Source organism: Cydia amplana, chromosome 1 (assembly GCF_948474715.1).
Source record: "Cydia amplana chromosome 1, ilCydAmpl1.1, whole genome shotgun sequence".
NCBI lineage: Eukaryota > Metazoa > Arthropoda > Insecta > Lepidoptera > Tortricidae > Cydia > Cydia amplana.
The window spans coordinates 23,215,468-23,345,833 of NC_086069.1; the positions used below are offsets into that span (position 1 = coordinate 23,215,468).

At 39.6% G+C, this 130,366-nt stretch overlaps 11 protein-coding genes across 12 annotated transcripts; 7 read left to right on the top strand and 4 right to left on the bottom strand.

Annotated features, from left to right (window-relative positions):
• Positions 1–9,977: 9,977 nt before the first annotated feature.
• LOC134654011 (histidine-rich glycoprotein-like) lies at positions 9,978–10,975 on the top strand. Its single transcript, XM_063509389.1, has one exon. It carries the CDS (start codon positions 10,139–10,141, stop codon positions 10,853–10,855), a length of 717 nt encoding a protein of 238 aa, XP_063365459.1. The 5' UTR covers positions 9,978–10,138; the 3' UTR covers positions 10,856–10,975.
• A 3,740-nt stretch (positions 10,976–14,715) lies between these two features.
• Positions 14,716–15,542, bottom strand: LOC134654017 (histidine-rich glycoprotein-like). The gene has a single exon (XM_063509403.1). It carries the CDS (start codon positions 15,483–15,485, stop codon positions 14,766–14,768), a length of 720 nt encoding a protein of 239 aa, XP_063365473.1. The 5' UTR covers positions 15,486–15,542; the 3' UTR covers positions 14,716–14,765.
• Positions 15,543–23,113: 7,571 nt separating this feature from the next.
• LOC134654024 (histidine-rich glycoprotein-like) lies at positions 23,114–24,169 on the top strand. The gene has a single exon (XM_063509415.1). The coding sequence runs from the start codon at positions 23,342–23,344 to the stop codon at positions 24,083–24,085; it is 744 nt and encodes a 247-aa protein (XP_063365485.1). The 5' UTR covers positions 23,114–23,341; the 3' UTR covers positions 24,086–24,169.
• Positions 24,170–24,984: 815 nt separating this feature from the next.
• Positions 24,985–26,300, top strand: LOC134654034 (histidine-rich glycoprotein-like). The gene is made up of 2 exons (XM_063509428.1): positions 24,985–25,280; positions 25,375–26,300. The coding sequence occupies exon 2, from the start codon at positions 25,378–25,380 to the stop codon at positions 26,200–26,202; it is 825 nt and encodes a 274-aa protein (XP_063365498.1). The 5' UTR covers positions 24,985–25,280; positions 25,375–25,377; the 3' UTR covers positions 26,203–26,300.
• A 485-nt stretch (positions 26,301–26,785) lies between these two features.
• LOC134651756 (eukaryotic translation initiation factor 3 subunit K) lies at positions 26,786–28,545 on the bottom strand. The gene is made up of 4 exons (XM_063506862.1): positions 28,389–28,545; positions 28,097–28,316; positions 27,516–27,735; positions 26,786–26,983 (listed from the first exon to the last, which is right to left on the bottom strand). The coding sequence occupies exons 1-4, from the start codon at positions 28,439–28,441 to the stop codon at positions 26,832–26,834; spliced, it is 645 nt and encodes a 214-aa protein (XP_063362932.1). The 5' UTR covers positions 28,442–28,545; the 3' UTR covers positions 26,786–26,831.
• A 750-nt stretch (positions 28,546–29,295) lies between these two features.
• LOC134650625 (TATA-box-binding protein) lies at positions 29,296–34,808 on the top strand. Its single transcript, XM_063505565.1, has 4 exons — positions 29,296–29,762; positions 33,536–33,666; positions 33,897–34,140; positions 34,508–34,808. The coding sequence occupies exons 1-4, from the start codon at positions 29,490–29,492 to the stop codon at positions 34,781–34,783; spliced, it is 924 nt and encodes a 307-aa protein (XP_063361635.1). The 5' UTR covers positions 29,296–29,489; the 3' UTR covers positions 34,784–34,808.
• Positions 34,809–35,967: 1,159 nt separating this feature from the next.
• On the top strand, positions 35,968–40,081 carry LOC134650637 (WASH complex subunit 4). The gene is made up of 5 exons (XM_063505573.1): positions 35,968–36,323; positions 36,429–36,595; positions 36,894–37,381; positions 37,644–39,779; positions 39,866–40,081. Exons 1-5 carry the CDS (start codon positions 36,046–36,048, stop codon positions 40,070–40,072), a joined length of 3,276 nt encoding a protein of 1,091 aa, XP_063361643.1. The 5' UTR covers positions 35,968–36,045; the 3' UTR covers positions 40,073–40,081.
• A 3,817-nt stretch (positions 40,082–43,898) lies between these two features.
• On the bottom strand, positions 43,899–67,666 carry LOC134650647 (pre-mRNA-processing factor 40 homolog B). The gene is made up of 18 exons (XM_063505583.1): positions 67,532–67,666; positions 67,223–67,447; positions 66,660–66,815; positions 66,170–66,318; positions 65,480–65,637; positions 65,039–65,163; positions 64,535–64,683; positions 64,346–64,457; positions 64,122–64,247; positions 62,930–63,059; positions 61,838–61,944; positions 61,249–61,354; positions 60,229–60,458; positions 56,857–57,054; positions 55,347–55,451; positions 52,240–52,389; positions 44,810–44,976; positions 43,899–44,042 (listed from the first exon to the last, which is right to left on the bottom strand). Exons 1-18 carry the CDS (start codon positions 67,532–67,534, stop codon positions 43,946–43,948), a joined length of 2,493 nt encoding a protein of 830 aa, XP_063361653.1. The 5' UTR covers positions 67,535–67,666; the 3' UTR covers positions 43,899–43,945.
• A 546-nt stretch (positions 67,667–68,212) lies between these two features.
• LOC134654041 (barrier-to-autointegration factor) lies at positions 68,213–68,842 on the top strand. 2 transcript variants are annotated; one of them, XM_063509440.1, is made up of 2 exons: positions 68,213–68,399; positions 68,570–68,842. In XM_063509440.1, exons 1-2 carry the CDS (start codon positions 68,268–68,270, stop codon positions 68,714–68,716), a joined length of 279 nt encoding a protein of 92 aa, XP_063365510.1. In that variant the 5' UTR covers positions 68,213–68,267; the 3' UTR covers positions 68,717–68,842. The 2 variants fall into 2 exon arrangements, with proteins under 2 accessions (XP_063365510.1, XP_063365517.1); XM_063509447.1 differs by having other exon boundaries at positions 68,213–68,393.
• Positions 68,843–69,860: 1,018 nt separating this feature from the next.
• Positions 69,861–71,332, bottom strand: LOC134650659 (syntaxin-5). Its single transcript, XM_063505593.1, has 3 exons — positions 70,778–71,332; positions 70,428–70,636; positions 69,861–70,337 (listed from the first exon to the last, which is right to left on the bottom strand). The coding sequence occupies exons 1-3, from the start codon at positions 71,202–71,204 to the stop codon at positions 69,870–69,872; spliced, it is 1,104 nt and encodes a 367-aa protein (XP_063361663.1). The 5' UTR covers positions 71,205–71,332; the 3' UTR covers positions 69,861–69,869.
• A 497-nt stretch (positions 71,333–71,829) lies between these two features.
• On the top strand, positions 71,830–82,970 carry LOC134650667 (beta-1-syntrophin). The gene is made up of 7 exons (XM_063505604.1): positions 71,830–72,561; positions 74,769–74,963; positions 75,173–75,390; positions 76,210–76,295; positions 76,689–76,942; positions 79,057–79,247; positions 82,787–82,970. The coding sequence occupies exons 1-7, from the start codon at positions 72,066–72,068 to the stop codon at positions 82,889–82,891; spliced, it is 1,545 nt and encodes a 514-aa protein (XP_063361674.1). The 5' UTR covers positions 71,830–72,065; the 3' UTR covers positions 82,892–82,970.
• Positions 82,971–130,366: the final 47,396 nt, after the last annotated feature.

Genomic DNA, 130,366 nt, shown 5'->3' on the forward strand with positions numbered 1-130,366 from the left:
CCGATATTACACTGATACCTACATGGTAAATCGCAGAATTGACGTTGTTTCCGCCCCTATCTACCTGAAGGCACCTATGTAGCTCCCGACTCAAAGCCTACATCTTAAATACGAGATACATAATGCGTTGTAAGATGACGTCTTTTCGTAGACGCCAGAGGGATTAGAAGGCCGTTGCTAACAGCGATCAAATTGGAACTGTAAGCTGCGCCCGCGGCCGCGGCTTGCGACGCGACGGCCTTTTGCAGCTTACAGCTCCCAACAATACTTAAGCCCGCGTAGTTACGCGCGAACACAGAGAAATAAAAGACGGATCGGTGACAAAAAACAGATCTTTTTGTGGGTTTTTCATTAGATTGTGAAGATATGTCGGATTTAAGAGTTGTTTTGTATGTGTTTATTTATGTTACAATGAAACACCGTTTGTACTTATCCGAAATCCGAATACCTATAATACCTACATACATCGTATATACTCGGCCCCTTAAATGACTCACGCTAGACCAGGCCGAGGCCGGGCGGCGGGTCAGAGCTTCGTTTTCTATGGAAAGGACCGCGTGACCACCGATCAGCCGTCATAGAAAATGACATGTCGGACGCCTCGGCCCGGTCTAGCGTGAGACATCCTTTATTGCTTTTGGCAACGTATAACCAAAAAAGAAATATTAAAACTTTATTATATCTTAATTTATTTTAACTATGTAAAAAATAAAGATCAAAAAGTTAGAGAGGACCTTCATGAACCAATTAATCATTTACCTACGTTAATTTTACTTTGAAAAAGTTATAAACTTAAGTTATGTACCTAATAGACGGGTCGCGAAAATCGGGGAGGAGTTCGCCGGTATGGGCATCTGCCACCAAGAAGGCGTCAACGGCGTTACAGACTTTCAATGCCTGAATGTGATGCGGTATTAGTGAGCTCTCTCGTTGTGTATTTGTAACAGAAATCGAGATCAGGTTATTCTGGACAAATGGTCGAGCTTACATTTGATATCAAAAATTTGAAATTAGGTTAGATAGTCGATTGTCCGCGCGTCCGCAACTCGCTGGGCAAAGAGCTGCTATTCCCATAACATAGGTACCTACAGAGCTAACGCTGTAGGAGATACAATATAAATAAGACCTCGCAATCTGTAACAACTATGTTTCATGGAGATCAGTGTAACAGTGGTTCGCCTACAGCGAACGTTCCGAACAAACGAAATTCAGAACAACTCGCCGGGGCGGCGCAACTCTGCAAATATTGACAAAGGTGGGAGCCCCAAACCCAAGCGCAGCTCTGTTTGCCAGTAATTGATGTAATTAGTCGTGTCGGCCAGCTGCGATGCAATGTTTGGACAGTTAATATGATACTTTAGAGCACCGGAAACATCTCCACGGTGTCGCGTTCCGGCAAATATTGGCCGCACTCGACGATGCGTGACACTAGGCCAGATTACTCGGTACAACCACGACATTTAATAATGCCATTGTCCTGCCTATCTACCTGTTGTACCAACTTTTTACACTATAACGGTCCGTGGTGTCGGAGAAAATAAAGGTCAAACCTAAATCTCGAGGCCGAAATCCTGTCCAGAACCTAGCTGTTAGTGCATCGGTGATAAGATCGGAGGTACTACACACCATGTTGTGCATGTTACAAGTGGTATAAACTCAATACCTATAGCCCAAACTACGAGTATATTGCAGGTACTACAATGAGGTGGGTGAGCTGTGGACCTATGTATTTAAGGTGTAAAGGCGGGGTGACGGTGGTAGAACCTAGAACACCAAAACTTTTTAACGAGACAAATATTAAACAAAATAACCCACAGCAACTTCAAGTATTAATAAATTAAAATTAACATGATTATTCAAGATTTTCAGGATCTACATTCTACATCTTAATTACCAGATACCTACTAGAAAAGTTATAGGTTCCATGCTTTTGCAAACCCATTTTGTTTAAATCAAGCACGACACGAATATAATTATGGTAGTAAGATATTTATCTTCTTCTTCTTCCTTCTCGCGTTTTCCCGTTATAGGGGGTCGGCTTTCCTTATTTTGATTCTCCAGGCAGTTCTATTCTGAGCGTCTTCCTTACGCAAATTAAGGCTTTCCATATCCTTCTCAATAGTTTTCGTCCATGAGGTACGTGGTCTTCCTCGTCCTCTTTTTATAGTATTCATGGATAGGCATTTTCGGACGCCTTCGCATCATATGACCATACCAGTAATATATATAATTTAATAATATTCTCTTTTTTAAGTAGGTATATATATATATTACGCTGGCACATAATTCTCTAATCCTACGTTAAATATGTAAATTGCATAGGTAGGTACCGGCTGATGTTTTAGGGTAGGAACCACATTGTTAGATTTGGCAAATGTCGTCAGCAGGCTGTGTCCCGCAACGTCATATGTATGCACGACTGAAAGCGGACTTACGTCGTTGTCCGCGATCGCGACAATATGTGGATATGTTATGTGCAGGGGACGCGGTGGGCATATTGTTGGTTAGCCCGGATAATCCCGACCATTGTTAGCTATTTTAATGCTTATGCCCTTTGTGCGACCGTCCTGTATTAAGTCATACGCGGATAATCGCCGTATTATACGGAGTTAATTTTCCATTAGTTGTACGTACCAATAAAAGGGACTAAGAGATTGGCAGCTGCTTATCGTGACGAGACAAATCTGCGAATGTTTTTCCGATTGTATGTCGACTCTGTGTGTCAACAATGGATTCGAAACGAGTTGCGTTTTAATTGAAATTTTGAACATCTAAATGTAAGATGGATGGTGGTTGCGATTTATTTTAATACTAGCGACCCGTCTTAGATTCGCACGGGGAACACAAAACCTTAACAAATTATACTTACATCATAGTGGTTTATTTAGTTTAGGTATCATAGTGGTTTTCCGGGTCAAGGTCCGGGTCTGTGTCCGAGTCCGGGTCCGAGTCCGGGTCTAGTCCAGGTCCGAGTCCGAATTCGAGTACAGGTCCGGGTCCGGGTCCGAACCGGATCCGGGTACGAGTCCGGATCTGGATCCGAGTCCGGGTCCCAGTCCAAGTCAAAGTCGAAATTCAAAATCACCAAACATGTACTATGCGTCGTTGAAGAGTTCTGTTCTGATCATCATCAGCAGTTCCAGTTCATCAAATGCGACAGTTTTTAATGTTAATGCTTTATTTTATGATGAAAATACAGAAAATTCTATACGTGTGCCTTTAAGATTTGAGGAGTTCCCTCGATTTCTCATGGATCCCATGTTCAGAACTTGAGCTTGACATAAATATGGCTTAAAAACCTAACTTGCTTAACAAACATAACGAAAAGAAAAAATCGCCAAACGCGAGCTATGCGTCGTTAAAGAGTTTCGTTCTGGTCATCATCAGCAGTTACACTTCCTCAAATGTTACTTTTTAAATGTATATGCTTGATTTGTTGATTAAAACACAACAATCATTATATGTATGCCTTTAAGATTTGAAGAGTTCCCTCGATTCCTTATGGATCTCATCATCAGAACTCGAGCTTGGCAGAAATGTGCCTTAACAACTAAACTTGCTTAACAAACATAACGAAGAGGACAAATCGCCAAACGTGAACTATGGGTCGTTGAAGAGTTCTGTTCTGATATCATCAGCAGTTCCACTTAATCAAATGCGACAGTTTTTAATAAAAATACTTGATTTTCTGATGAAAATACAAAAATCTCTATACGCACACCTTTAAGATTTGAGGAGTTCCCTCGATTCCTCATGGATCCCATCATCAGAACTCGAGCTTGACAAAAATGTGGCTTAAAAACTTAACTTGCTTAACAAACATAACGAAGAGGACAAATCGCCAAACGTGAACTATGCGTCGTTGAAGAGTTCTGTTCTGATCATCATCAGCAGTTCCACTTCATCAAATGTCACGTTTCTGAATGTATATGCTTGATTTGTTGATAAAAACACAAAAATCACTATATGTATGCCTTTAAGATTTGAGGAGTTCCCTCGATTCCTCATGGATCCCATCATCAGAACTGGGTTTTGACAAAAACGGGACCAATCTGTATGCATATACATACAATCAAAAAAAGAATTTTCAAAATCGGTCCAGTAATGACGGAGATATGGAGTAACAAACATAAAAAAAAAATAAAAATAAAAAAAAAAAACATACAACCGAATTGATAACCTCCTCCTTTTAGATTTGGAAGTCGGTTAAAAAAGTATTTAAATACAAAATACAAATACTTCCTTGATATACTATTTCAAATACAAAATACAAAATAGTTTTTGAATTTGTATTTAAAATACAAAATACGAAATAGGTATTTTCAAAATACTTTTTAAAAATACAAATACTTTGCGATAAAAGGTACTCTGAATAGTGAATACCTAGTCTGAATTAAAAAGTATTATTACTCAGAATATCCGAATTGAAAATACTCTCTTTGTTCTTTGAAAACAGTGTGTCAATCAGTCCTCTATCTAAAGTGCAAATTTCTAGTTGTTTGCTCATATTAACCGGAAGGATGGATGGATGATGGTTTATAACGGACAATTTTTAAAAGCATTAATTTAGATTTGTAATGTTTTACAGCTGGTATAATGCCTCTCGTTAGTGTGATAAAAACGTCTCGTTTGTGTTTCATCAGGGCAGAAAAGTTTGTTCTCCTCTCGTACCTTGAAACCCTCGTAACACTCAAGATTCCACTTTTTTAACCACTCGCTACGCTTGTGATCATGTGCGACGTTACTAAACAGATTCAACAGTTTCGTGTTAAAAGAATGAGAGAGTTGCCAGGATTGTAAGATCAGAAGAGATTGTAACATACATTACCTACTATAAAGTATTTTGTATTTTGAAAATAGGTCCCAAAAACTATTTCAAATAAAATACAAAATAGTTTTCTTCAAAAGGTATTTAAATACAAAATACAAAATAGGTATTTTGCATTTTGTATTTGCATTTTAAATACAAGTATTTCAAATAAGTCACATCTCTGTATATAAATACACTAATCTTTGATTTATGAAGTAAGTAAATCTTCAATTAGATGTTAGTAGGTACCTACCTAGTACCTACAGTACCTACTGACATTTATATAAAATATTTTTTGTTTAATATCTTTTAATTGAATGGGCACATTAAGCACAACACAACGCATTAAATGAACAGCTCAAATTATAGGAATTCATTAAACATTTAAGACGATTTAGCATAAATCAAACCTATGGTAATATAATATAGTAACATGATACCTCCGCGCATCAGTTGTAAATGTTGTAATAGGAGTCATCGCTGACTAATAGTATTAGGTAAGCCGTAATGCCGACTAACAAGATTGTACGAAGATTCACCCTTTCTGGTCTCATCATTCTCATCGCTCAGCAATCGCTCGCTCGCTAACCAGAATAAGCGTGGGCTTCATTGACATATGTTGTTACGTATCTGGATATCAGACGAATGCTGGTTAGGTTGAACCTAATGTAAGTGTTTTGACTTTGGAATTCCTCTGTTGTGCGCCGCCTAGCGCCTTAGCGCGTACCTAAGTCGCGTAAGAGTGTCGCCGTGCAAGCCTTAAGCGCATTAGTCTGTGCGGTTTGTGTAACACTGGAACTGGGACAGGATATTAATAATTTATTACACCGAGGTACGAATTTTCATAAAATGAACGCACTCTGAAAACTATAGCCAACATGATCGATAAAGCCATTTTTGAATTATCGCAAAGTCTTTCCTTCTTTCTTAGTAAAAAACATAAAGTTACATAAAAAGCCCCCGTTCAAGGCAGGCTGTTGTAACGGACGGGTACGACGTACTCTGAGCATGGCCCGACATGCTCTTGGCCGATTTTTACTTTACGGTTGTTTAACATAGGTATTTACCAGCTTACTTAAATACCAATTTTTCGACAATATTTTCGACCAATAAATTCATTACGGAATTTACCTTACATGATAAACACATAGAGATGGGTAGCGAGTAAATACTCACGGGTAAATACCGAGTAAATACTCAGTATTTACTCAATATACCCGTATTTACTCGTTTGTATCCAAATTGGTGGGTATAAACTATTTAGAGTGCTGAAAGGGGCATATAAATTTGAAATATAGGTGTATTTTGTAAGCCGCTACTGGATTATGTACTCAAAATTGTAAGAAATGTATTTTTAAGAGGGGCACTCCATACATGTAACTAATCGTCACAAAAAAAATTCAGAAACCACCAACGTGTTGCACATCATTAAACAGGTCTTTAAAAATAACTGGAATAAGTATTTCTAAGAACTTTTTTGGATAAATTGAATATTTATGGAAAAAAACCGTTTCGAAAGGCCAAAATAATGTTTATCTCTCTATAACTTTTGAACTAAAGTTCAGAAAAAATATAAAAACATATCAGGAGATTAGCCGTATAATAGAGTACAAAAAATTATATTTTGAACATCATCGGTTGAGCCATTTTTGAGTTTTCTTTAAAAAACACTTAATAAAGGTCGTAAGTGCCGCGTAAACATGCACTTTTGCGCGACATGCAGTTAGATATCTAGATTATCTAGAACATCGATAGAATTTATGTATACCATATTTTTAAAGTAAAAAAAAAGAAGCGCTGGTGGCCTAGCGGAAGCGCTGGTGGCCTAGCGGTAAGAGCGTGCGACTTGCAATCCGGAGGTCGCGGGTTCGAACCCCAGCTCGTACCAATGAGTTTTTCGGAACTTATGTACGAAATATCATTTGATATTTACCAGTCGCTTTTCGGTGAAGGAAACCGGACTAATCCCAATACGGGCCTAGTTTACCCTCTGGGTTGGAAGGTCAGATGGCAGTCGCTTTCGTAAAAACTAGTGCCCACGCCAATTACTGGGATTAGTTGCCAAGCGGACCCCAGGCTCCCATGAGCCGTGGCAAAATGCCGGGAGAACGCGAGGAAGAAGAAGAAGATTTTTAAAGTAAATATATTCCTATTTAAAACAAAATTGTTAACTATGCATTATCACAATTTGCCTCTCACTGATAAATACCTTTTTTCCAAAATTAAGCTTCCTATATGATTTTTATTTTATAGATATTGTTAACACACGTTAGCATTCTTCAATAAAAGACAATTTTGTTTTTAAATCTCACTTTTTGAATATTTTATAAGCAATCGTTTTTACCCACCTAAATGAGTCATCATCTTCCTCGCGTTGTCCCGGCATTTTGCCACGGCTCATGGGAGCCTGGGGTCCGCTTGGCAACTAATCCCAGTAATTGGCGTGGGCACTAGTTTTACGAAAGCGACTGCCATCTGACCTTCCAACCCAGAGGGTAAACTAGGCCCGTATTGGGATTAGTCCGGTTTCCTCACGATGTTTTCCTTCACCGAAAAGCGACTGGTAAATATCAAATGATATTTCGTACATAAGTTCCGAAAAACTCATTGGTACGAGCCGGGGTTCGAACCCGCGACCTCCGGATTGCAAGTCGCACGCTCTTACCGCTAGGCCACCAGCGCTTCTGCCCACCTAAATGAGTAAATACGGGTATTTATCGGGTGCTTTGAGTAAATATCGAGTAAATACTCAGTATTTACTCACCCCTACCCATCTCTAAACACATAGTTAAACGTAGATTTTAACTTAATTTGAAGTTAAATCTATGTTTAGCTAAGCAAACCCATTCACATGTCTTTTTTTACCCAGTATGAGACACACAGAGTACATAACATTAGTCACTCCAGTCTAGTCTAGTGTAATCACGTGACTTTTTGTAGCATCTCTGTCATCCCGATACATTTTTACTTTTAGTTTTGCGTTTGTCGATGTACGATGTCATCTTGGCTAGTCCCCCTGGAGCCCTACTGCGAAAAACTAAAATCTAAATTTCTCGCACGAGCGATAGAGAGGCAGATAACGAAATTTCAATTTTCGTTTTCGCGGTAAGCCCTCAGGCCAGTCAGGCCTATTTACCTACTTACCCGAGTTCAATCAAACATGCAAACAAATAATGGTTTAGGGTCTGTTCGGAAAGAGAAGAGTCGTGGAATGTATTGAGCCCCATACATTCCACAACTCTTCTCTTTCCGCACAGACTCTAGATGGAATTTAATTACTTATCAATGAATACTGCGATTCTTCCTGTTTTCCCCCCTCCCCATTAGAATCGTCTGTGGCGACAGGTGTTTTAATTATTAGTATTTTTATAAATAATATTAAGATACTTAATATTCAAATGCCGTTGCGTTAATGCTTACGCGCCGACTCGCTTGCTTTATATTCGGTTTGCGTGCGCGCCGAATACGCTTATAGTTTTTGCCTTTTTATGTAAACTTTCTTTATGTGCTTTTCCTATCTTCTGTGCTTACTCTGACTATCTCTTCAACTATACTGTGCTGTGCTTTGTACTCTTACTTCTTTCCTTTGTGCTTGTGACTCTTGTGTGCCGTTATTTGACAATATATAATTAATGTGGAACTAGCTTGTTTCTCTTATCTCGTTAGGCTAGTTCACCACACGTCCATAATAACACTGCTGGGCCTACCTAACATGATTAAAGGAGCCTGAGGCAACACTTAACCCTCGTAAATAGTTATGAACGCGTATGTAGGTGCTCTATTAACCGCAAATACGGGTTGCGCAAACGAAAGCACTTTATAAGGTCAGTGCGGCCTTGAAAATGAGTTCGATTGAAAGTGCACCTTTAGAAAAGAGTGCGACAGAGCGTGTCGGTCGTGAACTTATTGTGGCCGGCTGCGCGGCGGTGATGAGTTTGATGCGTTTCTATTGACGACGGCGATGGGTTTCCTATAAACACGACTAGTTACATAATTAATATTTCTGTTCAAATGAATGTCCCTGCCTGACACACTTATCCCACGTACGCAACGTAGGTATGCAATGCATTATGACATTCGAACCCTGAAATTTGTATGCTCAGAAACATACTTGTCATGCGTTGCGTTATTTTAAATATAAATTATCATCGTGTAACATTATATCAATCATATGATTGTCCCAAAATTAATCCATAAAAATGTTATGCATAAAATTCTCATATGATTCAAAAAAATTACAGGCTATTATTATGTATTAGGTAGGCTATAAGTGAATTATTCAGGCAACGGTATATCTTTACTGAGATATCTGTATTTTGATAGCCGTTTCTGTCGTGTGTAGAATATTTTTTGTGTGTCAACTCTGCAACGAATTCTACCACTTCTGCCACCGTAGTACCTACCTAATTCAACGTATGTATCCTTCCTATTAAGTCCTAGGCTAGTCGTATGTAGTAGCTGACGCCGCCACACACGAAGTACAATCGAAAATATATAAGTGTTTTGAACATCTAAGCTAAGCATGTATACTACATTTCAAATAACCTTGTAAAAAACCACATAACATCTCAATACAACGAGAAACCTAATTTCAATGAATAGGTAGGTACTCATAGGTAGTACCTATATTGAATCAAAACACCTCAATGGTTAGGTAGGCGTACATTCAGCTGTTTACAAAGACCACGATGAACTCATAAGCGTGCATAATCAAGCTGAATGCCCAAACAGAAAATACATTACACTGAAAAGATCCCGGACAAGCCAACAAGGGTGAGGATTACGCGAGTAGTCACTCGGAAGAATTGTTTAGCGCTATCCAAATAGCGGTGTTCCGAACGAGAAAGGATCCACTAAGCAGATAATTTCGATCGATGCGAGCTCATAAGCTGTCAATCAAGTGTGTAAATTAAATGCGATGTCGGGTGCAGTTCGAGCGAACTGGAGTGAACACAATACACCGCCGAGAGCTGTGAATGCATACGAGTACCTATGTGCTACATGCACCTACGCGGAAATCGATGCTTAGGTACCTATACATATTATTGCGTTCAAGTTTGCAGAGATGGGGTAAGTAAATTCTGACTAGCACGGAGTTGATCGATGAACGATTTACATGCATTTGATGACTGAACGTGCAGTTTTTGCATTGTCCTTGAACTAGTGCGGCGGAAGGCTTGCGGAACAATTTCTCCATCTTTTTGTTCGCTGCGCTACGATTTGCAATTTATATAAATAGCCAATCAATGATTCGGAGGTCAGTTACCGGTAGACTTCCTCTCCTTAACCACCTATCAAAACAAACACCGACACGGGATACCAGCAAACATGAGGGCGCTGTTGGTGTTTGGAGTGCTGTGCCTGGCGGCCGCCTGCATGGCGGACTTCTCGCAGGACATGGCAGTGGCCGAGAGCAAGGGCCACCACCACGAGCACGGCGGCGGCCACGAGCACCACGGCCACCACCACCACCACCACGGCGGGCATGGACACAAGGGCCACAAGGGCCATCACCACCACCACAAGGGCCACGAAGGCCACCACGGCAAGCACCACCATGAGGATCACCACCACGAGCACGGCGGCGGCCACAAGAAGCACTGGGACGAGCACGACCACCACGGTGAGCACCACGAGCACGGCCACCACCACAAGGGCGGCAAACACGGCCACCACGAGCACCACGACAAGGGAGAGCACGTCGACGGGTACCACAAGAAACACCACAAGGATCACTTCCACAAGGACCACCACTTCCACGATGGGCACCACAAGGAGGGCAAGCACCACAAGCACCACCACCACCACGGCCACCACGATACCCACGGGGGACACCACAAGAAGGGCGGTCACCATCACTCCGGCCACCACGAGGGCCACCACGGCAAGCACGGCCACCATGACAAGCACCACTACGACGAGGACCACCACGGCCACAAGGGCCACCACGGCCACGATGAGCACCATCACCACCACCACGACCACGGCAAGAAGGGCGGCCACGAGGACCACAAGCACTGGGGCCACCATCACGGCAAGCATTGATTATAGCAGTGCTACTGTTACAGCGGCGTTCGAAGAAACGCACACACCAAAAATTAATTTGTTATTGTTGATGTTTTTTTATTTTTATACGAACAAAATAAATGAAATAATTATCTGATATTAAAATATGATTAATTCTACCATACATTAGCGGTTAAAACCACATAACCCTGAAGGCTCAACTCCACTCGTTAAGATATTTGAATTTGCTTAGTTATTTGAAAGTTATTTTATTTTCATCACACTTGCTCGAAAAAGATCTTATTTCATGCAGATGTACTGAAGGACAAAGGCCTATATTGATCCCGCAGGGTTTTATGGATTCTGAAAAAAAAGCTATAACTCCCTAGGGAGTTATAGCTTTCTTTTTTTTAATTATGTCACTAATTCATACGAACCAAGTAGGTTATAAGTAAAATACTTTGTTTAAAGTCAAGGTATAAGGGAGTTTTACATTTAGAATACTTCGATTCTATTCTATTTTAAAATTTTTGTTTATGTTTAAAAATATTTAATTTGATTAATTTAATAGCCGTTTGCATGCAAAATTTCACTTACCCCCCACGTTGCACAATGTACTATTATGTTATGTCTTAAGAAGGATTTAAATGTAGTTAAATACTTTTGAAATCTTCCACCTTTTTCTTCGGTTAAGTGCCAACAGCGAGAACTTGGTAGCCGAGCAATAAGACGAAGGATTTAAATCGGAGGTCATGGGATCGAATTCATATGCTCTGGCAATAATACCTATTCGTACTCTATAATACCAATTAGTTTCTCGCAAGTAACACTGTTTAGCAGTTGCTCTTTGGTAAAGCAAAAATCGTAAGAAATCCTGAAATACAATTCGAAACACAACCCCGATGCAACAGGGACTAGAGTAATGTGCTCCTAAATGTTTTTTTACTGCGTAACACCCCGGATTCGCCGGAAGCACAACATTCCAAAAGCCTACTAGGTATTATAGAGACTTGCGAATTTTTGGAAGTATATTTAGGTATCTACACATTATTAGGTACGTAGTCAACTGGAACTTAGTTTCTCCGTCCGCCGCTTTGCTCCATGCATGATCATTAGTGCTAGAAAGCTGGAATTTGGCACAAATATACAAATCAGAAGGCCTACCGCGAACCACGTTCGACGTGTTGCCTCCCTGTCACACTTACGTACGAAATTACAAGTGCGACAGAGATGCAACACGTAGTACGTGGTTCGCGATAGCCCCTCTGTTATGTCCACTAAGTTGTAAAATAAAAACTAGAAAAAGGGTTTTTTTAGGGTGGCTCCTACACGAATGAATATTGGTGATAATTTTTTTTCACTTCAACCCTATAGTGTGGACGGTGTCGTTGTATTAGGTCTTTCAAAACGAATATGGGTCTAACTTCAAGAACCATTTTTTTTTAATAATATTTTAGTAAATAATCGCTATGAAAGAAAAAAATGCCCCATGTGCTTCCCTGACTGTTTTTGACTAGCCCTCTAACATTTGAACCAAGGCCCAAAATTTATGGAAAAAAAAAATCTTGAAAGTGAAGCTTATTAAAACTACTATCGGTTCAGCCGTTTTTGCAAAAAGTATATTGACGTACGGGTAACTACGGAACCCTTCCTACACTGAGCATGGCCCGACATACTCTTGGCCAGATTTTAGTATGTTTTTAGTTTTTCGTACAAAACTTTGTTCACGGAGCACTTATCACTTATCACGGGATCACTTCGGTTTTTCTTAAAGGCCAATTAGATCCACACCTCCCAACTAGGGATTGCAGAACCGGTACTGTTTAAAAGAACCGGGATTTTCGGTACCGGGCAAAAAAGGAACCGGGATTTCCCGGTATTTTCGGTACTTTCGGGACTGTCTTCAAAAATCAGTTTTCACATCAATTTTCAGTAAAAAAAGCGTGAAACGACCACGAATCTTTCTTAAAACAATAAAAAAGTAGCACAGTGAAGGTACACACTTCTTTTGTACCATAATGTGTCTTTAAGTCACACAATCATTAATATAAGTAATTTGTTTTTTTTTCCTAAACTACATGATATTTTTACTATCTTTGTTGATTGGCAAAAACTGAATTGTGGCTCAGTAATATCATCATGTTTTTTTTAAATATGTAAGACGTTTTGTGAAAAAGGATAAAAAAATTGATAATTTTCGCATGCGTTCAAAATGGGCTGTGGACCTTCGAACATATAATAACAGAACTATCAATACGACAAATCAAGAAATTATTCAGCCAGAATTATTAATTCATTTATTAATATTTTATTAATTACAAAATTGTCTCTATTTTTGCTTCTATTAGTATACAAATATGAAATAACTAATTGTTCGTATAAAATTATTTATCGTACAAACATTTATGCCCTTAAAGCCTTAAAGTATCAAATTACGCAATTTTATATTGTCGGCATTGCCAAACCCATTACTTTTTTTTTAATTTATTTTAACCCGGGAGTACCGGGATTTTAATTTTGAAATCCCGGTTCTTTGCTTGGCTCTAAATCCCGGGAATTCCCGGTACTTTCGGTACCGGTATTTCCCGGGAGTAAACCCTACTCCCAACGGGCCCGATAGAGTCGTTTTCCGGTTCACCAAATATCAGCACATCGTTAGCAATATTTGAAATGGTGTAAACAGGATTTGTACATGTACTGAAATGTCGTAAACAGGATTTGTACATGTACCTAAGTCATTAAGTAATTTTGTTATTAGACCATAGAAAGCTCTGTAATGTCATCATAAAATCACGGTCAGTATCTGGTTAGGCAAATTAATGAACGTAGATCATTTATATAGGTACTTATATATATCGTTACAAATAAATACCTGATACGTTCTCGCGAATAAATTGCAATTTAAACTGATTTTCCAATGTCACGGTTAAGGCGCCCACTGATTACCAGTCCGCCGGACGATATCGGCCTGTCAGTTGTTCGGAGCTGTCAACTTTTTGTTCTAACTGACAGGCCGATATCGTCCGACGGACTGTTAATCAGTGGGCCCCTTTACGGTTACTATGCCTGTTATGAGTGGTTGTTGTAGGTTGAATTAATAACTATGAAAAGTATTATGCTGAGTCCATCGTATAAAATAGTAGTTTATGCAACAGTGATATAATAAGGATTTTAAGAACCAATTATGAGCTGTTGCATACATTACTTTTTCTATGGCAGCTGCAGCAAAAAAAAAAAAAAAAAAAAAAAAAAAAAAAAAAAAAAAAAAAAAAAAAAAAAAAAAAAGATTATTAAAAAAAAAGAGTTATTATTTTAAAAAAAGAGTTATTATTTAAAAAAAATTGAGTTATTATTTAAAAAAAAAAAAGAGTTATTATTTAAAAAAAAAAGAGTTATTATTGTAAATGAAAACATACCTCTTTCAATCAAGATGATCGGAACTTGTATCTTTAAAAAAAATAAAGCAGTTGTATTATACTCATAAGATGACTGCTAGCAGTCATCTTATGAGCCTATAGACAAAGCATTCAAATGACATTGCTTTAGATATCACTGTCAGTCATTTAATTGACACATTTAAGTGCTGGAGTAGAAAAAAAATATTTGTAGGTAAGTAGGTATATAACATTAAAAAAAAATAACTATACCAAATTAGTTTAAAAAAATACGAAATTACGAGTAGATATGTTATTTCGACGTTTTAAGCGTTTGCCAACGACAAAGTGACATTAAATTTCTACTCGTAAGTGTGGATGAAACTTTCCACTTATTAATTAATTTAGAGATATTTTAGTATAACTTTGTAAATTATAACATGCAAACAATGTACAAAATTAATAGACAACTATTTATTTAGGTAGTTTTTATAACAATAAAAATAAACAATAACAAACTAATTTTTGGTGTGTGCGTTTCTTCGAACGTCGACATAACAGTAGCACTGCTATAATCAATGCTTGCCGTGATGGTGGCCCCAGTGCTTGTGGTCCTCGTGGCCGCCCTTCTTGCCGTGGTCGTGGTGGTGATGGTGGTGCTCATCGTGGCCGTGGTGGCCCTTGTGGCCGTGGTGGTCCTCGTCGTAGTGGTGCTTGTCGTGGTGGCCGTGCTTGCCGTGGTGGCCCTCGTGGTGGCCGGAGTGATGGTGACCGCCCTTCTTGTGGTGTCCGCCGTGGGTATCGTGGTGGCCGTGGTGGTGGTGGTGCTTGTGGTGCTTGCCCTCCTTGTGGTGCCCATCGTGGAAGTGGTGGTCCTTGTGGAAGTGATCCTTGTGGTGTTTCTTGTGGTACCCGTCGACGTGCTCTCCCTTGTCGTGGTGCTCGTGGTGGCCGTGTTTGCCGCCCTTGTGGTGGTGGCCGTGCTCGTGGTGCTCACCGTGGTGGTCGTGCTCGTCCCAGTGCTTTTTGTGGCCGCCGCCGTGCTCGTGGTGGTGATCCTCATGGTGGTGCTTGCCGTGGTGGCCTTTGTCGCCCTTGTGGTGGTGGTGATGGCCCTTGTGTCCCTTGTGTCCATGTCCGCCGTGCTCGTGGTGGTGGTGGCCGTGGTGCTCGTGGCCGCCGCCGTGCTCGTGGTGGTGACCCTTGCTCTCGGCCACGGCCATGTCCTGCGAGTAGTCCGCCATGCAGGCGGCGGCCGCGAGGCACAGCACTCCAAACACCAACAGCGCCCTCATGTTAACCGATATCCCGTGTCGGTGCTTGTGCCGATAGGTTGCTATGGAACGGAAGTTTGTCGGTAACTGACCTCCGAATCGTTGATTGGCTTTTTATATCAATTGTAACTAGTAGCGTACGGATACCGAAAAATTTAACAATATAGACTAGTACCTAGTACTTTGCTTTAAATAAATATAATCTGGGCGCATCGCCAGTAGGAAATCTCAGATGGTTAAATTATTCTCATTTACATAGGTACCTATAGTAAAATATCAATGTCGCCTCTTCATCCGTATTATAATTAAAAATAAACGCTGAATAGAGCGAATTAGTGGGTAATTGTAATTCTTCATTAAATATACAATAAAATATTAAGTATTATATTAGACGAGGAAATAGTCGAGAAAGGAACTTTGAAAGCAAATGTTTGCGTGGTCGGAACGCCCGATTAAATTTCTCTTAACCATCACAAGGCTAAATTGATTTAAGTAAGTATTTATTTAAGTAAGAATTGGTTTGTATTGTGCAGAAGTTTTAATTTGTTTCCTTGTTAGATAGTTAGTTGCATTTTTTATGGTTCGTACATTATAAATATGTATTTACATTGGATTCCAATACCTATTGCAACTTAAAACTGAGCTTCTTTGCACTTCCGGGTGTCTGATTTAAGTAGTTAAAATTTAGTGTAGGTACTTCTGTAATTCCGATGGCAATACAATATCATCATCATTGGCCTTAAAGTCTATTACAGACTATTGAAACAGTGTCAGGTAGGGCGACAACGTTTTTCGTGGCTATGTAAGCCAATACAATAGGTAGGTATACCTAGGCTAAAATCTAGAGCGCATCTGATAATAATAAAATTAATAAACATTGAGTTTAGGCTCATTAGAAAGGTCTCGAGAAGTATAATACTTATAGTCAGCAAAATAAAACTGTAGGTACCTTATAATAGTGTGTGCGGAAAGAGAAGAGTGATGAAATGTATGGGATTCAATACATTCTACGACTCTTCTCTTTCCGCACAGACTACCTACCTATCAAAAAATATTTTTGACAGTGACTTGTATCTAAATCTACGGTGTTCCATTGATCCCCATACTGTCCCTATACATGTATAGTGTGCGTCGTAGATGGCGTACCTAAAGACAATATAACCACTGCGTTTGGCGTACCTAAGTAGATACGAGCTATCGACAAGTAATGACAACGCGCGGCGTGGTGAAAATCAAAAAGTAATATAATGTGAAAATTGTTCGTAGGCCAGGCCAATTGTTCATAGATACTGTGTTTGACACATGTCAATTCTCTAAAAAACTTATGAGTCCTAAAACCGCCAAAGCGGCTCCGAAGTGATGATAGAATAACAGCCGACCTTGAACTACAGCCCTTTTGTTACGCACGTACACACACCTTACGTAACAACACCTAACCTAACCTAACGACGATAAAACAAAATGGAACATGATTCGATTGATTCGAGACAGACCAAGTGTTATCATATTAATAACACTTCTGGGCTAGGTGCTATCAAATTCGCTGTAAAGTTAGATTGGTCTGACTCTAACGTCTCGAAAAATAGAAACGGGACGATGAGAGTACCTAATACCATTTATTAAATCGTGTTGAAAGGTGTTATTACTTTTATTTAATTAGGTATTTAATATGCTGTAAATATATTAAGCCTGAATCGCTTAGAGAAAAGGATGGTACGGCCGTGCGCCTCTTTGTTTTACTCGAATTGGCGGGGGCATTGCCGTGCCCCCAGATTATTAAATTGAACTCTGATTAGATAGTGTTAACAAAAAAAAAATATATATATACCTAAATATTTGAAGTACCTATAGTGTTATTCTTATTAAAGTTAAATAAAATTATACACGGGTAAATAAAACGAAATTGCTAATTGCTTCGCTCACCAGAAGAAACCCTACGCACGGTGTGTGAGTAAGACACTCTCTACACATTTAATACATCAATCGACGATCGTTTTAATTTATAAATCTTTTACGGATTCTTTCAATTCTAGCTGAGCGATGAGAAGATCAATTTAATTATTTATCTTGGTTACAAAATCGCATTTACAACGTGTACTTATTTGACTATTGAAACTGTTTAGGTGTGCAGAATAATAAGAAAACTTAGTCATACCTGACATAAAATGTTTAAATGTTATATAGGTGATGCGTAAAGGATGACTCACGCTAGACCGAGCCGGGGCCGGGCCGGAGCTTCCGACGCTTCGTTTTCTATGGAAAGCTCCACGTGATCATCGATCAGCCGTCATAGAAAATGACATATCGGACGCCTCGGCCCGGGCGCGGCCCGGTCTACTGTGAGTCATCCTTAATGCTAAATGGACTAAGATACGCTATAAGAAATAATACCCTCATCTGTTATATATTTGTGATAAGAGAAATAAATGATAGATAATATTCACATTGACACATTGCAAATACGTTGCCTCGTTAAAAAGCGTATGCGGTCAGTATTATTTTTTTATTATTTATTTGGTAATTAATCGTATATTACGAGGGGCGTTCAAAATATTCTCGGTATTGATATCTTACGACCTCTTCTAAAATTTCTTTCGTTACTGGCCGCTAAGGTTTATTCATTGACATTAAAAAAAAGTATAATTCGAACCGAGATAGTCTTTTGTTTTTCTGCAATTGCTGAACAAACATGAACATCATGTGCGAATTGACAATGTTAACTAAATTAGAACATCGATGCGTGATAAAATTCTTGACAAAACAGGGTAAAAATCAAAAAACCATAAAAGAGGAAATGGATTGTGTTTACCGTGAGTCTGCTCCTTCTTTATCTACCATTCAAAAGTGGTCAAGCGAGTTTAAACGCGGAAGGGAGAGTATTGAAGATGACCCTAGACCTGGCCGGCCTGTAGTAGCTACTTCACAAGAAAATATTGATAAAGTGGAAAAACTTATATTGGAAGATGGTCGAGTGAAGGTAAAATCTATAGCACAAGTAACCAATCTCTCTATTGGTACCGTACATGATATTATACATGACCATCTTAATATGTCAAAAGTAAGTGCAAGATGGGTTCCGCGAATGCTGACTCGGCTTCAAAAAGACATGCGTGTAGCTTGTTGTTCCGATTTTATTGACCTGTGCGGTGAAAATCCTGATGAGGTGCTGCAAAGAATAGTTACTGGAGATGAAACCTGGGTTCATCATTATGACCCAGAGAGTAAACAAGAGTCCATGCAGTGGCACATTAAGGGTTCAGCTCATCCCAAGAAGTTCAAGGTCATCCCTTCAGCTGGCAAGGTCATGGCCACGATATTTTGGGATTGTGAAGGAGTATTACTAATCGATTATAAAGAAAAAGGTGTAAATATCACAGGACAGTACTACGCTAACATTCTACGTCAATTAAAGGATGTAATTAAAGAAAAGAGGCGAGGAAAGTTAACCAAAGGTATTCTGCTTCTGCATGACAACGCCCCCGTCCATACTGCTCATATTGCCAAGGCAGCTATTGTTGAATGTGGGTTTAAAACTGTTACTCACCCACCGTATAGTCCGGACTTAGCCCTCAGCGACTTCTTTTTGCTCCCCAATCTTAAAAAGGATCTGCGTGGAAATAAATTTTCTGACGATGAAGCATTGAAGGCGGCAGTGGAGGAGCATTTTTACACGAAAGATAAAAAATATTTTTACGAGGGATTAAAAAAAATAATTGATCGATCTTTTAAGTGTATGAACATAGGGGGGGAGTATATTGAAAAATAAAAATATCAAACTTTTCGTACTTGTTTGTTTTCATTCTCATACCGAGAATATTTTGAATACCCCTCGTATATCAAATGAAAGCTTAGTTTATGTTTAATCTAACTGTAATAGGTTGCCGTATTAAAAAGTTGGTCCAGTCAAGCCAACCGTTTAGGTAATATATTAGGTAACTATGTACATATTACTGGACAACTTCGCCACACTACGCCTAAACCGTCTGTTTACTATATTTGTTTCTTCATTCATCTGTTGATCTCCTTAGACAGAGACAATTAGCTTAGAAAGAGGCCCTGTGCATTTTAAAATAAATTTCCTCTTTCCATCGAGCACTTGTGACTTGATCGAGATCATAATACACTTTTTACCCCAGTCTTTAAATCTATCCATGTAATAAATTCGCCTACTTCTTGGCTCATTGTTAATTAGAAGAGTCCGCTGCAAATGCTTCAATCGGTGTTCAAAGTGCACAATACAGTTACTTTTTGAATAAAAAATCGCACTCATATATCTAGGTACCTACCTATTTACTTAGATTGATCTAAAACACATTCGTCAGATTCCGTTTTCGTCAGGATAATTAGCCTGTTTTTTTCAGACGAAAACGAAATTCCTCTTTGGACAGAAAAAACTTAACTTTGGTGTGGAAGATTTGGAGTATTAAAAAGCTACCTATACCCTATCCCTAGCCACTAGTCGTTCGGTACCTACTTTAACCCATTGACCGCCACAGTGGGCTGTGGCCGTCATCGAAAAGTCTTGCCACGGAAGCCAACGACGGCTACAGCCGACAACTTCGCCAATGTAATAGGGATCTTTGGTTAGAAAAAACTTAACTTTGGTGTGGAAGATTTGGAGTATTAAAAAGCTACCTACCCTATCCCTAGCCACTAGTCGTTCGGTACCTACTTTAACCCATTGACCGCCACAGTCGGCTGTGGCCGTCATCGAAAAGTCTTGCCACGGAAGCCAACGACGGCTACAGCCGACAACTTCGCCAATGTAATAGGGATTTACGCGGGACTCCGTAAAGTTCAATTTCGCTTAAATAATTGCGATCGCCTGGCGTCGGAAGCACGGCATAGTACCTACTTCGCCGTCTGGCGGTTAAAAGGTTAACCAATTTGTTCAGAATATCAGAGATTTGGGTAATTCTAAATCATTTAAATAAATACGATTCCCACCGAACGGGCTGAGTCGGAGCGCATTTTAGATTTCTACGGCGACTCCTCGTGGACGCGGACGGCTCCGGAAGGACTCCATCGCTTTCGCCATACCTACATAATGTAGGTGGTACCGGCACATTGAATATCCCAACAAAAACACAAATGAGAACCAAGTTCAATATGTATTCAATAGGTATGAAAATATTAAGTTGCAGTTGAAGGTCAAGACGTCGTCTAATGAATATTGAATGGCTGGCAATTGCAAAAGCCCTCTCTTACATTGAATCGTTCCATACTGGTAGCTTTGTGGTGTTTACAGACTCAGGAAGCGGTTTACAATACTTGGCTCGATGCACCTCGAACTATCGAGGCGCACCGATAGCCTATTAAAGCATATTAAGGTAAATTCGTAACTTGCACGCAAATCAGATTGCCATAGTTTTGCAATGGCCACTATCACAATTGAGATACCGGGTAATGAGGAGGCAGACCGACTCGCTAAAGAGGCGGTAACGGACGGACTTGTTACTATGGTTGCCTATGGCATAGTGATTTTTTGTATGGATTGAAACAGAGATGCTTTGATATGTGGAAATATTATTTTAATGAAAGATCACTGAGCAAAGGTATCTTGTATCGGGCTATACCCCAACTGCTACGTATTTCCTGGTTTGTGAGGTTTTTTATTTAAAATTGTAAAACATTATATTCGTAAAAATGGGAGAACCTACGAAAATGCTCGCATAAAGGTGACAGTCCATTTCTAACCGCAGCTGCACTACTGTTCATTTTACTATGGAAATTGACAGTAACAGCGACGCGTTCAGTACCAGTAGTGCAGCTGCGGTCAGAAATGGAATGTTACCCTTATGACCGAAAAAACAAAGAAAAGTAAACCGGACCTACTGGTAAACGTGCTGTAGGTAGGGTACCTATTGCTTGAACTGACCTTTGGCCTATATTATTATTTCTCTTATTACTGAATATTAACTTGCAATATTTGTTAGTTTGTCACACTTGCAAGCAAGATGTTTGGTCCAAAGGTTCCTTGGATAGTTTGACTTGATAATGTTTGGCACACATAGGTACCTACGTAGGTAACTCCGGTGACAATACAATGTTTGTGTAGCATCCAATTGGTATGTTGATAGACACGGAAAATAGAATCTATGCGCAAAAAGAAGAGTCGTAAAATGTATGGGCTCCCGTACATTCCACGACTCTTCTCTTTCCGCACAGACTCTACCTACGATAGGAAATTCGAGCATCCTGGGCTCGTTCGAATCGTCTCTACAAATAATTACTGACTGCTCAAAGAAAGGTGCAGTAAATACAACTTTGTTAGAAACTTATACAGTATGGCTAAAATAATGGGCCCTGGAGGGAAAGTACCTTAAAACCTTAAGTTAGATTATTTTACTCAGAGGAAACATTCTTTTATTTTTTTAAAGAAACTAAACGGTATTCAAAGATTTGTTTTAATTCCCATGTCTCGCCCGGGAATAGAACCGACTAGAAATAAAATAAAAACACTCGCTTTTCTATTCCATGAGCTAACTTAAGGTTTTAAACACTTTGCCTCCGGGGCCAATAATTTTTTTCCACCCTGTATATGTAGACATAGACGCAATGCTATCGACGAAGTTTTTTTTATCCCACGACGCAAAAAGAGGGGTGCTTGTTGTAACTTTGACCGCTAGGTATGTATGCGTCTGTTTATGGCACCGTAACTCTTTTAAGAGTGAACTGATTTGGATGCGGTTTATTTTATTTAAAAGATTTTTTTGTAGCGAAGGTTCTCAGACATATTTCATCAAAATCGGTTCATTTGTTTCATTGCGTTGGTCTAGTAGGTACAAATTAAGAACAGTATTTACCTATCTATTTACTACCAATATATCCTGCTGGTTTAGGTACCTATTAAGTACCTACTTCATCTCGATTTTTAGAGTAGGTATATGACAATATGTTCTAATTAGGCACATACAGACTTGACAAACAAAAGTGGTATGTACCTAAAGCCTGACCAGGAATATAATTAATTATGATCACGCGCCATGTTGCGGAATTTTGACTTGTCACTAGAACTTTTTTTCATACTATACAGAGTGCTTCCTGTAACAGGAGCAATAAATTAAACTGTAGGCTGTACTCCTCAAACTGACCAACATTTGTTCAGCAACTTTCGAAAATAACTCAGGTTTTGATTTTTATTACACTTTAAAGTTTATTCTAAGACGCAATGTACTGCAAATTTTGTTATGTTTAAAGCGTGACAAGCAACGTCAAACACACTGATGTCAGCGTACATTGAAGGCAATATTTATTTTGTATGAAAAAGAGGAAGTCTAAAGGATTCATAATTTTTAAAAGTCGCTGAACAAATGTTGGTCAGTTTGAGGAGTACAGCCTACAGTTTAATTTATTGCTCCTGTTACAGGAAGCACCCTGTATACTGAACTGTCACCCTATGATTTCATACTATACTGAACTGTCACATGAGAATAACAGCGCCCTCTTGACAATAATCATATATTCCTGGTCAGGCTTTACTTACTAACCAAGTACACAAGAATGATGGTCAAGGCTTAGCGGAATGAATTAGCGAACTAGGCTACAAATATACCTAGCTAATTAATTGAGTAGGGATCACGAAGTTGCTTTATCTTGAATAGTAGTAGGCGAAGCCGCTATATCCATGACCCACGTGTCGCCGGCGTTTTTGCCCCGTCCCGACGACAAAACACTTTTAGGCCCATGTCGCAACCGCAATCAACAGAAACCGTAATTAGGCGTAGCGCGTGCGGCGCGGCCGCGACGTCCTTGCCGGTGGTTTCACCGTGCAACCCGCGAAAAAATCTCATGATATAAATGCCTCTCGGACACTCGGACAATCAGTACACACCCAGGTTTCAATCATTCAACAAGAGTTCCTCGAAACGACCAAAATGAGGACGCTCGTCGCCCTAGCCGCCCTGGGGTGCGTGATGGTCGTTTGTTCGGGCCGCGAGCTCGGCCAGAAGGAAACCGACCTGGTCGCGGCCGCGAGCCACCACAAGGGCCACCACCACCACCACGAGGAGGGTGGCGGCAAGGAGCACCACGAGCACCACCACCACGAGCACGGCGAGAAGGGCCACAAGGGACACAAGGGCCACCACCACCACCACAAGGGCGAGCACGAACATCACGGCAAGCACCACCACGAGGGCCACCACCATGAGCATGGCGGCGGCCACAAGAAGCACTGGGACGAGCACGAACACCATGGCAAACACCACGAGCACGGCCACCACCACAAGGGCGGCAAGCACGGCCACAAGAAACACCACGACAAGGGCGAGGAGACCGAGGGCTACCACAAGAAGTACCATAAGGACGAGTACCACAAGGACCACCACTTCTACGACGACCACCACAAGGAGGGCAAACACCACAAGCACGGCCACCACCACGGACACCACGAGAAGAAGGGCGGCGGCCACAAGAAGGGCGGCCACCACCACTCCGGCCACCACGAGCACCACCACGGCAAGAAGGGCCACCACGACAAACATCACTACGACGAGGACCACAAGGGCCACAAGGGCCACCACGGCCACGAGGAGCACCACCACCACCACCACGATCACGGCAAGAAGGGCGGCCACGAGGACCACAAGCACTGGGGCCACCATCACGGCAAACACTGAGACTGTTAAAATATTTATTGTTTTTATTGTTATTTTTTACAATACCTCAATGTAAATAAATGTAAAATAAAGTTGAATTTATAAATAAGATATTAGTTTTAATTATGAAATAAGATACCGACTGATATTAAAATAATTTACGTTAACAATATTTACATCCCAGCATACTTGGACAAGGTATTGAAGGTATAAATTTAAATCAGTTTTATGTTCTTAAGGCCCATTTAGACGGTTAACTTGCATCCAATACCCGATACATGAGTATAAGCACTTACAATGAATTCAGTCGATCGACCAAATACCGCAATGTAACGAAAATTGCATATGAAATTCACAAATTCCAAAACACGAAATCCGACCGACCCAGGTTTATTTTACCTGTAGGTACCTAAAATCTGTCCAATAGCTACTTTTTAATAATTGTATAATAATAATATAAATATAAAAAACCGGCCAAGTGCGAGTCGGACTCGCGCACGGAGGGTTCCGCACCATCAACAAAAAATAGAGCAAAACAAGCAAAAAAACGGTCACCCATCCAAGTACTGACCCCGCCCGACGTTGCTTAACTTCGGTCAAATATCACGTTTGTTGTATGGGAGCCCCACTTAAATCTTTATTTTATTCTGTTTTTAGTATTTGTTATTATAGCCGCAACAGAAATACATCATCTGTGAAAATTTCAACTGTCTAGCTATCACGGTTCGTGAGATACAGCCTGGTGACAGACGGACGGACGGACGGACGGACGGACGGACAGCGGAGTCTTAGTAATAGGGTCCCGTTTTTACCCTTTGGGTACGGAACCCTAATTATTACCTTAACTACCACTATCTACTGTTAAATGAGCAATCGTGACCAAAAAAAACATAGGTATCGTACGGAACTCTATTTATATTTATCGTCAATGTTTTACTCCAGCTGAACCCTAAATTAAAATAAGAGTAGTTAGTGAATCATAGTGTGGCCCGGTATATTTCTGTAACAGCGAAACCAATTCAGTCCGCGCGGAGCCCGAGCGATGTCGTCACCGCGCGGAGTCACTCGTCCAGAAACCAAAAGCAATATGATTGCTAAAGATCAACCTGTAATCGACAACAGATGAAAGTGCTCTTATCTATAAATTCAAAGTACGGAAACTTTTGTGACACTCTGCCTCAGTAGTTGTACTCCTAAACACCCACGTGCAACGCCGGTAAGAAAACAATTTATTTTTAAATACTTAATCCGTATTATTACATCATTGCTATGTTAACGACGCACTACTCTACCATTTCGTTTCCTTACAGAGGATGAAAGTCACAGTAATAGCAGGGCTATTAGCCTTGGCCATCGTTTCATCCCGGGCGAGGAACGTAAGCGATTTGAAAGGCGACCAAAATGTGAGCGCAGAGGTGGGTGCCGTACTGGGAGACGATTTAGCGGGCGCCGGGACCGAAGCGCGCGACCAGACGGTCGCGGGCACCGAGCACAAACATAAGCCCAAGGACAGCCACCACGAGGCGGGCGGCGGCCACGAACACAAAGAGCATCACCACAAGGAGGACGGGGAGAAGGGCGACAAGGGATACAAATCCCACCACCATCACGACAAGGCCGAGCACGGACACCACGATAAGCATCACCACGAGGGCCACCACGGCGAGCACGGCGGACACAAGAAGAAGCACCACGACGAGCACGACCACCACGGCGAGCACCACGAGGCGGCGCACGGGCACAAGGGCGGCAAGTTCGGGCACAAGAAGGGCCACAAGAAGGGCTCCAAGACCACCGGCTTCCACCACAAGTCCCACAAGGACGAATACCACAAGGAGCACAAGTTCTACGACGACTTCCACAAGGGCGGCCACCACCACAAGCACGGAGACTTCCACGGCCACCACGACAAGAAGGGGGGCCACCACAAGAAGGGCGGCCACCACGAGAAGGGCCACCACGAGAAGCACCACGGCAAGAAGGGCCACCACGACAAGGGCCACTACGACGAGGACCACAAGGGCCACAAGGGCCACCACGGCCACGAGGAGCACCACGCGCACCACCACGACCACGGCAAGAAGGGCGGCCACGCCGGCGGCAAGGAACATGGATACAGCCACCACAAAAAGGGCTAATTACCAAATGTACTTACACATTTTTTTTATTTGTTTTGAAGTCATTTTGCATAATACTAAGTCAGTAAATATGTAATGTAGATTTAACGGTTAGACTTAGATCCAAAAATAATTTATGTACCCATTCGAAAATGCTAATCATAGACTTAATAAATTATAATTCATTAACAACAATTTGTCTGTAGACCTTAGAAGAGTAATGTGATGATTAGCTCTGTTGATATACTGATTGTGATCAGTTTAATATGTTTAGCTTTACAACAGTTTAACGGGTTTAACAGTAAGGCTATTATTATTAAATGTTGTGTTTTGCATAATTATAAATCTTTATTTTGGGTATCTTTACTAGTTAAATGTATATATTACTCAATAAAATCTACTAGGAAAATATTTAGGCATCATCCTACAACAAAGGTGAAATAGCAAATCTCTCTCTCTTTAGCCCTTTTCTACCCTTCGGGTGTAGGCCTCCTTCATTTTACGCAATTTGTCACGGTTCTGTGCAACCTGGATGTCATTGTCCCAATGCATATTGGGTATACTTTGAGGACGTTCTTAAATAGCAAATACACAAACATAATACTCAACCTGTAAGCATGTTTATTTTATTTTTATGAAATATTTCATCATTACAAAAGGGCCATGAGCGGAGCAAGGTGGTCAAACTCAATTTTTTCAGTGATATTCTTTGTCTTGATGTTTTCATCTTGATTGGCAATGAAAATTAGGTTGCCATCATCCCGCCATCCATATTTCTTAACCCAGTGTTTTAGAGTAACATCTGAAATAGGAGAAAAGACATAATTTGTTTAACTAAGTAGTAAATAACTGAGTTTTAAGTAATTGACATATGCTAACTAAATAAATAAAGGTAGTTATGTTTAAATAAATCTATATGCATATAGTACACTCTTACGAAACAACTTGTGAAACTAAATCTTTTATTCTCACATAACTTGGGTTATATCACTGCAAAGATTATATTAGCTTTTGTGACAATGAATACCAAAAGAGACACTCAACTTAAAGGTGCCCCACCATATTTAATTTTTGTGCAACAGTAAATAACTAGGTAGATTACTTAATGTTACTGTGTTACAGTGTTGTGTCACATAAGTTAACTGTGGTGTGGATGCATTTTAAGGTTGTTTAACCCTTGAAGTGGTGAAACCGGCTCCCGGACAATTTACATCATTTAAATTTGAAAAATGATTAATTAAAATAAAATCTAAATTCGAACAATTACAAAAATTATGTATGCCACTTGAAAGGTTAATGTAGTTTAAATAGAAACATAGTTTACAAATCCTCACCATCAATGCCACCGAGCAAATTGGCCAAGTTGTTCTTCTCAATAGTCTGGAAGGTGATGCCCACAACATGGCAGACAAACTTGCGGATGGAATCGTGGAAGCCGCTGATGCGGTTGCACAGCTCTGGCATCTGGTGCACACGGTTCCAGAATTGGGCAAAGTCACACTGCTCCAGGATGTCGGCTAAATACTTGATTTGTGATATTGTCTCATTTTCGGGCTAGAAACATTAAGAAAAACTGGTTAATGTTAGTGTGCTAAGCTATGATATTTAAGGTTTGAATGATGTACAGTATGCCCGTAGGTATCATTCTAACCACAATTGTTAGAAACTAGGATCATATCCTTACATAAAAAACTCTTTTATGTGGTATTAATGATGCTCTTAATTGTCACAGCCAATTGTACTAGTAATTTAGAATAAAAAATGACAAGAATAATTCCAAAAAGTAATCCTGGTTTGATTGTCAGAGAATTCAAGCTTAAATTGTTAAATAGCAATGATGACCTATTATGTACTATAATAATTTGTACATATATTTATATATTAGGCGCTAAACTATAATAAATGTATAACTTACCACTGATTCAATAAGTAGACACTTGCATAAAGTAAAATCAGTATGCGGAAAGTTCGTCAACGCCTTCAAAAGAATCTGGCAGGTTATATCGGCATTTAATTTCTCCGGGTTGAACTGGTACAACTTCAGCACCGCCAGGTTCGCTTCCAAGTCGTACGTGTTTTCCCGAGACTGCATATCAACATAGCGTTCCAGGGTCTGCAGATTCGCAGGGTTATATCTAAAAATTACAAATTAGTTAAGACTCTGTTCAAGGTACTGTAAGATGACATTGGCAAAACAGTGTTCTTACCGTTCTATACTTTTCAGTATACCGGCGACAGTTTGTTTCATTGTTTCTGCCATTTTAGAAGCTCTATAGGCTTCAGCTATTTAAAAAGCTTGTAAAATAGTAGGGTTACGCGTGGCTTCGCCTTGCATTTATATCAAAGAAACGTCAGCTGTCAAATATGACATACGTGACACATATACAGACAATAAATACCATAAACAATCCAACGCGGCATCAGCCAAGTACCACCTGCCAAGTTTTGATATTGTATGCCAAGTAAAGGCATCTTAGAGTCTGTGCGGAAAGAGAAGAGTCGTGAAATGATGGGCTCCCTTACATTCCACGACTCTTCTCTTTCCGTACCCTAGCACGTAAATATAGAGCAGAAAGAGATGTTAGAGGGCCTGCCACGAAAATCGATATTTCGTTTACATTCGCGGCTCGTGGCTCGGCTCGCGGCGCGTCTCGTGGCTCGCCTCGACACACTCGCGTTCGGCTTGTTAATCGGTTATAAACCTTATTCCGTGCCTTTAGTATTTAAATTATATTAGCTCGACGAGCTTACGAGCCACGAGCCCACCGCTTACACTCGCGTCTCGTGGCTTGGCTCACAGCTCGGCTCGTGGCTCGCACGGGAATGTAAACGGCTATGAGCGATAGAGAGGCAGATAACGAAATTTCATGATTCGCAGTAGGCTCTGTTCGATCGTGTGTAAGGTGATCCGCAGGACGTCTATTAAGGACGCACCTATGCGTGAGAGCGAGAAAGAGATAATTTGACCGGACCAAGATCACAGTCCTGTACGCCCATTTATTACGACTTTATATGGTACCAAAATGGTTTCCAAATTCTGAAATTCTGAATGCATCCATAATTAACAACGACAGTTGCTGTCAACCTGTCAACTGTGTCAAGCTCAAAGTGTCATCCGTATTTTCGTTTAGCTGAGCGTGTGCCAGATTTCGTTGAAGTTGTTTTCTCAGTTTATTTTATCTAATACGAAATAATAATATTTACTATTTAAATAAATTGGAAAAAACTATCGTGCTGATTTTTTGTGAAGCAAGTCTCTAGATATTTATCTTTCACTCTGTAGATAGGAGGCGTCAAAAGGCATCACAATGGATCAGATGCTATCAAGTCCTTATAACATACCGGGGATTGGTACCCCTTTACACCAACCCGAGGAGGACCAGCAGATTCTGCCGAACGCGCTGCAGCAGCAGCAACAACAGCAGCAGCAGCCGCAGCCGCAGATGCAGTCACTTGCGACGATGAGCTCTCCTCTCGTGGGCTTCGGGGGCCTTATTGGCACCCCACAGCGCTCTATGCACACATACGCTCCCACCGCCAGCTATGCCACTCCACAGCAGATGATGCAACCACAGACCCCGGTAAAATTTAAAAACAATCTGTTGACTTGTATTGTTATATTCAAGGACAAAAATTATAATGATTACCTTGTTCAATATCCATCAGAGGCTGTTTTATATGAAGGATAGCTTCAATAATGTAATTCCTTGATGCATAAATACCTAAAGATCTAGAGAAATACAACTCTTTTTGGCACTCAAAGAAGATAAAAATGAAGCAATCATTTAGGTTTACTAATTATCGAGCTGTTGAGAGTGCCTGATGGAGTTCAATCCGCCATTGATTACCTATCCTTTTGAGATGCTCAATAAAACAAGAAAGAAGAACTAAGCTGACATTAAGCAAGCACTATGGAGGCATTAAGTCCATTTGTTTTTATTTTTTTGTGCAATAAAGTTTAACATAAGAACTAAATAAAATCTCTTAAGGTAGCTTACCTGCAGGCATATGATAAGTTACTTCATCCATGTGAATAAGTAGTCATGCTTGTTATGAAAAAATAAACTGCACTTTTGGAGGAAAGCAAGCCGCTTTGCACAATGATAGTGGAGGCCCATTAAAACATTTTTTTTCGAAGAACCCGTAATTTCATCGCTTAGGGGCCGAGATAAAGCGAGGTCTGTTTAAAAACAGAAAAAAAATCCTACAAGTTTTACGGATCATCCAATTTCGTTAAATTTGGTGTCAATTGAAAGAAAATTAAATTTTTAATTATAAAAAAAATAAAAACAAAATATTTTTAAAGAAAAATAGTGTGAAAAGATTGAAAACCTATTTTTTTCTTTTACGGTTTATTTGTGCAAATAGTGTCTTCCACATTGAATAATGTTTAGAAAAAAGTACTGTACCATAAAACTAAACACATTTTTCATCATATACTGAAAACCGCATCAAAATCGGTTAAGCAGTTTATGAGATCCATGTTTCAGAAGTTGGCTTAGTTTTATTTATTTATTTTATAGACCAAGAAGCATGTAAATCATAGTAAATTTTAAGTATGTTGTGGGTATTTACTTTATCTATTTTAAAAATATGTGTGTATATTCCCAAAAAACTGGACAAGTGCGAGTCGGACTCGCGCACGAAAGGTTCCGTACCATTACGCAAAAAACGGCAAAAAATGTACGTTTGTTGTATGGGAGCCCCACATAAATATTAATTTTATTCTATTTTTAGTATTTGTTGTTATAGCGGCAACAGAAATACATCATCTGTGAAAATTTCAACTGCCTAGCTATCACGGTTCATGAGATACAGTCTGATGTTTACCAGTTCTGTTCCGTTTGGACAGACGGACGGACAGACGGACAGCGGAGTCTTAGTAATAGGGTCCCGTTTTTACCCTTTGGGTATGGAACCCTGAAAAGGTCTATTCGCCTTCATTCGTACTTGGCTCACATGTACGCTGCATGCAACGTATGTTTGTGAAGTGCAGCTTGAGTTGAGAGAGGGAAGGTTAGTTACAAGTTTATTCTTTACTGTAAAAAACCGTCCTGTGCTCTGCATGTGCATCATACAATTTAATAAGATGGTTTATAGGGAACCAAATAAGCTAATAAAGGCAGGAGGTACTTCAGGATGCCATTGGACGCTGGACGTGTTGGAGTCTCGGGGCCTAAATAGGGCTGACGGAAAAAGGCCAGATGGTTTGACACTGCTGAAAACGCAGCCCCATTTGGGATGCGACGTGTGCCCCTTCACACCTCAGCCACAGGGCGCGTCGGAGCAGCCGCCGAAAATGCAGTAAAACATAAACGAGCGAAATATTCCAATTTGGAGCCTGCCTACGAATTTGTACATAGGTACCAGTAGCCGTAGAGACAAGCGGCTCTTAGAGTGCTGAGGCAAACAAAAAAAACTATCAATAAGTTAGGACAATGACGCCTACGTGAAAAAAGGGGCCACCCCAGGTCCGGCGCATATTTAGTGCAAGACACGTCGTTAGCCACACAGCGAAGCAATGCGAGCAGCGTTATAGGCACAAGCTCATCGGAACCATCTACCGCAAAAGTACTGCAAGTTCCCGGCCCTAATTCTGCATCCAAAAAGGAGTCAAACAGGATGATCGACCCACTATCTCCAAACCAACGCTGTTTACCTCTTACCTACAGGAAATTGTCCAGAAGCTGGTGGCTAAATGGGAAACAATGGACATTGACGTTGGCGAAATAAGGTTGAAAAACCTGCGTTTTTCCGACGACATAGTCTTGTTTTCCCACACTGCACCTCATTTAGAGAAAATGTTAGACCTTACACCAGCAAGTCTTGAAGTCGGATTCGAAATGAACAGGACAAAAACCCAGTTAATGTTCAATGGCGTGAAACGTAGGGTCACGGTAGATGGGCAGGATATACAATTTCGTTGACGAATATACCTGCATGGGCCAGATAGAATCCTTCGATAATATGCAGTCCAAGGAAATCGATCGACGCATCGAAAACGCCTGGAAGAGCTTCTGGTCCACGAAGGGCCATCGTCCACTGGCATCAAAACAACAAACACTTCAACATGTATATCCTTGCTTATCCTAACTACCTACAGCGCATAAACTTGGTCATTAACAGAAGCCCAAATAAAGAAGATAAATCCCGACTCAAGAATATGACAGTACTAAAAATCGCCATGTAAATAAAACTTACTTAGCCAAATTCGAAAACTTGAATCTCATAAACAGCTTAACCGATTTTGATGCGGTTTTCAATATACGATAAGAAATATGTTTGGTTTTATCATTTAGTGCTTTTTGTAGACTTTTTTTTATATGCAACACACTATTTGCAAAAATAAAGTGTAAAAGGAAAAAATAGGTTTAAATTTTTTTTTACATTATTTTTGTATTTTATATTTTGTTTTAAATTTTTTTACGATAAAGAAAGTAATTTTCTTACAATTGACACCAAATTTAACGAAATCGGAGGATCCGTAAAATTTGTAGATTTTTTTTTCTGTTTATAACAGACCTCGCTTCACCTCGGCTCCTAAGGAACGAAATTACCGGTTCTTCGAAAAATATCGTTTTATTGAGTCTCCACTATCATCGTGCAAAGCGGCTTGCTTTCCTCTCAAAATGCAGCTTTCGGGCAAAAAAGCTTCATAACCAGTAAGACTAAAGGTGACTATAGATGTTATCTATTATGTATCTAAGTATGTATTTATCCGCATAAGTATATCATCGCCTAGTACCCTACCCATAGTACAAGCTTTGCTTAGTTTGGGGCTAGATCAAATCTGTATAAGATTGTCCCCAAAATATTTGTTATAAATTTTTAACACTGCACAATTGAAAGTGATGGACACTATTTATCTTATCATGCTGTCACATAAACACCAACAACCATCATATCTGTTCTGGTTCAACAGTTGATTTTATATAATTACACAGCTACTTAACATTTTTAATGTACATTAATTATTATGTAAATAAATAGTACTTAAGAACAAATTTTACTTGCTCACTGGAGTCACTGGTATTTATTTATGAACTCAGAATGCAAATGCTTACTAGGTTTACTGAAATCACTTTGGTATGCGGATGTGGTGTTGTTGGATCTCGGATGTGACACCCACCAGTTATAGATAATCGAAATACCTAAACAATAATAATATATTACTAGTTATCATTCCTAGGAAATTGCTGTTTGATTGCCACTTTACTAAAATAAAATTGCCTACTTAGTGTATTGTATCCTCTGACTCCTCTACCTTACCTTTTTTATTGTTTACATAAGGAGTTTCATTTACATAAGGAATATGAACATGTAAGTTGAGGAACTTTATATTAATTTTGTGCAGCAAAACATGATGTCACCGTTGATCACAAGCGGGAACCTAGCCAGTCAACAGATGATGTCACAAGCCAGCCCTGCCCCAATGACTCCGATGACACCACACTCGGCCGACCCCGGGATTCTGCCACAACTGCAGTGAGTTACAAAATCATAATTGAAGGAACTCTAGCCGAAATTAAATAAACTACATTCTGGAGTTGTTCCATCAGAACTGAAAATTGGTAAAGTATTTTTGGTCTGAAACCTTGTTTTTTTAAATTATCCTGACCTCAGACTGGGGTGTTCTTCATTCTTTTCAATTTGAAATACAAAAGAAGAAACGATTTTTATCTTTGTGTCAAACTAGTGTTGTTTGATCATTCCAGGAACATAGTATCAACGGTCAATCTGAACTGCAAGTTAGACTTAAAAAAGATCGCGCTTCATGCCCGCAACGCGGAGTACAACCCGAAGCGGTTCGCGGCCGTGATCATGCGTATCCGTGAGCCCCGGACCACGGCGCTCATCTTCTCCTCCGGGAAGATGGTCTGCACGGGCGCCAAGAGTGAGGAGGACTCCCGACTGGCGGCCCGGAAATATGCTCGGATTATACAGAAGCTTGGGTTTACTGTAAGTTGAAACACATATTGAGGATTATGCCCATCTCCACAAGTCCACACCTGTCCCGTACAAACGCATGTTTTATTGCCTATTAGCATTCTTTCTTATACTTAAACCAAAGCATGTTTTTGACATATAAATTATTTGTCATAGAAAATAGACTCCTACAAGGTAATCTGATGGATCAAGGTAATGATAGCCAATCAGAAGTTAAAAAATAGGCGAATCCAGAGGGGTTTCATAGGGGACAGGATCCCTCCTGACCCTTGGCTGTGTCTGCAATAAATTTGTTTCCAAGCTATATTTGCGAATAAATAACTAGAATCTGACAACTCCCCCTGACCAACAAGTACATCATACATTTTATTTATTCCAGGCAAAGTTTCTTGACTTCAAAATACAGAACATGGTGGGAAGCTGCGACGTCAAGTTCCCCATTCGCCTTGAAGGCCTAGTGCTCACTCACGGCCAGTTCAGCTCCTACGAGCCTGAACTTTTCCCCGGACTGATCTACCGCATGGTGAAACCTAGAATAGTTTTATTAATATTTGTGTCTGGCAAAGTAGTATTAACAGGTGCCAAAGTACGACAAGAGATTTATGAAGCTTTTGATAATATTTATCCAATTTTGAAAAGTTTCAAAAAACAGTAGTTATCTTAAGTTATTTTATAATTTGTTGGTAAGTTATATTCTGTTGAGTTGTGAAAAAAGTTTGAAAAGTTTTTTTTTTACTAAGACTCAGTCTAGCATTAATTTCTATAATTAAGGTCTTGATTAAGAATTGTAGATAAATAAATAAACAGATGATTTTTGTTGTGTTCCTTTTACATATTACTTAAATTCCTACAGATTAATTTAAAGGTCAAATGGCAGTGAGCTGGGCATTGCGCGTATAAAATAGCCTATTATACGAGCAATAATTTATATCGGAACAAAGAGAATTAAATCGGAGTCTGATAACTGAGGTCTACCGCGAACATCGATATTTTCGTAATCAAAGGGCCTACCGCGAACCACGTTCGACGTGTTGCCTCTCTGTTGCACTTGTAAATTCGTACGTAAGTGTGACAGGGAGGCAACACGTCGAACGTGGTTCGCGGTAGACCCTCTGCCTCTATCACTCTTTCGATTCAAGTGATAGAGAGGCAAATCGACGAACAACCGAACGAAGTAGCCGTTTAAAAAGTGTAAAACTCTTACGGTAGATGTCGCTAGGCGCCTCCCTAAAGACCCCAGTACACAATGGGCCATCACCGGCCACTCCAAGGGACGCAGCCTTGCGGCAGAATGAGATAGCAATATCACTTGCTCCCTCTAACGCATAAATGCGTCCCTTGGAGTGGCCGGTGATGGCCCATTGTGTACTGGGGCCTTTAGGGAGGCGCCTAGCGAGGCCTTAATGCGCATATCTAGTAAATTAGTGATCCAGAAAGTCGCCAGTTTGAGCCTCATCCGAGGCAGAGAAGTTTTCCCCTTTTAATTTATTTCCAAGAGTTGTTATCATGGAAGACCTAAATTTGTTGGAGCCCGTGCACAAGCCGTGCACGAATTGTAAATGCGCCATGTGCAATACCATTTATGGCAAATCGCAACACTATGGTAAATGTCAGATGTCACTGTCAATTAGATTCCTTAGAAAGATTTGGATTTCATCCACATTATCCACAAGTTTAAAAGTTCATAATTTCTATTAATGAGAAATTTCACCTAATTTAACGCTAATTAGTGGTTTTATTAATTGACATGGTTGATTGAAATGCACCAAATTTAGAGTGAGATTCAATATAAGTTCGGTTATCGCCTACGGATTTATTGAGCTGTGGGCGGATTGTTTTCTCCGGCGTCAACAGTTTAACAAAAAAATGCTATAATATTTGATAATTAAAAGGGAAAATATATTTTCCATTATAACAATGCGTACCGACGTCGAGAAAGAAGCAGGCTCGACGCTCCTGAAAAAATATGGCCAGTTCTTCAAGCAGCAATATCAAGATTGTATATCAATGTCTAACAATGAATACTGGGAAGAAAATAAAACATTTTTACCCGTGCAAGTGGTTATGGAGTCGTGTGAACTCGTTCCTATTACAGAATTGGTTTCATCAGATAACACTTTAATGACAAAAGTGCTCAGTGTCCTTTCTTCACTTTGTATTGAAGTGATGACCTTAAAACGGGAGGCATATGAAAGGTTAGTATCCTTAAAACTCTTAAATATTTATGCCTTATAAATATTAAATGTATTTGCAAATAAGTGTTTTAAAGTTTGAAATTATAATATCTAAAAAACTTACAGGCATTTTATATTCCTGGCTGCTTATGATGAATACAGCAAAAGTGACATCAGTTCACAAATGGAAGCAATATGCCAGCTAAGTGCCTTCACAAGCCGCTGTGAAGACACATTGAAGAACCTCTGCACACAGGCCTTTGCTTTATTTACTGAGAACATAATCAACCTATGTAAGTAATACAAATTTTGAAGTAACCTGTTGTGAAGATGATCACTTCTTTAATATAACTATTTTCTTCCTTAAGACAACTGTTTTAAACTGATTATGAAGCCCCGTCTCCATATCGCGCGGCAAGCTATGCAATGGATACCGGGCTGGCTCGCGAGCCAACTCGCTGGCTCGCGCGATGATTTGCGCGCGATATGGAGACGGGCCTTGTAGCTTGAAATATTTTTTTTTTTTTATAATGTCTATGTCTGGAGTTGCTACTTAAGATATTTTCTTATATAAGTACCAATTGATTTCAGCAAAGATCCAGCTCCACTACATAATCAATCACATAGGAGAGGTGTTCACTACTGTTGTTCTTTTGGAGATCTTGATCTCCAGTTCATCTTTGACCAGGAATTGGCACAACTATTGCAAACGGCTAAAATGCTTGAAGCAGAGCGCAGAAACTGTGGACTTGGCTGATGACAAGTTTATTGCAGTATTGGGAGCTATTGATAACATAACGGCTAAAGTTATGAGTGATGATATTGTGCAGAACTCCCTAAACAGCCTGCTTGGTCTAAGAAAGACCTTGATAGACAGGAATTGCTCAATGATTGCTGACCAATTCAGTCATTATCTGAGACATGCCATAGCCAGCCTTGACAAGCTAGTGCAGGACAAGCCCAATGTCAGCAGTATGAACAAGTGTATTAAAATTAATGCACTTTTTGTATTGAATTCACACTTGTTTGGAAATAATGACAAGAAGAATTTCAAGGCTCTCATGGAACTCAACACTAAGGTAGATATCCAAAGATAATTTGCGTCATAATTTCTGGCCAACCACAACACGAAAATTAGATTTTTGCTCAAAATTATTATTTGATGTGTGCACTTTGGTACTGCTATACTAAATATTATTTGTGAGTGCCGAATGGTGCAGTGATTCTGATTCTGGGTTTACAGCAAATTTGTACAAAAATTTAAATTTACTTTAGTGTGCTTTAAGTATCATTGATATGAATTTATATGTACATAATTAAATGTATTTTGTTTTCTTACAGGCACATAGCATACCTATTGTTGGAACTACAGTTTGGTTCCCAGAACAATTTCTCCAAAGATATTTATCATCACTTTGTGCAAGCCATGGAAAGTTGTCCCAGACAATGCTTAAAGCCCGGCAAGCATATATGAGTAGCAAAAAGTCCTCCCTCGCTCGAGATGTTACTACTCTACAGGCAGTGTGCACGCAGTGGGTACTCAACATGGAGGATATCTATTCGTCTAGTCATCGAGAGTTAGGAGCGGCAGAAATGAATGTACACTCCAAGACCCTTTTAGATGGACTTGATTTGGCTTCAAATATAAACTATTCAATCTTAACATTAATCAATCTACACCTATGTTTAGGAGTACCTCTATCAAAAAGCGTACTGAAGTCATTGTTTGAGGTAACAGAGGTACTCAAGAGTATAAAAAACGCAGTCAGCCGAAATCACGATCAGATATTGAACTCTGTAAACATGGTTATCCAACACCTGACATTTCAAGCGACATGTTCCGTTCTAGAAGTGAAAAAGACATTGATGGGTGACAAGAACTATGCAAATAAGAGACTAGATGACTTGACATGCATTGTTATTGCAGAAAGAGCCCTCAAGGGGACAGTCACGTTGGAACGTAACATTGCTGCCAACATAGCTCTAAGTTTTATCCCAGAAAGCATTTATCTCGACGATAGCTACGAAAAACTTGGGTTACTACTTGAAAAAATACAATCACTGGCAAACTTTATGAAGGTAATGGAAGACTTATGTAATTGCTCGTGGGTAGTTTGGCACCAAAATGTCATACCTATTTATTTTGAACAGAATTTCACCATCCAATTGAATGTCTTGAAATTGAAATACTTTTTAATGGTATTGGAGGACTGTGTGGTGTTTTTACATAAAATTGATAAACAGTTTAGAGAAGACAAAGCCAATGAGTTGCTTGACAATGTCAAAGTTCTAATAACAGAAAATGTTCTGAGGACTACAAATCAAAACATAGAAACTAACTTACGACTACACATTCACTCCCACTTGCAACTTGATGTCATCAATCCGTTTACAACAGATATGACAAAAAAGTTGCTGCTAGTTATTGATAGATTTAGAGTCCAGTGCGTCTACATGGCAGTCATACCATCGCTAGAACATTACTTGTCCACAATGTATTACAATTTAACTACTGTTGTTTTATCAGACTGGAAAACCTATGGGGAAATGAGACAAATGGCTAAATTCAAATTTAACCTAACTACAGTTCAAGACAACCTGCCCACGCAGACGCTAGAACAAGGTTTAGATGTTCTAGAAATCATGCGCAACATACACATATTTGTGTCCAAATACCTGTACAATCTCAACAACCAGATATTTATAGAAAAGAGCAGTAATAACAAACATTTGAATTCAATAAATATCAAACACATAGCCAACTCTATAAGGACCCATGGCACCGGTATAATGAACACCACAGTCAATTTTACATACCAATTTTTAAAAAAGAAATTCTTCACCTTTTCCCAATTTATGTACGACGAGCACATAAAATCGCGACTCATCAAGGACTTGAGAAACTTTAAGGAAATTGCAGATACCAACGGAAACATGTATCCATACAAGAGTGCAGAAAAGTTTAACAAGGGTATAAAAGTGTTGGGACTCGCAGAAAACGGCGAGAGTTACTTGGACCTGTTCAGAGACCTGATCAGTCAGATAGGCAATGCTATGGGTTACGTTCGAATGATTCGATCTGGTGGAAGACACTGTTGTGCAGATGCCACTGCGTTCTTACCTTCCCTAGAGCCTACAAAGTCATTTAAAGAATTAGCAGAAGAAAGTGGTGTAGATGCTAAAGTTATTCAGGCATCTCAAGTGTTGGAGAGCAATATCAATTGCTTAATAAGCAATTTCATTCAAGGAACCGAATACTTTAAATTGCTTCTGGATGTATTTGCGCCAGTTTTCAGAAACCCCAAAAATGTTCATCTAAAGAATTTCTACATCATTGTGCCCCCACTGACTCTGAATTTTGTAGAACACATGATTTTGTCAAAGGACAAGATTTCAAAGAGGAATAAGGTCGGAGCTGCATTTACAGATGACGGATTTGCTATGGGTATAGCATACATACTCAAATTACTTGATCAGGTATTCTGTTATTTTTTAGTCCAAAAATATTTAAAGTTATAACTATAAAATTATTTATGACTACCTATAAAATTAATACTTTTCAGGACCAAAGTTTTGAGGCGCTTCATTGGTTTGATTCTGTATGGAAACACATAAAAGACGAAAGGAAAGTCCTGGAGGATCAAAAGGCTAAGGGATCAGTACAACTACAGCAGGCACTGGCACTCACTGAGAAAAAGATCAAGACTTTGGAAGAAGAATATAAACTTCTCTATTATAGCCTAACAAGTGCTAGAATATTTTTCAGGTAGGTGGGTGTTATGTAGGTGCTACCTAGTGCTTTTTAATTTCAAGACTTTCTGGTCGAAATGATATTAAGTATCTTTAATTTTGTATTGTACTGTGAAACTGTTGTTAATCGTATTTCTAATTACATAAACAAGGGAACAAAAGTATAAAATATTATAGTGATATTAAATGTTATAAATTATAAGCCATATAATATGTATAAGTATAGTATAGTTTGCTTTTTTAACTCACGCAATATATTTTCTCTCTCTGCACCAATTGAAGATAAGTAAGCATCTCTGTTTGGCCCTATGGTTGACTGGTAGAGAATGCCATTTGGCATTAAGTCCGCCATTTGTACATTGTTGTATATATTTTGTACAATAAAGTTTAAATAAAGAATTGTAATATAAATTGTCAACTGTCGTTTTATTTCGTAAACGAACCCCTTGGCCGTCAGTAAATAATCTGCCTCTGAAGGCCTACCGAGGAAAACGTAAATATCAAAATTTCGTTCTTTGCCTCTATCGCTCTTGCATATTGGATGTGATGCAGAGGAAGATTTGCACCAATGTTTGGTAGACAGGTCAGACTATAGTTATTTCATAGTAATTTGCTTTGATTTCAGAAATCAAATCACTCAAATCACCATTGCCTATGACCATGGAAATCGTATAATATGAGAAATCTTTCAAAATTGATCTAATTTTAACGTTATTTATGCTTACATAATAATTGCCCTGTAAATGGGTCACGTTGTGCCGAGACTAAGGTTATTGTGAAACCTTGGCACAGCCCAGGCGCCCGTCTGGTGGGCGCTCGGCGTACAATATACTATGTTGATCGTTATGTGGCATCAGAAACCCACCTAGCGGGCGCCTATTGACATTGCATAGTTTTTGGAGTACTGTTAATGTTCTTGTATGTGTTAGGCGCTGTGATGTAGCAAAGAATTAGTACCCTGAGATCCACAAAGTGAATAAATCACTCAATTTTTAATTATTTCAGTAATGTTTATTTACTTACCATTAAAAGACTAACTTAATATCTAAGAATGTAAATACAACACAATGAAATTACTTATGCAAAATAAATGTTTTCTTGGACTCTATAGATTCACAATAGAATGATGTTTATAAACATCACCCATATTATAATTAAAATTGTTTTCTATCTATTGAATAAAATAGACTTCACACCTATTCGAATTCTGAAATGTTCTAAAAATAATTAAATCTGAAACTAAAACATGTCTCTTAACAGGCATCTATGAACGTTCAGCACATGAATTACGCAGGGCACGGGATAAAGAATCTATTAACCCTTCGGAATCCATCGATATCGATTGACGTCGGGTGTTGAAATGCATTGGAACCCACCGACATCATCACATCACATTGGCAGGCAAATAGGTTAAAACATAAATAGCCTTACTACAAAAAAAAAATTGGTTGAATTATTTCTTGTTGGTTGAATATTCGTGTGTCTGTACCGCCGTCATTATTCTTAACAACTTACACGACAGAATTTTAGAAATAAGGATGAATTTGTACTTTGTTGCTTTTATACTTTACTGTGGACATTCGCGACATCGACACGTCTTATCGTCACGATAAAGCATCTCTAAATAAATGAGCTACCCCTTTGCCTATGTATTGTGATTGTTATAATAAATGCTTGTATCACGATAAAGCATCTCTTCATCATCTATAATTATAGATTGTATGCAAACGCTTATAAATTGTATTACCGTCGACGTCCACGATATGTCATTGCCGCACAATTGAAAGCGACTGCATACTCGCACAATCTCATTCATTTCGGTCCCCTTTTATCGTGACAGTAAAATATAATGTACCGTTGCTGTGGACGTCAACAATAAAGTATAAAAACCAGATTACTCGCTTATACTACATTAGTAATCAGTTAGTGTGTGTAAGGCCTAAGTGGACGCTCGAAGCGGAGCGTTCGGCGGGGCGTGCAGCGTGGCGTCGGGCTCACAAGTGATTTGAGCAGCGTGCACTAAAGCCGCTCCTATACGCTTGCATTTGTTTAACATGCACGCCGCACGCCCCGCCCCGCTGTACGCCCAACTCGAGCGTCCACTAAGCCCTTACACTCAGTTTTAGCGTATGTCATCCCTCATTTCAAAATCCTATTTCTGCTGTGTAATTCTGACCATCGATATCATATTGACTTCCCCCATTATCTTTCCTTCATTATAATATTCTTAGGGCCACTTGCACCATCCCACTAACCCGAGGTTAAGCGATTAAACCGTTAACCAAGTGTCAAATTGTACTGGTAACCACAGTAACTCCAGGTTTAACCGGTTAACCCCGGGTTAGTGAAAAGGTGCAAGTGGCCCTTAATAGTCGACAAGATTAAAGAGAGCAGCAAGATAATGACGACGGGCCAAACCGCCGAATATAATCCAGGGGTTCTCAAAATGTTAGTGTTTTGTTTATTCTTCATCCGTGGAAGAGTGTTGTTGGGGCCAGTGCTTGGGCTCGTGCTGGTCCGGCGGCGGCGGCTGCGGCAGGGGGGTGTCACTCCGCAGTTTAGGTACATTTGGCCGGCGCGCCCATCGGACAGGCGTATGGCAGTGGGCTGCCGCTCGGCTCGCACGATAGTCATGTCACGTGGCGCTCGCGCAAAATTGAAAATACACAATGGCTTCGAAACTTACTTCCGTGAGAATCAGACATACTATGTATCTCCGGATAAAAAAATGTATGTTTACATAATCAACGTTTGTAATTCCTACATATTTATCTTAAAAATAATAAATCAGTGGGTATAAAGTCTATTTTTTTATTCGGTAGATTAAAATGACATTTCATAGTATGAAATGAGCCAGGCATCGGAGTTTTTGTCGCATGGTAAGACTAATAGCAAGCTATGGAGTCGACATTTGCCATAAATGTAAACTCTTATTCATACTCATACTCATTTATTTAATTTATCTTAAAATGCCTTTAGAGCGGTCGGTCGGTCGTGTACGTGTATCTTAGTCGAATTATATAAAAAAATATTTTTCTATTACATTATGAATTCATAACTTCACCTATTTTAACATACAAATATACAAACTACATCGCTGCGAAAGACCTAATGTCATGTAGGTACTGACCGCTGATAAAATTGATTAGTATTTGTCATGTGTCAATCACTGGTGATTGCAAACGTAGTAGTTATTTATATCTGTAAGTGGTAAATACGTTGTGAAATATTCCATAATTAATTATTATGCCTAACCCAGAAATAGCTGCAATTTTGGCATGGATAGAGTCATACAACGATTTACAATATGACTATGAAAGATCTGCTATAGTGTGCTTGAGTTGTGAAGTACAACTCGCCCAATTGAAACATACATTTATTGCAACAAATGAGGTTTAATAAATTAAAATAAATTAAACTTATATACGTAGTAACTATTTAGTAATCTGATCTCATATTAAATAAAATTAATCATGAGTATGAGTATGAATAAGAGTTTACATTTATGGCAAATGTCGACTCCATAGCTTGCTATTAGTCTTACCATGCGACAAAAACTCCGATGCCTAGAAATGACACATGATGTTCATACTATGAAATGTAATTTTAGTCTACCAAATAAAAAAATAGACTTTAGGTATAAAAACTTGTCAAGTGATAACCCCGTGCCGACACTCACAGCTCGGTCATAAAACTGCGGCGCGCAAAGGAGATTCACGGTTCGTGCGCGGTTATAAGTTTCAATTTTGCTTGCAGGCGGCGATATAGGTGTAATTTTATACCTAAATCTGACTTTTGTGAAGGAGTGAATTTTCTGTACGGTAGTACTATTAGTTATTCTGTGGCTGCGGGCGCGGGTAGGCGTTGTAGATGCGCACGTGCGTGACGCTGCGTCAGTCCGCCTCGTGCTCGTGCAGCTGCGCCAGCAGCGCCGCGCGCCGCGACTCCAGGTCCGCGTCGCTCCACGCCGGCGCCGACGCCGACGCCGCTCTGCACCCACACACGATACCAATATCAGGCCTGCGGCTCGTCGAACGTTCAGCAAAAGGTACCGATTTCGGTAAATCTTATGTGTTAGAAAAAGAGTCCTGCGGCTCGAGATTGCAATCTAATACAAACAGGAAGGACGTCGAGCGTGGGCGGAACTATTCGTTCGTTTTTTTAGCATTAATAATAAGGTAAACAATCTTGATGTGTCTTTTAATTGAAAAACACATTTTAAAAATAAGTTACGGTAAATATGTAACATTTATGAATCTAATACGATCGTTTATAGTCTTCTGCTTTCATAAGTAATAGTTATTGATTTTTAAAAAGTGTTTTTCAATTAAAAGACATGTCAAAATCGCTTACCTTCTTTCAAGTTCTTTCTAATGCTAAAAAAACTATAGTAAGGTTACTAAAATTTACTAGCTTGCTATTATCTACCACTACAAGTGCTACTCTCTGCCCAGATTACCGATTAGTCGCAAGGAACGAAAAAAAATCTAACAAGTTCAACCACTGGCCGTAACTTGCTGAGTTAATTATTCAAAATATGTATCTCCATAATGGGTTTGACAACTGTTAAAGGTTGGCATAGAGGGCGCCATCATAGCTTGCCCCATTTTCTATGAAATTTGGCTTAAAAACAAAAAAATTAGACACAATTCTAGGGATTGACAGAGCAAGCTATGATGGCACCATCTGCTAAATACTTCGACCCCATTATGCAAACCTACGATTATCTTACAACGGTATTGGGTGAGCGGGTATACCTGTCCTTGTCCTTCTTGTCGCGTTTCTCTTTCTTCTTCTTGGGCTTGTAGGCGTGGTCGGAGTCGGCGGCGGGGGAGGCGGGCGCGCTGCGTTTGCTCTTTTTCTTCTTTTGCGGCGGCGGCGGCGAAGAGTCCGAAATACCGCCTTCCTCTGGTGACGCTGAACGCTACAACCATAATATACTGTTAATTTCCATATTCTTAAGGATTGGGACCAGATATCGTACAAAACTGTTTGCAAGAGTCCAAAGGTTACGGTAACCGCTTACTATCAGGGGTTTGTTTGCCGCTCACGTGATATTAACATTTTCGACGCCGTGTCAAACACAAAGGCTGTCACGCTGACGCCACGTCACCGAAGTGTCAGAACTGAAATTGAACTTTATGCATATGCACATAGGTCTATGTTGCTCTGTGGTTTGTGACCGATTAATCGGTCTTTGGCGTTGAACCTACGGTGCGGATATATCGGTCATTGGCGTCCAAAAGGTTAACCAATGTAGTGAGGTGGGTACCAGGGATGTTGCGAATATCCGTGTTGACTGTATGGGGTTCGTATGAAGGAAAGGCCGAGGTTCTAACACGAAGATGTATTTCGAAAAACACAATTACAAAAAAATGTCGCGAGAGCGTATGTGCGTAGGCTCGCGGCCAGCAGCGGACTGCCCCGCGGTGCATAGTAACAAGTTGCATTAGATATGCTACAAACAAATATAAACCTTAATACTAAGGAGTTAAAAGCTAATTTAACATGACTATGATTTTTCATAAGTAAAACATAACTAGGTACAGATATAACGAGCGCATCGCCAACACTCCCCACCCCAGTGCTGTCTCAGCACTAATTAACTAAAGAGATAGGTGCGATGCGTGCCGTAGACCGACGCCAAGTCCCAGTCTTGGTCTTCACCTCCACCAACCTTATGCGCCCGTCCTTACCGGCGAACACCTGAGTGACCAAACCTCTTGGCCACATGTTGCGAGGAGAGTTCGGGTCCACAACAAGAACCAGGTCGCCCACCTGCAGCGGCTTACTTTCCTCGTGCCATTTCCTTCTTGGTGTGAGGTCGGGAAGGATCTCCTTCATCCACCTCTGCCAGAACATATCGGTTAGCCGCTGAGCTGTACGCCAATGTTTCCGCAGGTACAGGTCAGAGCCGTCAAAAGAACCGATAGTGGGCAGATTTGACGACGTGCCAAGAAGGAAATGGTTCGGTGTGAGTGATTCCACACCTCCATTTTCCACAGAGACGTGCATCAAGGGACGACTGTTCACTATATTCTCTACTTCCGCCATAAGCGTGCTTAGAACTTCGTCCCGTGGTGCACGCTCATTTAAAACTACTTTTAGAGACGTTTTAACGCTACGAATTAGCCTCTCCCACGCCCCACCCCAATGGGGGCTAGCGGGAGGGATAAAAGTCCACTCCATACCTTTGTTGGCACCGTAGCTTTTCAGCTCTTCGGCGTTCAGTTCCTGCATCGATCGCTGCAGCTCAGTGCAGGCACCACGCAGGTTTGTCCCATTATCGGAGAACAGGTGTGATGGCCAGCCACGCCTGGCCGCCATCCGACGCAGCGACATTATCAGCGAGTCCGAAGTCAGAGAGGAGACTAGCTCAATGTGGATCGCGCGCACCGTCAGGCAAGTATACAAAACTCCATACCTTTTCTCGCGTCGTCGTCCCACGACGACCTCCATCGGTCCGAACAGGTCTAAACCGCAGTATGAGAATGCGCGCTGATGGTGCGCCATTCGTGCCCTCGGTAAGTTCCCCATTCGCGGAATACGCGGTTGACACTTACGAATTCTGCACAGCATACAGGATGATGCTACGAACTTCACGGTTGGTCTTAGACGTAAGATCCAGAACCGTTGTTTTACCTCATTAACTATGGTTTCTTGGTTCCCGTGCGCCAGCCTCACGTGATAATCTCGGACGATCAACTTACTCACCTGATGCCGACCATCGAGTATCACTGGCCTCTTAACATCAATAGGTACGTCTGTTACAGCATCAATGCGGCCGCTCGCTCGCAGCAGACCATATTCGTCCAACACCGGTGACAGAGAGAGCAATCTACTAGAGCGGTGCAATGGCTTACCATTTTTAATAGTGGCGATATCTTCGCCGAAGGACTCCGCCTGTGCGTGCTTTATAAGCAATCTTTCAGCTCGTTCCATAGTACCGCAGTCGACTTGACTCTGAGTACCTTTGCATCTGTTGATAAACGCTAGTACCGTAGCTGTGGCCCGCTTCAAGCGCAACCAAGAAGAAAACCGCAATGGGTCCGGTACAGCCAGTCCAATTGAACCGTCGTGTACGACAGCAACACATTCAGGCGACGCGGCGTCTGACTGTGACAAAATCACATCTTTTGGCCATAAGGATATGTCTTCATATAAAAAATTCGGACCCGCGAACCATTCATCTAGTTGAGCGTGATCGAAAGTCTCCCGCGTAGCTAAATCCGCTACATTTAGCTTTGTAGGTATATAATTCCACTCGTCTACGCGGGATAACTCATCAATCTCGCCCAACCGGTTCGCTTCGAACGTTTTATATGAGCGCGTATTGTTACGCACCCAGTGCAACACAGTTGAACTGTCGCACCAGAAGTAACGCCGCTCGGGAACTATCTTGTGCTCCTTACCTATTGTATTAGCCAGCCTTGCGGCTAATAGTGCAGCTTGTAACTCGGCCTTAGGTACTGTCAATGGTTTCACAGGCATAACTTTACATTTACTGGCAATAAAGGCAACTTTAATGCAACCATTTATCTCCCAACGCCAATAAGCAACAGTACACATAGCCCGAGTACTACTATCACAAAACACATGCAATTGTAAGTTATTATAACCTACCTTTGCCGTACGCGTAGCGCTTGTAGCTTCTGCTACGGATTCGTAGACCTTCGTAGCGCATGACGTAGGCGCACCGTTGCCAGGCGCGATCGTCGATAGCGGCAACGTCGCGCTCGGGGTACCAGCAGATGCTCCGCTCGGGTGATCTGCCGTCTCGCTTACTCGCACAGATGGAGACTCGACATCTCCGTGGTTGTGATTGCGAATAGCTGACTGATAGCACCTTGGTATACGTATGTCGCTAATTACCTTAAGTAGGTCAATCCATTTTCGCCACTTGTTGTAAATAGCATCCGGAATGTAATCATTCCATTCTACATTTAATCGCCAGGTATCCTGCAGCATAATACGTCCCTGAATGGTGAAAGGAGATAAGAATCCTAAGATATCGAAAATCGACATTATTACCCTAAGCATAAGACGCTTTGTAGGACGCTCATCACCGTTGACAATACTTTCGGGAATCCGTTTTAATGATAAGTCGAAAGTTAACTTATCATCGACTGGATACCATATTAGCCCGAGAGTACGCTCACCTTGTTGCTGCTGATCGACTTTAAACCTTACGGCCGCTGTACCTAAGGTTTGATTTGGCAGACTATTTAAAACTGAGACACTGTTGCTAGTCCAGTTTCTCATCTCGAAACCGCCGGCACTGTGAATTGAATTTATATTTCTTACCATTTGGATGGCCGAGGCTTCGTCTGCAAAACTGTCTATGTAGTCATCTACGTAATGCGAATTACATATCGCATCGACAGCTTCCGGCATAGTTGACTCGAACCGTCGCGCGTTCAAGTTTTTGATAAACTGACTAACAAACGGACTGCAATTAGCCCCAAACGGCAGTGATGTCATTACATACGTTTTTAGTTGGTCAGTAGGCTTGTCCCTCCATAGGAACCTTAAAGCGTGTTGATCTTCGGCTCGAATCTTGATCCTTAAAAACATATCTTTGATGTCACCGGTTACTCCAATCTTGTTTTCCCTAAAGCGTAACATAATACCAAATAGTGATGACAGCAAATCGGGACCTGTTAATAAGAAATCGTTTAAACATAAGCCGTTTACCTTATTTGCCGAGTCGAAGACCAAACGCAGACGTTTTTTGTTGACGTTATCTACTCCAAAATGAGCGAGATACCATGTTTTGGGCCTCACCTGAGTATCCGACAGCTCAGATGCGTAATCATTTTGAAGTAAATGAGTCACGCGCTCCCGATACCTATCAGCAAAACCAGAGTCCTTGATCATTTTATTTTCGATACCTTTCATCCTTTTAAGAGCGCTAGGATACGAGTCAGGCATGGATGGGTGGTCCTCCTTCCACGGCAGGCCGACGTGCCAGCGGCCGGCGCGCAGCTCCGCGGACTGCTGCAGCTGCGCCACCGCGCGCGCGTCCTGCGCGTTCTGCCGCGGCGCGCACGTCACGCCCATCGTGTCCACCTTGAATGACAGCCGGACCTCCTCGTGGATCTGCCTTAACAGATCGATACCCTCTGAGGTATCCGTCGTGTGCTCCGACTCTGAAATAAAAAGGTTAGACTCGACCTGCGTGGGCGGGCGGACGCCCTGCGGCACGCACACCTTCCCATGAGCGCACCAACCCAAGGGAGTGAGGCTAGCATAACCCTCGTTATTTTTACCTTCTCTAATTTGTAAAGGCATCATTAAATGATAGTTGTCTTGACCTATTAAAATCTCAGGTTTTGAATCGGAAGTACATAATTTACCTTTAATATCTTTTAAGTGAGCAAAGTTAGCACATTTTAAAAGTGATAGACTTTGTAACGGTACACTCAAATCGTCTACACTACGCGCCCTTACATTATGCACCTTATTGTCTATACCCGTAATGTTCACATTCACAATGGTAGATTCGCGTACTAATTCGCTGCCGACAAACGCACCTTGTGTGCAAAACGTGCTAGTACGTCCAGTTAATCCCGCGCGCCGCGCTAATTTCGAACTTATTAAACTAACCGAAGAACCACCGTCCAATAAAGCCGTAGTCGAAAATACACCGTTAGGTCCATTAACGCTGATACGTACTACTTTCAGCAACACCCTTTTATCACTTGCGTTAATATGCGTCAAAGTCTCAGGAACCGATTTGGATTCGAGGTCTTGCTGCGCTGACGCACTCGTAGTAGGACATGTTGTAGAACTCGAAGGGCCCGATGATGATGATGACGCAAGCGGTGCCTCGATCTTGTTTACCGTGTAGTGCAGAAGTCGATGATGTGCTTCGCCACAATCGTCCTTATCGCAAGCAGGCGCAAGGCACGATTCTCGTTCGTGTTTAGATAATAGGCATTTATAACATAGCCCGTTTTTTCTAACGAATTGCCACCTTACTTTGCGCAGCGCTCGTTTGAATTGTTTACAATCAGTTATCTTGTGAACAGATGTTCGGCAAAAAAGGCATTTCTTATCACTTCCTTCGCCGTGCACTAATATTGTGTGGTTACGTGTGTTGTTACTGTCTTGAGTTTTATGTTTGTAACTCTCACTTTTTGTGGCAATATAGGTACTTGCAGTGGTTGAAATCTTGACTGCCTCGTCGTTAAGAAAGTCAGACATGATGACCAATCTAGGTTTTTTACCATCTTTGATTAAATTAAAGCTGTAATCTGACCACTTCGATATTAGTACTGTCGGCAGCTTAGATAAAATAATGGAAACTATGTTTACCCTCTGTAGGTGCTCCTCTTGACCGACTGCTCGTACTGCTTCCACGTAGTTTTGAACTTTTAACGCGAACGTAATAATGTCTTTGTGGTAATCTTGGTGTAATGGTTGAAGCTTTTTAATGTCGTACAATATGCGGGAAATGATGCACTCGGAGTTACCATATCGTAGTTCCAACGCCGAGATGACTTTCTCAGGTGACGTGGCACTTATAAACAAAGCGTTGACTGCATCCTTAGCGGCTCCGCGCAAACATTTTCTAAGCCTCCAAAGGTTCTCCTTATCGGTGAATTTACATAGCTCAGTGGACTCGTAATATGCTTGTTTAAACTGCAACCATTCTAAATAATCGCCAGAGAACTCGGGGAGATCTTTTGGCGTGCTGAGTCGACTGAGTAAGCTGGTATTCGGTGCACTGGCAGTGGAGATGTTCTTCACAGCATCGGCCATAACTTGTATCGCATTGTTGAGTGCCATGACGGTGCCGTCGGGCGGCGGCAGCGGAGCGGGCGGCACGGGCGCCGGGGCAGGCGCGGGCGTGGCGGCGCGTGGCGCTGGGCCGGGTACGGGCAGCATATGTGGCATTTGCTGATGCAACTCACCCATGTTAATAATTCCATTATCGGGGGCTGGCTGCAGATCGTCTTGCGGTTCCAAGTTGCTCTGATTATCCACCCAATTTGCGACGTGACTTCGAGAATAGCTCCTTCGACTTACTTGTGAACCGTACTCTTGTTCCTCGTCGTCCAGCTCTGCTAATTGAGCATCCAGAGTCTTATCGATGATCTCCATCTGTATGGCAGCTTTTTGTTTTGCGGCTTCTAATAAAAGTTGCTTCTTCTTTGCTGTTCTAGAAGCCGATGAAGTTCTTGAGCCCTTGCTGCTAGAAGCTTTGCTGGCATACGAAGCAGAAGTATGAAGCATTTTCTTGCGCAATTCTGCCGCGGTTGGTTCAGACTTCACGCTACCCTCCGTTGTTTTTATGATAACTAAATCTTTCGGAACACTTGAAGCTGGCTTAATATCTTCCAACCTGGCTGTAGAACTATGACCATAAGGTGCTTCACTCGGCTGGCCCGTTTGAGACATCCTTTGTTCTTCTTCTAGAAGCCTCCTTAATTGTTCTGCACGGCGCGCTTTCGACCTACGCGTTTCGATCGTGGTCGGAGTGCGGTGCATGGATCCGGTTTGAAGACCACTTTGTTGACTGTATGGGGTTCGTATGAAGGAAAGGCCGAGGTTCTAACACGAAGATGTATTTCGAAAAACACAATTACAAAAAAATGTCGCGAGAGCGTATGTGCGTAGGCTCGCGGCCAGCAGCGGACTGCCCCGCGGTGCATAGTAACAAGTTGCATTAGATATGCTACAAACAAATATAAACCTTAATACTAAGGAGTTAAAAGCTAATTTAACATGACTATGATTTTTCATAAGTAAAACATAACTAGGTACAGATATAACGAGCGCATCGCCAACAATCCGCATCCGCATCCGCAACCGCGGAACTTCCGCATTATTTTCAACATCCGCATCCGCATCTGCATAAAATCGATGCGGATACAGGTCGGTACAGGAACGTCTTAGCATCGGCGTAAATGCTAGATTGCTAGGTAATTTAGTCATTAACCAAAAAAACCTATTAGAAATGAGCAGTCAAGCGTGAGTGGGACTTAAAGTACGGAACCCTTGGAACGCGAGTCCGACTCGCACTTGGCCGGTTTTTTGAAAAAAAAAATATTACTAAAATGTAATATTTGACGTTTTTTATGGTACTATCTTGACATCCGCATCCGCGGATGTGAGCCTTTAAAAATCCGCATCCGCGGATGTCAAAAAATCGGCATCCGCAACATCCCTGGTGGGTACTCACGGGCGCGGGCTCGTCGCGCGGTTTCTTGTGCTTCTTCTTGGACTTCTTGTGTTTGCGCTCCTCCGAGGTCCAGGAGGCGGCGCTCGCGGCGCCCGGGGACGCCGAGCGCGGCGCCGGCGCCGGCGTGCCCGACCGCGACCTGGACGGCGACTGCAACACGGCATATAGTTTGTAGCATGGTCTAATAAAACATGGTCTTCTCTTCCCAGAGTGTCACTTGCCTACGTCACAATAACATTGCCACTTTATTTCAACATAACATGTTACATGGGTACATTATATCTATGGTTAATAAGTTAAAATATTTCTTTTAAATTTTATAATTTTCATTTATATGTATTTTATCTTAAATTTTACAATAACACGTCATTTTTAATTATTCGTTAGCAATATCTTCCGATTCACGAAAGAAATTTCAGACGTTCGGGTAATTCTGTTTACACTACTGGCAACACAGGATAGCGCTGTCACATTTGACAATCCGCCATTTTGTCCCTGACCGTCATCCTTGTCGAACGCGTGTTAATTGTTATTTCCTTCTCGCTCAGTGTCAGCAGTCGCAGTGTTTTCCAAACTTTTCACGTCGTAAGCTTGGTAATTAATGTTTTGTTACGAAAATGGTTGGCTGCTCTATTCGGAACTGTAAGAGTAGGAGTGAAAAGTGCTGTATAGATTTGTTTTATTTTACTATGTTTCTTCATGAATAACTTAAAATTAATGCCGTTAAAATAATTTTCACCGTTGGTTAAAATTCTCCCACATTTTAAAGTTTGAGAACCTGTAAACAGCATGATGACGTAGGCAAGTGACAGTTAGGTCATTCGCGAATCTCGGAAGAGAGTACCAGGCGGAGTATATTATTATACCATGGTTTGTAGCTTTCTAATAGACCCCGAAGGCTAATCCTATTGTCTATTGTTCAGTAAAACCGCACGTGCTACTTACCTGCAAAAAAGGGTCCTAGTTATTCTATTTGGCACACGCAACGCAACGCTCAAAAAACCAGTGTAGGTGCGCTCTCCGATAACGCGCCTTTGTTACGCATCTCGATGACACATTTTAGACTGGTTCTGTAGCGTTCGACTCGCCGGCACTCAGTAACCGAAGTACCGATTTTTTATGCAGGTGGTTGTGGCACGTGGCACGAGCGGTTTTTCTTAACAATAGACAATAGAATTAGCCTTCGGGGTCTATTAGAAAGCTACAAACTATACGAAACGTGCACGAGGGACGCTGACGCCAGTCACCATATGTTGCGTAAAACAAATGTTTGGCGGTATCGAGCGTGCGTTCCGTGGCCGTCTGGTAATATTTGTAGATACCGGCACCAGAGTTGAGGTCGCGCACACACCAACAAGTAGGTAAGTAATGTAATAACAGAGAGGATTTCAAATTAGTATTTTTTTCAGATGATTGTAGGTTTGATAGGTCTTCCACCTACAGCTACATCTACGAGGGGCGTTCAATATATAATGAGAATGAGATGCAAACTCTTTAAATATTAGGAAAGTAAATACTGGCCGGTAAAGCTAATCTACCTAGCTGATTGCCCTGAAAAAAAAAGTAACTGTTTTTTGTTTAAAAAAAAAAATACGGCGATTTCTTTGCGATGCTATTGAGTACGTTAGCGAAAATGGAGAAAATTGAACTGCGCGCCGTTATCAAATACTGCCGTTTGAAAAATTTTTCTACGGCCCAAGTCAATTTAGATTTACGGGACACTTTAAGGTCTAATGCTCCTCCGTATTCGACAGTCGCACGTTGGTGCGCCGAATTTAGACGTGGAAGAACATCGACCATGGATGACCCCCGCTCCGGACGCCCTACTACAGCAGTAACTGAAGAAATTGTGAAAAAAGTCGAAAACTTAGTTTTGGCGGATCGTCGTGTCACGGTTCGTTTTATTGCTGAAAATGTAAAGATTTCAACGGGGAGCGTGCATAATATTTTACATGAACGCTTGGGTATGAAAAAGGTATCAGCGCGTTGGGTACCCAGAATGCTTACTGACACACAAAAACAAACTAGAGTCGAGATTTGTCAAGAAGCTTTGGACCTGATACAGCAAGACCGGGAACTTTTTTTGGCGCGATTTATAACAATGGACGAAACATGGCTCCATCATTACGACCCTGAAACGAAACTGCAGTCTATGACATGGAAAAGGCCATCATCTCCAACTCCGAAGAAATTCAAGGTGGGCCCATCTGCCGGTAAGGTCATGGGCTCTGTTTTTTGGGATGGTAAAGGGGTCGTAATGATTGAGTATCTCGAGCATGGAGCCACTATTACGGGCTCTTTATATGCCAAACAAATAGCAACATTGCGCAATGAGATCCGTGAAAAACGGCGAGGTAAACTGTCGAAAATTGTGTTGTTCCATCAGGACAATGCACCGGCACACAAGTCCGCCGTTGCAATGGCTGCAATACGTGATGCTGGGTTCGATATCCTTAAGCATCCTCTGTATTCACCAGACCTCGCCCCTAGTGATTTCTACCTATTTCCGAGATTGAAGGAATGCCTAAGAGGCAAAAAATTTGAAGACGACGACGCGGTAGTCGCTGCAGTACAAGATTTTTTAAGTACTCAAGATGAAACCATTTTTAGAAATGGAATTTTAAGTTTAGAAAAAAGATATACTAAGCGTATTATGCTAAAAGGTGACTATGTCGAAAAATAAAATTACATTTAATAAAAGTTGTATATAACATACTCATTCTCACTTTTTATTGAACGCCCCTCGTATGTTTGAGAAACAAATGCACAAAATAAATCAATTTTGAATGAGTAGATAATTGTCTTCTTGCACATATCACATAACATTTTACATAAAATGTTTAAAAACTGTGCCTATTTGAATCTCAAAAATAAAAAAGAACACGCAGCCCATTTGGAGGCACGCTGCGCACTTATTTTTTCATTACGCGTGCTGAAAACTATTCCTTTGTGTGCCTATACAATCAATTTAGAGAAGCGTCTTCTGAGCATATAGCATTGTAAATATATACTGAATTACATATATACGACAATCTTAAACAGAGATGTCAGAGACATGGGCACCCAGGCGGGGCGGCGCGAGTCTCACTGTAAAAAGAGAAACTTACCAGAGATTGTGAGTGTGAACGCTTCTTTTTCTTGGAGCGCTTGGCCTTCCGCGGCTTTGGGTGGTGATAGTGCATGCAGCTCTCCTCCTGCTCGTGTTGGAAGTCCTGCAACAACAAAAAAATATTTAATAATAACTTTTAGTTCTCCAGGTGGGTACATATTGCCGGGAGCGCCTCTTAAAGAGCCCGTACCATGAGTCACTGACAGTGTCAAAACTGACATATCGTCGCTATACTTACTCAACCTCATATCTGCAACAATAATTTGATGGAAACGTCGCTTTTCTTTAATTCGGAATACGGGTGTTTTTGTCATCAAATGAGTGTTGCAGATACGAGGTTGAGTAAGTATAGCGGCGATATGCGCTATCGACGCTGCGCTACGTAATTTATTTTCTATACATCTCGCTCGCACTAATATGCCAGTACGAGCGGGTTGCATTGAAAGTAACGTTCTCGATGGCGTTTGTCAGTGCCAAACTGGTGGTAGCCATACAGGTGTAATGTCACATATAAAATGTAGAATGAAATGATTGAAAGACTGTGTAGCCACTGAGGAGCACCCTGTATGTAACTTTGTGGGTTATAATAATCAGTCTAATACAAATATATTGGTGTAATAGCTATTCTGTAAACAGAATCAAGATTGGTAAGTCTGACTGACTTACCAACTTATGCTAACATTAGCATGGATTTCCAAATTGTTTAGTAGACAATTTTTTTAATTACCCAAAATAATTAAAAGTCAACAGTGCAGACTTAGATGGACCACTTTCGTTGTACGACATCATCATCTCCTAGCCGTTTTCGGCCACAGCGACTGCTATCTACCGCTGAGAGCGTCGCTGGTGCGCTCTCAGGTGACTGACATAGCCAATCTTTGCAGCAAACGTACGGCCACACTCGCTGCAGGTCAGCACCCCTCCGACGTAATTATATATGATGGCCACAGGTGGTCTGGCCTTTAGCTCGTCACGCTTAGTCACAGAATAACTAATAGTACTACCATACAGAAAATTCACTCCTTCACAAGTCAGATTTAGGTATAAAATTACACCTATATCGCCGCCTGCAAGCAAAATTGAAACTTACAACCGCGCACGAACCGTGAATCTCCTTTGCGCGCCGCAGTTTTATGACCGAGCTGTGAGTGTCGGCACGGGGTTATCACTTGACAAGTTTTTATACCTATACCCACTGATTTATTATTTTTAAGATAAATATGTAGGAATTACAAACGTTGATTATGTAAACATACATTTTTTATCCGGAGATAGTATGTCTGATTCTCACGGAAGTAAGTTTCGAAGCCGCTGTGTATTTTCAATTTTGCGCGAGCGCCACGTGACATGACTATCGTGCACGCCGAGCGGCAGCCCACTGCCATACGCCTGTCCGATGGGCGCGCCGGCCAAATGTACCTAAACTGCGGAGTGACACCCCCCTGGCTTAGTGTCGAGCTCTGAGCGTGGTCTGAGCGTTCTGACATAAAGTGCGAAGGTTTTGTTACCTTGTATATCCTAAGGCGGTCCTCTTCACAAGGCACGGCGGCGAACTCCGGCGCCTCCAGGTCCAGTTTCTCCTGGACCTCGCTCCACGGCAGCTGGTGGTCCACGTTGGCTTCGCTCAGTGCCCATTTGAACGCGCTGTCTAGCTTCTTTTGAGCCTTGGATTCTTCTTTCATCTTCTCTTTGTTTCTTGCTTCGGCCTGTTGTAAATTTTTTATGTATAAGCATAGAGAAAAAAATACATAGTGCTCACTCCATACATCAGTTTTAGTACCAGAAAGACTATTAGCATCTAGCATCGAGTAGCGGAACTATCAGTACTGCTACATCTATTGTTAAGTAGTAGTACTGATAGTTCCGCTACTCGATGCTAGATGTAGACACTGAAATTAATAGTCTGAACTGATGTATGGAGTGAGCACTCTTGTCTTACTTATTTCTCTATGGTATAAGTAGTGGTATTAATGGTAGATAAGGCTAATTATAATGAAATAAGAACAGTAGTTTCTACTTCTACATTTCGAACATGTTTCGAACGACATACATAGTTGCATACATATATGACTAGATTGATTTGAGCTGCTGCTATGAATGAATTTCCAGTGATGCTTGCGTAAAAGTTACTCGCATGTGCTATAATCACATGTGGGCTATTTGCTAAGTACGTGTTTATTGGCTATAGGTAGTTTAGCAGATCGCGCATGGTGCGCAAGTAGATGGTGCTAGTTGAAGGTCGAGTCGCTCGACTCATATACCACTCTATATCGACGTAGTTAATAACTTAAAATATAAGTAATCCCTCACTGTACTTATATTCATGGGCAAATTTAGAGGAACGCAAAAAAAGGTTTGATTACTGGATAATTAGTAGGTAATGAAACTTTTTTTTGCGTTCCTCTAAGTTTGTCCACGAGTGTATAAACTGCGCAAGGGCATTAAGTAACTTGCACATCAATTTGAATTTTAACTCTGAGGGGAATTTAAACCCACGCGCAATGAACTTCCGTGCGAGAACTCGCATGCGAGTTTCATTACATTGCGTTATTTCATCGTTCGGATGAATTGTTGTAACCGCAATGGTCCGCAATGTCACATACGAGTTCGCGCGCTGTGTAAATCAGCCCTAATTATGCAGGTGTGTCATACAAACCTTCTCGAGCAACGAGTTGTAGGTGAGCTTGACATTGCCGGCGTCCAAGGCGGCAAAATTGCTGTCCTCGCACACCACGGTGGCGAACTCCTCGAAGCTGGTGTCCGGCTTCACTTCAACTATGTGGGAGTGACCTCACCTTCTCTAGCAACGAGTTGTACGTGAGCTTGACATTGCCGGCGTCCAAGGCGGCCGACTTGCTGTCCTCGCTCACCACGGTGGCGAACTCCTCGAAGCTGGTGTCCGGCTTCACTTCAACTATGTGGGAGTGACCTCACCTTCTCTAGCAACGAGTTGTAGGTGAGCTTGACATTGCCGGCGTCCAAGGCGGCCGACTTGCTGTCCTCGCACACCACGGTGGCGAACTCCTCGAAGCTGGTGTCCGGCTTCACTTCAACTATGTGGGAGTGACCTCACCTTCTCTAGCAACGAGTTGTAGGTGAGCTTGACATTGCCGGCGTCCAAGGCGGCAGACTTGCTGTCCTCGCACACCACGGTGGCGAACTCCTCGAAGCTGGTGTCCGGCTTCACTTCAACTATGTGGGAGTGACCTCACCTTCTCTAGCAACGAGTTGTAGGTGAGCTTGACATTGCCGGCGTCCAAGGCGGCAGACTTGCTGTCCTCGCACACCACGGTGGCGAACTCCTCGAAGCTGGTGTCCGGCTTCACTTCAACTATGTGGGAGTGACCTCACCTTCTCTAGCAACGAGTTGTAGGTGAGCTTGACATTGCCGGCGTCCAAGGCGGCCGACTTGCTGTCCTCGCACACCACGGTGGCGAACTCCTCGAAGCTGGTGTCCGGCTTCACTTCAACTATGTGGGAGTGACCTCACCTTCTCTAGCAACGAGTTGTATGTGAGCTTGACATTGCCGGCGTCCAAGGCGGCAGACTTGCTGTCCTCGCATACCACGGTGGCGAACTCCTCGAAGCTGGTGTCCGGCTTCACTTCAACTATGTGGGAGTGACCTCACCTTCTCTAGCAACGAGTTGTAGGTGAGCTTGACATTGCCGGCGTCCAAGGCGGCAGACTTGCTGTCCTCGCTCACCACGGTGGCGAACTCCTCGAAGCTGGTGTCCGGCTTCACTTCAACTATGTGGGAGTGACCTCACCTTCTCTAGCAACGAGTTGTAGGTGAGCTTGACATTGCCGGCGTCCAAGGCGGCAGACTTGCTGTCCTCGCACACCACGGTGGCGAACTCCTCGAAGCTGGTGTCCGGCTTCACTTCAACTATGTGGGAGTGACCTCACCTTCTCTAGCAACGAGTTGTAGGTGAGCTTGACATTGCCGGCGTCCAAGGCGGCAGACTTGCTGTCCTCGCTCACCACGGTGGCGAACTCCTCGAAGCTGGTGTCCGGCTTCACTTCAACTATGTGGGAGTGACCTCACCTTCTCTAGCAACGAGTTGTAGGTGAGCTTGACATTGCCGGCGTCCAAGGCGGCAGACTTGCTGTCCTCGCTCACCACGGTGGCGAACTCCTCGAAGCTGGTGTCCGGCTTCACTTCAACTATGTGGGAGTGACCTCACCTTCTCTAGCAACGAGTTGTAGGTGAGCTTGACATTGCCGGCGTCCAAGGCGGCAGACTTGCTGTCCTCGCACACCACGGTGGCGAACTCCTCGAAGCTGGTGTCCGGCTTCACTTCAACTATGTGGGAGTGACCTCACCTTCTCTAGCAACGAGTTGTATGTGAGCTTGACATTGCCGGCGTCCAAGGCGGCAGACTTGCTGTCCTCGCACACCACGGTGGCGAACTCCTCGAAGCTGGTGTCCGGCTTCACTTCAACTATGTGGGAGTGACCTCACCTTCTCTAGCAACGAGTTGTAGGTGAGCTTGACATTGCCTGCGTCCAAGGCGGCAGACTTGCTGTCCTCGCACACCACGGTGGCGAACTCCTCGAAGCTGGTGTCCGGCTTCACTTCAACTATGTGGGAGTGACCTCACCTTCTCTAGCAACGAGTTGTAGGTGAGCTTGACATTGCCGGCGTCCAAGGCGGCAGACTTGCTGTCCTCGCACACCACGGTGGCGAACTCCTCGAAGCTGGTGTCCGGCTTCACTTCAACTATGTGGGAGTGACCTCACCTTCTCTAGCAACGAGTTGTAGGTGAGCTTGACATTGCCTGCGTCCAAGGCGGCAGACTTGCTGTCCTCGCACACCACGGTGGCGAACTCCTCGAAGCTGGTGTCCGGCTTCACTTCAACTATGTGGGAGTGACCTCACCTTCTCTAGCAACGAGTTGTAGGTGAGCTTGACATTGCCGGCGTCCAAGGCGGCAGACTTGCTGTCCTCGCACACCACGGTGGCGAACTCCTCGAAGCTGGTGTCCGGCTTCACTTCGAACTGCTTCTCCTTGAGGATTTCCTTGATGACCTTCTTCTCGTCGTGGAAGCGCGCCTTTAGGTTCTCCACGTAGAACTTGAATAGGTCTAGTGGGGTTGAGCCTGTTTGACCTGGAATTAAAGTTGTTTGTAGGTACATAATACATACTAGAAGTTCATAATTTTACATAATACGTATCTTTTATACGCCGAGATCTTCTTGTTAGTTGAATAAGGTTTATATTTAAAAGTACATATCTCCTCTTCTTCCTCGCGTTTGTCCCGACATTTCTTGCCACGGCTCATGAGAGCCTGGGGTCCGCTTGGCAACTAATCCCAGGAATTGGCGTAGGCACTAGTCTTTACGAAAGCGACTGCCATCTGACCTTCCAACCCAGAGGGTAAACTAGGCCTTATTGGGATTAGTCCGGTTTCCTCACGATGTTTTCCTTCACCGAAAAGCGACTGGTAAATATGAAATGATATATAAAAGTACATATATATTATGAAAATTCAATAATGTATATTGCAAGAATAAAATTAGAACATGTCTCTCTCTCTCTCTCTCGATTTTTGGATGTGCTATTTTATGATGCCGTTTTATAATTTTTATTTCAACTTGTGGCTCTGTGAGCTGTAGACCTCGCGAACCATTTTGAAAAAGATCTAATAAATCATCAAAAAAATCCATATCGTTATTGATGCCATGCGGACATACAAAAGCATTTTTGCCCAAACTGAAAAGGAGACGCTTCGCGCGCGTTCGGTCAATAAATGATGAAAATGAAAAATGAAAATATTTATTTACATTAATAAATGTTACATAGCAAGGTAACAGGTTGGGACTCCCTATTAAGTATATTATACCTGTATCAGGAATGATGTGCCGGCAAAGGTGGATTATTACAATTATTATTCGTACCTAGCATGGCAGAGAAGCGCATGTCAGCCGATATGACGGGGTACAGCTCCACCCACAGCGACATGGACGTCAGCTTGCCCTCTTCGTGTAAACCGTCCAGCAAGGCCTGTTGGTCCAAACCATTAACACATTCATTGCCACTCAGTCAAACAAGACATCCGCGCCAAGCCACAAAAATTTCGTCATATAAAGCTGTAGTAGCACGATTCCGACTATCGGGTCGTCCAGCCTGGGAACGAAATCATAAAATACCCGATAGTCGGGTTTTCGGCACTGAATGTGTTAAATCACACCCATTGCGCTACTTTGATGAATCGAATTTTTTGGCTAAACTTTTTGTTGTGATAATTACCCTGTGTTTGATGGCTTATATAAAATATTGTACTTCTGTGGTATCCACATGTTATTAATATTAATGTTAATATAGAAATTCTACTTGAAAAGAAGTTGGTTGTAATGGCCAACTTTTCTAAGCATGTGTTTAAGAATATTTTATTTCTTGCATCATAACATAAGTCAGGTGCTAAGATTGTGTTTCTTAAAATATTTAACTTCTCAAACATTCAACTGACACTAAAAAATATCATACCAAAAAGTTATCCCTGTTTTTCCTCTGCTGCCGTTTGTTTCTCTTTTTGAGCTGTTCTTTTTCTTGCAAATATTCGGCTTCCATGTTCTTTATGTGCTGTTCAAAAACTGTAAGATTTTAATAAAAATATGTTAGTCATATGTATAGGTATATGTGTATGTGTAAAGTGTCATTTAATAGAACTTGCTAACTATGTAAACAAAAGTTACTAGTAATTTGACATTCAGTGTCAATTTTAGTATGGCGTGGCGGTTTGTTTACATAGTTAGCAAGTTCTATTGAATGACACTTTAGTCATATGTACATGTGTATGTAGGGCTAGCAAAAGTTGATATGGTAGAGATATGATTATAAGAGACACTTTGGATATGCAAAATCAATAACAAATTATCAGGCGACAATGGCAACGTGTATTAGGGTCAGTCGAACATAAGATATTTTTTTATTTCACACATTCAATATGGAATATTACGCCAAACTCTGCGTAGGTGGCGCTCTTCCCATAATAAGTCACAATCTAAGGGTCTACCGTAAACGAGAGAGTCGAAATTTTATTATCTAACCTCTATCACTCTTGCATATTCGAGCGATAAAGAGGCAGATAGCTGAGTTTCGATTTCGCGTTTCCCGGTAGACCCTTTGTAAACAAACCGCCTTAAAGTATCAATGTCATATTTGATTGTCTGTGAAAACTTGTCAAAAACAGTTTAAGGTACAGTATGTATAAGTTACTCTATGGTATACTTACGTCGCTAATACTGCACTCTGGCGGCAAAACATTGCAGTAATACTCCCTATTGATTATATTATTTTTTCTTTCGCAGTAAAGTATACCTAAGTTGTAGTTAGTTAATATAACTTGGTGTTGTTATGAGATGCCGAGCGAAAGACTCGTCATGCGTGACACTATCATGTAATATGTGTCGGTGTAACCGCCATTTTGTAACGGCGTTATTCATAAACGTCTGCTAAGTTAATCAGCTGACGATCAATCGTTTGATCCTCTCTAAGGCATAACGACAGATAGGGACAAACGACGATCATCAACTGATTAAGTTAGCAGCCGTTTAGCCGAATAACGCCACTTGTCACCTATGAGCGCGTCCTCCTTGTCCATGCCGAGCAGACTGACATCGTTCTTGAAGGCGGAGTTCTCTAGCAGAAGCACCTGCGCCTCGCTCCACGTGCTGCTGTATGTGATCTCGTTCATGTTCTCCAAAACCTGCAATTACATGTAGGGCCACCGGTTAAACCTGGAGTTACCATGGTTACCAGTACAATTTGACACTGGGTTAACGGTTTAATCCAGTGGTTCCTAACCTTTTCAGTCCGGTTACCCCTATGACTAACTAGGGAACCTGATTTTACCCCTCCTCCCAATGGTAATAAAAAATAAAACGTGTACGTTTGTTGTGTTGTATTGTTATATTAGGTTAGCTTATTACCCCCGTAAAATACCAGTTTTACCCCCACGGGGGTAATTACCCCCAGGTTAGAAACCACTGGTTTAATCGCTTATCCCCGGGTTAGTGGGATGGTGCAAGTGGGCCTTAGGGATAAACCCTTTCAACGCCATGCCACGCCTATATCGTGTGCGGCGCGTCATCGTGAACCTTGTCGGAATGCACGAAGTTTGATAATAAGCCAGCGCGCGTCAGTTGACGTCTTTGGCGTTCAAAGGGGTTAATACTAATATCGCTCGCAGTTAATACATAATTGTCTATTACATACATACATAATAATAATACATTTTCCATCGTATTTTCACGGAAATGTACGAACGCGTCTTGCTATTTCAGTCAGTCTCGGTACAAAAAGTACTGAGGTTAGTGAGGTTGACAGAAGTAGCATGACAAATACTAACGTTTCCGAGAAAATACGATGGAAAATAATTATGCACTATATCTGTACGACGTATTGTCATAGGACGGACACGCCACAGTACGGAAATAGTTTAACCCCCATTTTCATAACACTATAGAAGCCTCAATTACTTAATTTATGTTTTATCCCTTTCTTACAAATACATAAGTTTTAATTACAGAATAACATACGATTTAGCTAAATTCAGTCTTGCAGCGCATTTATAAATAAGGCCATTAGTGTCTATGTGCGCCGGAGCCGCGTGACATAGGTACCTGACATAGCAAGGGCCAAGCCAGCAAATTTTCCACTTCCTATTTCACTCCCTTAGGAATGTATTTCTGAGTTAAAAATGTCCTATGTGCAAGCTCTACTAGTATGCTATGATGTTATGAAGGTATGAACTATGTGTTAATTTTACCTGTGCCAACATTTTCATGTTTCGTTTCTTCAATGCCTTAGCTTCCTCTTTCTCGCGTTTTGCTATCGTAAATATGCAGTCTTCAAAAATATCTCTACGATCTGACTCTGGTACACATCGCCATATCTGTGAACATATATATTGTCACACTTAATTACAAAATTAAACTTCTGAAAATATTTCAATGTAGAACTTAGTATGTTCGTATTTCATTGGAAACATACCTCTAGGTTGCTAAACATGTCATCGCATTTGTAATACTTTGTCATGGACGTCACACGGTCACAAGTCAGCAAGAATTCTTCAAGATTTTCGCGATTTTTCTTTGTTTTTAACCTGGAATAAATCAATAAATAAGTAACTTAATTTTCTGGCATAAAGTAGTAAATAATCAATTAAAATATGGTATATACCTTAATTCTTCCCTCTCGTCTTTGATCTTCTGTGTTTTGTATGCATTAAAAGCTTGTTTTTTCTCATTGAGTTTTTTAAATATTGCATACCGCGGGTCTTTTGATATAATTTTCACGCATTGTTCCCATGTAGCGTTTGATGAAATATTCTGAAAAATGTCGTAAATTACTATTAATATATATTAACCTCTCTCTTCCCACCATAGTGATCTTCAGCAAAGAGAATCAAAGTTAAATTCTAAATTGAAAATTTCTTCATAGCATTGGCATTGGTCATTTTCTGCATGGCATTTTTATACTAAGCTAAAAGCAATATTTGCATTTGGAGTAAAACTTGTTAATCCTTTATAAGACATAAGTCAGAAATTATGCAAAATTGAACCCTATCACTTTGAACCATCATGTTCAAAATCAATGTGGGAAATATATTCCCTCTACCTACCTCTAGCTCTATAAAGGCTTAAATATAATGCCGTAAAGTTGTAGAAATGTATCTTTACTTACTTTATCTTTGAGCAGTTCTTTGAAAGCCTCAATAGCTTCTTTTTTATCCTTGTACTGCGGTTCAGCCACGGCGTCGGCTGCTTCCCCAGGGGCCTGAGCTGGTGACGCTACATCTTCTGGCTCAACTAAAAATAAACACATGTGTTTCTTAACCTTCCAGTTATAAGAGACTTAAAAAAAAGTCTCACTTTGTGTGGTAAGGTACAGCAAATGTCATTTCAGATCTAGAGAGCAGAGCCCAACTAGGAAAGTAAATCCACTTTATAAATCATTTAAATCATAAATCATTTATTTTTCGTGATAAACTAGTTAAACATACAAAAGTAACATGATAAAGGTTAGAAATTCATAATACAGAATACCGCAGCCAAATAACACTAGACCCTACTCATAGACTCCTAGTGTTGTGTTCTTACACAGACAGGATATGGTAAAACTCACTGTCATCTGGTATAGGTATAGAGCCAACAATAGAGGGGTCTATAGCCGCTAGGGTCTTGGCCATGGCTTCATCAAGGGCCGAGCTGCCAGTGCTGGGCACCGCTGGAGACCCTGGCAGGGGAACCTCTCCAGGAGGCAGGTCTCCATTCAAAGCTGCTCTGTAATGACATTGAGTAATGTAACAAATATAAATTGCTTGTTTTTGAAGAACTAGTACCTGATAAAACACCTGCCTCTCTATAAAAAATTATAAAGACTCATTTGTAGCTTTCCATCAGAGAAGGGTCCCTATATTCATGTGCTTTTTATCGGAATTTCAGATGGAAAGGACCTTGGCAGCGTCCTACATTTCAGCTACCAGCAAACAGGCCACGTCGAGACACTAGGCTCGTAGGGTAGGGGGCGCAGGGGCTCCACCAGGCGCTCAGCAAACGCCTATGGGAGGCCACACGTGACCCTCGCGCGCAAAGATTGGCCATAGCAATCCAGCGCGGGAATGATACCTGCATGATGGGCACCCCTACCATGGCACAAAATTTTGATAGGTATTTTTAGTATTTCAGTTATTTTAATTGTAGCTAGTTTTAGTTATACATGTATATTTGCCATCAAAGTCATAGAAAACAATTTTCGGAAAATTTTAATGTAATCACAGGTGAAAAAAAAACATTAAATACTTTTAAAACTTACTGAGCAGCTTCCTCTGCAGCAATCTTATCTTTAATCTCCTGCAGCTCGGCAGGCACCACCCAACTAGATTCTTTGGTCTCAATGTTGTGGTAGTACAGCCGACCAGCATCTGTTGTATACTCTTTCCACACACAGGCGGAAAGCAGTTTCTAAAAATAATTTGTAAATTTTTTGTCATAAAATTTGTTTTGTTATTAAAATATTCCATAGGTCAGGCCAATTAGAATGTATGAGAAGGGAGTATTTGGGTTATTGAATAACACTTTGAAATGTTGTCTTTGAATAATTACGGAAATAAATGGGTGATTTTCGAATTATCCATTATTCTGAATTTCCCACATTTGGAACTGACCCAGAACTACCCAAATACATTTTAAAGATTTTTCTTCTCTCCTCCACTCTTAATGTATTTGAAACATAATAACATGTTTACACAATAATTTCTTTATTGCAAATAAAAATGTCAAAATCTTGAGTCATGGTTAAATACCTCAGCAGGAGTTTTGAGATCATCCGGCTTTTCCCAGAGACTCTGCTTAGACACAGAATTGTAGTAATATGTTCTGCCATCAGGAGCCTTGTGCTCTGACCAGGGACTGGTGTGGTTTGAGATCGGAGCAATTTCTGGTGCTGGAGCAGTTAGATCCTGAAATTTAGCAAAAATTTACAGTAACTAAATGTCAATCCTAACAAAAAAAATTGCTAGAAAATTTATTTATCTGATTGATGTGAATTTATATAGCCAATTCACTGTTACAGGTTCCATAGTAATAAAAAAAAAATCTGTATGACTTTCACATTAAACATGCAAAGAATAGCTGTGTTGTTCTAGTTCATGAGACTCTATTTTGGGAAATGTTTACTATAAACTATTACAATCTGCAAATAGTCCACCCCTTTGTGAACCAAAGTGTTGCACATTGAAGGGATCTTAAAATTTCTGTGAGCGTTGCAGACCACTAGGACTACATACTTACAGCTCCAGCAATCAATTGAAATGTTTGAAAATTGTAACCTCAAAATTAATAATGCTGTAAAATATTGTGGCCTTACGGGTTTAAATGGTGGAAACCCCGGTGGAGGCATCGAGAACGGAGGTATCATAGGTGGAAAACCCATAGGTGGAGGCATCGCAGCCATCGTTGGAGTTATCCCCGGCACCGGTGGCATCGCCACTTGCGGCGGCATCGGGGGCGCTAGCCCGCCTAACATCGGCGGCGGCAAGAGCGGCGGCGCTGCCATCAAACCTGGCGAGCTAGTGCCAGTGCTTGACGCGTCCTTTAAATAAAAAGTTATACAAAACGGCATAAGAAACATAGACAACCATAGAAACACACGACTCTAAAGCATGAAATAACTTACCATTTTAGTAAAACGAACTATAACACTTGAGCTTTCTTAGCATGTGATCTCAAAATAGTGAACTGTGTAGGAAAATAATGAATTTAATTCGGTTTCTATAAGATTGCTTTATTGTGGGATCGAAACGTCAAGCTGTAATTTGACGTTGACGATTCGCACCACAGATATAATAATAAGAATACAAAACAGATAATAAATACAGACATCATTCACTTGACATTATGGCTTTATATCGTTTTAAAGCACCTTTACTTGCATACAATTTTAAAACTTGGTATGGATCGTATAGTCAATAAGGTCCCTTTAAGCCATAACAGACTACCGCACGGTCGGTAGTCTGTTATGGCTTTTATAGGCGGATCTAGAGTTAGGCTGTCTATGGTTAAACCGGACGCTTTCAATTTGACAGGTGGTGTAACGTACCGTGCAGTGCTACATGAGTGCTACAGTAAATATTCCGATAAAATAGGCGCCACTGTCTTCGTGCAGGTCAGAAAAATATACGATACGATTTTAGTTCTGCGATTTCACACTGGCATTTGAATATTACAGAACAACCTTGACTATTGATTTGATTGGTCGAGTGTTGACTAGTGATGCAAATTTAGCGCGCCGTGCTTTGCTATCCGCTATCCACAACTGTGGTGTGGTGTCCACAAGTGCTTGCTAAAACTGTGTTCGAATTACTGGTTAGAGCCGGAGTTTTTTAACTAACCGCCACCACTCAACAAGTACAATGTCTAGTACATCACAAAAGCATCGAAACTTCGTGGCTGAGCCCATGGGGGAGAAACCAGTTACAGATCTAGCCGGCGTGGGGGAAGTCTTAGGGCGGAGGCTTGAAACAGCAGGATTTGACAAGGTAAAGGTAAAAAAAGAATCATAAATACATGTCACCACATTGTGTAATTAAAATGATCTTACTGTAATTGTTTATTTTTTATTCAAATAAACACAAGTATACGTTTACAACTACCTATGCCGAGACACATACTGTTAGTATCATATAGTAATGTAATCATATTGTTTACATTTCAGGCCTCTGTTGTACTCGGCCAGTTTTTGGTTCTGAAGAAAGATAAAGAGCTGTTTCAAGAGTGGATGAAAGAGACCTGCAGCGCTAACTCAAAGCAATCCGCAGATTGTTACCAGTGCTTACAAGAGTGGTGTGATGAATTTTTGTAAATTGACCTTGACTTGGGATGTCGGACTAATATTTTCTTACCTGTAAATAATTGGAAAGTAAGCAGTTATGACTAATATATGCATTATTGCATGTGTTTGTTAATATATAGTTTTTTAATGGAAGTGGAACAAATTATAACCAGATAAGAACCAATCTTAATTAATTAGTTGCACATGTTCATTATGATTTGTTCACCAGAACATGAAAAATAATATTTTTTTATATCCATTTAACAATAATTATATTAATATTGATAACATTCAACGATTTCATAAATATTGACATCTCGTTTAAGAATACATGTACTATTAGTATTTTTTTATTAAAATAAAAACATGTTTGAATTTTGACTTTTTTTGTGATGACATAATTAAATAAAATTGTAATAATCCAGCATTTTGCTGATCTAGTACACCCAGTAATGCGGCAGTATAATAGGGGTGCACTTTTATTTTTTGGGCTTAGGTAATAGTCATGGTGAAGTTATCATTTTACAAGAATTTGAAGACCATCTAATTTCAATGACTCACTAAACATATTTTAAGATGGAAACTGATCTTCTCATCAAAGGGCTCTCTAGCTGTCTAAAATTGGCCATCACAATTACCATAAATAAATACATTGATTTCATAAGATAAGATCTGTAAATATGTAGTTTGACAGCTGAAGTTGCCGACTCAATATTTTGTAGTAACTGAATGACTACAATTTTAATATAATAATAATATTCTTAGTAGCCTCACAATGATAATATATTATGACCATACCTAATATCCCACTAGAAGAATGTAGAGGAATAAAAATGCCTGTTTACTTTTCACTTGTATTTACATAATTTCATGATTATAATAGGAAATAAAATATTGATTTAGATAATGATGTAGTTTACATTTTGCTTTTACCTAACCAAAAATAGTAACTATAATACATACAGTATTGCCCATACATGCTCTAGGAGTGTTGATATTGTAACAGTCACATCAAAAATGAAGTGCCACTTTAAATAAAATTGGTAGTCGACTTGGCAGAGAAATGACCTAATCTATTTATGACATCACATTAGTCACAAAGAAAATTGTTACAAAAATGGAAAAATAGGGTTACTGCTGCCAGCACATTGGTATTGATGTTGACATCATAAGATGACAAAATTTAAGCCATAACAACAACAAAGAAAATAAAGAAAAATATGAGAACTCCAAATATTTTAAACATTAATGCTCTGTTGCCAGTAATATTTTGGAAATATTTCATTATTTCTCTGTGACCTGCTTCTACATTCATCTCAGCTTCTTGTATGTTGGCATCAATTCTCCCAATGGCCTCATCTTGCTCCTTTACCATGTGAGCTAGTTGTTGGAATATGCCCCCCAGTTCCACTATTGTACTTTCAATGTTATGCATAGTCTCTGCTCTTTGCTGCACATAGGTATCAGTGTCATCCCTTATTGCTAACTGCTGGGTCTGCATTTGGAGACCTGAGGTTTCTCCCAGGTCTATGCTGACCTCGTCCTGTTGCTGTAGAAAAGATGGGACTTCTTTGACAACAGGGCCCACCCTTGAGAACTGTTCTCTTCTATTGTTTTGGTGTTTTAAATTTTCTGACCTCACTTCAAGAACCTGAAATGTAATTTTCAAAATAACATTAAGAAGTTGTAATGGCTACAAGAATTCTATGTTCAAATTGTAGTCTTGAAAATGAGATGTTACCTGCTTAAATTGGTTGCTCATGGAAGCTAGTCGTGATTGCAGAGCTAGTACCACACTGGAGGAATGGTTGTGCATACTGCGGCGGCCACGGGGCATTTCACCAAGCCGGGCTATCTGCTGATTAAGTGCACTCAAGTCTCCCTTGATCATATATGTCAACTCCTGAATTTCTGTAGCACGATCATCAAACAAGGACTTCTTCTTGGCCACTGGAAATAGTGTTCACAATCAATTTACACAATTATAAAATTAATTTAAAATAATTGGTATTCAAAAACTAGAGAGGTGAAAACAGATCAGAGTTATAGGAAATATGGTTTATATCTTAATCTGATAAAAACTATACTTACACAAAGCTAATTTTTCCAGTTTAGCATATGTTCCTGTAATGTTTTTACTAATAACTTTTGCCATTGCCATGAATTGTGAATAGGTCTCTAGTGCTGCAGCTTTGCGTTCATCACGAACGACGGGCCTGGCTAGAGTTCGGCCTTGGAGACTCCGCACGGTTGAGGCGAACTCGTTGGTCCTGTCTCTTGCAGCCATGACTGGTTCAAATATAGGCTCTTCGAGAAAGTCGAAAACAAAGTCCGGTTCTTCAAATCCACTTCCTTGTTTGGAAGCAATGAACGGAAAGGATCCCGGTTTCTCTGTCTGTAGATATTTAGATCCCTTCTTATCAAATTTACTGTAAGAATTTAATTCATTCTCCAGTAGTGGTGTCTCATCCGAGGTAGTCACTGACACACCTCCTACATTACGACGCCGAGGAAGCATCGCATTCTATTTCCAAGTCCTTACAATCCTACAAATTGTTATTATTTGCGGATTTAATCGAAAACTATACCTAACTTGTAAATTAACCAGGTCTCATTATGTTGAAATCGCAAAACATGACATATCCACGACAACACGGCACGTCAGTGTGACTGAAGGCAGTGTTGCCGTATTTACGTATCCACATCCACCAGTTATTCGATATATACTGGGTCAACCAAATCTTGTCAGTAAATAGGAACAAAAAAAACTATACTCATCCTTTTCTTTTGGATGCTAGTACTAGTGTAAGACAAAGATAGTATGATTCTCTCTGTCTATGTTTGAAATCAAACAGACCTTTGACACTATATATTCTAAACAAATTTAACCAAAAACCTCAAGTACCACAGTATTTTTTTTTGTTATTCTTTTATTCCCTACTATTACGTTTGAAGAATAACTAATATTGGTCCAAACATAGAAGGTAGGATACTATAAAGGGTCTAACTTCAAGGGTCCAAATAAATTGTTGTAGCATGACCAGCATGACGCATTATATGCATAGGTACCTCTCTAAACGCTCAGCTCAGTCAGTCAATCACTATCACTAGCGCTACTGATTGATGCGGGCAAAAATAAAACCATTAATAAAACGAGTACGAGAACGTATGTATTGGAGTACCCAGAATGACAAGTTTGTGTTGTATATTGATTGTGCAATGAAAATGTATTACGAATTGTTTACAATATATTAATATTCTGTTATGTATTAATTAATTGCAAAGAAAATGGGACGAGGACTATGAACTAAGTACGTGCTCATTTGTGCATTCAGTTTTGCGTAGTTTGTTGCACATCATAACATAGCTGATTATAATAATGGTTGAGAACGGCGGTTCGAGCGGGGGCAGCGACAGCCCTAACGCGACTTGCGGGCGGTCGGGTCTGCTGGAGACGTTGGTGCGCGGGGTGTGGTACCGGGTGCACTGCTCCCTGGAGGACGACTACTTCAGCGTGTGCCTGGACGACGGGTACGATGCGACGACAACTCTCAATGGCACCCTCAACAATAACAATGTCGAAACACCCAACAGTGACTTCACGGAAGTGCCGGAAGCGATCGCGAATCAAAAACGACTAGTGCAAGTGGTTAAATCTGACAATAATGGGCTTGGAATATCAATTAAAGGTGGAATAGAAAACAATATGCCCATATTAATATCAAAAATATTCAAAGGTATGGCAGCAGACCTGACTGAACAGTTGTATGTTGGTGATGCTATCTTGTCGGTCAATGGAGAGGATCTTAAGGATGCTACACATGAAGAAGCTGTTAAGGCCCTGAAAAGAGCCGGCAAAATGGTTCAGTTGGAAGGTGAGTCATTCATATAGTACAGTTAATTTATAACAATTATAATTTATAACTAACCAGGGTAAAAAACAAACAAATGGGGACATATTTTGCTGAAATTAAACAAATTTCTGTTGGCCTATGTTGAGCAGCATATGCTAAAGACAGTGAATCAAGTTGAACAAGATAAGTGGACAAAACCCTTATTAAATATTTGGAAACAAATGTCATTAAAAATATCATAATTTATATTTTTCTGAAAGTTCTTAAATGTCTTTACTCTGAGGGTATATCCTCAATCAGTCTTAGGGCTCATTTAGACGGTGCTAGAACTCACATGCGAGTTTCATTACATTGCGTTATTTGATTAGCCAACTGAATAGTTGTAACCTCAATGGTCCGCAGTGTAACTAAAATCGCATGCGAGTTCGCGCGCCGTCTACATGAGCCCATATTTTTATTTTGGGGGAACACTGTCAGGAACATTGTCATGCCCAAGAGCCCTGCTGTGGATTAAGACAGCCCTGATGTTCTTATTAATTAGCAATTAGAATTAATATTTAAGGGAAGCTCTAATTTACAGCTGCTCATTTACAGTCAGCAAAACTATTTAGCTTTTCTACACCAAGCTTGTATATATTAGGACTAAAATCAAAATTTAGACAAAATGAAATTAATGTTAACGATTACATCTTTATGAAATAAATAGTTTTTCTTATGTATATTATGTATACCTGTAGGTATGTGGACTTGTTGAACAATGTAAAAAATGATATCGCAATAGTATCTAGCTCTACAGGTTTAGTCATTATTGTGTAAATAGTCTAAAACTTGACTGTGTAGAAGAATAAATAATTTAGCTTTGTACATTTGCATACAAATTTCTATGTAGGGAGGTAACCTCTTTGCTGCTGACTGTACACAGTGTTTTTAGTATTTTTTATCCTGGTTTTTAATACCTTAAATTAACCAAAAAGGACACCAGTCTTAAAAGGATTGGGTGCTAGGTGATTGGAAGATTAGAACCAGGTCTTACACAACCCAACAACAATGGTACCTAGGGCCAGATTGTGTTAATAGATATAACAATGTAATAATAAAAAATGGACTGTAAAAAACTTTAAAAGTAATGTGTAATGTGAAATTTTGTTGTCCTATTTGCTTCCCTGTGTGTGTCTCTGTCTGTACGGGCCACACTGGTCATTCATCTAGATTGATCAATTAACTCTAATAATAGTTATGGCAATTGAAGCTTGATGAGGTCACTTTCATTAATTACAGCATGTTGGGAGAACATATTTGAAGTAACAATGTGGAACAAAGGCATAAATTGAAATGTTTTGCTATATTTTTTATACTGTTTTCTCATTGGACCCAAAAAATTAAATATCTTATAAACCACAAATTCATTTAAAACAACAAACTGCATGTGTTCAGTATAGAATACAATACTAATACCATCCTTTGCCTCTGTCCCAATTGGGCGAATACCCTTGACCAGAAGGTTAAATAGTGATTACTAGGCAAATAATAGGTCATCCTAAACATGGGCGTACCCAGAACATACCCAGAACGTACCCAGAATTTGTTAAGGGGTGGGGCAGAAGTAAATAAACTTATAAATCTTGGTCCAATTTAAAAAAAATCTTCGGGTCAGACAGCAGTTGCCCCACCGTGCGCACGCCCATGATCCTAAATATGTCTTAACCACTCCCAGAGATTCTGCGAGCCAAAAAACAACCCAAATCCATGGGACTCAACTGGTTTAACGAGAATGGAGTTGTGGGCATCTATAGGCTATGGTAACCACTTACCAACAATTGAATAATATTCACCTGAAGGAAAAGTTTTTTTATACCATGTCAATGGCAAACAAGCATAATGACAGTAAGAAGATGGACTTGTGCAACTCAATAATATTTATTTAGCCCTCGAGTCTCTTGGATATGATTAGAATTCCCAACAATTATACAAAAGGTTTTTTGAATGAGGGCCCAAAAGAGAAATATGGATATGGAACCCTAAACTATACATCCTTGGTGACTGTTTATTGGTACCTAGGCAAATTTGCGCAGCCAAGCAATTTCCGTAATAAAAATCCGAGATGCCACCCAGGATGCCACTCACCAGTCTAAAACTGGGTTTGGGGTGTTCAGTAAAATCTCGTTTTATTTCTTCTTTCATTCGCCATTTTTATCGCTCATACTTACGAGTATATTATAACTTTCTAGTGAAGTACCTTCGCGAAGTGACCCCATACTTCCGGAAAGCGTCAATCATAAGCGAGGTGGGCTGGGAGCTGCAGCGCGGCTACATGGCGGAGGCGCCGCCGTCGCCGCCCTCGCCGCGCCGCCGCCGCGCCGACACGCGCTACGTGCCGCTGTTGATGGCCTGCGTGGCCAAGAATCTACGCCATCACGACCCAGGTAACTATACCTCTTGCGTCGAATGATGACCACATACTTTCGGCAGGTGTCAATCATAAGCGAGGTGGGCTGGGAGCTGCAAATTTACCCGAACGTTACATTCTGTATATTTTTTTGGATTTGATATTCAGGAAGTAATGTAATCACAAAAAAAGTGCATGAATAACGTGGTGATGTCGGAGCAGAGTGACAAGTTTGGACCGTTTCAGAGGACCGCACGATCGAGGTGTACTCGCCGGACGGCGTGCACTCGCTGGCGCTGCGCGCGGGCGACGCGGCGGGCGCGCTGGGCTGGCACCGCGCGCTGCACGCGGCGGCGCGGCGGGCGGCGCGCGCGGCGCTGGCGCGGGCGCGGCCCAGCCTGCGCGCGCTGCTCGGCGACGTGCGCTACGCGGGCTGGCTGGCGCGCCGCCCCGCCATGGACCACGTCAGTGTTATACCATTACCTTCCCTTGCCCATAGGTTTCTGATGTCGTTTATTTTACCTAGCAATTTTGGCGCAACGGTGATCCGTTTGGAGTCCAGCTGAAGTGCTTACGGCGAGGCGTCAGTATTTTTCCTATCGCTTTTTATTTATTTTTGCTCAACGATAAAGGGTGATTAACGAGGTGCCTGGCCAAGGTGACAATCATTTGCGCTACGATAACGAAACGCTTTGAGTCTCTCTATATGTCTTCTATGTATATTAGTGCGAACGTGACAGTTGCGTTTTTTTCGCTCCGGGCATGTTTGCCCCGCACTCTGTTTAGAATAGATTTTTGAAAGATGACGTGGCCCACAAAGAATTTATATATAGTTTATTTTTTTTTATTTAGGAAACAAACAGTCACATACAAATATGTTTAAACTTGTAGATATACAATAAGACCTATAGTTCCATTAAGTATAAATAAAGATATTGGTAATAAGTAGAAACAGGGCAAGTTCGGTTATGCCTATTAATAGGAAGATACACAAAAGTAACAATTGGATACACAACTTATAAAGTACCTAAGTATCGATCATGCTTACAAACATACATACATTTCATAACATACATTTTTTTTTTCTTTTTAACAAAGTAAGTACATAATAACATTACACTGCTATGGGAATATTTGGCTCCGCAGACCACTGCTATATTTACCGAAAGACAATGAAAAGATATCTAGATTTATGAAGTTAACATTATATTTTTGACAGGCTCGTCTAAAGAAGTTATTTTTTTGTCAAAGTGTTTTTGAATAATTTAATTTTGACTTTACAGGTCAGCGCTTCTGGGGGTTCCGATAGTTCCGATGAAGCCGAGGGATGGCAGCCCACCTTTGTAGCTATCACGGACCGAGAATTAAGGTATATTTTATTGCTTAATAACATAATTGTATTCTCAGCATTTTATTTCACGTCTATTTCTTAGCTAACAACTTTTTTTATAGGGTCTGATGACGTAAATATAAGACACGGGTAAAAATAAGACTAAGTTTTTAACACTCAATAATTTATTTTACTTCATTGCTATTTAAAAAGAAGCTCGAGGTATGGGTCGTCTTTGTCCTTTATGGAAGTGCGAAGTGTTGCCTATTAAGTGTTTTATTGCTTACGAGTTTACATTTGGTATTATTTAATTATTGCAAGTACTACATTGTTATGTCATAGTTTTCAATTGTTTGGCCGGGTTATATAATAACGAGTACGTTACAATAACGTTGTACGCAGCATCGAAGTAAGTATCATGTTTGTGTCGAGGTTGTACGAGGCGGCGCCTTGGTCGGCGGAGGCGTGGATGGCGGCGGGCGAGGCGCTGGGGCTGGCGGCCACGCGGCTGGCGTGGTGGCGGCGCGGCGCGCACGCGGCGGCGCTGGGCGTGCGCGCGGGCACGGCGGCCGGGCTGGCCGTGCGCGCGCTGCGCGCCGACACGCCGCACGACCTGGCCGCCGTCGCCGGCGCGCTCGTCGACGGCGCGCACCGCGCCGTGCGCGCGCAGCCCGAGTTCACCTTCCGTAAGATCTCACCTGCCGACTAATTGGCCTGATGACAAATGTTGAAATCCCTTTTATTATTGACAGTACAGTTGTACTGGTTCCGAAAAACACAATATTTCAACTATACTCATAAGATTTAACATAAATAATTGCATTTTTTTAAAGCTAGTTTAAACCTCGCCCGAAAACGCCTCGCAAGCCATTTGTGACGTCACGAATTAGTGGGTGGAAGGGTGATAAACACTGTTTACATACTTACAGTTACGAATTTTCCCTTGAATCCGAATGATATTGTCAATTCAGCACCATATATTACGATTAGGGATGATAAATACATTACAAACATTAATCACAATAACTCATTTTATACAAAAACTCTCACACGGTTGCAATTTAAGATGAATTATTTAGATACATGCAAATTCTGTGTGAAATCACCGAGCGCCGGTTTTACTTTTTAATTTTTCATTTTTTCTGGTTCCAACAGCCAACATGGCAATGATAGTTCCATTCGGCCAAATAATTAAAAAAGTTTTTTGGTGAAATATCGTATTATTTAGCATTTTATTTATTTAATTACAAATAAATATTTACTTTACATTGTGTAATAATATTTTTTGGACCTAATAAATGTTTAGTGGCGAAATAATATTTTTTTTGAACCTCCAAACTCTTTGGTGAGGATTTATGGATTACGGTCAATGAGGATTGATGACGTCACCCCTTAGCTCGCTTCTGATTGGCGTTTCAGTCAATATGGCTGATTGGAGAATTTTGCACTTTTATTTTATTGAATATATTAATCATCCTAATGTTTATACTGAGATTGAGGCATTTTTTAAAACCATATTGACATATATGTTTCTTTGAAACCATTATTTCCATGATTCTTTGTTACTGTCATCAGGCCTATTGTCGGTTGCGCCGACATGATTTTATTGTATGAAATCATGGCGCGCCGGGTGCCGTCGTCCAGTCTGTCGAGTGCGGGTGCACTAACCGCATTTGACAGACTGATCGACGTCTGCCGGCGCGCCCCGGCGCTTCACTATGAAACTTTCCATACATAAAAATTTAGCGAACTATTTATCGATACGAACAGTTTGGTGCAACCGACCCTAAGGATTCTATAAAACGTCGGACCGTCAACTTGCTGCGAGTTTATTTGGAACCGTGTCGCGTTTAGTGACTTGTTAAATTTACACTGTTTACAGTTTGGTCTACTAGATATATTGAACTACCGAATGCCCGCGACTTCGTCTGATAGAAACTACCCTATGTCTTTTCTCGGGCCGCAAACTATCTTAATACTGAATTTCATTGACCGAAGCGTAAGCGAAGGTCTACGTTTTGACTCGGGCATTTTGCTTTTGTATGTCCGGATGTTCTCCTCTACAGGTCGCAATTCTTAACCGATTTTCGTGAAATTTTGTGACCGAATTCTATGACTAAATAAAATTTTTTTGTCGATCCGGTTTTTGGAAATTTTTCAAAATGGCGGAGTCGTGATAGCTCCCGCCTAAATAAATAGTCGTATCGGTATCATAAGAGCTTTTTCTTTTTGAGATATGTTTATAGATTAAATGGTCAAAAATTCAGAAAATTTGTATCGCTGGTTTTGGCGGTATTTAGATATTTAGTTTTTACTTGAGAATAAGTAGCTAAAATTCGTCAGCTTTAGTAGGAACTATAATGGCGTATTTTGCAAACGTTCGCTTTTTTTGTTTGCATCGGGAGCGGGGACCTCCCGATGCAAATCCATCCCCAGTAATTGTATACTGCTACATAACTTTTGTATTATTTTTATACTTAAATTTCGTATAGTTGTTTTTTATTTTATTTTTTTCATTTAAAAAAAATGAAAAGTTTCGTTTTTTTATTTATCAAGCGCGGGTTAAGTGTATTCGTTTATTTTTTGTTTGTAGCTTTATGTAGTTTTTAATTTTTTGTTTATATTACATGTACTATACCTATATTTTAATAAATATTTTTGCCATACCTACATTTATTCAGTTTTAAGCTCTGCTCGCAAGGTCTACAGCTCACAGAGCCACTAGTTTAAATCGGATGAGCTGTTTAAGTGTGACGAAGAAGCAGACAGCTGTGATTAGTGAGTATGACACGTATTGCAGGTTGCCGGTTCCGGGGCGTGTGCGCGCGGCTGTCGCTGGGCGCGGGCGGCGTGTGCGTGTGGGAGGCGGCGGGCTCGCTGGGCCGCGGCGGCGCGCGCGCGCTCTACCGCCGCCCGCTGCACGCGCTCAAGGCCTCCGCCGACGACGACCGCTCCGCGCTGTGGCTGCACTTCACGGACGACGACACCGTGGTCAGTAATGACACGTATTGCAGGTTGCCGGTTCCGGGGCGTGTGCGCGCGGCTGTCGCTGGGCGCGGGCGGCGTGTGCGTGTGGGAGGCGGCGGGCTCGCTGGGCCGCGGCGGCGCGCGCGCGCTCTACCGCCGCCCGCTGCACGCGCTCAAGGCCTCCGCCGACGACGACCGCTCCGCGCTGTGGCTGCACTTCACGGACGACGACACCGTGGTCAGTAATGACACGTATTGCAGGTTGCCGGTTCCGGGGCGTGTGCGCGCGGCTGTCGCTGGGCGCGGGCGGCGTGTGCGTGTGGGAGGCGGCGGGCTCGCTGGGCCGCGGCGGCGCGCGCGCGCTCTACCGCCGCCCGCTGCACGCGCTCAAGGCCTCCGCCGACGACGACCGCTCCGCGCTGTGGCTGCACTTCACGGACGACGACACCGTGGTCAGTAATGACACGTATTGCAGGTTGCCGGTTCCGGGGCGTGTGCGCGCGGCTGTCGCTGGGCGCGGGCGGCGTGTGCGTGTGGGAGGCGGCGGGCTCGCTGGGCCGCGGCGGCGCGCGCGCGCTCTACCGCCGCCCGCTGCACGCGCTCAAGGCCTCCGCCGACGACGACCGCTCCGCGCTGTGGCTGCACTTCACGGACGACGACACCGTGGTCAGTAATGACACGTATTGCAGGTTGCCGGTTCCGGGGCGTGTGCGCGCGGCTGTCGCTGGGCGCGGGCGGCGTGTGCGTGTGGGAGGCGGCGGGCTCGCTGGGCCGCGGCGGCGCGCGCGCGCTCTACCGCCGCCCGCTGCACGCGCTCAAGGCCTCCGCCGACGACGACCGCTCCGCGCTGTGGCTGCACTTCACGGACGACGACACCGTGGTCAGTAATGACACGTATTGCAGGTTGCCGGTTCCGGGGCGTGTGCGCGCGGCTGTCGCTGGGCGCGGGCGGCGTGTGCGTGTGGGAGGCGGCGGGCTCGCTGGGCCGCGGCGGCGCGCGCGCGCTCTACCGCCGCCCGCTGCACGCGCTCAAGGCCTCCGCCGACGACGACCGCTCCGCGCTGTGGCTGCACTTCACGGACGACGACACCGTGGTCAGTAATGACACGTATTGCAGGTTGCCGGTTCCGGGGCGTGTGCGCGCGGCTGTCGCTGGGCGCGGGCGGCGTGTGCGTGTGGGAGGCGGCGGGCTCGCTGGGCCGCGGCGGCGCGCGCGCGCTCTACCGCCGCCCGCTGCACGCGCTCAAGGCCTCCGCCGACGACGACCGCTCCGCGCTGTGGCTGCACTTCACGGACGACGACACCGTGGTCAGTAATGACACGTATTGCAGGTTGCCGGTTCCGGGGCGTGTGCGCGCGGCTGTCGCTGGGCGCGGGCGGCGTGTGCGTGTGGGAGGCGGCGGGCTCGCTGGGCCGCGGCGGCGCGCGCGCGCTCTACCGCCGCCCGCTGCACGCGCTCAAGGCCTCCGCCGACGACGACCGCTCCGCGCTGTGGCTGCACTTCACGGACGACGACACCGTGGTCAGTAATGACACGTATTGCAGGTTGCCGGTTCCGGGGCGTGTGCGCGCGGCTGTCGCTGGGCGCGGGCGGCGTGTGCGTGTGGGAGGCGGCGGGCTCGCTGGGCCGCGGCGGCGCGCGCGCGCTCTACCGCCGCCCGCTGCACGCGCTCAAGGCCTCCGCCGACGACGACCGCTCCGCGCTGTGGCTGCACTTCACGGACGACGACACCGTGGTCAGTAATGACACGTATTGCAGGTTGCCGGTTCCGGGGCGTGTGCGCGCGGCTGTCGCTGGGCGCGGGCGGCGTGTGCGTGTGGGAGGCGGCGGGCTCGCTGGGCCGCGGCGGCGCGCGCGCGCTCTACCGCCGCCCGCTGCACGCGCTCAAGGCCTCCGCCGACGACGACCGCTCCGCGCTGTGGCTGCACTTCACGGACGACGACACCGTGGTCAGTAATGTCTCTAGCAGGGATGTTGCGGATGCAGATTTTTTGACATCCGCGGATGCGGATATTTAAAGGCTCACATCCGCGGATGCGGATGTCAAGATTAGGTACTAGAAAACGTCAAATATTACATTCTCAGTATTTATTTACAAAAAAAAAATGTTTAGTATTTGAGCAAGAATATAGGTGCGTTATATTTAATAAACAGTAACTTCGCCGACTTTTTTTGGATCTAGACGATTTCGTTATAGGTAATGACGAAATTACCTAGCACTTACGCCGCCGCTAAGACGTTCCTGTACCGACTTGTTCGACATCCGCATCCGCATAAGCTCCGCATCGATTTTATGCGGATGCGGATGCAGATGCGGATGTTGAAAATAATGCGGAAGTTCCGCGGTTGCGGATGCGGATGCGGATGTTCGCAACATCCCTGGTCTCTAGACCCCCGCCGACGACAACAACCCAAACTTAATGTCGTCCAACTTGTTTGACCTTGAACGCATGCTGCCACGTTACAAGCAATGATATTATATAACCATAAATAGGTTATACTCATACTTGAGCACAAAAAATACTTTCATTATTTATGTCTGTGCCTACGAAGAAATCTGTTATTTTTGATTAATTTTCTCATTCCATCCATCTTTGTCACACTCGTTGTTAAACATAAGATCGTCTCTTTCTTTTTCGGTGTGCGGGAGCTCGTCAGCACGTGCACATTTCTCGCTTGTCCAGCCGCGTCTAAAGGCAACTTGTCCAATTTGTCACAAGTTAAGCGCTTCAATTTTGGAACGCCTATAACCTATCTTGAGTTATAAATCATTGGTTACAAGACGTAAGCACGCAATAATCAGTCCGTATTTGCTGAAAATATACGTTCCACTTTCAAGTGTCTAGGTTGATTGCTGCTGAATGAATCAGACGGCATTTACATCACGTACTAATTTAGTACCTAATCGTATTCCCACTTACTAATTTAGATTTACTAACCTAAGACTGAGATACCCATTTAATGCTTATGACCCGCTCTCTCTCTCTTCAGGTGACTGATGGCTATGGCCTGGGGTAAAGCGATTCCGGCACTTTTGTTATTTATTTGCACAAAACGATTTTCGCAAAACTAACGAAGTTGCTCATTATGAAACTTGTATGTATGTATGTATATACTTTATTGCACATAGAAATAAAAACACGAGAAACATAGTTACAGAGTAAATTAAATACAACAAAGGCGAACTTATCCCTGTATGGGATCTCTTCCAGTTAGCCTTTGAGGAAACGAATAAAACAAAACAGAAGTAACGATAAATGACAAACAAAACAATAGTGTACAATTACTAAAGTTAATGAAATGCAAGTTTTGAATACACATTGTTACAAATAATATATATAAACATAAATAGAAATACTTAAATAAATAAAAATAAAACGTACATATATAAATATAACCTAAATTAAATAAATAAATAAATACTCAATATATATCATAAAAAAAAGTAAAGGAAACTAAAGAAGTACTAATCGAGGAAAACCGAATTACTTATGTATCGGAAAGCCACAATTTTTTAAGCCTCTCCTTGAGTGATGCTACAGATTGGGATACTTGTCCTTAGGAGTTGGACATGGAGGGCAGCCCGAAGCCGGCCGTGTTCATCCTGCACAACCTGCTGTCGGCGCGCGTGCACGCGCTGCCCGAGGACTCGGCGCAGCCGCTATAACCACACCGCTAAACATCTGTGAGTCACTCCCACTATTACCAACCTATTCCACCGGCGGGGCGGCTATTCTGTACTACGCACGAATGGTTGGTTAGATGCTACAGTTATTACGATCGCGGAAAAATGCCGAGAAATCTTCAAATAGAATCTCGAATAAATATAATACTCCTTCGATTTGTTTGTTATGTTTATGTAAGACTTTAATAAATCTTGTTAAAATTAAATACGATGTTGGTGTGCATAGTGTTTAACATTGATGTTGGTCGCAGACGATGGCCGATGGGCCGCTTTAGTGCAATTATGGCAACTATGAATGTATTTTACTAAATAAGAAGCACAACTAGTGCTCAGTTAAGCATACTTCCGATAGTTGCTACTCCCGCCGGCACGCAACTTATTTCAATGACATAGCTAGGGGTGAGCGGTACCTAAAGTGTTATTTGGAAGTGGTAACTATTAGGAACAAACGCTCGGTTTGACATTATGCCATAGTAAACTGGTAAATACTATTGTGTCATGGTTTTATATTTTAAATTATGGTAAGTTATTACATGCTCTAGTTCCCCTGGTTTTAAAATGTAATGACATGTATGTATAACAAAAATGTCCGATATTTTTTTTAATGAAATGGAGGAGCGGAGTCAAAGTACGTAATATTTTCTAACCTTAAACCTAGGCAAGGTACGCAATATTAATTTGGATTATTGTCCCATTACACCACTTTATACTCAATGTTGAACTCAAAATTATCATATATTGAATTAAATGGTAGCCACATACACCTTTCTTTCTGGTGTAATTAGAATGTTACTTTTATAAGTAGAACGAAACATGTCGGACCTTATGCAAAATAATCGAAACCTAGTTATTCTGCCTATCATAGCTTTCTTATTAAGTGATTTATATCTTAGTGTTTTTATACAATATCTACGCTGTAAATAGCTATTCTAATCTACATCTTTACATTTTCCTATTTAAGGTTATTGGTTTGCTTTAATATATGTAGTGTTCAATCTTAAGATATAAGACGTCATATAAGCTAGGCTAATTTTTATTGTGGTTAAGATTAATGTGTAGTGACGTAGCGAAGTTATTTGAATAACGACAGGCAATATTTAAGGTGATAAAAGAAGGTTAGAAATATTTATTTTATTACCACATTTATGTCATATTTTGTAAGCGTACAATATGTAACTGAAAAAATGTACCGCATTCTTTTTTTTATCACTAAGTGTCCCGGCATTGCTGGTGTTGATTGGATCGTACTCTTCTCTTTCAACGCCTTTATTCTAGTTATAAGTATTTATACTCTTTAACTATTTGACATTAAAAACAATGTAATAATTATGTTATATATTAATCTCGAAATATTGTTTCGTAAATTGTGAATCTCGCAGCTGTTTGTTTAAGGCTTTAATTTTAGACAACCGAAGAGGCGTAATTGTACTGTTATTTGTTATTAATTATTATTCATACATTTATATTTTACATGATTATTATAAATCAATCGATTAGATGATGTGTATAGGCTGGATTGTTATTAGCTGATTAGTGTGTGTTTACGTTATCCACAGTATCAACAACAATACGTATACAGTACCGTTGGTATGGATATGTTACTTATAGAAATTCGTACTTCTGAGTAATTACGTACAGATAAATTAGTACAGAATGACAATTAGGGATGTGTGCCTTCGTAAATGAATTTGTCTATGCAGTGTTAAAGCATTATAAGCCAGAGTCCCGCCGAGAACAAAGCAATGCTCAAATTATTGTCCACGGCTACTCTCAAAAAAAAAAAAATTGATAATATGTGTCAAGTCAGGGCCAATCGCAGTATTATTATCAGGTATCAGGGGTTATCTAAACTATTTTTAAGATTAATAAAAAATAAGTTTGAGTAAGTAATACGGTTAAAGCTGTATTGATTTTAAGGTGAATATTTCAATTTCAATCATTCTTTATTGATAAAATACAATTTTACATGTCAGGTACAATGCTTAATGCTAAATGCTTATAATTAATTAACATTATAATACCTTGAGATCTGAACGAACCAACAAACTAGTCAGTTGGCGAGCTTTTTACTTATTTTATTTTCAATACCTAGTAATGCCAATAGTAGCGCAAAAAAGAAAGAGTAACGTGTATGCGGCAAGCCTATCGTCTCACCATTGTGTCAATTATTGATGTGACAAGTGGGGATGCAAAAATTTTCCCATGAATATGGCCGTAAGTGAACCTAAAGGCGAGAGTAGGATCCTTGAAAGTTATTAACAAATGCTCACCATAAAATAGCTAGTCATCAATGTAACGTTACATCACAAATGCCACTATGACTCTAGTCTTATAACTAAACCTGCCTGGTTTCTAAACCAGTCAATAACATGTCACCTTAATCCTATTAAAATCATTGCCCATTTTCTATCGAACGACAAGGTACACAGAAATCTATAATATACAATATATTATGTATACATAGTTTCAATGTGGACGTCCAAGTACATACCAGAAAAAAATATGGATACGCTTTCTATTCCGGATCGCAAATGAATAGGTTCTACGAAGGCAGGCAAGCAATTGAATTAAAAAAAACCGGACTAGTGCGAGTCGGACTCGCCCACCGAGGGTTCCGTACTTTTTAGTATGTGGTTATAGCGGCAACAGAAATACATCATCTGTAAAAATTTCAACTGCTAGACAGTTGACTGAAATGTACTCTTAAATTTAAATTGGTGGATGCTGTCAACGACTTCTTATCACATTTTGGTATGTATGTTCATTGTTCACGTGTGTTGTTGAAATTGTACTCTGAGTGTTTTGATTTTGTGTTAATGTACGTGATATTTCACAGCTATTTTTAATCGATTGTTTACTTCAATATATATTTGGTTTAAGAAATTAGACATTCAAGCTTTTATGTACTTTTACGTACAGTTACAGACTGTTTATGTACACAAGGTTTTATCAAAATTGTGTGGGCGTACCGAAAATATGCAAGTATTTGGTTAGTCATAAGTTTATGCTAATACTTAACTAAGTTACCATGACAAGAATTCCATTTTTAAAAGTTGTAGTGAACTTCTAAAACGACCTCGGGACAATGATGTCATATAATAATGGCCCTTTATAAAGAAAAGTAATTATTTATACTTACAATATGTTAATCAGGTCAGGTCTTTACTGTAAGAGTGTAAGTAATTTGAATCTTAGAAAGTACATACTATTATACCTCTACTAATCTCAGACATATAAACTATCATAATAAAAGAAGTGCAATAAGATTGTTTGACAGGTGCACTAGATGGTATTAAAAAGGTAACAGTTAACAACAGGAATGTTGACGGTAGCCAATTTATTTATATATTATATAAAAATGTACCTATTTATTTGACGTCACAGGTTAGTACATCAAAAACACACACATGTAGGTAAAACAAAAATAAACACATTGGAAGCTAAAATAGGACCTCCACTCACCATAATGCCGCGGCGCTGATTTTCAGTGGGGACATGCCTCACAAGTAAAAATAAACTACGAATTATTGGCGACACATAAACATACACCAAAAACAGAAAAATTAAAATAATTTAGATTAACTACAAAAAGTAGGTAATATGACTTTAATATGACATATACACGCGAATGACGTCACTTTCTAATATTTTATACAAATCATTATGGTGTCTTTCAGTGATAACTTGTCAGTTGACACAGTAAAAAATGTGTAATTATATGATTGTTTACCTGTCTGAGATACCTATCTTGTATCAAGTTACAAGTATATATTCGATATTGAAAATGAGTCTCTACAAATTTTAAGAACGACTGAAAGTGTAAAAGTGTAGGTTACCATACCACTAGTGACTGTGTGAAATGTTGCCATATCAATGTTTAAGTTAAGACTAAGACATAATCTTCTTGTAATCTACGTAGAATTTCTACTGATGACATTCCTTCGTAAATTGAACGATTAGTTTTTTTAATTATTGTATAAAATAATACATCATCAATATCATATAGATTCAATTATTCATAGCAACAATCAAAGGTAGATGAGTGGTATATACCACTATGGAAGTGATATATTCATATCGGTGGTCCAGCAAGGGAAATGATAGTAATATAGAAGTACGAAGAGGCATATGTAATGCTATAAAAACTCTTTTGAGGCCCCACATGGATACATAGGGAGCCAAACTATCGGTACCGCAACCTAAGAAGAGGCCACGACAGGACACCACGTCGGGTACAGACATGAAATTGTCAGTGCCATTTTAAATTGTAATTCATATATCTATCCTTTTTCACGTATCAGTTTCAATTCATCGTTTGTTCTATTCGCCTCTTCTTAAATTGCGAGACCTAAAAGCTTACCACAGAGTGAAAATTGTGGTGAATGTATTTTTCTGGTTTCGTAGCGTCATTTAGACTGATCTGATGTAGAGACTGTGTGATCATATCTGAAGAACATGCAGGCAAGAAATAATCTATGTATTCGCAACAGCTTTGATCGCTTTTGCATGGTTTGCTATGAAAATATACCTGTACCAATCACTTTTTCGATCTAAGGCGTGTTTTTGTGATCAGCATGGAATGTGAATTTTGTTACTTACCTTACTATTCTATTCAGATCATTCCTTAGAAAATAATAGATAATTTATATTAATTGTGATCACTGCTAGAGTCTGGCCAGCGAATCGCGAAAACGCTAAATCACACAAATAAAATAGATTTACTAATAGGGACATGGACATGGTGAATGATTGGTGATATCATAGAGAAATATAGTAAGACAAGAGTACTCACTCCATACATCAGTTTTGGTGTAGCAACGACCGGAAAGTCTTATGTTGTTGAGCAAAAGACTTTCCGGTCGGTGCTACATCTATTGTCAAGTAGCAGTACTGATAGTTCCGTTACTCGATGCTAGATGTAGACACTTAAATTAATAGTCTTTTTGGTACCAAAACTGATGTATGGAGTTAGCAATCTATGTATTTTTTTCTCTATGGTGATATGTACTGGATAGGGACATAGAGAAATATAATAAGACAAGAGTGCTCACTCCATACATCAGTTAGACTATTAATTTCAGTGTCTACATCTAGCACCGAGTAGCGGAACTATCAGTACTGCTACTTGACAATAGATGGAGCACCGACCGGAAAGTCTTATCTCAACAGCATAAGACTTTCCGGTCGGTGCTACATCTACTGTCAAGTAGCAGTACTGATAGTTCCGCTACTCGATGCTAGATGCTAATAGTCTTTTTGATACTAAAACTGATGTATGGAGTGAGCAATCTACTTATTCTTTTTCTCTATGATAGGGAGCGCATCCCTATAATGAACCCTCAACAGCCCAAGTTCATTGACACCGGTTTTCTATTTAATGGCGGACTTTTCAAATTCGTTAGCCAGACTCTCAAGTTTATATTATAAAAACAGAACTTATTAGATGAAATTGTTTAAAGTGTGACCTTTGTAGCTCATTATTATTATTTGTAGCCAAAACTGTCATTACGATGCATTAAAACAACGAAGAAAATTAATTCTAGTTTCCTTTGACCTCCAATATTTTTCATCATACATAGGCCTCTCTTCGAGTACGCCACTTTTATCCCGGTCCTGAGCAAATCTCGTCCAGAAGTGACCCGCAATCTTCCGAATATCGTCCACCCAATCTTTTAGTTATGATTAAGCGCACAATATTATAGAGTTAAACACAGATATGTCTGCAACGATTTTGATAGCATACGCAGTGCAAGTGTTATCTTAAACGTCAAACTTCTATGAAATTATGACGTACAAATAACATTTGCACTGCGTGTGCTATCAAAATCGTTCCAGACTTATCATGGTCTAACTCTAGCATTATAGTTACGACACCTCATAGTAGGTACGTTTCAATGATAAATTATTTATTTACATATACAATTGCAAAAGCCTGAATAATAATATTATTTACGTTACGGTGTACAGGATTTATTTATTATTTACATACTATAAAAAGCTGCTGAGTGCTGCTATTATTTATTCATATGTTAAATATTCATATAGTTTTAGATTGTGCCCCGCTTGTCTAGAGACGCCTATTTGAGCGACTAAAGCATTTAGAATTTAAAGCGGGTAGATATATATAGAGTTCTAGGAATGTGGTGTACATTCCTACATGTAAAACGCATTTGTAGCCTATTTTACAATTTATTATTCAATTCAATTCATTTATTTATTTCAGACATACATATCCATAAAATTTTTAGTAATTACATATTTACAAGACTTATCAAAACTATGGTAGGAACATTATTGTTTTTTTTACAGATATAACTTTCAAGGGAAAATTTCTAATCTATAAGTAGGCAAATAAGTTGTTTTAAAGGTGTAGGAAGGTAAAAAATTAAAACATTATATATTTTAATAAGTTGAATTTCCATTTCCATGACTTTTATTTCAAGCAGGTACAGGTCAAGCAAGACACCTATAACCTCGAGTTATATTTTCGTTGTTACATTAACTTTGGTCAAATAGGTACCAAATTTCAGAAAAAGGTCACTTTTATGCAAAAAATTCAAAGTTCGTTAACTTGACCTAGGTACAGTCACCTGCAATCATATGTTACACTACGAAGGCCGCGAAAATATCTGACACGATCTTATTTGTAGAGCCATAAGAGCGTTTAACATATTATTGACGACTGGTCTGGCCTAGTGGGTAGTGACCCTGCCTGTTAAGCCGGGGTCCTGGGTTCGAATCCTGGTAAGGGCATTTATTTGTGTGATTAACACAGATATTTGTTCCTGAGTCTTGGGTGTTTTCTATGTATTTATGTATTTGTATATTATATATATCGTTGTCTGAGTACCCACAACACAAGCCTTCTTGAGCTTACTGTGGGACTTAGTCAATCTGTGTAAAAAAGTCCTATAATATTTATTTATTTATTTATTTATTTTATTGCAGGTGACTGTACCTACATATCAAGTATTTTTTTATTTAAGTCTTGAGTGTCTGAGCCGATTACCGCAAAAATGTGTACCACCTACAGGTGTAAGAGTACACTGTAAGAGTGTCGTATCGTTAAATTTCATTTTTGGTACAAGCTTTTATCGCTGACTGTATTTTTCTTACGACAGACAACTAATACTCATCGAGACAATTCTAAAACCTAACCTAACCTAACACAATTAGGTTGCGTTGTTTCATCACAGAGTTCCTATGACCACCTCCTGTCTCCATCATCAGATCAGTTCCACAGTACCATATTATTGTATTGTCATCAGAACTACATACAGCTGCCAATTTTGGTTGAAGATGGTTAAATTAGTTACCTTAGATTCCATTACATAAGGTATGTTGGGGTAATACCGGACGATTTTGGGACTAATTGAGAGACCTCGCGAAAAAATTTTTTTTCTCGACCTCAGTAAGTGATAGATTCTAGAAATGGGGTGCAATTCGTTAAATAATAACCATAGTTTAGGCCTGAATATTGGCAACTTTCAATATTCAACGGTTTCAGTTTTGTACCAGTGTAAAGATGAGACAACTTTTTTTTCGAGGGTAACGATGAATTTGTCATCATGGGTTAAGATCGGATGGCGAAAAAAAACCACTTCTAATGCTCAGATAATAAGGTATTCAAAAGGATACATCCGATGTTTAACCTCCTCCAACGTATATAAATTGCAGCCATGAATAACTAGAAACTTAAAAGTTCTCATCAAATGTTTAATTTTTTGTATTTTTGCATCCGATCTTAACCCACACGTGAAAATTTGGTAAATCTGTGGCTCTCAAAGTTTGATATGTCAACAGAAACAATTTCCTAAGTAATACATTCTTACATATATACCTCCATACACTGCTAAAATCTCTTCCTTTTGAATTACTGTCCTTGAATAAAAATTATGGAACGAAATAATTACAATAAAAACAGAATTATTGCGGTCATAAAAATTGAAAGTTTGACAATTACTGCTGGATTTTAAATGGGTAAAGTTCGGATTGTTGCTTTCCGATCTTTACCTAAAAGGGTGAAGATCGGAAATCGGTCTACAGCAGTCCTAGGCCTGGTTTGATTGGATTGATTTAAAGATAAACCTTTAAAACTAAATTTTACATAAACTGAATCACAAAAATAACCACAGTTTTAGCACAATACGCGACAAAAATTACAGGGCGAAGACCGGATGGCCGGAAAAATGACCAAAATTACCTCGGTCTCTTTAATGGCGCGTAGCACATGTCCAACATCACTGAGCGGGGTAGGGGCACTGGCAGCCGAGGCGCAACGAAATGGCGTCTTGCACCTTGTTGTCGAAATTAAGAAATAAAGCCTACTTTGGCGGAAATTAATTTCGTACGGTCTTAATCCGCATCCGGTATTACCCCAACATACCTTAGTTACATACAGGTCGACCTAATAAAAGCTTGTTAAAAATAGCTTTCATTCTTCATTTCTTTATTTGCATTCAATATACTATACATACTTTGGATTCTCTTAATAACTTTCGGATGTGTAGGTACAGGAAAGGCGCGAACGAGTTAAGTATAGGTACCTACAATAAAATGTGTATAACCCTCTTGCGTTGTTTGCCCGTAAGTCTCGTCACTCTCGATGTAGGTACTTACGTTGTACATCTGTCACATAGAACTTACATACATATAATTATAAACAGGTTTTGCACGCCCGTGTCTATCCTCCCGAGACGCCGCCGAATAGGTAGAACATTTTGTACATACTCCACAATCTAATTTGAACTTTCATTGAGTAAAGGGTTCCAAATTCTAAAACAAAATAACTGCTCAGGCTCAGGAGGTTAAGACAGGTGTCTACGAGGGAAGCCGTGTTGCATTTAAATAGTGTGATTCAACATTTAGTCTAAATAACAAAATATGTATGAACCTATATATATTTGATTAGTTAAAAATTTAATTGTTTCCTAAACGGGACGTCTCGTGTTTGTTATCTCTATTCATCATTCATAAAATAATCATCAGTCGCCGGTTCGTCATTTTAAATTGAACGTTCATATTGTAAGGCTTTGACAAAAGATCCAATAAAAGACAAGTTAACTCGGTTACATGATTAAGCCTGCTGGTGGCAGTTCGATGCCTATTGGGTCGAGAGGCGTCCGACGACCAACCGAACAGGGCATTGCCCGTCGGAGGGCTCTTGCCTGCTCCTCAAATATCCGGCCGATACCAAGCAATTATCGACCCTAATATACCAGCCTAGGACACATAATCAGCTACCGGCGTCCTCATGAGTAACAACGTATCAGCTGACATCCCCTATGTCTGCCCTATTGTCTCGTCTTTCTATTGTTGAAAAGTGGAGTAGAGAACTAAATTCATGATTAGGCAAGTTTTGTCTAGATGATGTCTATTTTGAATGCATTTTTAGGGTTCCGTACCTCAAAAGGAAAAAACGGAACCCTTATAGGATCACTCGTGCGTCTGTCTGTCCGTCCGTCTGTCACAGCATATTTTCTCCGAAACTACTGGACCAATTAAGTTGAAATTTGGCACATATATGTAAGTTTGTGACCCAAAGACGGACATGTAACGTAAACAAATGAATTTTAAATATGGAGGCCACTTTTGGGGGGTAAAAGAGCAAATTAAAAAATAAAGTTTTTCAAACTATATCGTGTTACATATCAAATGAAAGAGCTCATTTTGAGAATCTCAAGTATATTTTATTTATAATTTTAAGATAAATAGTTTAGCAGTTATTCAAGAAAATAGGCAAAAAATTACCATTCCCCGCCCTTTATCTCTGAAACTACTGGGTCTAAAATTTTGAAAAAAATACACTAAATAGTTCTTTACCTATAGATGACAGGAAAACCTATTAGAAATGTGCAGTCAAGCGTGAGTCGGACTTTAGTACTTAGTTTTTGATCCGACCCCTACGGGTTTTTTTAAAGACATTTTCATTTCTCGTGCTCTGAAAGAGGGTCATTGTTGTTCTAAGGTGTGCAGAGAATGATACGTTTCTGCACTAGAGCATTTTACGTTCCAAGTACGATTTAAAAAAAAATTACAATGGGCAATTGAAATTTGGGTTTAAATGGATTTGTTATACTATTTCCATTCTGATATTTAACTCCGCATTCCATAAATAACGATCCGTTTGGCTAAATTGTTACTTGAAAGCACCCTCAAGAAATACTATGAAAATTTATATTTACTCATGTTTTTAAAAAACACATGCATTTTACCTTCCTCGTATTCGAAATGAAAAGTAGAGTGTTTAACTCAGGTGAAAGGCATCATTTCAGCCTCGGACTATTGGCGCTCTCACTGCGTTCGAGCTATAGCCTCGGCAGAAATGAGTGCCTTTCACCACTTGGTTAACAATCTACTATTTACTCACTTATCATTAAAAAAAACATATTGTTAAAAATACATGTAACGTAAAAAAATGAATTTTAAATATGGAGGCCACTTTTGGGGGTAAAACAGCAATGTAACTATATCGTGTTACATATTAAATGAAAGAGCTCATTTCATCTCATCATTTCTTTTCATTCATCTCAAATATTTTTTTTTATAATTTTAAGATAAATAGTTTAGCAGTTATTCAAGAAAATAAGCATAATATGACCATTCCCCCCCCCCCCCTTTATCTCTGTCTGAAACTACTGAGTTTACCTGAAGATGACAGGAAAACCTATTAGAAATGTGCAGTTTTTGATGGGTTTTTTAAAAACATTTTACTCCCTTGTCATTGAAAAAAAACATATTGTTAAAAATTGTGTAATGTACGGAACCCTTGGAACGCGAGTCCGACTCGCACTTGGCCGGTTTTTTTTTTAATAAAATGCAAGGAATCGAATCGTGGCATTACTTTTCTCCTATTTGGATGTTTAATAAAAACTTACATTTTGAAACGTTGAAGTAGGTATAATATTTTTTTATTATTCTAATATATTAAGTTTCCATTTTATCGTGATAAATTGCTAATTTAAAATTTCTAATTTTCTATCTATTTAACTAGATTTAGTTCTAAAATTCAACATGTGTCAACAACCCTATTAATATATTAAAACCTAAATAGGTACCTATTTATTTTATCCATTGCGAGTTAAATCTTTCTTCGAAACTCGGAATAAATAATGCTGCGAGGCATTGATTTAAAACCAAGCGTGTTTTAAAACAACCTTCAATAAATATTAAAATCTCATGACGAAAGCTCTGAATAATCCAGTTGTTAATCTAATTGTTATTCCGCCGCTGTAATAACGGCTACGTAAGATGTTATTTACTGTGCGCATATTAAATTGCTTGTACAAAGCGAATAAGTTAGATGTGCTGCATCTTGGAGCCGCAGTGCATCGCAAATTATGATTTATGCCCCTGCGCTGGTGAAACTTTCATTTACCGCCCGATATATATCCGTTGAGGTTTCATTATACTTACCAGAGACAAGTTACTAACACTGTTCGTTGTGTAATGTGGTGTACCTATAACTTTTTTTTCAAAAGCACTTACAGCATTTATTATAACCGTTTTCTGAACTTTTCACGAATGTTGTAACACTTGTAAGTTGTAACACTTGTAAGCTGTAACACAAAACTACTTAAACCTATATATAGGGTGGTGGCTGCTTTTTAATTTAATTGTAGCTCAAACCACATAAAGCAATATCCATATATTGGCATGATTGAATTAATTCCTTTTCGAGTTAAATAACAGATGGAGTCCTTAGTATTTATTTATTATCAAAAAAAAAATTAAAAGTATCTGATTACTTTCTATCTTGTTTTGCTATGGTGTGCGGTACCTACATAAAAATACCTATCTATAACTACTTTATGCTATAAGTCAAATTATTTTTATTAATATTGTTTGATTTTAAATATAGTTACACCTACGTACTAGGAATCGGGCCACCGGAAGGCTTGGCCACTCTTTCTTTAGTATATGACATATGTATAGGGTCATTGCGCTAGTTTCCATCCATGTTCTAGTTTTCGTCCACTTGCCGGATTAGCAAACTACTATTACTACTTGCGAAATAGCATTTTTATGTACCTAGATAGATATATTGTTTAGACATTAAGGATTGCAATAAGCCCAAATTTGTGCAGAAATGTAGGTTTATATTCAAAAATCGTCAAGTGGACGAAAACAAGCGCAATGACCCTATTTCGTGTTATAACATAAACATATTTATATACATAATGAATTGGTAACATATCTTCCCTACTACAACGACGACGAGAACTCACCTTGCTATGGTCTTTATACTGAACCTGTCTCTGAGCATACGTTCTGGGTTCGCTCATTAGTTGCATGCTCGGATGTCGTTGCCCGTGCCGACATGGACGGTGGTACTTGCGACTAATTGTTGTGGCCTTCCTTCTCTATTAACATTATTAGGGTAGGTACGTGTGAGTGACCTGACCTATTTTTTAAGGTCTATTGAAACGCAATTTGTTAATAATTTAAAATGTGTAATTATACTGACCGAAAAGCGTGATTCTACACTGTGTTTTTTTTTAACCGTTAATTTCAAGGGTGCATTCCTGAGCTTAAATTCTTTACGTTATTTTCTCAACAACACCGGTGTTCTAATTATGTAACTCCATTTTGGAGATAATCATTAGTTTATTTTTATTTAATAAGGCCCCTACGAGCGTTATACCTATATATTTGCCTTAGTGTTTAGTATGAGTTTATACATTTGCTAGTTTAGTAGCAAGTCATTTCATTTTTTTTTCAACTGTTGTTACAACAACGATATAATTATGTATGCAGCGTTTATAATTACTTTACTAAATTAAAGTACTTAGCCATACCCCGAAGTTATTGGAGTTTAAAAAGGGCACGGTGTTAAAATGAATTATGTACAATATTTAACTACATATGACTGTATTGCATAAAATATACCTGTTATAGTACTTACGTACGTACGTAGATACGTAACGAATGAAAAAAACGCTATAAAAAGTATAAAAACTGTGGGGTGCTTACTTAGGTACCATACAATGCAATTACTTAATATTATAACAATAAATTTGGTTAAGTGTGAGACGAAATCACGCAGCGAGGGTTTAAGACCGTAGATGCCGACGTTATAAATAATCAGTAAGTATCATTTTTAACTCAATACCCTCACCCTTAGCTTGACCACAGAATCAGTAATAGTATTGCTTGACTAACGAAAGTCCAAAACATGTTACTAGGACTGCCTTAAAACATGTCCTTGAACCGCAGTGTTAAAATAGTGTTTTATAAATAATTCATTTTATGTTAAATTAATGTTAATTTAAAAGTAATTAAGTTCCGTTTCTTAATGTAAGTAGCTGAAAATCATAACCATAAATACATGGTACCTAAGTAGTTGCGTAGCGTGATGTAGACAGATTTTCAGGCGCTGTAATTTTAAACCTGAAACTATAGCAGCCCAGGTAAGCCAGATAGGTTACCCGTTTTCCTCACTCAGCGAAACACTGTGTTCCCAAAAATGCATTATTCTTTTCTTATCATAAAGCGCATTAGCGGAAAAATGTTTCAGTATCATGCACGAAACATGACATAAATCTTCCTCGACGTCATGTAGCACAGGCTAAAGGCGGCGCAGCCGGGCAGAAAATTGCGAACTACCTACACAGTGCAAGTATCGTAATCAGGGGCACTCTAAACTTGAAGGACGGAACGTGGGACGTAAGTATTTTGTTTTTATAATGTAAGACCCGATTGACGAGGAGTAGAGACAAACCAAAGAAAGTCTGCAGCGCAATAATTTGACATCGAATTAAAAAACTACATATGGCAATGTTTTTTAAGCAGTCAGTAAACGTCATGCACTATGGTATGTGTTTGTCAAAATCGTTTAAATATTCATTGTGTTTTGTGATGAACGGAATAAACATGGTGAAACCTTACAAAACCGGCGTGCGGGAGTTATTTTTCCGCATGACGAATAATTTTACACTTGTATAAAGTCAGCACGAGGCGATTCAAGCTGAAAAACGACAATGTTTACAAAATTTGGAGTTGATGACGGGTAAGTGGAATGAAACATCTTAATACTTCACCATATGTACCTACTTAGATAATATAATATTGGTTTAGACTAAGGTTTCACAGCAAATTGAACATACCTAATAGGTATAGGCATACTTATGAACTTCCTCTAACATTTCGAGAAACTCATTGGTAATAGCCGGGTTTTGACTTGGAGGATATAATCAAACGGAGACGCCATGTCTGTAATTTTCTGTACAAAACAGTCTGCCGATTTTTGCGGGGGAGGGGAACGTCAAATGTATGCGTAACGTAAAAATAGCCATGTGACGCCCATGTCAGATAAACGTCAGTCCATACATTGTGTATGACCATTGGCCGCCTATTTTCGACAGAGGGGAAAGCCTGTTAATGGCTACTCCGTTTAGTTCCTCCAAGGGTTTTGAGCTCGAACCCACAACCTCCATGCTTATGCTCACGGCATGGGTACCTACTAGTTAAAGCTAAAATTAATTTTTAATATATGTTTATTGTTTTAATGGTTTATTTCGTTTTTCCGAAAACTTTAGTTCGAAAATTGCGGGCAATTTCTCTGTCAATCTAATTACGCCTTAATGGGAGTAAAAGAGAAAGATGCTCGCATATTGAGAACTTCGCTGTTCGCGGTAGGCCCTCTGTACCTATTTACCGCCGTCGCGGATATTACAAAAGCTTATTAATTTTGATGAAGCCAAATGTCACATTCTCTCAATATTATTTATCAATATTAGTATATGTCTACATATTAATAGCGACATCTATTGTTGGAATGAAATTTATTTTACCATAAAAATTAAGCTGTGCATACAGCTTAATTTTTTCATAGACGGTAAATATGGTAGAAATTTCACAAGTATCAAGACTATTTAATCCATTTTCTGTGGTGTTGTCGCATACTGATTTTTAAAAACTACTTTTAATCTAGCGCTGCAGACTTTCTTTGGTTTGTCTCTATGACTTTTTGGCATGGCCTAGAATTTTAACCGGTGTGGCGTCATTGGATTAGTTTTAAATGGCAATCTTAATACTTATGTCATTTGTGTACTAATTTGAATTTTTGAATTTGAAATTTACATTCAATAAAATAATTACTTAGATTTACTTTAGACACATTAAGACAAATTCTATAATTCATTGTTATCAAACGCACATTTGGTTTTGTGATTGCATTTATGTTAGCTCAAAATTGCCTAGATAGTATAGAATAGCGTACTGCATCGAGTTTTCTATTTTATTGCGGAAAGAGGTTAATTTTATTATGCTTAAAATTACTAGTGTAGGATCCCGCTACAAAGGCGTAGACTCATGTACAAATATTCAGTACCGCCGTGACTGTGATATAGACCTACTCTGGTTCCAAGTCGTATTGTGAACTAAACAAATACCCTAATTAAATAATCATAACATATCGGATGTTTGAAGTCACTGTACGGATTATAATTTGCTTGTATTCTCACTACGTCGCTTACATCTTCATAGTGAACGCTGCACATGCTCGATGGGAATATTTCAACACGCGCCTCGCAATGTTGCCTTTGTATTCAAAGTTGGTGCCGACTATGTTACAATTTGTAGTAAGCAATATGTCGACTCGGATGGAACGCTCTTCGGTCGGCAACTGTTACAAAAGTTCACGTAGCTAAGAGCATGACAATATATTAGCATTTTCAGGATTAGGTAAAATAAAAGTCGGGGTCTGTTACAATGGCTTAAATAAATGTAGGTTACCGATCATAAATTTTGGAACAATATTACCAAGCGCCACTTGCACCATTCCAATAATTAATTAACTAAATAATTTTTCATTGGTAAACTTCGGAGATAAGGGGGGGATATTTTTTTCACATTTTCATTAATAAGTTCAATTTTTTTCTCTATGAAATAAACATAGTTATAGTTGTAGTTTTCGCTCCAATATGTTTTCATGATGTGCATACATGCTTTGGATGGCATTCCCAACCAAAACCTGTACTGAAAATAATTATTTCATGTAACAAATGTTATCTGTTTTGTGTGCCTAATAAATAAAATAAAAAATCGTTTTGTAATGTTTAATTCGAGCTCTTTCAAATGATATCCCACTCGACCTAGTAACTAGACTTTGAAATTTTGCCCCCTCTTTATATTGGGCATTTTCCATAATTAATAAAAAGAAACTGGTACGGAACCCTAAAAAATATGAACCTATGTGGTTAGTTAAATGAGCCATATAGCAAAAAAAAAATGCGAAACATTTACATAGTTTTGAAATTGGTAGATTTCGAAAGGCTGATTGCTTATGACAGGACTGAGCGCGAATTTCGAGCACCATTGATTCGTAGAGCCGGCTGTCACTCGAGACATAGCATTCAATTAATAAAAGGTATTCACGGCGCCGGTTCTTCCATAACTCGCCGATTTATCTCACAGCCGTTATGCTATAAATTCAGCTAAAACGTCGTGTTCACCATTCAAATTATTAGCGGATGTCTGCGGTGGGCATTTTCAATTGATCTCAAATTATTATATGAATCGGCTGCCTCCAGGATTAAATTCAGTCAATTCATTGACATTATTGCGGATTCTATATTATAATGATATTGATAATTATGTTTGGCATTTATTAGCGGCAGGTAATATTCGTAGTATACTCGTAGCAAATTATGTACCGAGCGAACGAAATTCACACCATAAGCTGTGTAGTGTACCTATATACCTATGAGTTTTCCGTAAGGTACTATGGAAGGAATATCAGCTTTCAGATTTAAGGTTCCATGCACAAAGGGTGTATTAAACGAAACCCTATTACTAAGCCTATGCCCGCTGTCCGGCTGTCTGTCTCAGAGATGTATCGCAGGAACAGTAGTACTCTAAGGAGTCTAAGGGTTCTAAGCTATATACAGAATTTGCACATTAAGTATTTGTATAAGTAGCCGCCAATTTAATATTAGCCGCCATTGTGGAGTTTAAACACGTATGAAAGTTTGAATAAAGTTCTTTGCAAGTATAATCACATATTATATTTGAGCGGTCAAAGTGTTCATAAAAATCATAAATATTTGAACAAATTCCTATTAACAAGATGTTATAGTGCATGTTTGGATAATTTTGAGCCCCTTCTCCGCTCCGGATCTCTGATGATGTCTGCAAACATAACAATTCCCATAAACATTATATCAAAATGTGTCTGTGTTTATGTCCTTGGCACACTAGTGCCTATTGTTTCAGTCATGGCGGAAATCAAAATGTAATTTAATGTTGTCTCGCACCAAAGACACTTATAATTGAAGGCTCGTATACACGGCCTGCAGGCGACAAAGCAACTTTGTTACGGCAAACTAAACACAGCCTAAACGCTAAGTTCATTAGCACATCAAACCAGTAGCAGTGGCTATGGATTGGCATGCCTTCTTGCCTCTAATTTATTATTTACGCTGTAACAAGAGCGACGACGGGCAACAACAAATCGACAAATTAGCAAGGGTTTGATGTAAAAACTAGTCAATTATTCATTCGGTAAAGTGTTTTGTACTCCCTCAGTTCAACAAGTCAAACCGAACCTCTCTCTATTAACCGTTTCTCAATTAATTATGCACGATTTTAATCGTGTCAAGTTGAAATTGAATTAAAAAAGCGGCCAAGTGCGAGTCGGACTCGCCCATGAAGGGTTCCGTATTTAGGGGATTTATGACGTATTAAAAATAATTTTTAAGAAAAAAAAACCGACTTCTATGCGGCCCGGTGAAAGATTATTGTAGATGGTGCGCTATGTAGAAAAGGAGGTAAAACCACCCACTTTTCTAGTAGCATTTCGTTTCTGTAAGGCTCGCAGTTCTAACCTAACCTAACCCACTTTTGTTTGGTTCTGTGAGGATAGCAGTTCAAACCTAACCTAACCCACTTAACGGCGCATGCGGTGCGGTGTACGGGGGTTTGAGCGGGAGGGGTTTGGCCTCATCATACTTTATACCTACATTTTATGGTAGGTAATCATAGTAGTTTGTTTAGTTTAGGTATCATAGTGGTTTTCCGGGTCAAGGTCCGGGTCTGTGTCCGAGTCCGGGTCCGGGTCCGAACCGGATCCGGGTACGAGGCCGGATCTGGATCCGAGTCCGGGTCCCAGAAGTCAAAGTCGAAATTCGAAATCACCAAACATGTACTATGCGTCGTTGAAGAGTTCTGTTCTGATCATCATCAGCAGTTCCAGTTCATCAAATGCGACAGTTTTTAATGTTAATGCTTTATTTTAAGATGAAAATACAGAAAATTATATACGTGTGCCTTTAAGATTTGAGGAGTTCCCTCGATTTCTCATGGATCCCATGTTCAGAACTTGAGCTTGACATAAATATGGCTTAAAAACCTAACTTGCTTAACAAACATAACGAAAAGGAAAAATCGCCAAACGCGAGCTATGCGTCGTTCAAGAGTTTCGTTCTGGTCATCATCAGCAGTTACACTTCCTCAAATGTTACTTTTTAAATGTATATGCTTGATTTGTTGATTAAAACACAACAATCACTATATGTATGCCTTTAAGATTTGAGGAGTTCCCTCGATTCCTTATGGATCTCATCATCAGAACTCGAGCTTGACAGAAATGTGGCTTAAAAACTAAACTTGCTTAACAAACATAACGAAGAGGACAAATCGCCAAACGTGAACTATGGGTCGTTGAAGAGTTCTGTTCTGATCATCATCAGCAGTTCCACTTCATCAAATCCGACAGTTTTTAATAAAAATGCTTGATTTTCTGATGAAAATACAAAAATCTCTATACGCACGCCTTTAAGATTTGAGGAGTTCCCTCGATTCCTCATGGATCCCATCATCAGAACTCGAGCTTGACAAAAATGTGGCTTAAAAACTTAACTTGCTTAACAAACATAACGAAGAGGACAAATCGCCAAACGTGAACTATGCGTCGTTGAAGAGTTCCGTTCTGATCATCATCAGCAGTTCCACTTCATCAAATGTCACGTTTCTGAATGTATATGCTTGATTTGTTGATAAAAACACAAAAATCACTATATGTATGCCTTTAAGATTTGAGGAGTTCCCTCGATTCCTCATGGATCCTATCATCAGAACTGGGTTTTGACAAAAACGGGACCAATCTGTATGCATATACATACAATCAAAAAAAGAATTTTCAAAATCGGTCCAGTAATGACGGAGATATGGAGTAACAAACATAAAAAAAAATAAAAAATAAAATAAAAAAAAGAAAAATAAAAAAAAACATACAACCGAATTGATAACCTTCTCCTTTTAGATTTGGAAGTCGGTAAAAAATAGTACATTATTGTCGAGGTTCGGAAGTAGCTACTTGCAGGCTGAGGATTCGTTTTAAACGGACGACCTTGGGAGTCCGTTTAATTGAATCCGAAGCCAGCAAGTAGCCTTCCAGCCGAGTCATATATAGTGCTTTTCTCAAAAATGGTGCAAGAAATAGAAATATTTTACAGAACTTACAGAAGCAACGTTCTAATTTTCACAGAAAAAAATACAACCATTAAAAAAATTTGCTTGCCGCCTTTAAAAAAAAAAAAGAAGTGTATTTTTCTGCTGAAAATACGCCAACCTATTTGAGACACCTAAATAGTCGCGGTACCAACATTAAGCCTGTAACAGACTATCGCACCGCACCGCGACCTTGGAGCGTCGCACCCATAAGTGAGAGCGAGAAACAGATATCTCTTTCTCGCTCTCACTTATGGGTGCGACGCTCCAAGGTCGCGGTGCGGTGCGATAGTCTGTTATAGGCTTTATAATAATAAGTGCTGATCATCTGTTTGGCTGTTTAAGGGACCTATGCCTTCATTTGATATGGCCATTTAAAGTTTTAAAAAGTTTGGAACTCGTTAAATAATGGAATTTGTATGCGACATTGCAGTCCCGAAATCAAGACTGCAATGTTTTTAACTTTTTAATTTTTTGAATGACCATAAACTACGCACTTCGCGACCTATTTTTTAACCGGCAACGTCGACTTTGCCGTCCATTTTTGAGAAAAACTACTTACTAGATCTCGTTCAAACCAATTTTCGGTGGAAGTTTGCATGGTAATGTACATCATCATCATCTTTTTGCGAATTAAACATGCAATAGGTAGCTTATTAATCGCTTTATTATTACTTACTTAATTTTAATACTTAATTTTACAGTGCATTGGTGTTAGCTGTAATGCTGTAAAATTTGTTTTCAATAAATATCAATATCAAATATCAATATCATATATTTTTTTTAGTTTTATCATTCTCTTATTTTAGAAGTTACAGGGGGGGGGGGGCGCACATTTTACCACTTTGGAAGTGTCTCTCGCGCAAACTATTCAGTTTAGAAAAAAAATATATTAGAAACCTCAATATCATTTTTGAAGACCTATCCATAGGCCCTATCTATAGATACACACGTATGGGTTTGATGAAAAAAAATTTTTTGACTTTCAGTTCTAAGTATGGGGAACCCCCAAAATTTATTGTTTTTTTTTTCAATTTTTGTGTGAAAATCTTAATGCGGTTTACAGAATACACCTACTTACTAAGTTTCAACAGTATAGTTCTTATAGTTTCGGAAAAAAGTGGCTGTGACATACGGACGGACAGACGGACAGACAGACAGACAGACAGACATGACGAATCCATAAGGGTTCCGTTTTTTGCCATTTGGCTACGGAACCCTAAAAACGGAAAGGTAATATCTAATTTGTTATCATAGCTGTTTCAAATTCATCAGCAATCATTGTAATTCAAAATTGGGAAGTTCCTTTCAAGTTCTGCGAAATGAGAGTCGGGTTTAATTGGGTCACGAACGAAACGCTGTCGAACATGACCGGCCATTTACGGAACGACTTTTTCCTTTATTTCACCGCGAATCCTGTTACAACTTACAGCATTGGAAATAATCACTCGAATTTAATTTGACGATTTAAAACCGACGTTGTTTTCATTTTATGCAAATTCGGTGACGAAAATTATAGGTATCCAGAAAACGTACGAGAAAATCTGTTAACCCTTTTAGCGCCAAGGACCCTTAAAATTAGACCGTTTCTACCTCAATTGGTAACGTGCATTGTAGTGTACATAGCTTTTCCCGAAAATGGAAAAGCCTAGATTTTTTTCATTATTTTTGTAAGGTGTTCTAGACATCATAATAAAGTAAATAAATCATATACATAAACGTTTTTCATTAATTTTATATCGTGCCAATTTAAGGGTTAAAGGCATCGTTAGTTGTTGTGGTTAGGTATGGTATTTCATTTAGTTAAAATTCGTTAAGAATTGATTCCTTCACGACAGTTGCATGGAATCATGTTTTACATTATTTTCTCTGTTAAAATTTATTAATATTTCCTTAGTTTAGAGTGTCCTAGAAATACATGTACATACTTTTAACTAATAAATTAGTAATAAATAATCTTATTTTGAGTCGGCAGTAGCACAGAATAAATAATAGTACTTAAGTACAGAAGACTCACTCTCTAACAAAACGCGTCTGTTACGATCAGCACAGATATGGCCGCTAGGTGGCGACAGCGCCACGCGCGGCTTATAGCTTTCCCCAAAATTGGGGCCGAACGGAAGTACTTACTTTTAGCTACCTGTAGCAAAGCGACGAAATCGCGGAGTGAGACACGCCTGGCAGTAGGTCTACTCCCTATTTTGCTAAAATATTTACGAAACCAAAAAAAAGCCAAAGATAACCTAACTTATTCGAAGTAGATAGGTACCTATTTAAGATAGGTTTCGATATCATATTATTATTCTTCCCGAGTGATCTACCTCTTTTGTTAGTACGGTTCCCTGTTCAAACCCCGGGGGTGTCGTAAGTTGCAACTAATGGAGTTGGGTTGAAAAGTATTTGAAATTGTTATTATACTGCTCCTGTTTTGTTTTTTGAGCTACAAGGCACTGCCAATAACCTATAGTGCTTCCCGGCTTTGGAATTTAATGTAGGGCAGCTTATACAATTTGTTAATATCATTGTTATCAATAGGTCTGGATGTACTGTTTAAACAAGTGGAAGAAGTGAGCAAAGATCTTTGTCCGTGGGACCCAATGGAAAAGTACTTAATAGTAATTAATCAGATTAATTAGAAATTGGAATCACAGGAAAAACAGGGCAACTGGCGGCCTAGCCAAGGTGACAATCGCTATAGCTTCGGCATCGAATCGCTTTTGTGTCTCTCTATCACTCTTCCATATTAGTGTGACAGTGACAGTTGCGTTTCGTTCGCTACGGAGCGTTAACGATTGGCATGTTGTCTACGGGGCCGATCAGTTGTTCATAAAAATAAAATAAATTAATCGATATTTTAGACGCAGTCAAAAGACACTCTGTCCCGCGGATACAGAGGATTCAGCGCTAATCACGTTGTCGTTTTGCCTCTACGAAGCATTTTCGCTATATACCAGAAAACCCATGTTATCGGCTATGACGTAACGCTACGACCGTAGCTCAGCGGTAAATATGTTAAGATAGTATAATTTCTTGTAGGTAAGTAGTACAAATTGATATTGTTCTTCAATTAGAAATGTCACTGCTGACAAATAATATCCATAACTATAATGATAACAAGAAATTACTAGGTAGGTGAATAGGCCTTCCGGGCTTTGGCTCCAAATCAATAGCTTAGGTTGCAATCCGGATTTACGCTAAGATGAGAGAGACAGAGGAAAATTGTTGTCAATGACTATTATGCCCGTGAAGCCAATTTAATGCTTCGGTCCTATCAAGGAATATATCGGTAGGGGATATCCAGTCCGCTCTAATTAAATTATACGGCTATTTTCGCCATGTTTATTTTAGTTCTCAGCTTCAGTAATGTTTACGGTTTTTTTCGTCCTTTCCACTTTCCACTAGATAATAATATAATAATGTATTATGTGTTCGAAATAGGTGTACACATAGATGGACATAATTAAAAAATTTTTAGAAGGTATGATATTGTTGATTTTTATTATTGTTACCTAATTATTGTCTTTAAAATGCCGTTAGTCTTAATATATAGTATTTGGAACACATACCATAAGGAACGTAACAAAACTTCCGTGAGACACTATGTTGCGAACGCAACCTTTATTTGTATAAAATCTCAATACCTATATTCCTAATGCAGTAGCTAAACGCGGCCGTCGGGCTCGGCTAGTATTCGGCAGCTTTTTCTTAAGCACCAATAGGAGCGCTCCACATACTATGTATCGCGGCCAATTAGAGGCACCTAAATTTAAACCACCTTTTGTACTATTGAAATTATGCAAATCACTCTCTCATCAGCCTTCATACAATAACCACCACTTCTACATTTAACCGTTTTGGCAAGAACCCTTGTAAACCAGTACTTGGAAAATTATATCAGTTCACTATAAGAATTGAAGCTTTTTATTTGAGTCGTCGAGCTCCTGACCTGCACGGCGGCTACACACAGACATAATTAAACCCGCGGGCCGCAGTCTGGGCCGGTCCGTCACCGTTAACGCAAGCTCCTGATGCCACTCCTCGTTACGGAGTGAAACATGTCGAGTAATTTCTATTTACCTTTTGAGTTATCGCCAAAAAAGGAAGTAAGTGCCAGTAAGTACTGGGTACCGTAAAATGGGGTGAGTATAGGGGCAAAACTGACATTCAAACCTCGATAACATTTTATTTTTACATATGCAAACTGAATGGTGCATATAATAAGTGTTCCGGACGTTTGTATTTTAGTTTTTATTTTATTTTGGGTAGTTCAATTTCATAACTTTGACGATAAACAGGAAATCCCACCTCACCCCGTAGTCCCTCGTAATTGGGGTGAGATGGGATTTCATACAAAGGTGATTTTGGAAGATTGTCGGATCGTTTTTTTTTTATTATGAGTATTACTATATCTCCATTTTAAATTGGAATACATTATTTTTGTAGCAGTAGCCTTAAAAATCCATCTCACCCCTTTCATCCCTTCTCTCCCCATTCATAACCCAACTCTCCCCGCGAACTCTACTCACCCCATTTTACGGTACCTACCCATCATAAGGAATCCATCCATCCATTAATTACGTCGCACGAATTTCTAGCTTTTTTTACCCCTCCCCCCCTCCTTGTCACACTTGGTCACATTTTGCAAACCCCTCCCCCCCTGGTGTGACGTCACATTTTAGGCAATTTTGTTTTCAACGAAATCGACAATATTAACTCGGCATTATTTTTTTAATAAAAAAATATTTTTTATATATAAATATTTGTAATTTTATAACACAACGAAAGTTACATCCAAAATCTCATTATTTAACTGTGCAGCGAATAAAAAAACATAAATTAATTTTCGGTTACTGATGAAGTTAAAGTGACATCACAATGTTTGTGATTCCCCCTCCCCCATGTCACAACATGTCACATTTTCTTGACCCCCTCCCTCCCCCTAAACATGTGACGTAATTAATGGATGACCCCTAATTATTGTGGCGAAATATATTCAGATAGTTTGGAGTTGTTATGGTAAATGTTTGTTCTTAGCCTGGATTCCCTAATACCTCAATACGTACTCAAACTTCCTTATGTTGTTCCATCGGAACTCTCTGGAGGTACTGTAAATGTAAGGTTACATGTTGCTGGGGGCGAGTGAGTGATTTACATGATAATTAAACTGTGTGGAAAATTATTTTAGATGTTTAGGTTACAATATTAGGCTCCCGTGGGAGTTTTATATTTAGCAATAATATTCCTTAACATAACCATATTATGTAAGTACCTGTGCTATGATCCCTTTAATATAGTTAAAAAAAAGTATGGGTAAGATTTAAAGTAGGCAACAAGCAATTATTTTTATGCATAAATATCTTGCAAAAGTAACGTGAACGGACCTCTAATGAACAGAGCGGAAACGGTGCGACAAACTTAATTTTATTTCAAAAGACATTAAAACTCGCTGCCAGGAGTGAAAAATAATCTGGGCAAAATTATTGCCTACAAGATGTACGGCGAAGATAGGCCGGCCGCGGATTACTCCATTGTTAGGGTTGAGCCTTCTTTATTACAAAATATAAATATCGTTTTTCATTACCTGCTCTCATTACGAGTTTGGCAGGAGCAGTTTATTTTAGGACGTCGGAAAAATCTACCGCACCCTGCTGCTAAAATTTGGCAGTTTATACAAATTATAAAGAAAATACAGGCAGGTATTTATTTTGTATCAAAACCTTTAAGCTATTTAGTTGATAGAAGATTTCTATCATTTGCCAAACACGAATAGTAGGTTTTTGCGTCCAAAACCCAGTTGTTCCTCAAAGCGGTTGTGAAAGCAAAGGCATCCTTTGGTACCTAAAGGCGCGAATTTGTTCCTTCGTTTAATAAACCAGTTAATCTTACGTTAAAATGTAAATAATGATGTAAATCTGCAGTATTTGTATGTTACTTGGGCTCCTCAGAGGTGTGTAGCAATATTACAATGTGCAAAGAAGTCTGCCCCCTAACTTTTTTCAGTTTTTGTAATGTTGAAAGTACATTAAATTTGGAACAATTTACGTGCACCCAAAGCAGACCTGTAACCTACACACGATCAGGATAGGTTTTGACCTTTAATTTTGGAGGCAAAAACCCTTTTTAGATAGGTTTTATATATTTTTTGGCTATTTAATTACTGTCTGGTAAATACCTGATGCGTTAATAAGCACGTTGTATAGTATTTTCATGGGTCCGTCACGAATCTCGTATTTGTCTGTCTCTAATATATGTAATCACTAGAAACCCTCACTGTAATTAATTTATTATTGAACATAAGTAACTTTAAAAACTAATTTTCTGTCGTAAATGCGAAGGGGAAAAAGTCAAAGTATAATAATACGATTATTTTTCACTCAGCGACAATCCTTGCGGTACCCAAGTTGTAATTAGTTGAAAACCGACTAAAGAGTAAAACAATTTCTGCCTATCCATTGTCTTCACAGAGATCAGAAATTAATTCACTTAAGTGTTATAAAGGGTTTTAAAATGTAAGTGAAGTTTTCAAAAAACACTTTATTAAGGTTTGGTAATAAATGGATGGGGTATTCATATTGAATGGAGGCTCCCTCTGATAAGATAGGTTTGATAATATTTTTTGAAATAATCCGTTGTGGAACCGTGGAACTTTATAATAAGCACCTAATTGGTGCAGAGGCTATGAAAGAATTAAGTATAATTTACAGCAAGTTTCAGTCCCACGTTCGTTTGTTTAATATTTTCTGAAATATTTTAAGAAGGTATTACACTACTACTACACACCTAGGTACGCTACTTTTAGAGCAGCGTTCGAATGAATGCTTACTTCTCAGATTTTTCATAATCTTTTACTCATAAAGGCGGGTGGACTCACAAATAAGGTTTTCTACTTCTGGCCAATCAAAAATAATATAAGACTAGTACTAGAAACAAGATTCAAAGCAATATAATCCTGACTGAATTTACTTAACCCACAAAGTGCAACACAAAGTGTAGCTAATAGCAACAAATTCCTTAATTAGAAATGTTGTCAGAACCTACGCAAACTGCCTTGCTTGTTCTCGTTCTGGGGGAGTATTCTCGTTGTGCCGATACACCATCTTTTCTTTTTATTTATTACTATATAATTTAACCTTTTTTAAGGCACATTCATTCATATTAGTATTACATATATTCATTTTTAATAATCTTTGTGTATTTATCTAGCGGCCATTACATGAATGCGAGAAAGATGCATTGAGACAAATCAAATGCATTCAGTAGGTAAAGTTTTAATTGATAAATCTAAAGTAAATGCATAGCATTGCGCAAATGTGTTAGCTTCTCATTCTGAATAATGAGAGTTATTTTTTATTCGTATCAGGTACATGGATGTACCGACAGGATTATTTAAACAACCGCTTTAAACAAAGAATTTGTATAACATTGTTCATAAATTATAAAGTTAATTGAAGACCGAAATGTCATTAAAGTATTTCTGGAAGAAATTTCACATTTTATAGTAATACAGGAATTCAGTTTAGTAAGAAGAATATACAGAAATAGGACATGGTACGGTAATTTAATAGTTTCTTGGCGAAAGAACTCGGAAATTGTACAATTTGCCGAGATTGCATTGCATGATTTCAGGAACCGCGTCTGCCTACGAGCATCTCCTGATACACGTAGATAGTTTTTGTTCCTAACTCAACTTTATTAACCATCTCTATATACTTTCTTTTGCCTCTCATATCGTAAATCTATGGCGCAGGTCGTCCAATTCGGCCAACTCTCCATACAAAGGTCAACAATTTTTCGCGTCAAAAAAATTTTTATTGCTACTTTTTCCTCAGAACATGAATGAATATGCCCTTAAACGGATCCCCGTTATTTTTGTTACGCTCTAGGTATGAGGAGGTTTTTTGGCACTACTTATATATTGTAATACTTATTCTGATTGTTGATTGTTCGCCTCGGCGCTCGGAATACGCCCACCGAAGAAACTTATCGTTGAAGCGTGCCCCTTTATCCCTTCCATTTGGAAAATATTTATTTAGCATCCTTTCCTTAAGCCCCGCTCTCAGGTGCGAGATGGCCCCAACTCAAATAAAGGGCAAGCATTTAAATAAGGCAGTTTCTCATTAGACTTATAGTTGCGCTTGCTCTTAGTATAATATATATATATAGTAATGGACCCTATAATGAACGTGGCACCGGTAATGGGACATAAAACTACAAATCCTCTAAAATAAGTATGTAAAAGTAGTTTATAAACACTGGCAATATTTTACCATAAATAAGAGTCATAGAGCTATTTATGTTTGACTTTTTATTAATTTCGGTTACTTTTTAAGAAATTGTCGCCAACCCAAAAGTTGTCGCGTCACTGGAAAAAATAACCAGTAAGAATTCTTAACAACTTCGCTAAGAGAGTTGAGTTCATATATTAAATTGTAATTAATTATTACTTGGTGTAAACTAGAATGTGTTTTGTTAATTGCATTTACCATGAGATAAGGTATACAACACACTATGTTGTGACTCTAGAGATGTATAAAAAATAGTGGTATTTGGCCCAATCCCATTATAGGAGCTGTAAAACTGCATACCTCCTATGATGGGACAATTTACATAATGATGCTTGCCATGGCGTAATTTCATGTTTAACCTGTCGAATCCCACGATATGACGTCACCATAAGCGTTCTGGCTCATATATGAGCCGTGGGAGCTGACAGATTAAACAATACAGAAGTATAATGTAGTTACGAACTATGTCAAGAGGTTTCCTCGGACTTCGGATAATTTAATATCGTTTTTAGGTACAACATTTTATTTAACTTGCCCTGTTAGTTTGTATGTTAGTTAGGCTCAAATGCCATTTCCAAGATTTGAGCCACTTTCGGATTTCCGATTGAGTTAAAATTTTGGATACGTATGCAAATCGGATGACAATGCAATATTATGATAACATGGAATTGATCTCATGATGGAGACAGGAGGTGGCCATAGGAACTCTGCACTCTGTGATAAACACAACCTAATTGTGTTTGGGTTTGTTAGAATTGTCTCCATGAGTATTAGTTGGCTGTCCAAAGAAAAATAAATTCTTACATAAAAGCTTATACCAAAAATGACTAATAACTAGTTTTTTGCCAAAAACTTATTCCCTATTCCAATATCTTATACTGATAGGGTATGTCCATTATAGGGGGCCCATTACTGGATCCACGTCCATTACCGGGGTTCCATTACTGGAGCTTTGGTGTCCATGACTGGAGAAAAAAAACATACTTTTAATTTATTAATTATGTGGAAACGAATTTCAGTATCTTTGATACAACACGCCTGAAACATGAAAGAAGGATAGGATATTCATCTTTTATAATAAATAAAATAAATATTAAATGTCACAAATACTCCAAAGGAGGGTGGGCAGATTGGCCTATTGACCAATTAAGGACAAGCGATATGTCACTGGATAGCTTATTCTAAATTCTAAAACTTTTACTATGGCAGATAGTCCCAAATCTTTCTGTGAAAAAAGTTATCACCGCAAAAAGTAGTGTGAGTTTAAACGTGACTGTATAGTTTTTTTCGATACTAAGTTCCTATGTCGCAGATCATTAAGGTTTTGTTATTGTGGATGATTTGGTGTCACGATATTTTAGTTTTTTATTCGTTTTCTTATGTTTTTTTGTCATATTTTTTTTTAAACAAAGATTTGACAAGTCTCGTCATACAAAAAAATGGAGTATATAAAAAAATCTTTCCAATGGTATGTCGCTTATTCTTATTGGTTCATAGGCCAGTGTCCATACAAATCTGCCCATCCTCCTTTGCTCTTAAATGTCCCATGACTGGTGCCGTTACTATAGGTAGATTATTTTTAATCACAATCACAAGAAGGTGAATATTGATTTAACTCAATATTAACCGATTTCGTTATCATTTGATTATTGATGTCTGTGCAACTCCCCCTATCAATAACACATTAAAGATGGGGGTTTTAAAGTTCGAACAGCATTCAAATTCATTGATGTCGTGTGGTTCTAAATAGTCAGTGGATGAATATACCTAGAATAACCATATAACAGCACATTATATAACTATAGTATAAGTACCTATTTAAATATTTATAAAGGTCTGTTTTTCTAGAAATTACTTGGACAACGTAAGCTCCGTTTCTCCACGTTTCTAATAGTGCGCCCGCTCGCCTACTCGGAATTTGCATTCCAAGTATTTTACTATTTACAATTCCTTAAAATTCTGCGTGCGTACACTTAAGTTTAAAGAAAAGTTCCTGTGCCGGGCTATTATTTTGCTTTTAACCTTTTCGTTGTTGGTGACTCTCGCTGGAGTCAGTTTTACCTATGCCTAATTTCTACCAATAAAAACCCTACTATCAAGGAAATTATTATTATTTTTCACTTTGATATTTACTACCTATTCGACATTAAGTTGATGTGGTTTTTAGTGTTGTATAATATAACAAAATAGTATAATTATAAGTAATAATCTCCCTAATTTACGCAGCTGGCGTGCAAAAGCAGGCAAGCTCCGAACGAGTAAATCTCTTCAAGTCAACGTTGTTCAAAGTTATCTACACTCGAGTATAAAGGTTCGATCGAACGAAGTGAGGAACGAATGGAAAGCCATTTTTGTCGGCTTTAATTAAGTCACGAACATACTGCTGGCTTGTCCGTTTTCTTAGAGCAGGTAATTGCGATTGGGGCATTAATTCAAAACTCACTTATTGAGCACTCGGGCAGGATTGCTAACACTCTCACTTGAGCACGTAGCATTCACGAAGACGCTTAAATTCGACGAAAAATGTATCAATGAACTTTGGGGGCAAGAGGTCTTTTATTCTTCATAATACATGTTAAGTTGTTTGAAGTGACTTGTTCCATCAATTACCTATAGGTATCTTAATCTTTATTTCATTCATGGTTTATATTTATTTTCTTATGTTATTTGGCCGCGGTTAAGAAAGCTTCGACATAAGTTAATTTGTAACCTTATTTTACGTACGGATATAGCCGAAGCCGAGGGCAAGGACTAGTGTAAAATAAAATTGTCTTAATGGCTCAATTTCGCTATCTTACCTAGGTGGCCATAATCCATGACACTTGTTTGTTCGCATTGTATTTGGGAGGGTACCTCGCGATGATATCTCGCGTATTCCTTGTTTCCCGGTGACAGGAGGTTTTATGGTACAAATCTCGGCGGTTTTCCTCATCTCACGTAGACGTCCTGTCTCGGAGGCAAAGGAAAGCGATCCGACAGCCCGGATTATTTATTAGGCTCTATGTTTCAACGCACTTCCATTGGAAAAGCCTATTCTATCCCCTATCAAGTTTACGGGTTTATAAAAGAATTGTTCTTTTTGTGTGGAAATACCCATTAAATCTTACGGTTAAATCTGATATTTTCGGACGCTTAATGAGCGCTGATGTGGGTCCCACCGTCGTTCTTATTTTTATACCTTAGTTTAATAAAAAGACTTCGAAAGCCCGAATAGATAATATTTTATTAAATTTAATGTACTTATAAAAAAGCGGTGGTGCCCGAGTGGATATGACGCCCGATTTTTAATCCGGAGGTCGCGGGTTCAAATCCTGGCTCGTACCTACCAATGAGTTTTTCGGAACTTATGTACGAAATATCATTTGATATTTACCACTACCTTTTCGGTGAAGGAAAACATCGTGAGGAAACCTGCATACATCTGCGAAGAAATTCAAAGGTGTATGTGAAGTCCCCAACCCGCATTGGGCTAGCGTGGGGACTATAGCCCAAGCTCTCTCTCGCGCATGAGAGGAGGCCTGAGCGCCTACCGCGAACCACGTTCGACGTGTTGCCTCTCTGTCGCACTTGTAAATTCGTACGTGTGACAGGGAGGTAACACGTCGAACGTGGTTCGCGGTAGGCCCTCTGTGCCCAGCAGTGGGACGTATAAAAGGCTGAATTATTATATATATATATATTATAATGTACTTATGGCTTGCTGAGTTAACGATTTAATATATATCGACAAGTTTAGAAAAAGGAGAAATATAATTTATCAAGTTAGTGAGTGGTTCGGGTGGTGGGGTCTCCAAATGGAGTAGATATTTCACTTAAAAGTACGCAAGTCTGAATAGTACATTGAAATTTATGAGTGACCCCTGCGGACAATGTTCAGCGGCGGGTTTGCCTTCAATAGTGTCCCGAGAAATATAAATACATTGAAAATCTACTCGAGCCATATAATAGAGTAATAGTCAGCCAGTCATAAAGTACACGCAATATTCTTGAGATTTATTCTTTCTTGACGATAGTAGGTTTTCGGTAATATGAATCGATAAAATTTCTGTTTCGTTTAATTGAGTAGGGAATTTTACGGGTTCACCTGGGGCGGACGTCGAGGTTAAATGTAATATTAAAATAATTATAAATTTAAAGGTTTCAATTGAAAATCGAATTTAAAGCTAGCAAATTTTAATTAAGCCAGCAAACTTTATAAGATCGCAAACCATTGAAGCACTTTGTTACTGTTAACATTCTAGACTACTTATCATACGACAAAATTTAAAAGTGGAAAAATTAGAATTACTGTCTTGGGTGAGACTTGAACTCACGGCCTCTGGATCGATATTCCAGCGCTCTGCCATCTGAGCCACCAAGACCGTGAGTTCAAGTCTCACCCAAGACAGTAATTTTTCCACTTTTAAATTTATTCTAAGCTTAATAGCATCGGTCGCAGACGTTTCTGCTTGTAAAAAATTAAATTAATCATACGACCTTCACCAAGGAGGATTTTTGGCCGAGCGGTGCCAAGTTTCGGCGGTTCCGGGGCCGGCTCCCTAACACAGCGGGGTTGCGAAATATATCGCAGCCATAGTGTGTGTTTTAGTTTTTAAGATACATATATTGTAAACAGAAAATAGAGGTTTTAATTTATTAATTAAAAATGCTTACGACGAAAGGGGACGACGACACGACGACACGTCACGTGACCCCTTCTCCATAAAAACGTAGTCTCTATTTTCCTCTCTGGATATTAACATTACAGAAAATATTTTTACGCTTTTTGATGTATACTTGTTTGTATTTCTGTACACTTCTATTTGAGCCTGTTTTAGATTTAGGTACTAACTTTTAATTTAAGATAAAAGATAAGACCGCACCGCCAACAAACTGTGTACAGTTTGGCGAAATTTATGTTACTGTTTATGTATGTGTTTTTATATAACAATAAAACCATAGCTACGGCCCTTCGTTTGATATGTTTCGATTTTTTAAGAGTTAGAAGCTCTTATAATTTTGTATGGTATTTGTTTTTGGCTCCTAGCTTTTATAATAGTCAAAAAATCTAAAAAGTCAAACGAAGGGGCATAGCTGCTATAGCCAGTATACAATATATAGTAAGGTAGGAAAATGGGTACTAATACGATTGTAGGGAGAACTGGGAGAAGACGGAGAAGTTGTTATATCTACTAAGTATTCTCTTAAGTTAATTGAAGGAATGACTTTAAAAAGGGTGGCTTTAAACGATTTAAGTTATGTGAAAACACGTTATAAAAAGCATTTGTGTAAAAAATAGTCCCTTAGCGTAAACGTGACACCCGCTCGACTTTGTTAGCACACTCGTATGAAGAAAAATGTCCTCGCGTAAGCCTTTGCTCTCCACTCGCGAGGAATGGTAAATAGAGATTTATTAAAAGGGGCCGTTTCGTATCATATGGCGAAGCGAGTTTTTTTAACGAATTTGTAACATTTTAGCATTTTAACATTTTGCGGTTTAGGTAAAACTAATAAACATATTTTTTTTACCTTTATGTCATTTTATACTATCAGCGGCGGTAGCACGGTCGCATTTTTATCGCCTGTCACCATGCCTGTCACGTTCTAACAAGTATGTAAGTGCTAAAGTGACGGGCATAGTGACATGCGATAAAAATGGAACCATGCTGCGCCCGCAGGTAATGGTAAATGAATTAGATGGAATATTGTATTTCATTAATACGATAACAACGCCATGTTATGGACGGTTTCAAAGCATATTTGAAGTTATTATTGAAGTTTTGCTGGAACTCTTAAGTCTCCGCTTGTTTTTGCGCCGCAGTTAGCGCGCAGTCGGTGTGCAGTTTCCATACAAATTGCAGTCGGGTTGCAGTCCGTCTATAATCGGCCCTGCCATGCAGCAGGTTGAAAGTTGAATCTTTTGTTCGAGTTTTGAACTTTACAGACAACCATATATTTTTTTCAATCATAGACTAGGTAACGCTTTAGTACCTAATACTCGTAGTTCTCTAATTATTATGGTGATATATTGGTGATTAGGCCATGGTATTACAGGTGAAACAGAAAAATATCTATTGTTTATTCTCCTATTTATTGTGTATTAATTGACAATCACCTGACCACAGATCTACCAATGATACTACCTGCGCTGAAACATTATTGAAGTGCGCAAAAGGGCAACCATCACGAATATGAACATTTCATGATTGCAAAAGGGGCAGACTACAAATAGAAAAACGTGACCACTTTTGAGTTTCATTGCGGTCGCAAACTTACGTTAGCGGACTGGAAAATACGAAAAGCTGTATTCAGAAGATACGGTGGGTGGTTCTGGTTATATCTTAGAATAGCATACCTAATACCTATATTGTAGGTAAAGGTGGGATTCCACCAGCATTTTTGTTGCGCGGTACAAGCATTTTTGTACTGAATATGCTTGTGCTGTACAGTGACGCACACTGGTGGAATGCCGCCTTACAAAAGCCAATAATTTACATTTACGCAATCATATATTATTTTTGTAATTCACCTTATTTCTATCAATTCGATTTCTCCAAAGAAACTCGACATAGTTTTGTATTCTAATATTAAAATTGACAACATTTTGTCATTACTCGAGCAGTGGAGCTATTTAATTTCAGAGCGCCAGTAACGAGAATTGAAGAAAATAACAACACAGTACTTATGTTCTAAAACTCAATAAAATACGTTTCATTGAGTTTACAATAAAAGGTATTTACAATGAAAGGTTACCTAAGTAACTTGACATTAATTATGAAAGTTTGTTCTACATGCTGCGAGGTAAACGTTTTTGTTATAGGTATATTATACGAGGGTTGTTTGAGAAGTAACTTGGTTTCATATAAAAAAAAATATTGCAAATGTATTTATTTTATTTCTCTACGTAATCCCCCCGAAGTTCTACGCACTTGTCCCAACAAGTCTGCAACATCTCTATGCCTTCACGGAAGTGCGTCTCTTCAAGGGCCTCAAAATACGCATTGACCTCCCGTATAACCTCCTCATCGGACTTAAAATTTCGCCCTAAGAGAAATGTTTTCAGTTTCGGGAAGAGATGATAGTCCGACGAAGCCAAATATGGTGAATAACCAGGGTGTGGAAGAAGTTCCAATCGTAACTACGACAATTTTTGTGCAGCGACACGACTTGAATGCACCGGAGCGTTGTCATAGTGAAAAATCACATTATTTTTTGCCAAACCTGGACGTTTTTCAGCTATTGCCGCCTGTAACTGATCCAAAAGTGATGCGTAGTATGCTCCAGTTATAGATTTTCCCTTGGCCAGGTAGTCAATTAAAAGTATCCCTTGGCGTCCCAAAACACAGACGCCATCACCTTTCCAGCAGACGGAATGCATATGGCGTTCTTTGGAGTTGTCTCACCATGACCAACCCATTGTTTCGACTGATGTTTCGTCTCCGGGATGTAGTGATGGATCCAGGTTTCATCCATAGTGACAAAACGGCGAATAAAATTTGTTGGATTTTTTTTAAACACCTGCAAATCTTAATCAGATGTTCACATGCGAATACGCATTTGTTCAGAGTCAGTAATCGCGGCACTTACCTTACACAAAGCTTTTTCTTGTGCAAATCGTCGTGTAAAATAAAATGCACCCGCTCAGAAGAGATGTTTGTGGCTTCAGCTAATTCGCGTATTTTCAATCTTCGGTCGGCTAAAACTAAATCATGGATTTTATCGATGATTTCGGGTAAAAGTGCTGTTTTTGGGGCTCCAGGGCGAGGTGCATCTTTAATGCGTGTCCTGCCTCGCTTAAACTCATTTACCCAAAGTCAAACCGTTCCCTAGGAAGGACACGAACTACCCAACGTAGGTAAAATCCTTTCATGGATTTGTTTCACAGTTTTGCCTTCCAAAAAAAAGAACTGAAGAACTCCACGAATTCCAATTTTCTCCATTTTGCCGCGAAACTCAGACCAGTTTTGTTTGAACTACTGTCAAATGACAAATTCCTGCCAAAAATGGCATGACACCACATATTAAATATGTTTAATTACTAAACTAAATCAATACATATAGAGTTGACGCCAGCGCCATCTATACATAGGCGAAACAAGTTACTTCTCAAATTACCCTCGTATGTTACACAGTGTGTGGCCTACAACACGTGCGAATAATTAAAACGTAGATTCTACTCCTCAAACAATAAAACTTTTGTTCAACAGCTTTTTGAAATTATGTAGTCTTAAAATTGTCCCTTTTTCAAACAAACTAAATAATATTTTCAATGTAGGTACTTTAAATTCCGTCTAATTGATATTGCTCGTCAGTCTTGTCACCGTACAGGCATAATCAATTTCGTAATACATTGCGTGTTCGAATAAATTTTAAAGTGTTTTAAAATACAAACCATAAGTTATTTTTAAAAGTCGCTGAACAAACATTGTCTAGTTTGAGGAGTACAATCTACGTTTTAATTTTTCGCCCGTGTTGTAGGCCACACACTGTATAATATACCTATACTGTAGCTGCGCGGTCGTTGCAATACAATTAAAAGCTACACATTAAGACAACATTAATTTCAGGCAATCACGAGGTCAATCAGAGAGGCTGCAGTCATTTGTTCGCTGCTCGGGGACTCATTAAAGTAGATATTGCTTTCATGGCTTTATTCACAACAGGGCCTAGGCATGCATTTGCAAAATCTGCGCTACGTTACGTTTGTCCATATAGGAATCACATAAAGAACACTGTATTAATTTAACTTAATAATAAATTAATAAATTGAACGTAAAAAAGATATTTACAACTTCGGCATATCCTTATATTATATTGCTAAAACAAGGAATGAGAAAAGAGGTCAAGAATTAATTTTCAACTATTTATATTGCTAACCCGAAGACCTAATAAACTTTTGACACAATAAAGTAAAGCGTAATTATTTTCGTAATTACACCCGACTTCATAAGTTTGTATAAAGATCACAATTGAAATTATTTTTGCAACGAAATGGGACACGATCATATTTTAGGACCGCAAAAAAATTAAAAAAAAGTTTGTTTATACTTACCATAAAACCCTTCTCTAGTCCCATTTGTTATTTCTATAAATTGTGTGAATTTTTCTGGAGTTATTCAGGTTGTTGGCTAGGGAATACCCAGGGATATGTTAATTTACGACAGCGTAATGTAAATAGGCGCGGGCAATTTATGTCACTAAAACACTCCCTGGGAAGAGTCGGGACCGATCCGCAGATAACGCTGGACAGAGGTCTTGATAAAATGATCCTGGCGATTTGCCGCGCTGTTTGTACCTTAGATTAATAGGTACTCTCACACCACTTCCTTCACCTGCAGTTCCTCTTTACTCACAAGATGTATGGCAACGATCAAATATCTCGTTACTGCACTTACTAGTTAACTTAATTATGGTATGGTGGGCCTTATTTCGTTGCTTATCAGATTTATTTAACGACGGTAACGTAGCTAAGGGGGTCTTAAATATTTTAAAGTAGGTATAACCCAAAAAAATATTCATGCCGTAAGTCATGAATATCTTAACCCATTGTAAGTACCTACCAGGGCCCACACTGTGTTAACCTTAACCTTAACCTTTTCGACGTCGTGTCAAACACAAAAGCTGTCTCTCAGACGCCACGTCACCGTGTCAAAACTGATATTGAACTTTATGCATATGCACCTAGGTCTATGTTGCTCTGTGGTCTATGACCGATTAATACGTATTTGGCGTTGGACCTGCGGTGCGTATATATCGGTCATTGGCGTCCAAAAGGTTAATATGCCTTAGTTAGGAGTGTTGCTGTTTGTACCATAGTTCAAAATTCTAAATAATATCCTGCAAGTGGGCTTCAAGGAACCTTTTACAAGTCAATAAAACATTTGACATTATGGTGACATGAAAAATACATAGCGACACTGCAACATTTAAAAATACATTAAAAGGGTAGAGCAAATAAAAAAGGGCATTATGGGAAATTCGAAGTTATATCTTTTATCATTTATATTTAAGAAATCATGGCATCAATGATCATCATCATCGCCAAAAAATAAACATACTACCGGGAAACTGGAAAACGAACTCTAAAGTAGATATTAAAATTAAAACCAAATAGATGGATATTTGATAACTTAAATTTACAACCCGACATAGCTACAGTACTGAAAAAGTGAAAGTTGAAATATCTGTGTTTGTTACCTACACTATCACGCGTCTCGCCTCGCTCTGCCCATGCTTACCAATCGAGAAGGATACTCCCCAAAACCTTATGTATTATTTGAAGTGAATTTATTTTTCTTCTTTGTATAAATGGCTCTCTGTACTATCAAGATCTCTGATCTGATTCTTTTGTGTTGTGAATAAAGATCTAAAGTTAACTTAAGACAGATAAAACTTTATTTCTATAATGAAAAATGGTCAATACATATCATTTGTTGCACATTAACTCATGTCTTGCTGCATACTTAACATAATAGCTAAAATCTGTCAGCGTAGTTATTTAAGGTGAAAACGCTGGTTTCTTTAGTATATAACATCTATTTTAGTTTATACATAATGTAGTATTAATTAAAATACGTACAAATGAAATGGCTAATACTAAAAGGAATTTAATATTAAACCCATATTATGCTCTTTTGTTCGTTTAACATCAAACCCGCTCAGCGTCTTTGTTACAATATTTAATATACGCATTGTACCCGCGCGGACGTGTGCGAAACGTCGTTAAACATTCAACGAGCACCTATGCGCTATTTGCGGGAGTTAAAATAAATGCAGCTCTAGCGTGTTTTGGGTTTTGTCACAAGAAAGAGACGTTGAGCCATTTTAAATAAACTTGAGCCTTCCCATGGTGTAGACGAAAGAGAAGTGTTTGAACAAATCATCGGCTTCGAATGAAATGTCGCTAGCGCAGGTCAAGTCAGAGAGTGGGTCGGCAACAAAACTCTTTATTGTGTTTTTTTTTCGCTGTTTGTTTCCCAATAAAAAAAAAAAATATTTTTCGTAAGCAGATCTTTCTGATTTGTACATGATTAAAATTAATTTAAACATTAGCAAATTTTGTTTGGAGACTGATTTTTTAAAATTAATTTCCAGAGATGTGTCTAGCCAATCAATCTCCCGATACAGGCATTTATTTATTCTCGCATGCTATGCCGATTGCTTACACTACACATGGGTGTTTCTCAAAATGGAGTAAGGCCCCTCTGCCTTCATATGGGCCTTTTAAACCTGGACGTAGGTACTTTATTTAAAATCCGCTTCCGCTTTCCACTTGCAATCTAAACACACAGTGCTGCGAAATATACTACAAAATATTTTAAATGGTAAAGGATCAGAACCCAGAGTTTATATAAAAAGTACTTACTTATGTACCTACAATGTACAATACGTTTTACAATTGTTTAAGCTCAATTGGAAAATGTACCTATATAAAAAGATAATTGGAATGACTGTGGAAAATATCTGAAACTAAAATTTGACTTAATGCCCATTCCTATATTTATTAAGTGTTTAACATGTTTATGTATAAAATATGTAGCTGTAGCAGTATGTTCTTTCTATGTGATTTATTGCCCTTTTGTGGAAGATTGAATGATAACATTCCTACTTAATTTATTCGGTTAGTTGTGTTTTGAAATAGTAGGTACTATGTTTTCACTTTCCTGCTTTTCTTTTTGCAGCATATTTACAAGCATATTTAGTCATATGGGTGATTGGTAGATAATGCCACTTGGCATTAGGTTTGTCACTTGTATATTTACAATGAAGTTTATAATAAAATACTAGGTAGGTAAGTGTTTACTTATTTAAGGTACAGGTACCTACAAATTCATTTTGGCAGGTATAAGATTGAGGTAAAAAGTGTAAAAAATGGATTTTTTCAAAAATTTCCAGTAGAAATTTTCATTCATGTGTTTATTGCTAAACCAACCAGTAACCTGAGCAATTTTATTCTAAAAGTGGTGTATTTTGCTCAAAGTCAAAGTAACTAGTTATGTGAATAACTTTTAAAGCAGTGAAACAGTACTTTTAATTTGTGAAGAGTTGGAAGTTGGAAAGTGAATAAAATCAAGCGGCAAACTTATGAGTGGCGTTGAGTTTAAATTAAAATATAATTTAAGTTCGGTATTTATTATTCCAAAGAACACCGGCAGTGGCAACTTAATGAGCCAGGAGGCATTATTAAGATAGCGAAACTGTTGGCGTTCATAACTCGCTCAACGTAGCGTGACGGGGAAGGAGGCTTTTCATGTCATCGGCTCGTTTAAATGTGTTTATTCCGATGTTTCCACAGGCTCATCTGATTATCTACGAACGCTGTTCGGGATTTAAACGTTGCTCCGCTGGCGTCTATTATTATTCATGACATAAATTTGCTCTGCAAGGAAGGCATTAGACGAAAACTCATTAAAAGCGAGACGCGGACTGACTTTTCAAACTAGACACGTTAAGTCCACGCGTGACGCAAGATGGGAGTAATTGCCATTCGCGACAAGTAAAACCCGCTGCTTATTAAAACCCGCTGCCGTTAACACTAATTTGTAAACTTTCACTATTTTGCATTAAGTTTGAAGTTACGCTGTTTTCAAGGAATTTTCTTCCGACATTTTTACATTTCATATTTTGCTTTATAGTTCGAGGTTTAAGAATGAGGCAGGTTTCCGTTTTTTTTTCATTAACAAACGTTAATTCGTAAAGTCAGTATCAAAAGTAACGAAGTAAGTATATAGCGAAGTAAAGAAGCATAAATCGCCCTAACCTGACCTTTCATTTAATTGGAAAAGGGTGCAAAGTGTAGCATATATACATAGTATGTACACTGTACAGTATAATGCAGTTAGCATGAGTACTGTAATTGTAACGCCACAACATGCAATATTTATGCTAACGCTGGTTAACAAAAATTAAGCCATTCCAATTCGTATCCAATCGCTCCCCAACATGAAGCAAGTAACCAATTTAATTTAGTATTTGGTGGGCTAGTCAATTCGGGCAGCTCGTTTGTGGGGCAGATTAGTACCGAGCGTAATGTTGACCCGCGATGTCCTCCCGATAAGCGAGGGATCCGCAGACCCAATATGCGAGTCCGTTACATTGACGACTCCGCTGCTTATCGCGCTCACCAATATCATATAGTGAAAGCTGTTTAAATAAAGCGGCTAATAATCTGATTCGGTGGGAAACGTCTATTTATCACACTAAGTACAATCGAGTTCATAAACTTTATTAATATAACTTAATCCATTGCCATAAGGTAAAGTAAAAATACATGTTTATGAACTCGACTGTACATTCAATACCGAAAGTTTATATGTACTTATGTTTAAACCAAATTAAAAACTGAGTGTTTTAAAATTGTTGAATGTAAACATAATAAGGATAGATACCTACTCTCTATTTACATTATTAACGCCAGAAATGAGCGGGCTTTCATAATAGCTCCATATATGTATGTATGTGAGCCAGTCTGAACATACCTACTTAATTACCTATAGAAAGGCATTTCGTTCGAGTGCAAGCAGTTTATTTATTCTAGGATCGTTCACGCCTATGAAATTATTTAGTCGACAACAGTCCTTTTCACACGCTGCCTTCATTAATAAACAATATACACGAGTCGATTCAGTGCGGATCGAGCGATAGCGCGAGGAGTGTTGTGTCGTGTCGCCGATTTCCTGTAATTTAGATTGACTTGTTTCGGGCCTAGTCGAATTGTTTTTCGGGTCGGGTGTAAGCAGAACAACACTCTGGCACATCGCTGAAGTGCGCAATTTATTATTCACAAATAGACTACAGAAATTGAGTTTTAACGAAGACAAATTGAACTAAAGCGGAATCAATTACGGGAGATTTATTTTCACCGAGAGAAAGAATTAAGTAACTGGGAGGCAGAAAGCGCAATTTCAATTGAATTTTTGTCGTTGCTTAAGGAAAAGATGGGACCGACCGCCTCGGTCGCCGCTTACGGAACCGACTCGATGTTACACAAATAAATGTAGGGACCCATTTTAATGATTTCACCAAGATAAATTCTTTCATAAAAATCTGCATTCGTATATAAAATATTGCACTTTCTAAAATAAAATATAAGTAGGTAAGTAATAATAGGTAATGACATGATTTGATTGGTTAACAAAAAGAGATGCGAGTATTACTTATGTAAATATTTAGATTTTAGACGAAATGTGATTCTGATATGATACGAATGGTCACTGTTACTAATCGCATGAACACGAATTTGTAGATATACAAAAGCTTGTTCTAGATGAGACAAAGAGTCGAAACACAAACTTAAGAAGCAAACTAGGTATCTTTACTTAGGTAATACTTTTTTTACTTACTTACTTATGGAACCTTTATAAGTGCAGCTGGAAGTGAACTTTTTGCTACGTTACCGCCGTAGACAATATCAGAGGGGCTACCGCGAAAACCGAAATTCGCAAATTGCGGGGATCTTTCTCTTTTACTCCAATGAAGGCGTAATTAGAGTGACAGAGAAAAATGCCCGCAATTTGCGAAATTCGATTTCGCGGTTATAGCTCTTCTCTCAATGTAAATCTGCGTCGGTCCGCCAACGCCTGCTCCCCTGCCATGCTACTCGGTACGGAGTGAAACATGTCGAGCGGTTTTTAAATATTTTATTATATACTTTTTAAATATTTATAAATATAGTATGAATCATGAAAGTGTGGAGCTGAGGGGTTTGATAGTTTTTGCAAACTTTGAATTAAGGTGTCCTCTGTGCCTAGTCAAGAGAGCTAGAAGGATATTCATCTTCTCATTGTTTTTGCCGTGTTGGACGTAACCACAGTCCACAGAACCACACTCGTGCTGTAGGCCTATCGCCATTTGGTCTCCATTTATCAAAAAAATATGCACAGTTAGCAAATTGGAGCTGGTTATCTCCGGAATACCAATGTAAGAAAGCAAAGGTACTGCGAATATAATTTAAAGCCCTTCCAGTGCAAAGTGCAATATAATAGGACAATATGCGCGCCGGGCCGGCCAGCAGATGGTGCGCGCTCACCTGGCCGCGCTGCGGCCCGTGCGCCGGCCTGCGCGCGCGCCGCACGCGACGGCTGTGCTCCGCTATTATTATTACGCCTCCCACCCTCACCCATCATTTTAATGCCAATTTTATGGAAAGTTGCATGCAATCTGTGGGAGTTTGTTGCGATAACCCACATGAACGTGAATGGGAGATTTATTGACATTATCAGGCGTATACAGATGAGATCCATATGTAATCCAGATCTAATTTTTAACTTAATCCTATGTTGTGAATAATACAAAAATGTAATTTTAGTTTACAATAAATAAAATTTCCGTATGAAACACCTAAAGAGACAGTGGTAAGCAACCGGTAGCAAAGAATTAAACGCCATTATTGTTGATAATAAAACTTTTTTAGGGCTCCTGGCATAAAACTTTTTTTAGGAAACCATATAGTTTCATTCAGTCCATCTGTTTAGCTCAGAGACTGTTAGTACTAGAAAGATGAAATTTGTCATGGGCATTTATTTCAATCACGCAGACGCACAGGTAAAATACCTATATCACAGAAAAGGTTTCGAATCTCTGATTTTGTCATCTTCTAGAGTCTAATGTTATCAGTGTGGCTACCACCAGTTTGGCACTGACATATACGCTACCTATCGAGAACGTAACTTAATTTCTATGCATCTCGCTCGTACTCGCATATTAGTGCGAGCGTGATGTAAATTACGTAGGTAGACAGTTTTAACACTGTCAGTGACTCATGGGCTCATGGTACGGGTACTGGAATGTAGTACCTTCCTATTAGGTAGCTTGGCGTTGAGTTACATAAGAAATTTAACTGGTATACCACATATTTACGTATACCCATGTCAAAGGAAAAAGTTTTAAATTATTAGCGTGTTTAAAAGCTGGCTGGAATAGACAGGAAGGAAACGAATTACCTACTTTTAGTGAAACTTTGAGGCCTGAAAAGAAAGGTACTAAAAGTATGAAAACTTCTGTATGAAAAGTATGAAAAGTCTTAACTTTTAATTTTTCTTGTACGTTTATGGAATATCGGAATATACGAATATCGTTTAATATTTGACTGTTTACATCAATATGTAATCTAATACCTACTTTTTTTTTATTGGGGAAAAAAGCAGACAGGCATTATTACAAAAACCGGCACCATCAACGAAAAATAGAGCAAAACAAGCAAAACAACAAGCAAAAAAACGGTCACCCATCCAAGTACTGACCCCGCCCGACGTTGCTTAACTTCGGTCAAAAATCACGTTTGTTGTATGGGAGCCCCACTTAAATCTTTATTTTATTCTGTTTTTAGTATTTGTTGTTATAGCGGCAACAGAAATACATCATCTGTGAAAATTTCAACTGTCTAGCTATCACGGTTCGTGAGATACAGCCTGGTGACAGACGGACGGACGGACGGACGGACGGACAGCGGAGTCTTAGTAATAGGGTCCCGTTTTTACCCTTTGGGTACGGAACCCTAAAAAGAGGATATTGGTTTTAACATTAATAAGTGCAACCTACATCCTGAGAATTGATCATTCTCACTAAGAATTGAATGTTAATTGTCATCGGATTGAGGTATAAAATGTGTAGTTAGGTTAGGTATATAAATACTACACTAATCAATATTAGTGTACCAATGTACACCGACGATAATGATAATACTGCAACCGTATTAGGATCTCATTAAGTGTATTTTTTCAAAAACAAAAGCAGGCAAGGCGATGCAAGCATGTTATACAACATAACCTAGGAATACATTTTAAAATGCAATTATTGGGGTAGAGCGGCGATGTGGCTAGTGCATGCATGACCTGCACTGTGTGCAGTATGCAGTGTGCACGGTGGTGGCAAGCTTCACGCTTCAAGCCCCAAATTCGTGCATTTTGATGGGAATTGCCTTTGTCATGATAAAAACTTGATCAAACGAGGGGTCATATATCGCCCGTCTAGGAAATGAGCTCATAGTTCATACATTTATTTCACATTGCTATATAAATATTTGAGTTAATTTTATTGCCCGATCACTTTATGTTTTAATGGTTCCGCTAATTCATCGGCTGATTGCTTTTTGAAACAAGCGATGCTGATGATTTGATTAAACTTATTAAGGCTTTCGAAACGAATTGATGGAATATTTCAATTAATATTATTTACCATTTTGCGATAAGCTGCCATCCACCCTGCCGAAACCGACAATACATGAATACAAAAGTTAATTAATAGTAATAATATAGTATCATTCTAATATCATAAAATTTATTGTAAGTATTATTATGTATTTAGCTAGGTATGCCCGTGGCTCCGCCAGCCTGGGTTCGGTCTATGTAATTTACACTTCCTTGGGAAAAATACAGACATACTCGTAATATGTAGATTTACTTTTGAAATTATTCGTTTTAATGGTCAAGTAGGTACAGTCACGCTCCGTTGTTCCATACTTACGCTATGGAATGTCCAATTTAGCTAGAACCCTAAATGGCGTAACAATCCCGCGTGTGGTGACTGTACATAATAGGTACATATCACCACTACATCATCACTACATAGTATAAAACAAAGTCGCTTCCCGCTGTCTGTCTGTCTATATGCTTAGATCTTTAAAACTACGCAACGGATTTTGATGCGGTTTTTTTAATAGACAGTGATTCAAGAGGAAGGTTTATGTATAATTTGTTAATCGGTGCGAAGCCGGGGCGGGTCGCTAGTATTTAAATAATACAAATAAAGCTCAGAAGGAGCGTGAAGCGTAGTGGATAACAATAGTGGGAATCAGGGATGTTGCGAATATCCGCATCCGCATCCGCAACCGCGGAACTTCCGCATTATTTTCAACATCCGCATCCGCATCCGCATAAAATCGATGCGGATTTAATGCGGATGCGGATGTGGAACAGGTCGGTACAGGAACGTCTTAGCATCGGCGTAAGTGCTAGACTGCTAGGTAATTTAGTCATTAACCAAAAAACCTATTAGAAATGAGCAGTCAAGCGTGAGTGGGACTTAATGTACGGAACTCTTGGAACAAGAGTCCGACTCGCACTTGGCCGGTTTTTTGAAATAAAAATTACTAAAATGTAATATTTGACGTTTTTTATGGTACTATCTTGACATCCGCATCCGCATCCGCATCCGCGGATGTGAGCCTTTAAAAATCCGCATCCGCATCCGCATCCGCGGATGTCAAAAAATCGGCAACCGCAACATCCCTGGTGGGAATACATGAAATAGCCTTGAACTTAGGCAAAAAGAAAGAAAAGGTATGAATAAATGATAATGATTTATTTACTGAGTCAACAAATGAGTCTAAACCGTAAAATGATTCAATGTTAGTATGTCTCACAACAGTTTAAATTCGATGATTTATTTACTTAAAAATCGGCACAAAATCTAAGTATAAGAACCTACCTATAAGCAGTGTATCATGTTCAGTTAATAGAGTCAATGCAAATACAATAATTGAATTTAAAATTAATATTAAAATAAGTGGAGTTAATAGTATAGGAAACTGATTACATCATTAGCATAGTGTAAATGCTTACAAATTACAATTTTCCGGGGAACGATCACGGATTAGCGCGCGCCCGGCGGGCGGCGCCCACGTCGCGCCGCAAAGAGCAGAATCTTGTTAATTTCGTAGGTGACATGCCTAAAGAGGGATTATTTTGTATAATTATATTGTACACATATAATACATTTGTTGAGATATATTGTACATGTATTTATTGACTTGTAAAATTATTGCCTTTTATCAACAAAACATCTGAATCTGAATATCTTTCCTATTATCCGGCATTATCTTGCTGATTGAACTATTTACTAATTCAAATCGCTAGTTCAAGCTTTTCATTACCTACACCTTAGAACCCTTGTAACGTACATTCTTATTACTAAAATTATATATACATATAAAGATTGAGATAATTGATTTAAGTAATTTTTACTTGAAACCTACAGCTTTTATTCAATTTTAGTGTTCCGTACAAAACTTTGTTCACGGAACACTTCTTCTTGCGTTCTTGCGGAACACGCACTGTCTTGAAAATCGGTTACTTAAATGCGTTTTTCTCAGAGACCGTTTGACGTAGATAGCTAAAATTTGGACTTATTATCTTATAATTTTCTTATATAAAATACAACACACCTATTTTTATAATACGTCCAAAGTATATATATTTTTTTGATAGGTACCTACTAACCAATTGGAGTAGAAGAATTATATTATGTATGGGACATTGGTATCCTGAAATAAAGATTCTTCATTCATTCATTCATTTCGTTCTATTTGCAGTACATGCAATAATATTTAATTATACTGGCACTGTATACCTACAGGTCGGTGCTAGAAGGCGTTACTAACCTACCACTCAGCCTTTAGGCCAAACTGAGATCATCATTAATACTGTCAAAGCTAATTGAGTTTTAGAAACAAACGCTCTTCCAAACGGTAACAAAGACGGTGTTTTTTTATAACGTTTTCTATTTGACATATTCGGTGGCGCTCAAAGGCCAGCGACTTAATTGGGGGCTTATTTATATGCAGAACATCGTATGCGAGTAAATGGACGAGCTCCGAGTACGCCGGGCAGAGTGCGGAACTATTGAGCCCATTATTATAATTGAATCGACAATTTGTGTCATAATACTTTAGGGGCGCAATATTTTCAGTTATTTATTATAAACTGGAGTGCCATTTTGCAAGTGCTCGCCTGTAGTCATCGCGCTG

Coding starts and splice junctions, on each gene's coding strand:
- LOC134650637 (XM_063505573.1), top strand. CDS start 36,046: ATGCGTACCGACGTCGAGAAAGAAGCAGGCTCGACGCTCCTGAAAAAA. Junction 36,596..36,893: donor TGAGAACATAATCAACCTAT/GTAAGTAATACA, acceptor AATTGATTTCAG/CAAAGATCCAGCTCCACTAC. Junction 37,382..37,643: donor TCATGGAACTCAACACTAAG/GTAGATATCCAA, acceptor GTTTTCTTACAG/GCACATAGCATACCTATTGT.
- LOC134651756 (XM_063506862.1), bottom strand. CDS start 28,441: ATGGCAGAAACAATGAAACAAACTGTCGCCGGTATACTGAAAAGTATA. Junction 28,317..28,388: donor ATACTGAAAAGTATAGAACG/GTAAGAACACTG, acceptor TGTAATTTTTAG/ATATAACCCTGCGAATCTGC. Junction 27,736..28,096: donor GTCTACTTATTGAATCAGTG/GTAAGTTATACA, acceptor TAATGTTTCTAG/CCCGAAAATGAGACAATATC.
- LOC134654041 (XM_063509440.1), top strand. CDS start 68,268: ATGTCTAGTACATCACAAAAGCATCGAAACTTCGTGGCTGAGCCCATG. Junction 68,400..68,569: donor CAGGATTTGACAAGGTAAAG/GTAAAAAAAGAA, acceptor TTTACATTTCAG/GCCTCTGTTGTACTCGGCCA.
- LOC134654011 (XM_063509389.1), top strand. CDS start 10,139: ATGAGGGCGCTGTTGGTGTTTGGAGTGCTGTGCCTGGCGGCCGCCTGC.
- LOC134654034 (XM_063509428.1), top strand. CDS start 25,378: ATGAAAGTCACAGTAATAGCAGGGCTATTAGCCTTGGCCATCGTTTCA.
- LOC134654024 (XM_063509415.1), top strand. CDS start 23,342: ATGAGGACGCTCGTCGCCCTAGCCGCCCTGGGGTGCGTGATGGTCGTT.
- LOC134654017 (XM_063509403.1), bottom strand. CDS start 15,485: ATGAGGGCGCTGTTGGTGTTTGGAGTGCTGTGCCTCGCGGCCGCCGCC.
- LOC134650667 (XM_063505604.1), top strand. CDS start 72,066: ATGGTTGAGAACGGCGGTTCGAGCGGGGGCAGCGACAGCCCTAACGCG. Junction 74,964..75,172: donor TCTACGCCATCACGACCCAG/GTAACTATACCT, acceptor GGACCGTTTCAG/AGGACCGCACGATCGAGGTG. Junction 76,296..76,688: donor ATCACGGACCGAGAATTAAG/GTATATTTTATT, acceptor GTTTGTGTCGAG/GTTGTACGAGGCGGCGCCTT.
- LOC134650625 (XM_063505565.1), top strand. CDS start 29,490: ATGGATCAGATGCTATCAAGTCCTTATAACATACCGGGGATTGGTACC. Junction 29,763..33,535: donor TGATGCAACCACAGACCCCG/GTAAAATTTAAA, acceptor AATTTTGTGCAG/CAAAACATGATGTCACCGTT. Junction 34,141..34,507: donor TACAGAAGCTTGGGTTTACT/GTAAGTTGAAAC, acceptor TATTTATTCCAG/GCAAAGTTTCTTGACTTCAA.
- LOC134650647 (XM_063505583.1), bottom strand. Junction 64,684..65,038: donor AAGAACTGCTCAAAGATAAA/GTAAGTAAAGAT, acceptor GACATTTTTCAG/AATATTTCATCAAACGCTAC. Junction 64,248..64,345: donor ACATGTTTAGCAACCTAGAG/GTATGTTTCCAA, acceptor ATATGTTCACAG/ATATGGCGATGTGTACCAGA.
- LOC134650659 (XM_063505593.1), bottom strand. CDS start 71,204: ATGCTTCCTCGGCGTCGTAATGTAGGAGGTGTGTCAGTGACTACCTCG. Junction 70,637..70,777: donor ACTGGAAAAATTAGCTTTGT/GTAAGTATAGTT, acceptor CACTATTTCCAG/TGGCCAAGAAGAAGTCCTTG. Junction 70,338..70,427: donor TGAGCAACCAATTTAAGCAG/GTAACATCTCAT, acceptor ATTACATTTCAG/GTTCTTGAAGTGAGGTCAGA.